Here is a 116,743-nt window from a genome sequence, read left to right as displayed (position 1 = left end):
GAAAATGGGCTGCATTCAGAACTATTTTTCTAGAAGAATTTGCTAACTCCATCTTACTGGTCACTCTTTTCCTTTAATCTCTAACAAAGGGGTTTAAAAATATTTCGGTTCATTGCCAGCTGTTCAAGATGTGTGTTGTTGCATTTCCACAAAGATAACTCTTCCATTAGCTAGCTTTCTTCCTCTGGAGGGAACATCCTTTATACCACTGTAATTGGTTCCATATGAACACTTTCTCCTTTTCTTTCCAGTGCCTTATTAACTCCTTCCTTTCTCCTTAGACGTCTGCTGCAGCTTCAGTTCTATTTATGCTCTGCAGGTGAATTTGCAAGGGAGATAACCTAGCTTTGTTTTATTTTGTTAAATCATCCACAGATTAATTGAAGTCTTTCCCATCTTGGGAATTTGGGGTGCTGTAGTCTCAACAGATATGAAAGGACCAGATCTCAGAAGAATAGATTTGACTTTGACCAGGCAGACAGACTAAATGCTATGTGAAAACTCAAAACTGTTTGCTGTGATCCAGGCCCATGTAGATAGTAGTAAACACACTCATTTCAAAAACAAACAGACTTTATTAGAACAGCTGAGAATTAACTCATTCTCAGCATAGCCCAAACTAAATCAAAACAAATTCTTCATAACACAATTCTTCAGTCTTATCACCAACCTTGGTCTAACTAGGCAAAGTTCCAAAGGCTTTTCTTGGCAAAAGTTCAAAAGCAGAAGACGCTGACAAGAAATAAATGCAGCAAGACAAGGAGCAAGGCTATCAATGTTGTTTTCCGGCAAAGAGCCCAAATGCCGTTGCTGGTCTTTTAAGCCTTATGGGAGGGGCCAATCATCTCTTGGCCCTACTCCTGAGTCATCCTCTTTGCTTTAGCTGCTCTTGCCTTTTGGCAGCTCTTCTCATGCGTAGACTAGGAACAGGCTCCTCCTGTTCCTCTGCCTCACTACTGTCAGCCTCTGGAGGCTCCAGAGTCTGCACATCACTCCCATCTCTGCCTCCCATGCAGAGCCGTCATCCGGGCCTTCCCCAGCCTCCAGGACTAACCCTAACCCTCAGCCTCATTGCTGTCTGACTCCGTTGCCAGCTCCGCAGGTTGCTGATGGATCACAACACTGTTAAAGATTACAGCGTATTGATGGAAACATGTTTCAGAATACCAGAACCAGAATATTTTGACAAAGTTAAGGATTATTTTATTAGATTTATATATTGCTTTTATTTAGTAGTTCAACAATGTATACATAGCTCTTTCTTCATTACTTTCCCCCAGTGGTGAAATTCAATTTTTTTTACTACCGGTTCTATGGGAGTGGCTTGGTGGGCATGGCAGGGGAAGGATACTGCAAAATCTCCATTCCCACTCCGCTCCTGGGGGAAGGATACTGCAAAATCTCCATTCACATCCCACTCTGGGGCCAGACGGAGGTGGCATTTTCCAGTTCTCCGAACTACTCAAAATTTCCGCTATCGGTTCTCTAGAACCTGTCAGAACCTGCTGGATTTCGCCACTGCTCTCCCCCACCCCCCACAACACTCCAGTGACATAGATTGTGCTAAAAGAACAACTGGCCCAGTGAGCTTCCATGGCTGAGTGAGAACGGGAACTTGATTTCCTCCATTCATAGCCCAAACCCTTATCCTTATGACAAACACCATGTTTACAAATGGGGAGGGAAGAGCATGGAGATTAAATATTTTGGGTCTCTTCTCAAGAAGTTACAGGTGCTTGCCCAAGAGATTATTTATTTAGTTTCCTTAAGGCAAAAACAGCTGTTTCACGTTTGTATATACTCAAATGTTTGCCCACGACCACACACACACACACAAATTAATGGGCTATGAATGATGGGGGCTTGATCAAAAGGATGGAGCGGTCAAGTAGTAAAAATATTTCAATCATCTGCTAGAAAGGGAGATTCAAAAAGCAAGAAGGTAGAAACAACGTAAGCTATACAAACTTCACTTTTTTTTGTATATGCACTGATGTCACATACAGACCTCTGTAAAAAGGGCAGGGCTTGCATTGTGACTAGAATTCCATCATCTCTTTTGGTGAACATCTTTGCTCTGCCTGGGTTCACATGATTTACTAGCTCATGATTGACAACCTTAGTTTCCTGAGTTAACATGGAATTACATGATTTAATGGCGCATAAGTTAACTTTATTAAAACTTCCACAGTATTTTGAGCTACAAGTTAATAAACACATCCAAGTTTTAAAACGTTCTGTGATTTCTGTCTTTGCATTTATTTGCCTACACTGAGTAAATTGGCAAAATATATTTAACTGATAATTTTTAGCTGCAATGCATTGTGCAAATGCACAAACTGAACGTATACCCAAATGAGGACCATTCTAGCAGCACCGCATCTTAAGTAAATCATCAATTAAGACATTTCCCAGTGAAGCCTTGTTCTAGAAACATCTTCAATTCCAGTTTATATTTCAAAATCAGGTATGTGGACAGGTGTAGAGCAATACAAGGCACTCATTATAAAGTTGGCTGCTAAGGCCCATGCAACAGTATGCCATACACTTTCCAAAATTGCTTGGCTGCCATACCCATCATTTCCTGTCTGAACCAGTTATACTGTTGTAGTAAAGTTACCAGTGCTCTCCTGGCACAAAGGCTCGTGGGAATACCAGAGAGGACAAAATATTTAGAAACACTATTTTCCCAAACTATGAAACCTTGCTCTGGTTAACAGGGGTGTGTGTTGCCCCCTCCAATAAAGAGCAGCTTTACGGGAATTACGGGTTATGTGGCTCAAGAATTCTATGCAGATGAAGTCCACATTCCACACCAAGAATATTGGTTCCTCAGAGAATACAACAGAGAACCCCGACAAGGAGAAAGAACAATAGCTGGGAATTATTTTCACACGAGTAAACACGCGATGCAAAGTTGCAAATCGATCAGAAACGCCCAGCGCCCTTGACTCCCAATAAAACATTCGAAGCGGCGTCACAATGCCCTCTTTTTCCCCTCGTTTCGAGCCCCCTCCGCAAGCTGGCGTTGCATGCCGGGAGTCGTAGTTTTCCCTAAAATTAGACGTGCGTGAGGAGAGCAGAACCGGGTCTTCTCCGCCGACTGAACTGCAGGGACCGGTGGAGCTTTCCTTTGACTCCTCCGTTTTTCCGTAGGTGCTCGGGAGAAGGCGAAAGCCCGGGCTATGATATCGAAACTGCCGCGACTTTTTTTCCGGACTCTCCGCTCCGTTCGCTTCGCCGCGGGGTCAGCTGGGTCCTCTAGTCCCCAGATCCCCTGGGCGCCCCCAGAGGTGGGACGGAGATCTCTGTTCTCCGGCGCCGTTATGGCTGCGCAGGGATCCTCCCCTCTTCGGGCGGATTCCCAAAGGCTGGAAGCGGAGGAGAAGGAGGAGGAGGAAGAAGCTGGGCGAGGAGGAATGGGAGGAAAAGTTCAGCCTCCAACTGCGAGCAAGCAGTTGTCCCAACAGATCGGTGAGGAGGAGATAATGAATGCTAGCAGCGGCCCCAAAGCCGAGAGAGGAGCGTCCGGCAGACCCACCCTTCTATTCAACTTTTCCTTTCCTAACGTGGGAGGAGTGGTGGTGGGGGCCACTTCCATTTTGCCTCTCACAGTTTGGCAGTCGCAGATAATGAAACCTCTCTTCCTCGTCTAAAACTTGTGCAATGCTTTGTTCCGGCGCTTGGTTAACCCCAAAAGGGAGCTCGGTCATCATAAAGGCATCAGGATCTCTCCAGAGAAACCACCCGATGCGCGAATGAATAATTATGAGCGTTCCCCATGTATTTTGAATAATTATTCCACAAAAGGGGTGGTAATCCTGCTAAAAGAAATAAACGAACTGGGCTGAAAAGACTTTGAGTAGAAAACCTTGCAAGGATGATGTTTGAGTCCAATTCAACCTCTGGATCTTATACTGACGTCCCCTTTTTCTTTCTTGGCAAGAGTACAAAGTGACTTGCCACTGTCATCTCCTTTTTTTAAAAAATAATTAGTCTAGCTTGCTGTTCAGATGTTTTCTGATGGCCTCCTTTCCAATTTAGTGACCAAGTCTAATCCTGCTGCTGGTTTATCACGTAACTGGCAACTGGAGGTTACCATTAGGAATGGGAGTTATGATGGGCTTATTGAAGTGTAGTAAGTGAGCATTTAAGTGCATAAACATGCCACTATTTATTAACTTATGCTTTTTAAGCAAACAGTTGGTCAGGGTAATAAAATGTCAATTTGAACAATTTTTCTGTGCCCCAGATTGGCACAGAAAGTAAGCAGTGCTTTAGAAGTCACTGCGTTTTGTTCGTTAAGTCACCTTTTGGTTTACATGTATTACGTCATATGGGCATTTTGTTCTTTTTTTAGTGAGCATAACACATGAACTGATTTTTCTTTCACTATATGTTTATCCTGTTAGAGAAATTTGACTAAAACTTGGTGGTATGTGATAAACTTTATGGTACAATATGAAGTTGAATTTTGTATCCATGTTATTCCATTATCTCAAACGGTTTTAGTTCCCATTAAAATTACATATGCCTTTGTGCCCCTGCCCTTCCATTTTCTCATAGAAACAAAATTACTGAGGGAAATTAAAAGTGTCTATCTTTTAGAATCACTTAGAAAGCAAAGTGATATTAATATCTGGACTGCTTTTACACCTGCTAGCAACTCAGGCTTTGTAGTAGATTTTTAATACAGTTTGTGGGAAAATGTCAGTGAGGTGCATTCATATTTACTACCTAATATAGCAATTATTCAGGTACAGGTAGTCCTCAATTTACAATTGGTTTAGCACTGGTTTGAAGTTTCAACAGTATTGAAAAAAACTGACTTGCACTTACAACTCTCACAGCATATGATCAAAATTTGGGTGCCTAGCAAGGGAAGTATTTACAATGGTTGTAGCATCCTGGGGTCATCTGATCACCATTTGTAATCTTCCCAGATGGCTTCTGACAACCAGAGTCAATGGATTTATTTATTTAAATTTTTATACCGCCCTTCTCCCGAAGGACTCAGGGCGGTGCACAGCCAAGTCATAAAAAACAGCACAATATACAATTAAAACAAGAACTTAAAACGAACATAATTCATAAATGGCCGGAATTAAAACAATCAAATTTAAAACCCTTAAAATATATAAATAATAACCCCGATTTAAAATTGTTTAGAATTAAAAATTTAAAAATTTAAGCCAGTCCCACTTGAATAAACAAATACGTTTTCAGCTCACGGCGAAAGGTCCAAACAAATACGTTTTCAGCTCACGGCGAAATGGAGAAAGCCAGATTCACTTAACAACCATATAATTAACTTAATAACCACAGTGATTTGCTTAACAACTATAGCAAAAAGGGTAAAACCAGACGTGGTTCAATTAACAACCACTTTGATTAGCAACAGAAATTGTAGTCGTGAGTCAAGGGCCACTTGTATTAAAATGTTGCCTGTTTCTTAGTTACAGACAACCAAAACCAAGTATTTTTCTTTCACTGAGTGATACTGAAAACTGTTCCCAAAAAATATTTTATAACGCAAGATATGCTGAAATAAACCCTAGTTCCTAGTTAACAACTGGTACTCTCAAGGGCAGTTATGGTAGTACAAATAATAAGGAAATACCTATTTTGAGAGATGCAAGTGTTGAATACAGGTATATTTTATTATGCTCCTAATATTTGTGAATAGTATTTGATTCTACTCACAGATCCAGGTAGTATAGCTTCATCAAAGCCTATCTGAGGCATTCCAGAGTTCAAAATTTCTAATAATTAAGGATTACATGCTTCTGTATGACAGCAGTAAAACCACATGTTGTCTATTCCTGAGAATGTGTTCGTATTTTAGAAATTGAACATTTACAATAGAATCTGGTTCAAATATCTATTTCTCAGTAATAAAGAACAGAACAGCCTATGACTCTTTGCAGTAGATTCTCCAGGTCAGGCTTAATTCCTGATGATATAATGAATAGATGATTATGATTTTATTGGTAACAGTCCCAGATGTGGTTTGCTGTAGACATTTTCTAATGCGTTGTTTTGATTTCTCAATCTAGTCTACATCTCTTGTATTCCCTAGATGCCTTCCATTCAAATAGTAGCCACACCCCTGCTTCTCCATAATTAAAAATGCATCTTCAGTTTGAAAACAAGGAAAGAACAGTATATTCTGTGAAAGTTCCTAATCCTAGGTGTACAATACTCAATTAAGATTATCATTGTTTTATAACAATACGGTCGTAGAGTTGAAAGGAATTATTGAGGCTATTTCAGTTCAACCTGCACAATTTACAGCAGGAAACTTAAAGCTTTTCAGTCCCTGACACTATCAGAAAATGAGAGCAAAAGCTTTCAATATTAGAGTATATAGATTGCGTTGCAAAGTATAATTAGTCTTTTTTGTGAATGAAACCTTTACAAAAAAACTATCTTTAATGAAAGTTATAGGCCAATAAATGACAATAACCAACTGTTATGTATTGGAGTAACTTATGATTTATCCATCTATTGTTAACCAGCAGACTATGCACTCATGAGTATGACTCACTTGTTTGTCTCATCCTTTTTTGATTATTTCCCTTGAGAGAAAGAATACCTGCCTCACTTGTTAATACGGCAAATCATTTTGTTCAGCAGTTTCTGCTTCCTTGTGTATTGATTATTCATAGCATTTTTATTTATATATAATGGCCAAACTACACATTTCTATGTGTTGCAAACGGGGCAATTAAGCTCTGACACAAAGCCATCAGGGAAATTCATCTTCCCTTTTTGTTTGTTTGTTTGTTTATTTCATTAAATACTGTCTTCATACAGGGCCAAAAGTATCAGACCAATAAAAGACAGTTGTCATAATAGCCCTTTTTACTTGTAATAATTTTGGAAATTTAAGATGGAAACTAGATTTGAGCAGTGATAGTGCACCTAAAAGGAACTAGGGATCTATGTCCCAATAAATTGCCCACATGATGCATACATTTGTAAGCTTTTAGCTGCCTGTCTAAAACAGAGCAACTGAAATTCACGCCTCTGATTTTGGGGCAGGCAATTTTTCTTCTCCCTTCCCCTCCCCTCCCCACATAAAAAGGCACATAGTGGTTTTAAAACCATTAACCTGTTGAAGACAGGATCGTTCAGCTAGGATGTTCATCTTAGCATTTCATACAAGAGAACTCTTTTCCCCCCCAATCGGTCACCATCTAACAGCTATTACAGTTTCTGTACAGCTTCCAGGAGCAGTTATCCTTTCCTTGTTTTTTGAACACTGAAGCCAATTAACTTGTAATCAGGTGGCTTATCTCCCCTAGCGCTAGGGATGAGGTATCCAGGAAACACTATACAGGACACTAATAATCTGGATGAAATGTTTGAATGAAATGCTTTTTCACACTCCATCTATCAAGCCACTGCTTTCTTTTTATGTCTTAAGAATAGAATGTGCTCCTCTGCTGCCAAATTCCCTCTGGGTTAGGGGTGGAATACCCAACCTTGACAATGAGATGTGTCTCCCAATGAGATGGGAGATTTTTTTACTTTACTCTGAAATTCTTGCATGAGGGCCCAGAGGCCATGTGAGAGCAGGGCCCTCTCAGCTGAGCTCAAATCTAGAGGGTTTAGAGGCCTGGTGTGTCATCAGAAACGGCATGGCATATCACCTGTAGTTTGCCATTACTGGTCTAGTGTAAAAAGCCTCAAGAAAAGAAAAAGCCAAACACACCAAAGAATTTTAAGTCCTTTTTTTAAAGGCACAAACATAATATTTGTACAGCACATGGAATAATTAAAGTGGCATGTAATTCTGGAAAATACTTGAAGGATATATAAAAATATGGCTAATAAACTTAATGTAGTGATACGGAGCAAAACTTACTGTAAACATGTTAGCTGAGTTTATTGTTTTTCAGGATGGGAATCCTGTGCTCATTTTTCCTAAAGCCAGCCTTGGGGAACTCAGCAAGGTTTCTGAGATTCCCTAACACTAAATCCACTTAGATCTGCAACCTAGATCAAAATGAAAAACAATTTTCTCAATCCTCTGTTACGTGATTATTTGATAAGCATCATTACAAGTCACTACGTAATGGATAAGAATATATTTGGGTTATGGATAAGAATCATGGCTTTGGGTTATGTCCCTGAATGCATACATAACTATAACACAATAGTGGAGTTGCAGATACTTGAGTATTTGGAATAGAAAAAAAATTTTTTTAGTTTACTTTATTTAATCTTTTATCGTAAGTTTCTCAAATAAAAAGTAAAATAAAATAAAATAAAATAAAAATAGCTCTAAATAAGAAATGAGCGGTAACCAATAAAATCCGAAGCCAAACAAGTCATAATATTGTTTCCATTTAACAGTTCTAGCTATGAGAAGCCTTTGAATGTATCTTGGCTGAATCATTTTTTCAGTGCAGAACTGAGTCACCAACCTTTCTTCACATTAATAAAACACTGTTAATAGCTTACTTAGCCATACCCAGAGAAATTTATTCTAGTTTCAAAGCTTTAAAAATCAGCAAGAGAATGACTCTAAACTGCGGACTGTTATGAAAGACTTGAGTCAACTTCATCCCTGTTTTTTCAAATGGGGATCAAAATATATATGCATATCTTTTATTGTAATATATTTAATGCTTTAAAAAGTCAGTTAAACGTGAAAACTGGAGAAATAAGCAAATGCTGGTGAACCTCTGATATTGTGCTTTGAAAAACTGCCTTGTAATGAGCTTGTAAGTCTAGGACTGAATTTTATTGGTGATGGTTTAATCAGCCATGAAATCTAAAACCAAATTCATTGTATTAAATGTATTCCAGATGGAAAACAAACTGTGGAGTGCAAGAAAAAAGAACAGAAAAAGCGAAGGAAGAAATCACACAGCTCTAACAATTCGATTGATAACTTGATGGCGGAAATGCCATTTGCTGAAGCAGATATTGAACTTGAATTTAGCAGTAAGTTTAGTAGAATAGAACTCTGAAACTTCGTTAGATTGGATATTCACATTGTAGTTAAGCGAACAAGTACCATTTAGGCCAGATTTTTTCAAAAAACAAAAAATCCCTAACTTTTGCCATTTCAATTTCCAGGTCTTTTTAATTCTCCCTTTCAAAATGACTAGAGGTTTCCTTTTTCTGAAATATATTTGAATTCCAAATTATTTCGTATAAGAATTCTTTCTATGAAGCAAAATCTTGCTGTTTTCTAATGCTTGCTGGTGCTAACCTTGTAGGGAAATGCCACAAAAGGGCGATTTCAATAATGAAAAATGCAGTTAAAACATTTAATAAAAAAAGAGGGGATTGCTTTATTATACCTGAGGCAACTAACAAAAAGATTAAGCGTGACCAGGGTGTATGAACACAGAGCTAATTAAAGCTTTAGGAGCAGAGGAAGTCTTAATAAGTACCCTGCAAAGGCCACCTGGAACCGAATGATGTTGTAATTTGAGTTTTAAGTTTCAAAACATAGACAAAGAGTACATTCACACGAGCACTCTGAAAAAAATGACATGGATTTAAGGTGCCCCAGAAGATACTGGAATACAATAATTTTGAAGCAACGTTGTGTGAGTGTCTCATAAAAGAAAAAATGATATTGAACAAAAATATTTCCTAATCATCTTGACTCCACTATGTTTTATGTTTACAACAGGTAGAAACTTTTCAAACTTTGAATTTTTGGTGCTTTTTGAGCCACGATAAATGTTTCTTTGAGGCAGGCAGGATATTTTCCCATTAATGTATTAGAGATTGAATTTGAAAAAAAAAAATTAGTAGGATTAAGCAAACTGGTACCAGATATTCTACTCTTTAGAGTTCTTAGTGGTCTCTTAGTTTGGTTGCTTGCTTTCAGGCATTTCATTACCTGACTAGATTATATCATCAGTGTTAGGGATATGGAGTTTGCTCCCCACCATAGCCGGCCTACCAGTGTTGATGGGGTGTAGTTTTCTCCTTGACAGTTTCTTCATTTAGGGCAGGGGTGTCCAAACTTGGTCCCTTTAAGACTTGTGGACTTCAACTCCCAGAGTTAGCAAAGCTGGCTGAGGAACTCTGGGAGTTGTCGGACACCAATTTGACACCCTGATTTAGGGTATTGGTTTTTGCTAGATTGCTTGTCTTGAACACTGATGTGTACTTAAACACATCCTCTGCAGCAATCAACACCCTGTTTAAGACCAGATGAGCAATCTAGCAGAAGGCAATAGCCTAATCAAGGAACGAGTAAAGAGGAAATCATATCCCACACATAAGTTGGCAGGCCAAACTGTTATATACATCAGGTAGCAAACTCCATGTTCCCTAGCACTGGTGATGTTATCTTGTCGGGTAATGAAATATCTGCAAGCAAACAGCAAGCTTAGAGAGCACCAAGGATGCCACAGTTCAACTCTGAACTACATATATTCTCTTCTATTGGATTCTTGGGTTTAGTTAATCATTAGCTATTGCCAGTACAGCCGGTGGCAAGGAATTTCAATCCAAAATATGTGGAAGCTCCAGGTTTTTAATCCTGGACTGGGACCAGATTTGTACTTAGCAGTGTGTTGTTGGGTTTTTTTAAACATTGAAAAAATGTTTTTTTTTCAATTTTTGTAGTTCTTCCTTCCTTCTGCACTCCTTAGCATTAGTTCCAAGGATGGGGGTCTTGACCAGAGTTGCTTTTCAAAAGGCAGCTGGGCTTTCGTTGTTTTGATTGAAGAAATTTCTTCTTCAGTTCTGCATTTCCGTTCAGAACTAAGGAATCTTCTTGGATGAGAAGTGAAACACCTTCAAGCAAAACAGAGAAAGTCCAGTTGCATTTTGAAAAAGCACCTTTGGGACTTCCAAGGACAGAGGAACATCTTGAACAGAATGGAAGTGTTGTTGTTTCTGACTAAGAAAGGATGCAACTTTAGCATTCGGATTTGAAAATGAAGATAAAATAATGTCTGAATGGCCTTTTGATCTTGTATTTATCAGATGTTATGCATTGTTCTACTTACATGTGCTTACAGTATAATAACTGTTTTGCTTTCTACCCAGCCTCGAGCAAATCTAAACCATCTGTTAAAAAGAAGAGAAAGAGAATAGCAGGAAAGGGGAATGAAGAAGACAGTACAATAACGAAGAAAAAGAAAAACCAAGACAGACCCAATTATTTCATTTCTGTTCCAATCACAAATCCAAAGGTGATCTTTTTTTCCCCTTAAAATCTACTCTTTAGTAGCCAAAATGGCGTACAGTTAATAAATCACGGTTTAGTTCTAATCACAACAATCTCTTTCATATTGTTGGCACAGGAACTCCACTGATTTAAAATCATGTTATCTAGAAAAGGCTCACCTCTTCTGATTGTAACAGTGACATCGAAGTTAAATTTAATAAGAGGGTGGAAGGAGTGAGGAAAGGAAGAGGGTAGTTTGAAAACAGGCAGATTTTGAGAAATAGTTATTTGCCTAACTAGCATTTTTTTCTTTCCCTCAAACATATTATCCAGGTTTACATAACATGCTAGGTTAAAATGTGGCTGGTGAGTTTGTTCTCAATGTTTTACTTTATAGTTTGTTGTATTTCATAAGCCTAGGCAATTAAGATGATTCTCACAATTGTTACAGAATACAACTAGTAGAGTACACTTACAGCTAAGAAAACAGCTAGTAGAAAGGATCTATTGTGTTATTTCATCTTGTAGAAAATAAGATCCTGGTAAGGAAGGCTCCAGTCAGACAATGTAGTTATCTGTGGAGTCGTGGTGGTGCAGTGGTTAGAATGCAGTATTGCAGGCTAATTCAGTTCACTGCCAGGAGTTCGATCCTTACCTCCTCAACCTTCCATTCTTCCAAGATCAGTAAAATGGGGACCTGGATTGTTGGGGCAATAGTCTGACTCTGTAAACTGCTTAAAGAGGGCTGTAAAGCACTAAGATGTGGCATATAAATCTAAGTGCTATTGCTATCTGGGATACTTCCTCTCTTAGCTGGACCTTTTCTTTCAACTCTCATGGTTGTGTACAGTATTCTAATAACTAAGGTAATTGGTCATGTTACTTTATATATACCGTGTCTATAACCTTATTGTAAAGCATTTCTTATTACTCTTACCAGGAAGAAAGCTGGAAAGTCAGTAATAGATGGATGGATTTTTTTTTTTGGTTCCCCCACTTTAAACCCAACTTGAAATAATTTGATTACTGCTTTTCTTAAATGTTTACCAAAATGACAGGGTGAACAGGCTAATCTTGAAAAGCTAATCGGGGTCAGATCTTGGACAGAAGCTCCCTGGATACATTCAGAGTCACAAGTTAGGTTGTAAATTTAAAAAAGACTCAGAAAAACATGCTGGCAGATCACATCTACATTGTGGTCAGGAAACCCTGGCAATGAAATTTGCAAGAGTCAAACTCAGTTCAAAGGAATTGACTTTACAGTAAAATGAATACTTTTATTTGAGCCAGTTCTTTATCATACTATATATTATTCTTTGAATTTCTATTCCCCTTAAATTTGCACTCATTCGTTGTCATTTGGAGGCAATAGCCCTGAACTAATAGTTCTTAGTAAAGCACAGTTACAGGCAGTCCTCGACTTAACAATCATTTGTTTAGTGACCGTTTGAAATTACAACAGTGCTGAAAAAAGTGGCTTATGACTGTTTTTCACAGTTACGACCGTTGGGAGCATCCCCATGTTCATGTGATCAAAATTTGGCCGTTTGGCAACTAGTATTGCGTTGTCCTGGGGTCATGTGATCACCATTTGTAACCTTCCCTGTTGGCTTCTGACAAGCAAAGTCAGTGAGGGAAGCCACATTCATTTAAGGACCATATGCAGTTTCATTTCACTTAACAATTTCAGCGATTGGCTTAACTGGCAAAAACTTGGTAATACAACGAGGCACAATTCACTTAACAACTGCCTCACTTAGCAGTGGAAATTTTGGGCTCAATTGTGGTCATAAGTGGAGGACAACCTGTAGTTAGGCGTAACTCTACAAGTGATCCATACTGTTGTTCTAGGCTTGGAGGAAATAGAATCTTATGCTGGGAATTAGGAGATACATTAAAATGAAACTGCAGTGTCTTGTTGCAGTTCCAGATATGATATTTGGAATTTTTTTTATTAAAGGCAGTTAAGTTCATACACTAAATTGTGATTAATCTTAACTGATTTCTTTGACCTTGGCTTACTTCAGACCAAACATACTTGACTGAATATTATACTTTGCTGCTGCTTTCAGATCAAAATGTAAACATATCGTAAAGTGTGTCTTAAGTTTTATTCAGAAGCTTACATGAAGCATATGAAAACGAATAGTTCAAATCGATAAAGTTGAACATAATGCTTAGAAATTTCTTGGAATATAATTTTGGGGGAAAACTGAACATTAATTATGAATTATACACGCATCAAGTAATGATATCCTTATCCTAAGTAAGCTTGGTCTTTATATTAAAAAGTTCTTCCAATTTAACAAATATGAGTAATATAATGAATATTTATTTGACTGTCTCTAAATATTATTTAGACTTCATTAGAGATGTAATAATTATGGCCTCACAATCCATTTTGTATGACTCTTAGAAATAGAGGTGGAAGAAACTATTTAGGTCATCAAGTCCAACCACCACCCCCGCCCCCCCCCCGCCCCCCGCCGCCATGCAGCATAAGAATCCAAAGCATATTTACAATCCTTTTTGACAGTGCTATCAACTTGTCAAATATTGTGGGTACAGTTTACTTCAGTCTGAAGAATTCAGGGGTTACATTACAAAAATACTATTATGTAAATCCTAAATAGGTTTTGTAAACCTTCAATGAATATTGCGGCATTCTCTCCCTACATATTCTAGCCGTCATTCTTTCCCATTATGTTAAAATTGTCCCAGGCCAACAACAACAACAAAATGTACGATCCTGCTCACTGAACAGGGAAGCACCTTATTCGGTGCGCCTCATGTGTGGGGTGCCGCAAGGGTCGATCCTCTCGCCTCTCCTGTTTAACATCTATATGAAGCTGCTGCGTGAGATCATCAGTGGTTTTGGGGTGAGATACCAATTGTACGCTGATGACACGCAGCTGTACTTTTCCACCCCAGGCCACCCCTATCAAAGTACTGTCCCGGTGTTTGGAAGCCGTACGGGTCTGGATGGGGAGGAACAGGCTCAAGCTTAATCCCTCCAAGACGGAGTGGCTGTGGATGCCGGCACCCCAGTACAGTCAGCTGCAGTTGCGGCTGTCTGTTGGGGCCGAGTCATTGGCCCCGAAGGAAAGGGTGCGCAACTTGGGCGTGCTCCTGGATGGACGGCTGTCTTTTGAAGACCATTTGACAGCCGTCTCCAGGAGAGCTTTTTATCAGGTTCACCTGATCCGCCAGTTGCGTCCCTTCCTGGACCGGGATGCCCTATGCACGGTCACTCATGCTCTCGTTACCTCTCGTTTGGACCATTGCAATGCTCTCTACATGGGGCTCCCCTTGAAGAGCACCCGGAGACTCCAGTTAGTCCAGAATGTGGCTGCGCGGGTTATTGAGGGAACAGTTCGAAGCTCCCATGTAACACCTATCCTGCGCAGACTGCACTGGCTGCCTGTTGTCTTCCGGGTGCGCTTCAAGGTGTTGGTTACTACCTTTAAAGCGCTCCATGGCTTAGGACCGGGATACCTACGGGACCGCCTACTGCCATCGTCTATCTCCCAACGACCGGTGCGTTCTCACAGAGAGGGACTCCTTAGGGTGCCGTCAGCCAAGCAATGTCGACTGGCGGCCCCCAGGGGGAGGGCCTTCTCTGTGGGAGCTCCTACCCTGTGGAACGAACTTCCCCCTGGACTTCGACAATTACCTGACCTCAGGACCTTTCGCTGCGAACTTAAAACTTATTTATTTTGTCTTGCTGGACTGGCTTGAATTTTTAATATTTTAAATTGATTTTATGGGTTTTAAATTTTTGTAATTTTATAGGGAGATATTTTATTTAAGGCCAATTGAATAAGTTTTTTAAGGGTTGTTTTTATTATTGTATGTGTAGTTTTTGTTTTTATTTTGGCTGTGCACCGCCCTGAGTCCTTCGGGAGAAGGGCGGTATACAAATTAAAATATTATTATTACTATTATTATTATTATTATTATTATTATTATTATTATTATTATTATTATTATTATTCATATGTTTTGTGAATCTCTAACCAATACTAATATCCCTCATCCCATTGCTACAGTTTATTTAACTTAGTGGAGTTATTTTATAATCCTGTAATTGTTTGCCAGACTCTGTACGAATTTAAAGTCCCAGCCAGTGATGACTCAAGAACAATCAAACTCTTTATGTTGATGTGGTATAAAATGGACTCTAATTCCTATATATACGATATTAATATTTGAGGATGGGCTCAAATATGTTCTCACTGCTATAATTTCCAAGCTAGCAATACCTGCTGTTAAAATGAGGTTGATGTATCACAGATTTTGTGATAATAGCTTCTTTTACTGCTTTGTTTTGGCATTTCCAGTCAAATAGACTGGACATGCCATCACATTTCTCTTCAAAGAAAAAGCTAATAGTCTGTCCTTTTTTCAATGATTGTATTCATTAATCAATGTTATGATTGGATTTGCATGTTTTAATGGGAAATAGTTCTTACTTGCCGTCATGTCCTTTGCTTAAGATGAATATGAATGAAATGTTTGTGAAAGCATATAATCGGGCACAAATGGTGTACAGTGACATGCTTTTGCAAGGAAAAATCATAACAAGATATGACAGCAGGGTGCCATTTTATCCACTAATTATTTTTTCCCCACCAGCTTCAAATTTACTGAAGCAGATTTAAAACTCCAAGAGAGAGCTGATTATATACTTGACCACTGGAACAATTTTGAAAAAAATGGACTGGTTTTCAGCATAAATCCCACTAAGACATAATGGACTTGCCTTTGTTGGTGGTGTTCTTCCATGACTGTACTGACTATCATATTTGCTTACCTAAAACTAAAATGTTCAGTCTTTTTTCCCCACCCTTTTTTCTTTTGCTGTTAATTGTAGTAATCTTTACAGTAACTTGGTTTTCTGTATGCTTCTGTTTTATCTTAGATTATAGATGGCATTCAGACTCTTCAGAACACAATCATAGAAAAAGATAATAGGCTCTCCAAAGCAATGATTCATTATGGCTCTTTCCATGTCACCCTCTTAGTGATGCATCTGTCCAATGAAGAAGCAATTAGCAAGTATGTGTTTCATTCTGAAATCAAATGTTGTTTTAAAACCTGTTTTGTTTAGGATAGAATGGAAAAAGAATGACAATTGAATAGGAGTAGAAACAATTAATTATTTTAATATTAATTATGACATCAATTACCTACCCAGTAACCATTATACATTATTAATATGGATTTCTGTAATCCAGGAAGGGAATGAATAGTTACTGTTAGAACTAACACATACTTAGTAACTATGTGAAGTGATAGGCTCCTCATTGATGTGGTAGCACTGTACGTTAATACTGTACACATAAATAGTGACATTTAAACTTACCTGGTGAAAATCTAGAAATGGGCACAATTAAATGCTGAGAAGAGCTTGTCTTTGAGATTCCGTAGTGGCAGTAAGAGCACTAGGTGTCACTTTTTCTCCACATTTATTATATTCATATATTGCTGCCCAACTATTCCATTTAGAGTAACCTGGATTCTTTTGAGAAAATATGAGTGGGACAGGCACCCTGGATGAATTTGTGGGTATCTTAGTAGATACCCACAAATTTGTATCCAACTTTGGGTTGGATACAGGGGTAAAATGTAAAATTTGTTACTACCGGTTCTATGGGCTTGGTAGGGGGGGTAATGTGACTGAATGGGCGTGGACAACTTTTTTTTTTTTTACTTTTAAAAGCATTTTTTCAACAACCTCATCAGCTGAAGAGGTTGTTAAAAATGCTTTTAAAAGCCTGTGATGACCAGGCAACTCAGCTGGGATCGCCAGAGGGAAAAAAGCTTTTAAAGGGTTCTGACGATCCCAGCTGAGTTGCCTGATCACCAGAATCTTTTAAAAACATTTTTTCTACAATCTCTTCGCCTGAAGAACTTGTAGAAAACATGCTAGAAGCATCTCTCTGGGAAAGGATGTAATGCTCCTTGCTTTTAAGAATTCAGTAATGTGCTTTTGCCTGAAGAGAGCCAGCCCTTTTTAATAAAGTTCATTCACCTACTTTCTAACCTTGGATGAGAAGGTGGTGACAAATTAGCTTTGGCCTAAATGAAACAGGTTATCCAGATTCTTCACAGTCAAAATTTAGGCCTGATAATAGGACAGAAATGGCATAGGTTACTCTGGTTGATAATCTTTGTCTATTCAAGCTAGATTTTAACTTTCTAGTGAGCATACACTGTACTTAATGTTGATGGCACCATTAAAGTCCACTTGCATACTTTTCATACACGGTTGCACTTGGCTGTGGGCCTATGAATTTTGACCAGAAAAAAATAGTTAAACTGTTTTTGGGAACTTTGTGTTCAGCTCTGACTTTTCACAAAGCAGCTAATAGCTTTAGTTTAGCAAAAATAAATCATGTGGTAAATTGGAGGATATAATGAGTCTATGGCTGAACCTTTCAACATAACTGTGCTAAAAGCCAAAACATTTCCATTTACTTGCTTCCAGTAATTTTAGCTGTGATCTTAAATCCTACAGTTAGCAGATGTTGAATACACTATTGATCTGCAGCAAAATTTACTTTTAACACAGCTTTAAGTTAACAATGAAAAAAGTGAAAAACTTTCATTTCTGACATAAGCAGTCAGTCTGTTAAACATTAAATTTTATTTAATGATTTAGTTAAAAAAAACAAGCACTGCTTATAAAGACTTGCTTTGCTGCATCCACTTCTTTTCTATTCTTTCTCCCTTTTCCTGCAATTTCTTTGTCTCCTCATAATTCAGTTTATGCTTGTGCACTCATTATTTCTGAATGTTCTTTCAGTGCCAACTTGAAGTTCTGTATTCTCTAGCAGGAGTAGTGAAATATGCAAATGACCACTTAAAAATATTGAATATGGAGTTTCATCCTTCACTAATTAAAAAGGGGGTCATATGGAAACAGGTCTTCTCCTTCACTCTGTGTCTCAGCATACCATCAATTACTGAAAGCCAGTGCAGCATCTGAAATACACCATTGCTTCTGGAGATATATCTCCAATGCAAATGAAACCTATGTTTATGAGTTTATTGTTAAATAAACTCTCTCTCTCTCTTCACTTACTGTAAAATTGGCAGCAGAATTCCTTTGCATGTGCTGTGCTAAATATACCACCTAAAAGTGGTATATTTTCCAACACCTTTATATTGGTCAACTATACTTCTAGCCTTTTTTCCTCTGCCATCAAATAAAAAGTTCTTCCATTTCTGAATCTGATAGCACCTCTTCTCTATGCCCCATATTTTTTATTTTGATAGCCATCCAATTTTATAAAATGATCACCATTTTATAAAAGTTTGGATAATGGCCTTAGTCTTCTTTGACACTTACTATCTCAGATGTTTGTATAGCGTTACTAATATAATTACCATATTTTTCACAGCAGTCACTCAAAGGTTATCTAAACATCTTGCTATCTTTTCATCCAGCGGGAATGTTACAGTATCATCTGGCTAGATATGTTTTCGGTAATTGATTCATTCCAGGAAAAGTTCAGCTGTCCAACCAGCTCATTTTTTATCTTTTGTTACCCTTATCTGAGAGGAACCTGCAAATAGTTATTTCTTGTGGCCTTGACCTTGTATTATCTTAACAGTAGTTTCTCCAATAAGTACATTATATATACTGGTACTTCAATTATAATAGGAGTTCAGGATGACAGCTTGCTTGTTTGTTAAGCCTAACATAGTGTCACTTGAAATATTGACTTGAGTGATTTACCTGGATTTGACTTTTGTCTTTTTATCAAGTGGTTTATAGATATGGTGATTAAATTTTCTTGGAAAACAAAAAACAATCTGAAAAAGGGAATATCTGAAAAAAGTTCATGAGGGTTTTTTCTTTTTAGAAAAAATGGTTTATGTTTATAACTTTACAAAGGAAAGTTTGAATAAAAAAAGAGTAAATAATTAAATAAATCTAAGGGATAGCTTTTTGAAAATGTTCACTGCCGAAAAAATAGAAAGAAAATAAAATACCTCAAAAATCCATGTTACCTTTCAGAATCTTCAAAGTACATTCCAAGATCACATAGCGTGGACAAAAGGTAATAGATGCTAGCTGGGTCACCAGCATGATAAGTTTCTGTTGTAATGTGAAATCTAGTTAACTCCAAGCATCACAATTCTCTAGCAGAACTAGAAGCAGAAGTGAAAATCATTCATGCTTTGCTTTTGTGGTTGCTGTCAGCAAATGAATCAGCTATTGCTTAGTTTAGAGACTGGCAATTGAAGATCTCTGAGACAGTTAAGTCTGTAGGACAGCTAAGAACCATTTGCATATACAGGGTAGAAAGTGATTGGGAGAAAGTTGGCTGGGTGGCTGAAAGCATAGATAATGTTTAAGAAAGTATAAAGAATAGTATATTCCTCTGCTAATATATACCTCTTTTTTGGATATCAAGACCAAGATATCAACTTATTAGTGTTCATGCAACTTGATAATTATTATTTTTTACTTACTTAGAAATTATAAATCTGGTGTGAGTGAGTTTTGGAGCTTACTCCATTCTTGGTTGGGAGAGCTGTATATAAACCATTATTTGTTGGTTTCTTCGCCATGTACTACTTACTTGTTCACACGTGCAATCCAGCCAGTTACTCTTATGCAGACCCTCCTTATCAGAGAATGGGAAGAAAAGCCACTCTGATGTGGCTGGTTCCTATACTTGTGATGGATTGAAATAAAGGGCTGCCTTTACTACAGAAACTAACCAACCCCTGCCTCTTTCCTTAGCATATAGGCAGTGAAAGGCCTTAAGTTTCTTCATAGAATCTAATATTTGAAACAATATTGTGGAGAAAGAGTTGCTGTATGTGAACTAAGCCTCGAAACAGTCATCTTACTGCATTTATATTCCAACTTTTTCTAAAAACTCAGAATATTTTTTAAATTTTATGGGAATTTATAAAATCTCCCCCACTTCCTTTTCTATCTCCCATAATAGCAACCTTTTAAAGTTGGTTATGAGACCCATCCAGACTCCCTGGTCAAGGTGGGATTAAAATAGAATTTTTTTATTGGCCAAGTATGATTGAACACACAAGGAATTTGTCTTGGTGCATATGCTCTCAGTGTACATAAAAGAAAAGATACCTTAATCAAGATTGGGTCTTTGTAGTTCAAATCCAAGAGCTTATCCGTTATCCAGGCTTACTGCTTCCTGTTTTGTTTTCTTGTTCTTTTTCCTATGAAATCCATGATTTTACAACAGTAATTTTAAAGCTGTGTTCTAAGAAACAGTTATTATTTTGCTGCCCTTCTCAATGAATTGTAGTGAGCATGTTTCCTTGAAAACCAGTTCCTAGCTGTTGATTCTTTCCTGTACTGTAGCGTGTTGCTATGGGAGATTATTAAATTTATTTATAGGCACAGTTATACATTGAAATAATATGGCTTGAAAAGTGTGACATATGTGATCTCCAGGACATGTCATGGGAGCCTCTACAATTCACATCAATATTGTAGCAAAGCCCTTCAGAGTTCACAGTAGACAAAAAGGAGTGGAAAGAGAAAGCTAGAAAGTGATTAATTTAAAGGAAATGGTTGTCAGAACATATATATGCCTAATTTGTATTGATTGTGTTCCTTGTTAGTATCCCGGGCCACAGTTATGGCTTTAGTAGGCTATCTTGGTAATTATTAAAGGAACTAATTGCATATCTAACCATTTCTTTGCTTAAGGCATACTTTGAGTCAAAATGCATTTTTACAGTACAAAGTATGAAAGGAAAGATGCTTGCTTAAAAGGTAGTTACTGCCACCTAGTGATAGTTATGTGAATACAATGGCAACAATAACAACAACAAAGGTTTTAAAGACCTTAATAGGCTTAATAAGGTTGAAATCTTAATGATGCCTACTGGCAGGAAATCCCATTAATTATTTTTTAAGCTGTATTGTGCTTTAATCTTATCCTTTTCTCACCAGAATAATACTGAACTATAAGATTTCAAAAACCAGGGTCCTGACCCAAGCTTAACCATATCATTTTGTAATTTGCTTTGTATCCAACTCTCCCAAGTCCTAGTTTGATTTTTTATTTCATCCGTAACACTGAAAGAACAAGAATTGAAAAAGAAAAACAGTGCAAGACAGATGAGTTAAATTTTATTATTTTTTTCTATGGCAAAAAATGTCAGAGACCAGGGATAAAATGCTCCCGGTTCGGACTGGATCGCCTGATCCAGTAGTGATGGCAGTGGGTGGTTCGAGAACCGGTAGTAAAAATCCCTGCCCCCACCCCCTACCCCATGCACAGCTAAGCCTCGCAATCATCAGAGGTGTTTTTTTTTCTTTTAAAAGCATTTTTTCTTCGGCCAAAAAATACTTTTAAAAGAAAAAAAAAGCCTCTGATGATCGCACGGTTCAGCTGGGATTGTCAGAACCCTTTAAAAGCATTTTTTTTACAATCTCTTCGGCTGAAGAGGTTGTAGAAAAAAATGCTTTTAAAAGTTAAAAAAAAAAAGTTGGCCACTCCCACCCAGTCACATTACACCCCCCTACCAAGCCACGCCCACAGAACAGGTAGTAACAAATTTTACATTTCACCCCTGTCATAGACATATTGCATTAGGCAACTTGATCTGATTGCCCTGCACAGCGACACTCCTTAGTAGCAGTACAGGAGCTGAGATAGAGGCCCCGGGGTCTTCAAGAGTCTAGTCTGCTGTCAGTTCCTCTGGGCCTTTACTTCAGTCCCAGCACCGCTGCTGGCAAGGAGTGCCACCTCAAGCCTCACACCACTGCCTGCCACCACAACCCAAAGCTCCTGCTGCCCTGTGCTCTCCAGGCTCTGCTGCTCCCGGCTGATCTTTGCTGTCTTCTCCTGCTGACAAGGCATAGTTGGCCTAGCCCTACACGAGGCAGCTGTTGGTTACCCCAGGCCTTCCTAAGGCCACTCACACAACTCTCCAAATAGCATGCACCATTCTTGTGTTGCTTTGAGAGGCTTCTGAGGCCTTCTGAAACCTTGTGAAAAGGCCGCGCTCATCATTCTCCAAATAACGCATGCTGGTTCTTGCAGTGCTTCAGAAGGCCTTCCAAAAACTTCTGAGATCTTCCAAAGCAGCACGACAACATTGAATGCTATTCGGACAATGACAATCCCATTTTTTAAAGCGATGCAAGTGGCCTCGTGAAGAAGGAAGGCCTGGTGTGGCCAGCAGCTGCCTTGGGTAGGGCCAGGCTTTGCATTCCTTGTCAGCAGAGGGAGGAAGACAGCACAGGTCAACTAGGCACAGCAGGCTTCAGAGGGAGGCAGCCGGTGAGATTGCTAGAAGCCCAAGCCTCTATTTCAGCCTCAGCATTTCTGCCACCACTGACTTTGTATATAATATACATATGGATGAAGACTATTGCTTGACATAGTGTAAGCCGCCCTGAGTCTTCGGAGAAGGGCGGGATATAAATGCAAATTAAAAAAAAACAAAAACACTGAGGAGTGTCAGTGTGCAAAGTGGCCAAAAAGGCAGAAATGGGGGGTGGGGTAAGCAAGGGAGGAATTGAAGCATCCTGCAATCCTAATTTTTTGTGAGCTGCAAAGCACTCAAATTCTGATCATGTGACCTTGGGGACACTGCAATGGCCATAACTCTGGGAACTGGCTGTAACTATTGTTCATTGAGTGCTGCTATGACTTTGGTCACAGAACCAATGACCATTAAGCCAGAACTACCTGTAGCAAATCAATGTAGTGATTGTATGTATTACATCAGATAGCTAGATGATAGATTGATAGATTAATATATATATGTATATATATATTATTTTCTTTCTGATAGTGGTGTTGGTGCTTTCTTGGAGAGTGGAGGTTTAATTGAAGAATTACTGCAAGGAAAGCCTTTGAATTTATCTTTTCAAGGTACTGATCACTTCAGAAATCAAATTGGATTTGTAAAGTTGACTGAGGGTGATAACACAACCACGCTTTTAAAGATAGCAGGTAAATCTTTTTTAATATTTTAATATATTTTAATATATTTTAATATTATTATAAAATAATATTTTTTTTCAAACTATGTTCTTTAGATGTAGCTGCTATATTAGTCCTTGAGCAAGAAATTGGCATCATTAACATGCAAGGATTTCTACGTGTCACTCTCACTCTAAGGACATCAATGGCAAGGCTAGCAAGAGACAGAACAAACTGGGATTCTGTGCATTCTGAGACAAAGAAGTAAATATATGGAATCAGAACCCAGAGTGAGATATTTTTCTGACTTGAAGTAAAAGACAAGATGCACCTCCAAATGAGATATAAGTTTTGCCGGTTGCTTAAGAGTAAAGAAAACAGTTATTACTTCAAGTGTATCAAGGAAGTAGAGTTCATAGCTTAAACATTAGTGGAGGTTTGTAGTTGGTATCTTTTTATTTTTATTTTTTTCTTGTGAAAGTGGGGGATGTGTAAAATTTCTGTAGGATTTATTTCATGTTCTACATACATATTGATATTTGTCAGAGGATGTAAAATTCATGAAGGTAGGGAAAGGAATTCATGGGAAAGGAAGGTTCAATGGTAAAAGTAGTGTCAATGATACCATGTTTCCATGAAAATAAGACCCTGTTTTATATTTTTTTGAACCCTGAAATAAGTGCTTGACCTTATTGCTATGCACTCAAAAGCACAATTGGGCTTAATATCGGGATGTCTTATTTTGGGGAAACGGGTATGATTTTGTTTGACATTCATCCTTTGGTGATGGCAATACTGCTTTTAGGCCAATATCTTATAAAGTTTGATTGCAATTACAATTTTGGTTGGCCACTGAATACAGCACTTTGACTAAATAACACAGATTTATGGAGGAAGAAATTATCTCTGGCAAGTGATCAGGATGGCTACAAACAATTTTCAGAATGAGATGTCATGTACCACTTGCTAAGAAAAGCAGGGAGAAAGTAAAGCCTATATGCATTTCTTGGGAATTGCCCCATGATTTTTGCTAGGTATATGAGAAATTAGAAATTGTAGGCATTAGATCCAATTGAATGGAACTTAAAATGGGAGAAATACAAAATGTGGTATTAAAAAACAGAAACCATCTGATAAAGCAAAGTGTTGGAAAAATAAATTAACAAAAAGATCTTAGTCTTGGAGTAAACGCCTGGAGTTTGACATTGTCCTTTTAGACTGTTCCCCAAATTCCAATCATTTCTTGAAAAGTTTTGCTTTAAGACATTATTAGATGCAATGAATGTTCTTTTGTGCTCGAAGGAATGTGAAGTCGTACCATGCCTGAATATTGTGTGACTCACATTAGGAGAATTTTTCAAAGTTGCAAAGGCCACAGCCATCTTGGTTATGTTTTGCATAGCTCAATTTAAGATTCACAGGCGTTCTATGTATTTCTCTAATTTCCAAATGATTAGTATGAAACTGGAGGATGGAGATGGGGGCAGTTTTAGTAGCATTGAAAACATTCTCAGGGAGAATGAGATAAACATGTTGTTCCACTCATGGAAAATAAAATACACATCCTTCGAAATAAATCAGGACTTATTTAGAAAGGGAGCATTTTTCCAAGTTGGACCTTGGTAGCCAAAAAAAGTATTTCCAGTTTTAACTCAAAAGATTCTAGTATTGCATATTGCAATACTTAAACATTATTAAATTTTGTAGCATTATATCTCTTTGATATGACAGCCAATTTTATACAGTGGATAAGATACGAGGTTATAAAATTGGGGATCATGCGTTCAACATCTTAGGCATAAAAGCTGGTTGGGTAACTTTCGGCCAGACACTCTCCCTCAACCTTAGGAAGAAGACATTGGCAAACCACTTCCGAAATTTTGCCAAGAAAATGTTCCAAGCAGTTGTCAGGTGTCAATGACTTGAAAGCACAAATAGCAAGAGCATCCTTGTATTTTAATTTTAAATCTCTAAACAAAATGTTTCTAGGAGCAATAACTAATAATCAATTATGAGAAAAACACAAAAATAAATACCAAACATTCTAATGGTCCTTTGTTCTACCCAGTTATATATATGACGTCATGAAATATCTCATGTTGTGCAACATTTTTCCTGACAACTGTATTTCTAGAAATTCACACAGTTAAAAAGTAGGTTCAAGATCTCCGTTACCATTAACTTTTTAAATGGCTTAGCCAAATGAAAATCTGATTAATTTATATGACATTGTCAAGTGATTTGAAACGGGGTGCATGCAAGAAACTAATTAAACATCACACAGCTGAATATATTCTGCATGGAGAAGTGGGAAAGCAGTCAATATCAAAAACTGATAGACACTGATAATAAATGCTTACTTGAGTTTGCTTTTGCCAAAGGAGCCAAGGAGCTTTTTCCACAAAAGGAAATTCATATGTTAATTTTTTAAAATAAGTCCATTTTTCATAGTTTTTGGTTTAGTTACATCATTTTATTTTTACATAGTTCTCGAATGAAAATGAGATATTGATATGCCTGCAAATATTAAAAAATGGAAAAAAAACTATACATGGGGTTACTTTTTTATAAATGTTTCTTGTTTCAGAACATTATGTGGATTAATCAAAAATAATAATAAAATTGAGCTTGATGAACCTGGAGCAGATTATGAAATCTACATTTTTATAGAGAAACCTATTGAAAAAATGCCAAACAGTCTAAGAAAACACCTGTTCTGACCCAGCCTTAGCAAGTAATGTTAAGCCACTTACTCACAAGTTAAAAACAAACCCTTTTTCAAACAGGGTGGAAACAGTCTTTTATTCATGTGGATAAACAAAAATCAAATGTAATTAGTCCCAACAGACCTGGCCAAGAAATCTGAATTGCTTGGTATATCCTAAAAGCGAAAGGTTGTCTGTGACAGCCGGTCACTCCCAAACCCCAACTATTTATTTCCCATCCAGGGAGGGGCTGGCTAGCATCCACGTCTGCTTTTCCTTGAGAGATGGCTTTTTGTTTTCCTTTGCTCTGCTCTGCTCTCCTTTCCTTTCCGCGCATATGTGTATCTGGGATGAGTCCCATCTGTGCCTGCCCCTCACTCAACTCAGGCCCCGAAGACAGCTGCTTCTCCACCTGGGGGAGACAGAAGGCCCTGTCTCTGCCTCTGATGCCGTTTCCTTATCAGAGCCTTCCAAAGGCTCCAAAGCTGGCCCAGGCTCTCCCTCCTCCTCCTCCTCCTCCTCCTCCTCCTCCTCCTCCTCCTCCTCCTCATCTGACTCTGCAGCTAGCTCTGCTGGCAGTCGACGGGCCACAACAATACCTTAGATTTTCTTTCAGGATCTTTCCCCATAGATCAGAATGATTAGTGAGCTCTAGAGGAATAATTTCACTATGATTAAAACTTGAACTGTCTGCCACATTATTGCCCCTTTTTTTGTTCTCTTATTTTTATTACTTTCCTCAGGAACAAATGTAACTGTTTTGGGAAATGCATTGCCAATATTTGTATAGACTTTTGAATCTCAAAGTCATTTACTAAGTTTTAGAGCTATTTTAATTTGTGGCACAGCCAACAGCCTCACTCCTCTCATTCTTCCGCACTGCATGAGGATGCTCATGGTTTATCTCAGGGTGTCCAAGGAAAAAAGTTTCAAGTTTCAAAAGGGAGACGAGGAAAGGACCATCTGCAAGGAGATTCCAAGAAAATTAATGGCCCAGCCATTGTACTTCCTCCCATCTTCCTGCCTCTAGCACTGTTTTCTTTTGTAAATGGGGAAAAAGTCATTAATGATTACATATGGGAGAGAAGTAGATGGGAATCCCAAGGAGTAAGCAGGTCCTTTGCCAGTGGGAAGCCAGCTGTTTAAAATGTGGAAGGAGCCAAAGAAATCTTTCTGCATCCATACACTTTGCTTCGGAATCCAGAACTCATCTGAAACTTGCATACGGCTCTGTTTTCTTTCTTTTTCAATTTGAATGTATTTTTTTTCACTTGCTCTTTCTTCTGTTTCATTCCTCTCCCCTCCTTCCCCTCCATTTAATTAATTTAAAAACCAGGCTTATTCTCTTACGTTCTTGATTACTTTCCTAAAAATTGCAAGAGAAGGGGAAAAGTTATTGAAAATGTAACTTCAGTTTTTTATAACTTACTGACCACAAGACACAGAAAATCTGTTAGGGATTCTCTCTGTGGTTTTATCGCTAACTATTTCTGGTCTTTGTTGATGAAATTGTTAATCTCAAATTCCCCCTTCCTGTTTTTTTGCACATGAATACTCTGTTGCTAACTTTGCCTCTGGTAGGATGTAGTTGGCTAGATTTCTGCCTACTTGATATATATATATATTTCTATAACTAAAATTTATTTCTGTTAAAGCAACCAAACCTGCTTCAATAGACTTTGCATAGAGTGGGCCGCACACTTTAGGAACACAAGTCATTTCCTCCAACAGATGCATCTATTCTACATGGCTTTCGGATACATCTCATAAAAACAAATATATATTATTATACGTAATCTGTTTTTGCCTATTTGTTATCTTTTGTGAGCAAAAGAAACATTGCCAACATGGTGACATCATGTCATGTGTTTTCTTTACTAGATATTTTCACAGACAACCCCTCCCCCACATTTTATTGCTTCTCTTAGTATAACATTCTGCATTGTGTTTATCTAATCCCAATATACTGTTATGACAATTATATTATTTTAACTGTTAGGATTATTGTTTCATTTTTGTAAAAAAAGAGTTATTAGGTTGCCTATTGTTTATTACTGCACCAAAGCGGTTTAGAGGAAGAACAATATAAAGAAATGACAGGAAATGAGAGCAGTTAAGGTCAGCCAACAAGCAGATTATTTGAATTTAATTAGATACTAATCTTGTGCTGGCGTTGTTCAGGTTGCTAATAACATCTAGCTTTTCCAGAGAAACTTGTGTAAATTTTGGCAGTGAGTCTAATCAAATAATTTTGAAGTAAAAGTTCACACACAAAGCAGGCCTTCAGCATGCATACATATTGTATACACTGTAACTATTGTGCATCAGTTTGAGTATCATACTATACACAAAATAAGTCTAATAATATTTTTATTTGTTCCTAATGTGTTTCTAAATACGTTTATTTAATAGGCTTTCTTTTTCCTGCCATGCCTATCATATTTTTTGTGAGTTAGATGCTGATTGTCTAAGAACAAATATCTCAGTAGCTGTTAATTGAACCAGGGGTTTTACTGAAAAAAATAATCAGTAAATAAATGAGGAACCTAAGTGCTTAGAAAAAAAATGAAACAAAATGGAATGGAATGAATCTCTTGGGATTCTAAATGCTGCTTCACAAAGAAATGGGTTTCTGGTCACAATGCAGAAATGTACACTTTAAAACTTACACAAACAGTAAAATATGATAATAGAAATCACCTAGCTTTTGTGCTGTTAATATAGAAAAAGTAATTTTATCCTAGATTGCTGTTAATTAGAATAAATAATTGGACAGATACTGTGGTTCCTTAAACAGTGAATTTGTCAAATTTCAACAGTGTCAAATGGGACTAAGCTTAGAGGGCAGCTTGACGAGTCTAGAAAGAAAGCCCTGTGAGAAAAGTAGGCTAAATCCCATCCTTTATCTATTCCTCATTGAGCTTTCTTTCCAGACTTAAAAAGAGTGCACGCGCACATGCGCACACACACTTTTATTCATAGTGCTGCATTTTTTGCTATTAATTAGGCTCTCACACACACAAACACACAACATACATTTTAATAAACTTTCTCAAAATCAGTCAAGGTCAGTGAAGTGCTGCCACCTGCTGTTACACAGCTGTGACATTTGGTGCATTAGCACCTCAACACCTATAAGTGAAGCTTTTAAAAAAAATCTCACGTGCACTTTACAAAAAGGAAGGTAAAGGGAGAGTAATTGGAAATACATTTTCATACTATTAGGCTGTGAGAAAGCATTTATCTCAAACAATGATTTTTCTTTCCTTACCAAATTTCTGCTGAGTAAATCATTATCTCTTAGCCGTTTGCCTATGTTTTTAACTTGAGGCAATCATTCTAAAAATTTTCAGATTTCCAGAGAACTCAAACAAATTAATCATTTCATTTTCATTTCATTTCATTTATTCAAATTTATATACCGCCCTATCTCCCGAAGGACTCAGGGCGGTTCACAGGCACATAAAACATTTATATACAATTAAAATAACTATTAAAAAACTTATTCTATTGCCAAATATTAAAAATATAAATATAAATCTTAAAACCAAATTTAAACCCCTGTAAATTTAAAATCTAAATTTAAAATCTAAATTTAAAATCTAAATTTAAAATCTAAAATCTAAGCCAGTCCTGCACAGATGAATAAATCGTCTTAAGCTCATGACGGAAGGTTCGGAGGTCCGGAAGTTGACGGAGTCCTGGGGAGTTCGTTCCACAGGGTAGGAGCCCCACAGAGAAGGCCCTCCCCTGGGGCCGCCAGCGACACTGTTTGGCTGACGGCACCCTGAGGAGTCCCTCTCTGTGAGAGCGCACAGGTCGGTGAGAGGTATTCGGTAGCAGTAGGCGGTCCCGTAGATAACCCGGCCCTATGCCATGGAGCGCTTTAAAGGTGGTTACCAACACCTTGAAGCGCACCCGGAAGGCCACAGGTAGCCAGTGCAGTCTGCGCAGGATAGGTGTCATACGGGAGCCACGAGGGGCTCCCTCTATAACCCGCGCAGCCGCATTCTGAACTAACTGCAGCCTCCGGATGCCCTTCAAGGGGAGCCCCATGTAGAGAGCATTGCAGTAATCCAGGCGAGACGTCACAAGGCCGTGAGTGACCGTGCATAGGGCATCCCGGTCTAGAAAGGCGCAACTGGCGCACCAGGCGAACCTGGTAAAAGCTCTCCTGGAGACGGCTGTCAAATGATCTTCCAAAGACAGCCGCTCATCCAGGAGGACGCCCAAGTTGCGCACCCTCCATCGGGGCCAATGCCTCCCCCAACAGTCAGCCGAGGATTCAGCTGACTGTACCGGGATGCCGGCATCCACAGCCACTCTGTCTTGGAGGGATTGAGCTTGAGCTTGTTTCTCCCCATCCAGACCCGCACGGCCTCCAAGCACCGGGACAACACTTCGATAGCTTCGTTGGGGTGGCCCGTGTGAAAAGTACAGCTGGGTGTCATCAGCGCACAGCTGGTACCTCACACAAGCCACTGATGATCTCACCCAGCGGCTTCATATAGATGTTGAACAAAGGCGAGAGGATCGACCCCGCGGCACCCCACAAGTGAGGCGCCGCGAGCCGACCTCTGCCCCCGTCAACACCGTCTGCGACCGATCAGAGAGATAGGAGGAGAACCACCGATAAACGGTGCCTCCCACTCCCAATCCCCCCAATCGGCGCAGCAGGATACCATGGTCGATGGTATCAAAAGCCGCTGAGAGGTCTAACAGGACCAGGGCAGAGGAACATCCCCTATCCCTGGCCCTCCAGAGATCATCCACCAACGCGACCAAAGCCGTCTCAGTGCTGTAACCGGGCCGGAAGCCGGACTGGAACGGGTCTAGATAGACAGTTTCATCCAGGTGTAGGGGAAACTGATATGCCACCATACTCTCTACAACCTTCGCCGCGAAGCGAAGGTTGGAGACCGGACGATAATTACCTAAAACAGCCGGGTCCAGGGAAGGCTTCTTGAGGAGGGGTCTCACCACCGCCTCTTTCAAGGCGGCCGGGAAGACTCCCTCCACCAAAGAAGCACTTGTAATTGCCTGGAGCCAGCCTCGTGTCACCTCCTGAGTGGCCAGCACCAACCAGGAGGGGCACGGGTCCAGTAAACACGTGGTGGCATTCAACCTACCCAACAACCTGTCCATGTCCTCGGGAGCCACAGGGTCAAACTCATCCCATAAAATGTCACCAAGACCGCCCTCAGCCGTCTCACCCGCGTCACTACAATTCTGGTCCAAACCATCCCGAAGCTGAACGATTTTATCGTATAGATAACCGTTAAACTCCTCAGCACGTCCCTGCAACGGGTCATCCCGCTCCCCCTGATGTAAAAGGGAGCGAGTCACCCGAAACAGGGCGGCTGGGCGGTTATCTGCCGATGCAATGAGGGAGGAGGCGAGCTACGCCTCGCTTCCCTCAATGCCACTAGGTAAGTCCTAGTATAGGACTTCACTAGTGTCCGATCAGCCTCGAACGGCTAGACCTCCAGGAACTCTCTAGGCGCCTTCTCTGGCGCTCATCTCGCAGCTCCTCGGAGAACCAAGGAGCCGGTTGGGACCCGCGCCGGGTCAGAGGTCGCAAAGGCACGACTCGGTCTAAGGCCCCGCCGCGCCTGTTCCCAGGCCGCAACAAGTTCCTCAGCCGAGCCGTGAGCCAGACCCTCAGGAATGGCCCAAGCTCCGTCCGAACCCTCCGGTCCATCAGGCGCCTGGGACGGAACCAACGCATCGGCTCCGTCTCCCTGCGGTGGGGAGTAGCGGTCAGAAAGTCCAGGCGAAGAAGAGAGTGATCTGACCATGACAAAGGTTCAATGACTATTTCCTTCAAGTCCAGATCTCTCAACCACTGACCAGAGACAAAAATCAAGTCCAGAGTGCCACCCCCAATGTGAGTAGGGCCATCAACTACTTGGGTCAGGTCCAAGGCCGTCATGGAAGCCATGAACTCCCGAGCTGCTGTCGATGACAATCATTATATTAAGTGGGTAAGGAATCTTTTTTGCTTCCAAAAGCCACATTTTCTTAGAATGACTGAGACTGAAACAGGCAAGAGGTAGAATAGGGCTCAAATAATCTTCCTTTGTCTCGGTCATATTTTATTTTTCCTGTTTCATTGCTTCCTTGTTTGAAAATGTTGCATAAAACTATATGACTGGCTATCATTTTCATTATCAATGCATTTTTATGCATCTATAACCCAATCCTCTCTGATGTAGGAAATTTGAGGGCACAACAGATATTACCACAAGGTACAGATCAAATCTGTTGGACCTGAGTGAACTAAAAAGTAACCTAGAAAATGATTAATGAATCCCCATTTCTGTACATTGCAGAAGACTAAAATCAGCATTGAACAAGTTGTTTTAGACGACCTTCTACTTTAGTAAACAAGCAGTTAAAGTATTATTTGAATGTGGCCTTTTTGACATGTGAGCAATTCTTTTTTCAACATGGATATACTTAGGTGATACTGATTGCAGAGGGATCTTTTATTACTATGCTGTCACTTCTAGATAGTTATTTTTCTGGTCACTTCTATAATCTTTCTAGATTTATTAAAATTTTAGAAGTTTATAATTTTTACTGTAAAGTATTTCAGGTTCAGTGGGTAAGCAGCTTTCCTTTTTCAATCTTGAGCAAATTTTGTTTAGTGCTACAGCTTCATTTCTGCCATATTTGTGGGACTGTAATCAGTAACTATAGTTCTAGTGTCATTTGCCTTTCAACATAAATCTTAAGATTTTTGACAGAAAATACAGGTAGTCTTCATTTTGCAACTGACTCATCTATCAACTGGTTGTTAGAAAATGTAACTTTGCAACTAATTGTCACATTTACAACCTTCATAGGTCTGTAAATAGCAATAGCACTTAGACTTATATACCGCTTTACAGTGTTTTATAGCCATCTCTAACTGGTTTATAGAGTCAGCATATTGCTCCCAAAAATTTGGGTCCTCATTTTACCCACCTCAGATGGATGGAAGGATGAATGAATCTTGAGCCTGGTGAGATTTGCACTGCCAAATTGCAGTCAGCCAGCAGTCAGCAGAAGTAGCTTGCAGTACTGCACCCTAACCACAGCACCACCATGGCTCAAACAAAGGAAAGGAAAACAAAGGAAACAAAGGAAAGCCAAAGTAAGATTATAAATAATATTGTGGTTTCACCTAGTGATCATTTACTTAAGAACCAGGTTACTGGTCTCAGCTGTGGAACTAAACCAGGACTACCTATAGATTATTTGAAGATCTGTTGCAGATTTATATTTCTGATTCTAGAAATGTTTAAAAACTGGAACAATAGGGACAAAAATAGTTTTCTCTCATATCCGTGGTAGCGCAGTGGTTAAAATGCATTATTCCAGGCTAATTCTGCCAACTGTCAGCAGTTGATCCTGACCAACTCAAAGTCAACTCAGCCTTCCATCCTTCTGAGATTGGTAAAATGAAGACAGAAATTATTGGGGGCAATATGCTTATTTTGTAAACTGCTTAGAGAGGGCTATAAAGTGCTATGAAGCGGTATATAAGTCTAAGTGCTATTACTATTGCTGTTAAATAGGTCTATAAGTAAATATTTAGCTGAATGAAGAAATGGGCTTGTGAAGACAGAGATAGAATAGAAAGAACTCAGTTCTGGGCATTTGCAACTTATGTAGAATCTCTGAAGAGGCCTATTGAAGTTTCTAGTTCAAAGAGAAAAATCAGAGGACATGTCTGAAAGGTTACTGAGGCATGAAATCTGAATCCAGCTGTGTTAACAACTGTAAATATCACAGGTTTCTTTGCATGAAAATAAAGAAAAGGAAATTAAAATGGGAAATGAATGTCAGAGGGAGATACTGAGAAATTCCAATAAACCATTGATATTAACATTTAAAGTTTAATATAAGACTTTGATCAGATAACTGTAGCCTATTTTAAAAATTCAAAGAGAACAGTTTTCTGATCCGTGACCATATTATATTAACAAAGGAGAATTAAAAACTGGTATTCCAACAGTTCAGTGAAGAAGGTAAACAAAAAAATGCACTTATGTAGTTCCTATTTTGGTCCAATTTTCTCCAAAAAAAATCAATGTGTTCCACAGCAAAATGTGAAGGACAGGATGAATGTATTGAAAGAACCATGTTAAGGAAAACCTATTTCAGCATCCAGAACCAGATTAATTGCATTTTAGAGTATTGAAGGAATTACTAATAGTATTGATGAAACCTTGTGTATTATTTTTGAGGCACTCTGGAGATCATGAATGAAGGAGGGCAAATATTCCTATCTTCCAATATTGGGGGGAGGGGAATCCAAGAAAGTAGCAGTCATCATCATAGCAATACCTATGGAAATTCTGTAGCGGCTTTAAAAAGATTGATCTGTAAGTATCTTGAAAACAGTTTAGGATATCAGCATGCATTTGTCAAGAACAAATTTGGCCAGACTAATTTTATGTCATTATGTCATAAAAATAGTTCTGCTACAGTAACTTACTTCATATATTATGGGATTACTGTAGACAAACTGTACCTTAACTGCAGAAAAGCTTTTTGACAAAAGACTCTCTAACATATTGATTAAAAAGCTATTAGGTATGAGCTGGATGGCATGATCATTAGGTGGATTTATAATTGGCCTGAAAATCCTAGTCATCAGGTTCTTGTCAGTGGTTTCTCATAAAATTGGAGAGAGAATGCTGCTTGGTTCAGTCTTCTATTTTTCAGGGTTTTAATTAATGATTTGGGCACAGTGGTGGAGGAATGCTTATCAGTTTGCAGATGATAGAAAATTAGATGTGATAACTAATATACCAGAAGGCAGAAATGAAATTTAAATCAAACATACAGAGTGAGTGAAAATTGAAAGTGACAAGTGCAGAGTTCTTCGGTAATAAAAATCAAAGGTACAGCTATAGAATACTTGATTTGGTATTAGTACTTTGGAAAAAGATATTATAGCAGTAAGTGATTGCAGACTGAATATAAACCAACTGATGTATTGAAAGATGACAAACACACTTTTTATATCACATCAATAAAAGTATAATTTCTACATGATAAGTAAGTAGTAACCATTCTACTTGGTCAAACCCCATCTTGAGTGTTGTGTTCGGTTCTGGGCACATATTTCAAGACAGATTGAGGAAAATGGAAAAGATTCAGAAAACAATGATCATAGAGCTAGAAACGAACTCCTGTAAAGGGACATTGGAGAAACAGGGCCTTGACAAAAGAGGACTGATAGTGTTCTTCAAATACTTGAAGGGATATATAGAAGAGCAATCCTTGTTTTCTTTAGAGTACAAGATTCAGAATAACAGGTTTAAGTAACAGGAAGTCAGAATCCAGTTCAATAGGAAAGAAACCCTACCAAGAGCACCTTGCAGGTAGTTGGTCCCCTTTAATGTCTTCAAGTGGAAGTTGAATGCTTTGATTTAGATTCCTGCACTGAGCAGGATGTGGATTCGGTGGACTTTCCAGCTCTGTGGTTCTACAGTTCCCTCTTATTTTAAATATGTTATTATGATTTTTTAAAAAAGTTTAAACTCTTGACATCTGTCTAAGATTAAAAAAAATAAATTGCACTAGACTAAAAATAGCTCTGCTGCCTGATCATACTTTTGTAAAACTCACAATAGTGTTTGCTTTACTATTGACTTTACAAATACATTTTAAGTTTCATACACAACGTGATTTAGTATTAACATGCTTGAAGCAAATGTGAGCTGACAGTTTGCTTTCACGCATCCCAGTAATAGCAAAATTAAGTGAGAGCGATCTCAGAATAAGGCAATCCTTGTGTATCACTATACAGCCATGTTGGAGATAGAATTCCTGCTTTCTCCAAGAAATAATCTGCACCATAATTATATGCAATTAATGTTACATGTGTAAAATTGTATGGGTTAGTTGTAGCAAATTTAGAAATAAAGTGTTTCTCTTTTCAGTGGATTCTTCTTTTTTCATGAAATAGATATTTCTCATTCTCTGATTTACCTCTTTAAGTACTTCTATTTTTTTAAACCTAGAAATTGTGAAGAAGATGTTTCAAGAAAAAGGTATCGTCATAGATGACAAAATTTTAAAGCCTCACTTGACCTTCATGAAGTTGTCAAAATCCCCAAAACTACAAAAGCAGGTGAAGTAATCACAATAGAGCTGAGGGGTAGTTTGCATTGTAAAGGTTTAGATTGTCCACAAATTATTTTTATATGATTTTACATCTAAATGTAGCCGAGTGACAGTAAATCAGTATTAAGTCTGTTATCAGGAAATCATATATACATTATTTCACATCTAATCCAACAGACAGCATAATAATATATCTGAGATTATTAAAAAAATGTACAAAAACTATTAACTTCAGCTTGTACAGCTCTCTTAAATAAAGAAAAGAAAGATTAAGGAAGAGGGCATTTTTACAAATTCTGTTTTCCTCTGCAGTTTTCATGCTTTTTTAATAGTAATTCCCAACTCATGGGCTTTTTTTTTTTTATGACTATAAGGACACATTGTGGCCAAGCACTTATCTGGGCTGTAATAAATATAGTACTTCTGTATTGACCTTTGCCTTGATGTCATGATTAATTGCACATATTTTATAATGGAACATCTGGGAAATAATATGTAAATTGCCCTGGTTTATAAGATGTTAGAATAATATATACACATTCTTACATAAATGTAGTTTCTGTTTGCATTCATTTTAATTTGAGTTAAAAATCAAACAATATTGGTAGTATATAACCTTTTGCCTGCCCACTTAGAAGTGAGCCTCACATTTATTTTTAAAGTAAAAGTATGTAGTAGTGAAGCCCTTGAGTAACAGTAAAAAAATGTAACTTTTAAGTGTAGCCATTGTGAAGGCGTTTGCAGATAAGATTCAGAAAAATATATTTTTAAAAAGTATGAAAGTAGAATTAAGAATTAATTATATATTTTAGAAATATATTTATTTTTCTAAGATTATGAATAACAATTGAAAATTTTAGAGTAATTTGAACTCAAAAAATACAGTAAGAACAACATTATTAGCAAATTTGTTTGTTATGATATAAATGATTTTAGAGCTTCCTCTGTCTTCTGAATATTTCTAGTTTTACTGTATTATCAAAAAAAAATTCATTGAGAAATTAAAGAGTAAAGGGTAAATTTAAGAGTAAAGAGATACATCTCCATTTTATGGGATGATAGTAGTCTCATTATTAGCAAGTGTTCAAAATAAATAATAAAACTAATTTAGTAATTATAACAAGTTCATGTATGATTTTGTGTACTCATCTAAACAGGACTAGTATCTCACTCTTGATCTAATGTCAGCCATAATGAATAATTTAAGAATAGTATGAGTTTAAATGTATATGGAAACCATAAGTTCCTACTGTCAATGCAAAAGCAAACTAAAAAGAGAGCGAAAGAGAGAAATATAATCTTGTCTTGATCATATACTGCCATCTATGGTTGTGCCTGAAGTAATTCAATTTCTCATGTATTATAACTGTATTTTAGTAACCAGTAATAAAGGTATTTTTTTGGTATGCAAAATACCTGGATGTTCTGAATTAAAGATTTCTATTATAAAGTTAAAGAAACTGGGACATTTGAAAACAATATCAACATGAAGCATTGTAGATTTTATTTTTTAGAATACCAACATACAAAAACCTTTAACACACACAACAAAGCAATGACAAAATTACTATTTAAAAAGGAATATTAATACCAATTTCTTTACTTTTAAATGTTTTTGCATTGATATTTTCTGGACTATTTTTGTGTTATGGACATATTTAATACACATAACACAAATTTAGAAATTATTTATCAGTGGAAAAAAGTAAGTAAATAATCTGTACATAATCCTCTTATGTGTCCGAATATTGACAAATATGTTTACAAAAATACATAGAAATCTATAAATAATCTTCTAAATTTAAATTCAGTTATAATTTATTCATGAATACACATTAATAGTTCATCAAATGTAACAATAGCTGTATGGTGGTTTGCAGGATCAGGATCATAGTTTTGTCATCTCCCTTATATGACAGAATGGGCTATGCTGGTTGGATGTGACAAGCATTGAGTAAAACATAATAAAGGCCTGATGAGTGAAACTCAGTTTGGTACATTATGAATTTTTCAGGCTTTTTGTCTGAAGCAATAAGTAGCATTTTTTTCTGATGTATTTCCTACTTTGTAACAATTCAGTATACACTAAACTATATAGTTAAGTCTTATATTATTTGTATTACAATTACTTATATGCTCTCTATTCAAATTACTATAGGATAATAGGTTACAATATGGAAGCTGAAGAAGGTAGTACTTCTTGAATCATAAACTCCTTTACATCCACTTGGGAATTATCAAGATCTAGGGAGAGGAATTTTTCCACCAGAGATTTGCAGTTTTGCATCTGTTTCTCTTTTGAGGGGTGATCAGTACGTTGGATAGGTTTTCCATTGCGAAACAGTTCTGATACTTCAACTCCTCTGTCAATAATTTTGGAAGGCATGCCAGCCAGAGCTGCAATATTGGCTGCATGGCTGACAGTGGACATGCCTTCCTTAATCTGATAGAAAAATACAAGCTCATCTCCATCTTGATGGGTATCCATGGTCAGATATTGCATAAGAGGAGTGTGGGGCAAAAGCTGTAGTTGCATCAGGCTATGGAAATTAGTGGCGACAAAAATGTGTGGGCACTGGCTCACTTGTGCAATCCAATGCCTTAGAATAGCAGCCAAAAGAGAAAGGCCATCTATTGTATTTGTACCTTTGCCAAACTCGTCAATTAACACCAAAGAGTTTTCAGTGGCATTATTCACTGCTTTGGCTATCTGGTTAAGATCAATCATGAAAGTGGACAGTCCAAGAGATATTGATTCTCTGCTGTGGATCCTTGTATAAATTCCATCTATAGGTCCTATTTCAGCTTCAGTAGCAGGGACATAACTGCCAATTAGAGCCATAAATGTAATAAGACCTACTTGTTTTAGGTACACACTTTTACCAGATGAATTAGGCCCAGTAAGGAGCTTAATCCGTCCATATGTTTCACTGCTGTCCACTGAATTAGGCACAAAGGTTTTTGCGCATAACTCTATCAGAGGGTGTCTTCCATCTTTTATGTGAATAATATGAGAATGAGAAAAGCTGGGTCTGGTATATCCATTCTCTCGAGCCGTGACTGTCATGGATAATAGCACATCTAAATGTGCTGTATATTCAATCACGTCACTAAGTACTGCAGATTTTTCCAGGATCTTAGTCTGTAGCTGGTACATGATTAATGTTTCCTGATCTCGTATTTCACAGTGAAGGTCACCAAGCAAACTATCCAATTCTTTGGTCCTGGCACTGCGATAATGCAGCTTTTCTTCTGATAAGAACATAAAATCTAGTCCTTCAATCTCAAAGTCAGTCTTGCCCACCATTGTGGGCAGACGTGGAATAGAGAGTAAGAACCCTATCAAAGGAATATAAATGACACTGCAAGATGGAATCCTACTATCCAGGTCCTCTAGTTCTTTGCGAGCTACCTCTGTAAGGAAGTCTGAAAGCCCCACTAGTTTTCGTTTCTTCTCATCAATTATGGGGTCCACATTTGGTCTGACAATGAAATGGTTTTCTGAGATGCTGCTTTCAAAATCTACCACTTTGCTAATTAGGCTGGCTATATAGTGTAGATCATCAGTGAAAACATGAGAAATTGTCTGGAAAAGCTCAATGGTGCTTGGGAGAGAGCGACATTTATCTCTTAGGCACACAGCACTATAAACAGTTTTGTAAAGTGCCTGCCAGTCATTTACCTTTGTGTTAGAAAGAGCCATCCTCTTAAGAATTAGAGGTACATTTTTTATATTTTTGAGACATTCCTGTAAGGTCAGAATTGTTTCATGGTTCTGAGCTAACAAAAAGAATTGGATAACATCCAGTCGCTTATTAAGCTCTGTAAAGTTGCTAGTGGGCCTCATGAGCCACAGTCTCATCAGTTTCTCTCCCCACTTGCACCGACAGTGGTTCAGAATTCCATATAAGCTCAGGCCTTCTTTCTTCCCAGTGGCCTGCTTATACACAGAAGGATGTACTTCACTTTTAAAAATCTGCAGTACACAGTAAGTGTCTTGATCCACATTTACAGTATCTGTCAATATAAACTTTTTAAAGGCCAAGATAGGGACAACAACATGACTATCTTCTAGTTGAATTCCAGGTCTTCTCCTGTCAAGGAATTTTAGCAGACCTCCTAATGCTCTTAACACAAGAGGGCTCTCAAAAGGTAAAATAGAGGACAAATAGAGAATTTTCTCAGTTGCTGTCATGTGAGAAGGGACAAAAGGGAATTGCCTAGATAGAATCCTTTGTTTGCCCACTTCCAAACCAAAATCCATATTTGGATAGAGGACAACCTCTAGTTTTCCTCCTCCTGGCTTTTCTCCTTCAGTGGTACCTATATTGGTCAGAAATTTGGCAATGTTAGAATCTTGTTTGGCACTACTCAATATACATTTGGGAGAGACCTCATCTACCACTCTCTGAAGTAGCTTGAGGTCTTCATTGTCAGGTGTGTCAGACATGAAATATACTGAGCAGTCTCCAGTGTCATAGTAAACAATTCCCAGCTCACCTCCATACCACAAAACACACAGGTAGATTTCAGATGGCCCTTCATCTTCTTCAGTGACATGCTGAGGTTGGAACTGGCACTGGTTGGAAAAAGTAGCAGCAGTACTCATTTTCCTTGACTTCAAAAATGTTCAGGCATCTGTAGTTGGATACACAGTATTGTATTAGTGGCTCATCCTTTATGGAACGTGTGCAAAATGAAGATTATATAATCTTTTTAAGCTAGAAGCCATATATCAAAGAGTAAAAGGGCCCAGGGTAAAATAGTGGATGGACCAGGACAAAATCTAATTAATACAAGATAATTAACTCATACACATGAACATTCTGAGGGCCCCATCCACCCTTAACATTAATTTATTCCTTGCATCCAGTTTTAAATTAAAATAAACATTCACCAGGTCAATAATCTTTCTATATAAATTTTTAAAAGAAAGGCTTCAAAATTATTGTAATATTGTTAGATAAGGAATGAATAAAAATAAATTTTGTTTTGCATTTTGGAATCAAGACTGAAAGTACATATGCTTCCCAGAAGTATTCTTAAAGTGAGACTACTGATATTTGTAGTCTTTGAAGTAGAAAGTCCAAATAGAAATATTGTGCACAATAAATATGCAGGACCAAATGTGTATGTAAATATACAGTTATTTCCCTTTTAAAAAAATATAAATTCTGGACAGCAATATATGAACCAGATTAAATTTTAGCTAACGAACAGTTATTCTTCTGCATGATTGATATTATATTATTGCTTTTGTATACCAAATTAAATATGTGAAAAAAATTCACAGAATAAATGCCAGTCCATTATGCCAGTCGCAGTAAGCATATCCATTTTGTCTGCATTTGGTTTCATACAATTTATTATTGACTGCAGGCAGGCAGACCTATAAGGGAACTTCAGGTTGTCATACAGAAATAGATTTGAGTGTCAACATCAGACTGAGAGCACCAGTTCTGTATAAGCGCCGCCAGACATTTCATGTAAATATTGAAAAACTTTGGAGATAGACTGGAGCAATTACCATATTTTTTGCTCCATAAGACACATTTCTCCCACCCCCCCAAATGGGTAGAAATGTCTGTGTGTCTTATGGAGCGAATGGAGCCTTTGGTGGATAGCAGCCAGGCGGTGGGGTCCTTTTACAGTGCTGAACCCCGCCTCTTCTGTCTTTGTCATTGGCTGCCTCTGTGGTCCTCTCATGCTCCACCACCTGCCCTAACTACACTGCTGCTCCATATTGGGCGCTCCATATTCACAGCAAGATGGCACTCCATGTTCTTTTTTTTTTCTTGTTTTCCTCCTCTAAATCTAGATGCATCTTATGGTCAGATGCGTCTTACAGTGCGAAAAGTATATGTAGTATGTCTATTCATAGTATAATCAGAAATTTACAGAACTGAATAAATCTTCTCTAATAACTTGCAAGGTAGAAGTAATAAACAACGATCAGAAAAACATTTAGTGAAAAAATACCATCTCAAGTCACCTGTCCAATAGCTTTTTGGGGGTAAATTCATCATAATAGATTCAGGGTCCCCACAAAGATGATGTCTAGCCATTAATCCAACATTAACCAGATAGCAGTCTATCCATAACGCCAGGGTAGACCTCAGACTTCTCCACTGTCAGAACAGCCTCCTGATTAGAACAAAAAAATCAAATTAATCAAGGAAGCTGCATTATATTGACCCACTGCTCTGTTGGGTGCTGTATATTCCTAAACTATCCCAGACAAACCAGCTCCACAATGAATAATGAAGTCACCCAGCACAATAAGCCCAGATGCTTCTAAAACTTGAAAATGACATCTAAAAGAAACTCAATAGAAATTTCCTTCAGCATCAGGACGAGTAGTACATTAACAAAATCCCCAATGCGTTCCTGGTCCCAAGCCTAAAATAGCCAGATTCGGCATGAACAGGTTTCCTCATAAGTATCCTACTAATAGAGATACCATGACAGTATTAATCTATTCCTCATCTATCTACAAACCACTTTTTAGTATTGAAAGTAGATATTTTCCATGCAGAACACCTCACTTTATCTTTATCCCTTGTAAGAATTAAGAGGTTTTGTACTGATGTTGCTGACTGTCCCCTTTCTAAAGTGGACTTCCATTTATAGTATTTTCTAATTATTCCAGTGGTGTAAACTAGCTTGATCAATATTTCCTAAATTCAGACAGTTTTTTATTCTTACATTTATATGCATGTACTATATTTTCGAATCCCTAGTGCTGCCGTGTAACGGGGTGAGCTCCCGTTACTTGTCCCAGCTTCTGCCAACCTAGCAGTTTCTAAAGCATGTAAAGTAGAAAAAATAGGGACCACTTTTGGTGGGAAGGTAACAGCGTTCCATGCGCCTTTGGCATTGAGTCATGCCGGCCACATGACCACGGAGACGTCTTCAGGCAGCGCTGGCTCTTCGGCTTTGAAACGGAGATGAGCACTGCCCCCCTAGGGTCGGCAACGACTAGCACGTATGTGCGAGGGGAACCTTTACCTTTTACTATATTTTAGTCTTGTGCATGATTTGAAAATTATTTGGAAAAAATGAAAACCCTTTTGCTGAGATGCCATGCTTGCATTCTTATAGGTTCAGTGTACTGTATCTCTTTTGAATAATTTCTGACTGATGGATAGCCTTATTTTACAGACAGGTATCCACACAGGTACATACACTGGCATGTTTCCTATGCATGCTGTTGCAATACAGTTGCAAAAATACCTTGCCAATACTTTCCGATCAAAGCCCGTTTTATATAGCTTTTATTTTCTGAATTTGCCTCTTGCATTCTTTTCTCATAGAAGTAAAGCAACTTTCCATCATCTCTAGTCATCCATTGAAGTCTTGTGATCCTTTGCTTATAAATATTCCAGGGTGGCTGTATTGGCTTTAAAGAAAGTGAACTTCTTGCCTTTGACAGAGCCTCTAGGGCAGTGAGGGCAATTTTTGAGCTTGGCATGTGAAAAATGTAAAATTGCCTAACTTGACTCAGTTGGCCTATCACACTACTACCATCCTGACCAAAAGAGAAATTCTTTACCTTCCCTCCGTCTCTCCCCCATGTTGGCCGTTCTGAACAGCAGCACTTGATAGCAGCTCTGAGACTAGGCCTGAAATGGAGGCCTAGGCCTTGACTTCAGCCCTAACCCCACTTCTTCCAATCAAAAAAGGCCAGCTTGCCATTCCCCAAGGCACACGAGCAATGGAGAACATGCGCGCGCGCGCACACACACACACACACACTCCTCAAATTCCTCCTAAATAATTTCTCTTCCCTAAATAAATTATCTCACAATTTTCTCTCAGCATTCCAGAGAGGTTCCCCTCCCCCCTCAGTGTTTGTTCTCCAGATTCTTTTCTGTCATTGTCAAAACAAAACTGGGGGAAGGGTTGTCACCTAGCAAAGGGGTCTCCAACCTTGGTCCCTTTAAGACTTGTGGACTTCAACTCCCAGAGTCCCTCAGCCAGCAAAGCTGGCTGAGGAACTCTGGGAGTTGAAGTCCACAAGTCTTAAAGGGACCAAGGTTGGAGACCCCTGACGTAGCAGAAAAAATGCTTTGAGATGGGTGAAGAAACTAACAAGACTCAAGGGAACCATTTAGCATGCCATGACATCAAAATAAAATTCTTTTCAGATAGCTTCATTGCCGGCATCTTGAGGGGAGAGGACTAGCTTACATGTTTCTGCTCCCCCGAATGAATGAAAATTAGTTTTTGAATTAACTTGGGAACTTATTTGGAGTAAGGCATTACTTTTTCACAGAAACATCTCTGAGTTAAACAAAGGGATAACATATAGATGTCCTTCATATAGATGTCTTAGAAATTAGGAAAAGGGACCAGCTTTACGTATTTAGAGGAGTTACCAATAAAGGAGAATATTTGTAATTCAGGGTTGAAATGAGGGGTCTTTGATACTCTCTGAGCTTGGTTGTTTACTTGCAGATGTTTCAGTGCACTGATGATGTTAGTTTAGGTCAGGGGTCTCCAAAGATTGGCTGAGGAATTCTGGGAGTTGAAGTCTACAAGTCTTAAAGTTGCCAAGTTTGGAGACCCCTGGTTTAGGTAGTGAAATGTCTGCAAGATAACATCCTCAGAGAGCACTAAGGACCCCTCATGAAAAAGGTTAGTTTGTCTCCTGTTTCTCATTTGTTTAAATCCCTTGGTAGTTGATAGAATGCAAATATTATATTATGCTATTACAGTGTATTGTAGTGTGGGTGGTTAAGTAGCCTCAGTCCATAGTTACTGATTTAGAAACACTTGCTATGGACTAAAAGGAGCTAGGGATGCGCTATCAAGAAGCAGCTCATATGCAACACACATGATGCACCGCTAGATGTCAGCCACATTTCAGGCACTAACCAAAACAGAGCTATCTATCATATTGTAGTTAGTACTAAATCTCATATGTCCCCTTATTTTTCCGATTGTGTTCCTTGATTCTTGTGCAAGAAATTTTGCTCAAAATAAAACATTGCTAGAAGAAAGAAAAACTATAACAACACTTATTTATAGATAACTTTAAGCAAAAAATATGATAATTGATTATTATGTGCTATTCAGTCAATTTTGATTGTTAAAAGCCATATAGATAAATGCCCCTAACCTGATCTTTTGGTTCTTTGAAAAATTGCACCCATTGCTGTTATAAATTAGTTCATGTACCTTGTCCTCTTCTCTTTCCTACCACATTTAGCAACTTAATAGACTTTTCTAAAGGAGTAGATAATGTTCCCAAATATGATTTTGTGTGATTTTAGTGAATTAAATTTAAAGCTGATTATAAGTCTTTTTCTGCCTATTTTATTTTATTAAAAAATTTACATTTATGATATGCCTGTATTTTGAAGTACATGTTATATCACTTAGTAGGAAATGATTTCAAATTATTGAATCAAATAATCTGGTACTTTCTTTAGGTACCAGATGCCAGGTTGATATTGTAACATTTAGTATTATGCAATTGGTTGTTGTTCTGTTCACTTACATAATAGTTTTCACATAGAGTAGCAGAAGTCCCTTCCTACCACAAATGGCAGTAATTGTCATAATTAACTTTTAAAACCTTTTTTGGACTAAATTGTGAAAGTTTTGTTCAGATTCAGTTATGTAAAGTACAGTTATGTAAAATTCAGTTATGTATATGGGAATATGAGTACAGCACCTGCCTGCAACTTATTCGTCACATCTTCTCTCAAAATTGTGTAGCTGTTACGAAAGGCATCTGCTTGATCCTGGAAAGATATAGCTATTCTAAATAGTTGGGACCAAGAGCTGAGTTTACAATTCTCTGCAATCCTTAATGCATTTTTGGAATCCTAGCCAAAATGCTATACAGGAAAATCTCAAAGGACTACTATTCAGAAATAAACACAGGGAAACAACTGAGAAAAGGGAAAATAGAGACAGAATAAAAGAAAAGAACAAAAAACTTATTTTGTTATCCATATTTTTAGTAACAGATTATAAAAGAAATAACAAAATGTTGAGCTGATTTCCATTATTCAACACAGAAACCCATAAAAAAGACAGAAGGTAAAGAATTAGGAAAAAATAACCCAAATGTGGGCACCAATTCTTGTTTATTTTAGTGGAGAGTGTAGAGACGATTGCAGTCCGGCTGTGCAAATCTATTGGCACTGATTCTTCAACACCTCATGAGCTTCTCATCACAAGAGAGCAGTAGAGTACAGGAAGGCCTGGAGGAACGTTGTCCATGGGGGTGATGGGTCGGACACAACTTTGCAACTAACAACAACAAAAAGAGAGCTAAAGTTATACTGCCTGCATAGCTCGATCTGCACAACTGCCCAGAGGAAGAGTTCAAACAATATGACGGCATACTGCATCTTGTCACTCTTGCCATTGTCTGCATGATATAGCTGAACTGCCAAGAACAGCTGGGAATATAACAGCAAAGCCTGGAGCTTCCAGAGATCAGCTATGAGTCTAGTGTTAACCTCATTTGCTAACTATATTATTTACCAATTAAAAGAATTATACTAATGAACAAAGTACACATGATCCATCAGAGGTTGCATTTACAACTGATAGCAGGTTTCAGTCTAGATCTTTTTCTCTGTCAGACAGAAGGCTATTTTAAGAAGATACTAATCTTATTGGTTAAGCTATAGTAGTGAAATTTAATGCTTAATATATTCTCACAGCTCTAATAGTTTTCTAAATTAGGTCTTTAGCCAGGAAATAATCAACTTTATTTTAAAACTTAATGAGATCTAAACTAGTCCTACCCGAAGATTCACATTTTTAGGTTATTCTTTGAAATGTTACCTATTGTATGATGTTCACTTTCTCTTCTTCTCTCTGTGCTTTTTCTTTGATGTTACAAGGGAGTGAAGAGAATTGATTCAAGCATGTTTGCAAATTTCAAAAATCATCATTTTGGAGATGAACTTATGAGCCGTCTAGATCTTTGCTCAATGTTGAAAAAAAAGCAACCCAATGGCTACTATCATTGTGAATCCTCGATTGTAGTGGGTAAGAAAACATATTTCTTAATCCTTTCTATGCTATTTAATAATGCAGAATATACCATATGTGTAAAACCTTTGCTGATTTCTTTATAGAATTTTGCAAGTGAATATAACATTAAGAATGAAAACTTAAGTACTAGGCCTGTCATAAGGCTTTGAAGCCTTTTTTCATAGTGTTGCCCTGTCTTCAAGCAATGCTCTTACAAAAGTGGCTGTGTGGCACACCCTGATTACTTTCACAGCAAGATGACTCCTAATTGTTTTACAAAATATCTATATATCAATAAATATTTGTACATAGTGGTAGTGGTAGTTTATTGATTAGACTTATGTCCATATCATAAAATAAAATACAAGATTTAATTCTAGAGAAAAATATACCAAAGAAAATATAGTAATAAAATACATATGTGGTAAATACAAAGAATCAGCTTTCAGATAAATATATTAACTTTACAATATATCCTGATCTGTTCAACGTAATTGGTGCCTTAACTAGAAACTTAGCAATTCTGCTCATAATATGTTTAAATCTCACAAAATGCTCACAAAAAGTTTAAATCCCAGGAGGAAATAGAACAATCTGCGATTCAGATCCCAGTGGGCCGTCTTTTCAAGGAGAGATGTTAATTATGTAAATCTAAGAAGTACATACAGTTGACAGTAAAAAAAAAACATGAACAATATCTTCAACAACTGAGGCACTTCACGTGATATGGCAGGTGATAGAAGCACCAATATTTAGCCATAGAATCCAACAATTCAAATCTTGCTCTAGAATATAGCCCTTCTTAAGAATATGTCAGGGATTTAATTTTTATCTGCTCACAGTGATGGTAGGAGACTTTAATTGGGTTGAGGCTATAGACTTCTCATACCTGTCACCAAATCTCTGTGTCTTCAGCTCACTTTCCTCTAAAATTTAAATGGAAATGTGCGGCCATATGTTAATCATTCTTTGACTGACAGTTCCAATACCCAGTTATCAAGGTAGTACTTTCATTTTGAAAAACTGCCTACTTCACAAACTGATAAATTAGATCTATAATTGCACATTAAAATTGCTTTCTCTGTCATGCTTTAGGGAGGAAAGGCTAAAATATATATTTGGAATCTGCTTATCTTTTTTCTGCTGTAACCAAGTTGATGGAAACGGAATAGAAATAGGACTGTTTCTCACAGTTGATTTGAAGTGTTATGCAGCTGTCCTTGAGCCATCAAAAGAATTGCCTCTTCTATTCTGTAGAATCCTATTCTGCTACAGTAACAAGGTCAGCAAATGGTGCTGTTATTTATTTATTGCAGGCCACATAAAGAAAGGAACTTGATAGATTCCCTTTGCTTTATTTCCCCCTTTCAGAAAGTGATTCTTGCTGATAGGAAAAAAATGTCCCTAGTAAAGAGTGGGGAAAGTTTGTGCGAAAGCTTACAATAAAACGTTTAGATACATGTCAAATTGATCAGTTAACAAATGGCAGGCTCCTAAAAGGGATGTCAAGTAAAATAAACGGGAATTATTTATTTTAAGCAAAGACTGTCTCCAAAAAGAACTGCATGGAAGTAGCTATACTGGCAATGAGTGACCAAGGGATCCAGTTGATTTAATGACTGGACGAAACCAGAGAAGAGCTATGGAAAGCGTATGTACTACAGGAGATTTCTGGAATCATGCAATTGGGAGTGGTCTGCCTGTAAGAACTGTCATCAACCCTGATATGAAACACCTCCAAAGCTGGAACAGAATGGGCTAAATGGTGCATTTCTACTCTGCATTGAGGATAAGAAGAAGTAACCATGGTGCATTACACAAACAGCTATGGAAACTACAGTTGAATGGCCAGGAGCATAGTTTGGTCAAGGCAATGGCTGTAGTATTCTTGCAAGAGTCCTGAGAAACACCAAAGAAATAAAATAGTAAAAAGAAAATCCATGCAAAACCTTTTTGGCAGAAGCAGCAGAAAAACTGTAATACAACTATTCCTCCAGTTACGACAATTCAATTAGTGACAGTTCAAAATTACGACTCCCTCCCCCCAAAAAGTTTTCAACCTGGTCCCAATCTTCCGCACGTTGCAGCACCACTGTGGTCATTTGCCCTTGCGACTGACCGCAGAGATGTTGCAACATGCCCACTGCCTATTTTTCCCTCTATCCTACCCTGCCAGGTATCCACAGGGACTGTGCCTGCTTTGCTTTCCGCTTACTCATCCCCACCCAATTTCCCATGGCTTTATTCTACTTACTTTTGAAAGAGCTCCAAAAGAGGATGACCCACGTGGCAGAGAATTCAGAAGCCAGTGAAGCTGTAAGAACGTGAGATGTAAGGAAAACAGCTTCGCCCCATCTGAATAAAAGCCTAGCTTCTTTGCCATGAGGGCCTGCAGGCTTCGTCTGGGCCCACTCTGGCCGCCAGTGAGCAGCCTCCTGCTTGCTGCTGACTGGCTAGTTCGAATGAGCAGCTTCAGGGATTGGGACGTGACAGCCAGTCAACACGGAGCTTGTTTCCTTTGTCTCATTGGGCTCCATGTTGATTAGCGAATGCATTGGGAAAAGCAGGGAAACAAATCCTTGGATTAAAAATGTAATTGACAGGCTGTATTACATTCGTAACTTGAGGATTATCGGTACACCCAGTTGTATTTAGCTAGCAATATACATATGGCAGAACTTGTCTTTCTTTTCCGGTTTCTATGTACATAGACTATTGCTTTAAAAAAAAAACACCTACATCCATATTTTTAAAAAATAGGCCAGCATTTTTTCCAGAGCATTAAATCTTTGTTTCTAAAGATATATTTTTTTTGGCCTTCTCATAGAGTTGCATAGCTGACTCTTTCACTGTCAAAAAGTGGTTTACCCAGCTTGCAAGTGCAGATGTTCTTATATCACAGAGAGAAGCGGCATTGAATTGGCCTTTCATTTGATCTTCTTCCTTTAAACTTCAGAGCTAAGATTTGTACAGAAATAGAGCCGGTTCTTTATAACTTCAGCCTTGTACTCAGCAAATGGGAATGTCAAAAGAGGAGCAGGGAGAATGAAAGAAAAAGAAAAAATAGTTAGGTACAAAGTTTAAAATCTTTTTGCAGAGGAAATCTGTAGCCTCCAGTTTGACAGGCAAACAAGTACTGTGTACTATGTAAACTTGCAGAAAAGCCGAGAGTTTTAGGTGCCAAAATGCACCCCCCAAATTGGGTTCAGTTTATTCACGGATGGCTTATCTATGAAAACATATGGCAGTACACTTCTCTAAAGTAAGTATGTATATACAGTATACTCACATATAAGCCCATCCACGTATAAGTCAACCTCAGATTTTTAACCAAAATATCAGGAGAAATGTGCCACCTACGATAAGCCATCTGTGCAAACTAAAACATATGAAAGAATGCAGAATTGAATTGACTGGACAGATGTTATGGGAGACAGGTGGTCCCTCAAGTAATCAACACTTTAATATGGCTTTAAAAAACGGAGGTTGAGAATAATCAAAAGCGGAATTTGTTCTGCAGTATGACGGTCTTCTTTTTACTAGAATGTTTAAATTGCAATACTGAATCTTGGGATCTCTTTAGGCTTAGGATGTATACTGTGATTGTGTAACTAGCAACTGCTAATAAATTTTAGATCAAAAGTGATTGATTTGTAAACCAGAAGATTGCAGTAAGTGTTTGAAAAAAATGCAGAAAAACGCAAAACTAAATGTTTATGTAATGGTCTCATAATTATCTGAAATTAAAAATAATAATATATTAAGGAATTAGATGTTAAGAACTCCACTTTTATCTATTTGGACAGCAAACATACTTAACAAATAACATGATACCATAATACTTCATGAATTTATTGATAGAAAGGACCGTAGGCAATAACTAATTAATTAGTTTTAGCTGTGCTTTGAGATAATTGGTAATATTAACTATATCTTGCAAATTTATTAGCTCTATAATAATTCAAACCCTAAGATGCCATTAAATAGTAAAATAATTTATTATTCATTATTATGTATCAATTTTACATTGATGTATTAATGCAACATGAAAAAACATGATTTTAGCAGTATACTCCAGAATCAGCAAATAATTTTATTTAATTTTCATTTGATTGAGACTTTTTCCCCTTTGATTTTTAATTATAAAGTAAATACTTAGTTTAAAATTCCATTTACAGTGAACAGATTTCTCATTCAAATACCATACTTTTTATTTAAAAGAATAATGTCTTGTAAATCAAGTGTTTGTATATGCAATACTGTAATTTGAAAATGCAAAGAACTGAATCATGGAGAAATTAAAAGCTTAATTCTCAGAATAAATAAATGGCAACAAGGCTAATCTGTTAGGGTATTGGGTTAAAACTTACAAAAGATTAATGATGATCTGTCACCATGGAATGACCTTATCTCCGAGCATTAAGATAAAGCTTTCTTTGAAGTTTGCCTGCTTTAGCTAATGTGTCTATAAAAGATTTTCTTTTAACTGCATTGGTCTATCATTCAGGCTATGAGCTAATGCTCTAAAAATATCCATTTTGATTTGATCAAGCACTCTGGCCCAATTCTGAAAATATTTTAGAATTGCTGTGCTATTGTTGAGGAACGCATAAAGAATTATAAATAGATATATTGGTCATATTTTGCTGGGTAAATTGCTTTGATTTGGTATAAAGGTTGATCTTAGAAAGTGCCATCCTGCAATGAAAAATGAAAAGATTTGGGGGCCCTTTATGCTTTTGATTTAGAGGATTCATCTCCAAAATGTATTATTAGATATAGTTAGAACTCTTTGAGAAAGGTAATTTACATTGTTGAGAAACCACAATGTGGAGGTTTAACTTACTTCTGTCAGTAAACTCGGGAGAAAGGGCAGAAGGACTTTTCAATTACGACTGGTTTCTTTGGCCTGATTTTTAAATAGACATTAAAGTATTGTTTTAAGATCTGAGAGCCAGTTTTATCTAGTAGTTAGAACAACAAGGCTAGAAAGCAAGAGAAAGCAAGAGTTCTAATCATGCTTTAGCCATGACCTTGGGCAAGTCACTCTTAGCCCACGTCACAGAGTTGTTGGGAACATAGGAGAAGGATGGTGTGTTGGATATGTTCACTGTCTTGAATTAATTCTAAAAATAATAATAAAGGTGGAATACAAATAAATAAATCTGCGTTATAGTTTAAGGAATTGAATTCTTTGCTGTAGAATATAGTACCATTTGGGATATCCATTGGCAATGTCAGCTGGTTCAAAATAGTGGAAGCTATTGGAGTAATCTAATTACTCCCCCCACCCCATGTTAATAGAGGCAAGTTGTCAGTTTTGCCTGCTATTTTGATGCTGTTAAAACCCTGTAGACATTCCTGGGTACAGCCCTATATTGATGATTTGGCATTTGTAACAGTTCAGGCATTGTGACTTTTACTATCATATAACTCTTATGCATTATGCACAGGAGGCAAAGGAGTCTTTCAGGAATACCAAGTGATTTCATGAAAAGTGAACTTTTTACAAGGAAATTTTCCATGATGTACTTCTGTTGTTGGAAGAATTCCCAAGGCTAAATCTATTCTTAAGGAAATCAGACAACTCCAGTACTGAATTTGAAATAAATCTATTGTATTGTCTCTAGCGGAGCTTTTTAAATTTTTGTGTTATAGATGCGCCTACCATGTTTAAGCATATAGCTAATCCTCGATTTATTACCACTTGTTCAGCAAACGTTCAAAGTTACAGTGGTGTGAATGAGTAGTAACTATGACTGGTCTTTGAAGTTCCAGTGCTCCCAGCAACTGGCCAGTCACATGATCATAATCTGGGTGCTTGGCAACTGCTTGCACTTAACAATGTTTGCAGTGTTCCACAGTCACATGACAGCTATTTGCAACCTTCCCTGCCAGCTTCCCACAAGCAAAGTCAATGGGAAAGCCAGTCAGGAAAGTCAAAAATTGTTCTGGTACGTTACCGGACCCACATCTAACAGCAGCCACCCAAGCCCCACTGTGCTTTTGCTGCACTTGTCCCATTTGCACCCTGCAATAGCAACCTAAAGTCCTGTGACACTTACGCCATACCTCATCTTGTGCACCTCTTGCACCCTGCAGCAGCCATCCCAAGCCCCACTGGGCTTGTGCCTCCCAGCCACTCACACATCCCTATGCACCAGGGTGGGTTTCAAAACCCATTGCAACTGGTTTGCTCAAGGGTGCGCTTGTGGGCACGTGTAACGCTTCTGCGCATGCACAGAAGCATCCAGGTGGGTAGACAGAGCCTCCCACCTCTACTGGTTCGGCCAATACGGGGCGAACCAGTAGCAATCCAGCACTGCTATGCACCCTTTCCCACCTACAGGTAGCAGCCAGTTCCCATCTACCGGTGACAGCCAGTTAGCTGTCTGCCAGCCTGTTTGCAAACCACTTGGGACTTGCAACTTCCTGCTTTAACTTTGATTATTGGAACTCAACAGAAAGTTGTGGGGAGGTTCTCAGTTAATAACCCATGTACTTCATTTAATGACAGCAATAAGGACTTCCAAGATTGCTGTTGCTAAATGGTGTTAGATCCACATCACCTATCAGTGGAAATTCTGGTCCCAATTACCATAAGTAACAGAGGACTATAAAAGTGAATCCTCCATTGGGTTGATATATTATACTAATAGAATAGAATAGAATAGAATAGAATAGAATAGAATAGAATAGAATAGAACAGAATAGAATTTTTTATTGGCCAAGTGTGATTGGACACACAAGGAATTTGTCTTGGTGCATATTAGTATCTTTCTTGGGTTTAACTTAATGAAGTATCTGAACAAAATTGCTGTGATGTATAAACTATGGATTATGGCTCAGGTTATTGCATGAATGCAACTATCTTGATAAGATTTTATTGATAAAATCTTTATTTAACAAGTAGTAACTTAATGTGAAAAAAGGAGGTTATTCTTCTTTTCCTCTTTGGGGGGGATATACATACATTTGCATATGTAAAGATTAAAGCATTTTTTGAAATCTCAAATCGATTCTTTTTAAGGAATTGATAATGTACATTTTTGTTCATGTAAAATGATTTCTGTTTTAAAATATCACTGTAGTTTTAATCAACTAAATACATAAGGGAATGAAAATTCCTAACAGGAAATTTGAACTCTTACGTAAATAGATTGTGCACGTTTAAAGAGCTTTATGAGAATCAGTTGTATCTAAGAAGCAATTAAATCTTGTTTAATGAATAAAAATCACAGAACCAGAAAAAATATGTAATGTTTATAGCAGCTAGTTCAAGTCCAGAATAGTGTAACCACAATGGTCTTTGGATTCCATATGAATTTGAACAAAAACAAAAAAGAATCTTGTTTCCCTCGCAACTCTGGCTCTAATGTTTCTTCTTTTTGTTTGTTTGTTTGTCCTTTGAGTTTGAGTTAGCACTCAACAATTTATTTATAGAATGCCTTCCTTTGGCCAGACCTGCAATTCAAAAGGAAGGAAGATTATAACAGAAAAGGGAGCCATGGCCATGATAAATTTTTTATTTTATTTTACTGATAAGATACCTAGAACAAGAACAAATATACTTAACACTCAAGATAAAAAGAAAATACTACCAAAATTAAAATGATTTCAAGGATGCTATTCAGAAGGGTCTTTAGGCAATGTGGGAGCTACAGCTTGTCATCATGATGCAGATTGGGGACTGCATTGGAGAGATAATGTTTTGCTTAAACTTATTCAGTGGCTTCAGGAAACCAATGTGATCTGTTAATTGGGCTGGGAGATAAATTTGTTCAGCTCAACTTTTAAAGCATACATTTCGAACAGTATTTCTTGAATAAATTTGCATGCAGAAATGCAGTTATCTATTTTTGTATCTTTATGAGTTCTGTGATGCTGTTTTTCAATCAAAACAGACTACAGGTAATCCTCGACTTATGACTACAATTGAGCCCAAAAGTTCTGTTAAGTGAGACATTTATTAAGTGAGTTTTGCCCTATTTTACAACCTTTCTTGCCAAAGTTGTTAAGTGAATCACTGCAGTTGATAAGCTAGTAACCTGGTTGTTAAGTGAATCTGGCTTCCCTATTGACTTTGCTTGTCAGAAAGTCGCAAAAGGTGATTACATGACCCTGGGACATAGCAACGGTCATAAGTGTGAACCAGTTGCCAAGTATATGAATTTTGATCACGTGATCATGGGGATGTTTCATAGGTAGTAACTGAAAAATGGTCATAAGTCACTTTTTTCAATGCCATTGTAGCTTTGAACACTCACTAAGTGAACTGTTGTAAGTTGAGGACTGCCTGCATAAATCTGTGTACTAAAGTACACAAAATGGTATATTTTAAAAGATAATGGACAAAGTATCATTTTATTCAGGAAGTATGTATTTGAGGAAAAAGAGTATGCTTATGAATTTTTATGTAGATGATTAAAAATTGTAAATAAACATAGATATAGAATGAAGGATAACTATAGAATAAAATGTATAAAAACTGTGAAATTATAATGAATAGATTTATTTATCAAAACCTGATTGTATATATATTGCATCATTTTGCATCACTGACAGTTTTCATAGTGAAGTTTGATTAAATTCAGTATGAGAATTTTAAACCCACATTTTTCTTCATGCTGAAATTATTTGGACATATTTCATTAAATACTCTTAGAAATCAACTGTCTGTTGTCACTTTACAGTTGTAAAATGAAACAAAAAGTACACTTCTAGCGTTTTTCCCAGTTAGTTTCCTTTTTAAATAAATAGGGCATTAGTCTCCTGAAAAGAATAAAATGAAAGAAGTTCCCACCAGACGTATTTTCTTTTGCTTTAATGACAGGCTTTTACTTATGCCCTGTAGATGTGTGTTAAGTAGTCATGTTTAATTCATTTGTTCTTTAGAATATGGGTCATGTGCTTTTTTTATATGTGATTTGACAGGCTGACAGTTTTTGCTTAAGCAGGCTTTATTACAAAATGTAGATGAAGCTGTTCATATGCATGATAGAGTTTTATAGTCCAGCCTGCCATATCAGAATAATTTATAAGTACCATATAATATATGCCTGAAAAGTATCATGCTAATATTTCCATGAAAGAACCTTCTGACTTCTGTCCTTGATAAGATACCAGATGATCTTGGAACAATTCTCAGTGTTCTCAGGACAGGGTGTTCTGTTCACATTGTTTTAAAGAACAGTTGTGATTCAATATTTAAAAATAATACTCCTCTGTTTTTGTTTGTGGATGATACTTCAAAGAAGAAATTTTTCTAGCAAGTGGATAGTAATTGGTAAAAACACAGAAAGAGTAGGATAGAGGCTTAGTACATAACTTGTTATCCTGTAATCAATGTTTTTTTTCCTTTGAATTTCTTTCACTATTAAAGATTAAGAGAACCGAGTATTAGCTGTATCATCACGTTATCCCTGTTGGACTATGAGTTTAGCAATTACCTTACAATTGTTTAAGGTAATTCATAAGGGGAACGCTAGAAGTTGCAGTGAAATATTAATTACTTTTCTGAGAGTGGTGGGAAATTATTGCTTTTGCTGGAATTTGGGGCTGCAAAGTTAAATTAGACTCAGTGAGCATTGCATGTGGTGCTAAGCTAAGCTATGGTTGTGATGCAGACTGTAGAATCCCATATATTGAGGTCAGGCAGCCCCTCCCTTAAATAAAATTATCAAAAGAATTTTCAGTATGACTGATGTATAAGATGTTGTTCTGCCAGGACAAGGCCAAACAATAGTGGATTTTCAACTTTTGCCCTCATTACTTCAGTGTTGGTGGCTGCTTCTGTCTATAGAGCACTACTTCAGGGCATGCCCCATCTCCTGTTGGGCATTTTCTCACCTTTAATGTTTTCCCCCCTCTATGATTAATCACATAAGCAGAACCAAGCATGAAGTATTAGTTGAAGTCTAGAAAAAGATTTAATACAGTGCTACCTCGGTACTCGACTGCTTCCAAACTTGTTGAATTTGGTACTTGATGCGTTTGGATGTGAAAATGTTGTTCCAGTATTCATTGTTTGTTTAGTACTTGATGCACTGCAAAAGGAGGTGGGGGACAGCTGCAGGGGCAGACAGGAAGATGGCCATGCTGGGAAGATGGCTGCAAAAGGAAGTGAGGGACAGCCGCAGGGGTGGACAGGAAGATGACCATGCTGGGAAGGTCATTGACATAGGAAAAGGAACAGATAGGAGATCCTTCCTGGCCAAACAGAGGAATATGTGGTAAGTCATATGGTTTGTTTGGTACTCATCCTTTTTAATACTCATCCCACCTCCCAGAACCAATTAAGAACAAATGCTGAGGTACCAATGTATTGTCTGCGACCTTAACAATAGAGAAAAGCCATATACTTTAAATAAAGATTTTGCCCATCTCCGCTTGCATTTGTGCATCTTCATAAGCTTTAAGTGGGGTAGGATTATAAAATTACAAGGGTTGTTTTAAAATTGAGATAAAGGGATGGAAAATATTGTTATCTCTTATATTTCTGCAAGTACTACAGCTTTTGAAGAATAGAAGGACGAGAAAAAAAATTTGAGAAGGAAACTCTGCCTCTAACAATGTCCCAAGTGTAAGATTTAAAACTAGCTATTAATATAACCAGTTCTTGATGGTGACAAGGTACCGTATTTTGACATTTTAAATCCCTGTGCAAAGAAATTGTGAAATGTGTGAAGCACCCATGTGTGTATGTGTAAAACAGTGTCACTGTAAACCCCTCCAGATGGTAGGAATACTTTTCCCTCTCTACACCTATCAGTGCCGAGGACAAAGAGGTGGAGCCTTTCTCATTCTTTACAGCAGAGAGCTGGCTGCTTTCTCTTTCCCTCCCCTCAGTGTGTGTGTCTGTGCATGTTTGTGTGTGCGCATGCCTTTCTCTGTTCCTCTGAGTAGAATGAACAGTTTGCCTTCAGAGTCGGGAGCAACATCCAGTTTACAGTTTGGGGTGGTGCATACTGAAAGGACGAGGAAGAAAACCAAACAGTAGATATCATGGGCCAGCTGTGCTGTTATCCTTTTGGGAGAGAGGAGAAAAAAATCAGTAAGTCTGATTGTTTTGTGCGGTGCCAGTACTGGGTGCAGCTATTTCAAAATGTAGTTTACTGCTAAGAAAAAAAAAATCCAGCTATATGCATCTGGAGTATGGGTCATTCTCACCTACACTTTAAATTATATATTATGGTTTAAAGGAATGCAGGTAAGTAGAAATTGAATGTGTATCTATATGTTTATATGCATACTGTATTAAATTTCTTAGGCTAGGAAACAAATTTTATGTCTGTAACTCTGAATTATGGATGGTTATTCTTTTAGTGCATATAATGAGATATGATTTAACATTGGGGTGTGTATTGATTTAACTTACCAGATGTACCCTATCTGATAGGGCAGTGTTGCCACTCTAAATCTAATTTCAATTGAAGGCAATGCTTACTAGCAAAACGTAAAGGACATGGAGATCAAAAAGACAGATGATTTGTTGCTGTTGTACTTAAAAATAGGGAAAGGATTCTCTAGTATTTTTATTGCAATGCATTGCACCCCTTCAAAGAGAGTCTTCTTTTCTGAACAGCTGCCAGGCATGTTTTTAGTTTTATTCAGATTACAGAAAAGACACTGCAATCGATAAATTTTAACTGATTTTACAATAATTATTTCAATGGAATGTTCATTTTTGTGTGTTTTAGAGTAGTTTGTATAGCGTTATTCAAACATTGTGTGATATCAGGCTTCTTATCAGAAAACTAATGAAGATAACCTGCCATATCCTAAATTTAATTTAATTTTAATAGGGAATATTTAGAGAAACTGTTTTTAATGTTGCATTTTTGTTTTATTTTACATTTCATTTCTGTTTTTGCTATAGTTAGCTTTAGTGATAAACTCTGCAGTTTTATGCACATACCCTTGTCCACTCAGTGGAATTTCCAAATAAACAGTTTTAAGAATACTATATTAGCTGACCAGCAATATTACCAAGGTACTTTGGAAGACCCATGATTTAGTCACTTTACTGCTTAATTCCTGATTCTAAGTAACCTTTAATTAATCCAACACCTCCTTCCAATTACTATAAATGAAGTAAAATACAATAGAGTACAAAAATAGATTCAAAGAATCTTGGATGGAGATCCAATGTAGTTCCGAGAAATTTAATGAGAAGTGCAGGATAAGAGCCAGGTTTAAAGTAAGAGGAAGTGAGCAGAAATGTTGCTGAAATAACTGACAGAATCTTGGAATCAAGTAAGAGAGGTAGGATGAAACAATGGGTCCCAAAGAAATATTGTTGTTATGGTATTTTGCTAGAAAGTCATGGAACAACTTAAATAAAAAGCTACTAAATCAGAATTCAGATTAAGTGAAGGCCAGAGAAAAATATATAGAAACATAGATAACTAGATAAATGCGGATATCTGATCCACGTTACTATGGTACATTTTCAAATATTAATCTTTTTTCTTTATTTTATGGAAATTGATCTTTTTTAAATCGATAATTATTGCCAAGCTTCAAAGTACCTGCACTTTGTTAATCCCTTTGACTGCAAAACTTTTTTTAGTATATTCTTTCTCCAAATATCTGAGGGTTTTTTTAAAGCCCACAAACATTTTAAGATAAACATTAGTGGTTTCCATGAATTCTGAGCTTAACTGAATTAGTATGAGTACAAGTTTGTGACATCATAATATAATATGGATGGAGTTTGTTATAAAGTTTGATCTTCCACATACAAAAGAGAAGCTATCATGTAGATTATATGACATGATTATAATACATTGATTCTTCAAAATATGCTTGCAGATCTGTTTCTAATATACATCATTTTTGAATTTTTACCTAATAGAGCAATGAGTTTTATATATATAACTCATGTATATATATGAGTATATATGTTATATATGTATAACTTATATCTATATATATCTCCCAACGTCTCTTTAACGTTCATTGCAATTAATAAAGCAATCAAGGGCATTGAGATCCTTTTCAAGCACTTCTTCCTTCTTCCTTCTTTTTTATGCAGAATAAACAATAATGAATATATTATTTAGAAAATTAAACTTCACATACTTAAACTTTTAATGTTAAATGTAATTAAACCAAGGACTGAAATGTTAGTAAGATTTTTCTTAATTGGGGCCATTAACTTTGTGCATGAAATGCGAAGTTGAATTATGACGTAAAAATGAGACAATAACTTTCATCCTCTATCTTTGGTCTGTATCTAAAACGCTTTGGTTAAGATTGCAGGTCAACATGGTTGCTCCCCCCTCTCTCCAAGCAAAAGAATAAATCTTACATATAAGAAAGCAATCAAAAAGTGCATAAATTTTAATCCAGAGCTTGAAATGACACATTCCAATAACATTGGTTTGTAGACTAGATCATACAGTATTGGGGCATCAGTGTGGACATATCTCAGTCAAAAACACAAGACTGAAAACTGCAATTGATAAGATGGACCTTTTGGAAGAGGTCTACAGAAGAAGCAAAATAAAGAGTGTGCAGGTGAAAGTATTGATAGCATAGATGAACTACTTAAGTCAAAATGTCAAATTGCTCCGGAAGCCAAGAGGTTAGTCAACCAAATATATTTCCATTGCGTTTAGTTTAAGATCACTTTGCAAGAACAAATATCCCCAGTGTTAACAGGCTAATAGGATGATGAAATATGAATAGAAATACAGTATAAAGAGGCAAAGGAATGCCTTTAGATCCATGGTCATCACATATAACCTGGATGATTAAACAGGACTGGCTCTGGCTTGTACTTGTTATGGGAATTGCAGGGCTGAAGGCTAGTTTGAGAAATTAAAGGACATCCTAGAAGAAAATAACAGTAAAGAACTTCTGTAATTTTGCCAAGAAAATTGAAGGATGCTATCAGCAGTTTGAATTTGACATGAGGCTATCTTTATATAGAATCGTCTTTTTACAAAAGCTGATTCTCCATCATGTTTATCTTCAATTCAGGCCTATCACCAGGCACATACATATGCATGTATATGAGAAGAGATGTGCGTGAAAGAAGAGTTCTGCATGTTTACAATCCTGGCTGATTTGAACATGAACTTTGTAATTATAGCAACTTTGCAATTTGTCACTTCTGATGGAAGTTGTTTTTTAGGGGCAGATACAGCAAAGCACAATTTGGAATTGGGTGATCCTGTCCTCTTTAAATCAGCTGGTATCCTGGTGGGAGGGAGGAACTGAATGAGCTTATTATGAATCTAGAATGCTTATGTCACAAAAAAAAAATTAGTATTCTAACCTTGTTACACGTGCTTTAAAAAAAAAGCCTAGAATTTATATAACACAGGTTAAAGGAGGATGAGGGGAAAATAACAACAGAACCATATAATGTTATATGTTACTTAAATATAAAGTACAGTAGCATGAAAAATACATTTATAGCTATTGATAGGCCTTCAGGTGTGAAGAAGACATACTGCTGTACATTTCATTTGTGAACACAGAGGTGGTTTTACAATCCCAATCTGGAAGCACAGAGTAGCACAATGGGAGCACTACAATGCCATTGTTGTTATAATTGTGGGTATTATTTTGTGATGCTGCTCATGGTTCTCTGTCAGTTTTTGGTAATGGCTGTCTTGAAAGATGGCCAACAGGTTCCATCAGCATTTGTAGCTTCTAGTTCCCTTGGTTGGATATCACAATGATGTAAGGGTTTCTTTCACAACATCTTTGTAGCAGTTGCATGGTCAACCTTGAGGTCTCTTCCCAGACTCCAGTTCACCATAGAGCAACTGACAAAGCATACATTGGTCATCCATTTTGATGACATGTCCCACCCGTGTCATCTGTGTTCTGATAATCAGGGACCCAATGCTCATGGACTCCACATGCCACTTAAGGTGTTCGTAGCATGAAAAATACATGCTATTTAAATTAAATACTCAACCACTGTGTAGCATTTGCGCAACACATTTTTATCTTGATTCCTCTTTTAAATGGGATATTTGGGAAGTTATTCTACTTGTTCTTAGTCTTGCACAGGAACAGGAACACTTATAGCCTGTCTAGAATGGGGTATTAATTTTTAAACACAGTATTTGATAGTCTTGCCTTTATGCCAAATGTTAGAAATGAGGAAGGTTTTACAATAACTTTATTAAGTACGTACAACAAGATGCACCACGGAAGAATCACTCTGCAGTACACAAAAGTGATACACATCCTGTCCTTCCCATCTTTCCTGCAGACTGTTTAGCTTTCTTCACTGTGTGCTACAGAATACAGAATTCATATTAGCAAGCACATGCAAACAGTATAAAAATCCTCTCAAAACACTTCTTTTTTTATAATCAAACCAAATGATAATATAATAGGGTCACTTGTTTAACCCAAACACTAACTCTTATAATTTCAAACTCAATGTTGTTTTCTAGTTCAGCTTCCAATATGGGCAATACTGTTGCTTGTGAACGTTTTTTAATGATGCTTCAATTTCGTTCTAGTCTGGGAAAATAGATCACGGTTCAGGCCACATTTTGGTTAGATTTTTGAGTTATCAACCTGGTGCTATGGAATCTGCTAGTTTCTCTTTCTTGTTTCTTGACTTTAATCAAGAGAAGAGCAGGTAAAATAATAAAGTTTACTGCCTTTGCAAGGACATCTACCTTCTTTCCGACAGTTAGAACAGTTAATCAGTGGAACAACTTGCTTCCAGCAGTTGTAAATGCTCCAACACTGGAAGTTTTTAAGAAGAGATTGGATATTCATTTGTCTGAAATGGTGTAAGGCTGTGATGGCGAACCTATGGCATGCGTGCCAGAGGTGGCATGCAGAGCTCTCTCTGCTGGCATGTGCACTGTCGCCCCAGGTCAGACCTCTGTGGCCTTTCTTTCATGAGCTTCTGTTTCCCTGCGAACGACGAAACAGAAGCTCACAAAGGAAAAGGATCTTACCTCTTCCTGCGCTGCTGTTGTTGCCGGCCAGCTGGTCTTCGGGTCTCTACTGCACATGTGTGTGCGTGCCTGTGCATGTGCGCACACATGTCCATGCATGCTTGCATTCTCACACATTTGTGAATGTCTGTGCATGGACGAACATGTGTGCATGTTCGTGCATGCACGCGTGTGTGCGTGCACACGCCTTTCAGTTTGGGCATGCGCGCGCACACAGTTTGGGCACTCGGTGTCTAAAAGGTTAGCCATCACTGGTATACGGTTTCCTATCTAAGCAGGGGGTTGGACTAGAAGACCTCCACGGTCCCTTCCAACTCATTCTGTTCTGTTCTGTTCTATTCTGTTCTATTCTTTTTCAAGTTGCAAAATGAAGTGTTATCATATGGAAGTTACTTTAATGTTCTGCTTATATTGGAAAATAGAGAAGAAAGGCTAGAAGTTCCATAACCTAAGTCAGACCAACAGACTTTGAGAAGATTAGACATATTGGTATAGATTCAGAAAAGAACAGTTAGGATCTAAATCCTATGACAGACTAAAAAAAACCTTAACAATGTTTAGGGGAATGTTAATACATTCTATATATCTGAATGGATGCCTCATAAAGGATCATGATTTTTAGAATAGAATAGAATAGAATTTTTATTGGCCAAGTGTGATTGGACACACAAGGAATTTGTCTTGGTGCATATGCTCTCAGTGTACATAAAAGAAAAGATGCCTTCATTGTGGCGATTCGGACGGGGCGTCTGAGGGCGGTCTTGGTGATATTGTTTGGGATGAGTTTGACCCTGTGGCTCCCGAGGACATGGACAGGTTGCTGGGTAGATTGAATGCCACCACGTGTTTACTGGACCCGTGCCCCTCCTGGCTGGTGCTGGCCACTCAGGAGGTGACACGAGGCTGGCTCCAGGGGATTACGAGCGCTTCTTTGGTGGAGGGAGTCTTTCCGGCCGCCTTGAAAGAGGCGGTGGTGAGGCCCCTCCTCAAGAAGCCTTCCCTGGACCCGGCTGTTTTAGGTAATTATCGTCCGGTCTCCAACCTTCGCTTCGCGGCGAAGGTTGTAGAGAGTATGGTGGCATATCAGTTTCCCCTGCACCTGGAGGAAACTGTCTATCTAGACCCGTTCCAGTCCGGCTTCCGGCCCGGTTACAGCACTGAGACGGCTTTGGTCGCGTTGGTGGATGATCTCTGGAGGGCCAGGGATAGGGGTTGTTCCTCTGCCCTGGTCCTATTAGACCTCTCAGCGGCTTTCGATACCATCGACCATGGTATCCTGCTGCGCCGGCTGGAGGGATTGGGAGTGAGAGGCACCGTTTATCGGTGGTTCTCCTCCTATCTCTCCGACCGGACGCAGACGGTGTTGGCGGGGGGGCAGAGGTCGGCTCGCGGCGCCTCACTTGTGGGTGCCGCAGGGTCGATTCTCTCGCCTTCTGTTCAACATCTACATGAAGCCGCTGGGTGAGATCATCAGTGGCTTCGTGTGAGGTACCAGCTGTCGCTGATGACACCCAGCTGTACTTTTCACACGGGCCACCCCAATGAAGCTATCGAGGTGCTGCCCCGGTGTCTGGAAGCCGTACGGGTCTGGATGGGGAGAAACAGGCCCAAGCTCAATCCCTCCAAGACGGAGTGGTTGTGGATGCCGGCATCCCGGTACAGTCAGCTGAGTCCACGGCTGACTGTTGGGAGCGAGTCATTGGCCCCGATGGAGAGGGTGCGCAACTTGGGCGTTCTCCTGGATGAACGGCTGTCTTTGAAGACCACCTGACGGCCGTCTCCAGGAGAGCTTTCCACCAGGTTCGCCTGGTGCGCCAGCTGCGCCTTTCTAGACCGGGATGCCTTATGCACAGTCACTCACGCCCTTGTGACGTCTCGTCTGGATTACTGCAATGCTCTACATGGGGCTCCCTTGAGGGGCATCCGGAGGCTTCAGTTAGTCAGAATGCAGCTGCGCGGGTGATAGAGGAGCCCTCGTGGCTCCCACGTGACACCTATCCTGCGCAGGCTGCACTGGCTACCTGTGGCCTTCCGGGTGCGCTTCAAGGTGTTGGTGAACGTCTTCAAAGCGCTCCATGGCATAGGGCCGGGCTATCTACGGGACCGCCTGCTGCTACCGAATACCTCTCACCGACCCGTGCGCTCTCACAGAGAGGGACTCCTCAGGGTGCCGTCGGCGCGACAGTGTCGTCTGGCGGCGCCCAGGGGAAGGGCCTTCTCTGTGGGGGCTCCCGCCCTCTGGAACGAACTCCCCCCAGGACTCCGTCAACTTCCGGACCTCCGAACCTTTCGTCGCGAGCTTAAAACTCACCTATTCATTTGCGCTGGACTGGGTTAGTTTTTAAACTTATGGGTTTTTAATGGGTTTTATTCTAAATTTTAATTATGGCCAATTTAATAAGTTTTTTAATTATATTTTAATCGTATTTATATTGTATTATTTTGTATTTTTTATCAGGCTGTGAACCGCCCTGAGTCCTTCGGGAGAAGGGCGGTATAAAAATTTAAATAAATAAATAAATAAAATCATGGTACAATATTTACAACACAATTGATGGTCAATATATCAATATAAATCATAAGGATTGCCAGCAACAAGTTATAGTCATACAGTCATAAGTGGAAAGAGATTGGTGATGGGAACGATGAGATTAATAGTAGTGCAGTTTCAGTAAATAGTTTGACAGTGTTGATGGAATTATTTGTTTAGCAGAGTGATGGCCTTCGGGAAAAAACTGTTCTTGTGTCTAGTTGTTCTGGTGTGCAGTGCTCTATAGCGTCGTTTTGAGGGTAGGAGTTGAAACAGTTTATGTCCAGGATGCGAGAGGTCTGTAAATATTTTCACGTCCCTCTTCTTGATTCGTGCAGTATACAGGTCCTCAATGGAAGGCAGGTTGGTAGAAATTATTTTTTCTGCAGTTCTAATTATCCTCTGAAGTCTGTTTTTTTCTTGTTGGGTTGCAGAACCGAACCAGACAGTTATAGAGGTGCAAATGACAGACTCAGTAATTCCTCTGTAGAACTGAATCAGCAGCTCCTTGGGCAGTTTGAGCTTACTGAGTTGGCGCAGAAAGAACATTCTTTGTTGTCCTTTTTTAATGATGTTTTTGATGTTAGCTGTCCATTTTAGATCTTGCGATATGATAGAACCTAGAAATTTGAAGGTTTCTACTGTTGATACTGTGTTGTCAAGTATTGTGAGAGGTGGAAGTATGGAAGGGTTTCTCCCAAAGGACAAGCGGCAGAACAATAAACAATTATCAAAACTTAATCAGAGTAGAACCATTGACGTTAGAACAATTTAAGTTACCATGAATAATTTAAATCCCACTGGGTTGAAGGAGTGTGGAAATAAAATATATTGTGCGATTATATACGGAATGCAACAGTGGTGAATATACTGTTATGTTTTGACAAAATATGTTGTAATAGTTCCTGATTGCTTTACAGAAAGGATCAAACAAATCACGGATAATATATCTTTAATATATGTAAGAGCTGGCAGAATAACAATAACTTAGGTTTAATTTCAGAATCTAGGGAAAGGAAAAGAAAAATGTGATGTAGCTTTCTTTATTAGGCCGTGATTATGGGATCCCCATAGGCATCTGTTTGGTCACCTTAGAAAACAAACTGTCCAATTAGATGGAACATTTGTTACAGAGGCTCCAGGAGGGGAAGAAATCATTTGGTATGTGTTTTGCACAAGAGTGTCCATTAATGCTGGAAAAGATTTTTTTTTTTACAGTTAAAGGTGACATAGTATCCCAGAGGATGACAATAGATAAAAGATTGTAGCTTCATTGGAAGTGCTAAATAGGACTGGATAAAACAGAAAAGAACACAGTTCCTTCAAAGTGAAAAATAACTTGTTTCAAGTGAAGTCTGAATTATTTGGTCTGTTTATGATTTATACAGCATTCAAGGACATGCATAAAAGCAATGCCATAAAAAGTACTCAGTGAAAGTTTCCTAGCTATTATTACAAGTCCCAAAGCTTTCCACTATTTCTCATCTCATTAGATTAAAAGGTCTTTCTAATGCAGTGCAAGAAGAATAGAATGTGCCCTGTTACTCTATTTTTAAACAATTGAAAGCAGGTGAGTATTTCAGAGTTTACTCATTTTCATGAAGGATTTAAAAGATTCTAAATTTGAATAACCTAAAGTTCGGATATGAAAACTATGGCTCAAGCCAAAAACAATAGCTAAAGTAGGGATATGAAAACCATGTCTCACTGTGCTTGGCCTGCCAGTATTCTTTAGTTATCCCTAAAGTTTGCCATAATAATGCAGCATAACTATGGAGCCTTATTTTCCTCCTTGAATGTGCATATGGGTTTTTAAGGGGGCACAGTGGTTTAAGACATCCATTCACTTCTTAAAATTCCTGAACTAAATTAATGCTAGGTGAGCAGAGAAGAGGGGCATAGTTACACCGTCCAGAGACATTATTGAGATGGGCAACTATAGAAATCAAACAAGTAAAATAAAAGAAGAACCAGTGTTCCTGTCCTTGCTCATTATTTTTCAGAGTTGGTTTTAGATGCAAGTGACATTTTCAGTCTATTACTGATGAGTTGCTTAGGAGCAAAAAAGCAGTTTTACTTTAAAAATGAAAGCTTAACAATAGTGCTAGTTTCATAGCAAAATACAAATTGACTGCATTCAATAGAGCTGTATATTTATAAATTGCACTTTGTTAGGAAAATGTATGATTAAGCAGCTAGGTCATATTATATTTTCATTAAAAAAGAAAGCACTTCCACACTGGCAGCATTTCCATTTCCCAGTTTCAATCTGAAAGCAGTTTCAGATTGACCTATTATATATTTGTACTAACCTTGAAAAACCAAGAATGCTATGAGTTCATCAGGATTTAGCACTTCTGTTTCAGCTAACCAACACGAATATGTCACCCAGTCCATATTCTGCCCTGAGATCTATCACCATTTAACAAATATCCCTCACCTCTACTCCACAAAATAAATTGCCAGCACCAGTTTTTCATACATCCCTTTAAATAGATTCATTTACACTTTGCAAAAAAAATTGAGTGATAGCAGTAATGGGAAGCTATATTCAAACAAGGCACGGCAATCTTTCAGTGGCTTTCTAGCATGTTGTTGATGATATCTAGCATGTTATTTGCATTTAAAAGCTCTCTGTGTTATGAAAGTGACAGAATAGCAAGTCATTACTTTTTCAGATGTTATTCCCAATACTAAGACCATGATTGCATGTTGGCTGGACAAAGGGAGAAAAAGAGGAGTTTGGCCTCAGGATCTTATGAGTAGAGAGTAATGGGTAGCTTGAACCCAAGAGCAGTAGATGGTGAAGCAAGATTTCTCACTGCTAGGAAAACCCAACATCTTATAATATTTGCAGAATTGCAAAGATTCCAAGGAAAATATTTGCCTTGCTCCAATTTCTGCCTTACATGATCAGTGAGGTATGGAACTAGTCCAAGAGTGTTGCAAGTATGACTTATGAAGTATATTGGACGTAAATATGAAATAAAAAGGATTTCAACTAGGAATCTTTGGATAACAGTGGCTTGCCATTTCAATAGTGTATCAATTTGGAAAAACATTTCATAACAAGAAAATAAGTGATTCTTCTGGAGGATAAGCTCTGCTTTATGTGACTTGTGTTTCTATTTAAAGAGATTTATTATATGTTTTGTTATTATTCTTAATTAGTCTTCCAATAGTCCCTTGTCAGGCTTTCTCATCTCAGCCACAATTTCATAACTTCAACAGGACTATAACACAAATTAGTTCCAAATTGCAAATTACTATAAGAAGATGATTTTCAAAGTATAAATTGAGACTTTGGGTAATTGTTGGATTAGGAATTTTCTTAAAGAGGTAAATGGAACAGCCATAATCCATGGAAAGAGACAGGGAAATAAGGCAGTCTCCTTTAAGATTCAGACAAAGAACAGAGAAAGATTTAAGTTCAGCCTCACTATGTAGACCAAACCAAAAAATCAACTCTACAAGGAGGCTCAAACTACAACATTTTTTATTATTGGCTATAGTAGGAGAATCTTGCCAATCTGTCTGTTCTTTATTCCTGCCATATTCATGTAAATTAGGCAGGCAACCTTCTTGTTTTAGGCTTAAGCTGTGTTTTTGCCCTCATTGCTGTAGGAACAGATCTGGCCTACAGTATCTCTGGCAAGGTCGTCTTTCTTACTGCCCATACTACATGTTCTTTTTTTTTTTTTGCCATAAAGGAGAATATTTGTACTTAGGGTTGAATATAAACTGAGAGCAAACCCCACTCCTGACTAGCACTGATGATGTTACCAGTTTGGGTAATGAAATGTCTGCAACAAAACAACCAGGCTCAGGGAGCACCAGGTTTTTCAAGGGTTTTGGAACCAACGAAAGCAAGAACACTCTGATGAATGTGTATTCCGTGTGCTGAGGAGCTTTTCCCCAGAAGTGTGTATTTGCATGCAGTTTTCCCTGCTTAGTTTTACTGATTTTTGTCTGTTGTGATGTACAGGTGACAAAAAGGGGGCAGAGCCAGATGATGCAGAATTGCTGAGCCTCAGCAAAAAACTGGTGGAGACTGCGGTCCTCAAGGCGGTACAGCAGTATCTAGAAGAAACTCAAAACAAAAACATTCAAAATGATTGTGGGACCCCAGTGAAAACTGAGGAGGTGGCCATTGGAAATAGCAAAGAAAGCGAGAATGACATTGGTAGAAAATGACTATTTTGGAGGCCAAAAAGGAAGGGCTATAGCACCAACATCCATGTCTCTGCTCCCTACTCTTCAGAGTTGTCCTCTCTGGCATGATGATTATGGTTTGCTATCAGGTATCCTTTCTGAACTGAGAACACGGAGCTTTACAAGAGACAGATGCCAATGCTACTGAAAATGATTATTTTAAAAAAACAAAAACTACTGAACTCTGGGAAAGAAGATAAGACTGAGAGAGGAAAGGACAAGAAGGACAGAGGGATGTGACCCCCCCCCCAAAGTGCCATCTTTCTTGTGTTCTTGACTACAGAGTTATTTCTCCATTGCTTTCTGACTGTGCCGCCTGGAAGCAAAATGGATGGCCAAAGAAACAGTACCTTGAATTTTGTTCAGGAGAACTAAATAAAGTGTTTTGTTGGAGAAGAAGGCAATCTGTTGTATCGAAGAGCATTCAGTACTGAAATCTTAATGTGAACCACAATTACTGTTACCCAACAGAATGTAACTGGATATTGAATCTCATATCATGCTTCATTTTTAAGTACAATTTTCACACATAAATTGTATTTGTCTCTGATTACCCTTCACAGTAAAAAGAAAATTGCATTCAAGCAAAATTATGTACTTTCCGTACAATGGTGTATTTTTTGGCAATTTGTTCCATCACATTTTAATCACTATTAATTGTATACAAACATGTGTTGTTATTCTTTTTTCTTTAGGGAAGAGCCCTGAAACAGCTCTAGTAAAGGAAGCTTTGCATAGAGAATTGTTGCCCCTGTTGGCCAAAGTGAATCAGATAAGAGAACTCTTATCCAGACCATCAATTCGGATGAAAATATACAAGGAACTGCTTGAACAAGGACAGCTTAGTTGACAGCATCTCGGAAAATGTCACTGATCCAACTTTTTTAGTGTCTTAATTTTTAACTGCAAATTATATGGATTAATTTTTTACAAAGATTACTTACATACCTGGTTTGTATTGCTTCTTTTTTAGAGGAAGATACGTACCTGTATAGTTGAAAGTAATAGGGAAAAATACCGTATTTCCCTGAAAATAAGGCCCAACCATAAAATAAGCCCTAGTATGATTTTGCAGGATGCTCATAATATAAGCCTTACCCCCAAAATAAGCCCCAGTTAAGTTCATCAGGATGCTTTTAATACCGTATTTTCGCCAAAAAAACAAGCCCTAATAGGGCTTTTGAAGCAAAAATTAATATAAGACCAGGTCTTATTTTTGGAGAAACACTGGTAGGTTATATAATTAATAAGGATTATTTTCTAAGATCTATTTGGTGAAGAGTGAGGAAATCTGACTGAGTCAGAAGAAGCCAAGTCTATTGTACTGTAAGAAGGTACATAAAGGACTCTAATGCTACCAATAATTATCAGTACATGGAAATACAGTAAAATGCTGTAGTACTGATTGAGAGACGTCATGATTTGTGATATGACTAATTTCATCCTATGCATTTTATTACTGGCATGGGGAAAGTCGGTGTATAAAACTTAGATGCAGACTTTCATTGCTTAGAGTGTATCATTTAGTACAAACCAAAAACTGAGTTAAGGACAGGTACCGTTGTAGTGGACTTGCATGCACTGTCTCACATATGAATTATATCATCTCATTACCTTTTTTTCCTCTTACTCACCATTTACCATATTGACCAGACCATGTCCTCTCTTAGCCCATGTTTATTCTGTAATAGATAATACAGTGGATTATTTCTATGACTGTAAACTTTATAACAAGGTTCTGTTAGGTGGCTTTAAACTGTACCACTTAAGAGAACATTTTGTATTATCCTCCTGTCTTTTATCTATTTATGGTGATAACTTTGGTTTTGAATTGCTTACTTTTTTAACACACCAGAATTTTAAATCTTATGTACAGATTCTGACATACAATTTTTGCTATTGTTTACATGCAAAACAAGACGGTTTAAAATGTTTTAATATTAATTGTAAAATTGCAGCAGGTCATTTATTTCATCACTTGTTACGAGTATATTAATTTTAAAAACGGGGAAAAAATTCAATAGCTTTTGTGAATATAATTTCTGGAATTTGAAAAGGGCTAAAAGTGTGGGTGGATGGAACGGTAAGACACATCACATTAATGTTTATACAAAGTGTGTTTTCTGAATGCAGGCTTGTATTTCCAGTAGATACATAAACATGTGGTATGTGAGTCTCTGTCTTCTACCTCTGCCGGCAAATGATGAAAGAAGGAAGTGGATCTCTTCAAATGCCTTAATGGTTCTTTTAATCCTCTTGCTGTTATTCTATCTTTAAATTCAGTTTGCTGGATACTCATTGTTGCTTCTTCCAAGTCCATTCAGAGAGGAAGATTTCATACTTAAACTAATTGAACTTAGGGCTGCTGCTGCTGACATTTCTATGGAATCTGTCTTTGCAGTAGTAGATGTGGGGTTCGGTGCCAACATTTACATCTCCAGGATCAGAGTGTCAAGGTTCCAGAAATACCTCTTCTGCGTAAAAGAGACTCAGAGGCATTTTTTCTTTTTCTCAGAGTCCTTTACTAGCATGAGGAGACTGGCACACGATGAGTGCAATTCCCAAAACTGAAGTTCCGGATTCGTTTCCCCAGTTATCCAAACCCCAATAGTCCCACCCCCCTGACCCCTCTGATGATCACACGGTCCCACGTTCGTCCAGTTCATTCGAGTAACTTCTTGCCACTCTTCCTGCAGACGTGAACGCCATCCGACCTTGACCGCTTGAAGAATGTTACCATACCCCTCAACCCCCCCTCCTCCCCTCAAGATAAAAATGTGGCAGCGTCTGGAAACCTAAAGTTTAATATGGTTTCCAGGCCTGACACAGAGGTGGTATTCAGCAGGTTCTGACCAGTTCTGGAGAACCGGTAGCGGAAATTTTGAGTAGTTCGGAGAACCGGTAACTACCACCTCTGACTGGCCCTGCCCCCATCTATTCTCTGCCTCCCGAGTCCCAACTGATTGGGACGAAATGGGGATTTTGCAGTAACCTTCCCCTGCCATGTCCACCAAGCCACGCCCACCAAGCCATGCCATGTCCACCAAGCCACGCCCACAGAACTGGTAGTAAAAAAAATTGAATCCCACCACTGTCCAGGATATCAGTAATCCAGAAACTGAATACCGATATACCATGGCCTGAATATTCTGAAGAGAATGCTACCTTTATGGCTTGACATAAACCTGGGAGAGTAAGACCAGAGAGAGAGATCTAATCCGTCATGCAGATTGACCACAGAAAGAGAAAAAGGAAAAATCAGTGCTGTGCGTACACGTCCTGATGCAGGTAGGATTTCAGCATTACAGGTAGTCCTTGACTTAACAATAGAGCCCGAAATTTCGGTTGCTAAGGGAAACATTTGTGAAGTGAGTTTTGCTCCATTTGACGACCTGCCTTGCCACAATTGTTAAGTGAATCACTGCAGTTGTTAATTTAGTAACACAGTTGTTAAGTGAATCTGGTTTCCCCATCGACTTTCCTTGACAGAACGTTGCAAAAGGTGGTCACATGACCCCAGGAAACGACAACCGTCATAAATAAGAACCGGTTGCCAAGCATCTGAATTTTGATCGCGTGACTGAAGAGATGCTGCAGTGTTGTCAAGGTGAAAAATGGCCACAAGTCCCTTTTTTCAGCCCCGTTGTAACTTTGAACGATCACTAAATGAACTGTTGTAAACCGAGGACTACCTGTATCAGGGAAGTTTAGGAAGGTAAGCTTCAACTGGGTACATAGTTAATGGGGGGAAATTAAAATTAATGATAGGTGATTAGTTAGCATGTTTATGACGATGTGTTTCCTTGCATTTCTTTCAGCTGCAATATTGTCCTGTCTTGCCAGATTCACTGGAACCAATAAGGAGCAATGTTTATAAGAAAGGATAAGCTTATACATTTTGAAAACAGCGACTTTTTCATCTAATTACTTGGTTCAATGTCAAATCTATTTTATAAGTGTGGTATTTTTCCCTGTTTCCAAAGCCAAGGTTTTAAATACATTAAAAAAAAAAAACCTGCTTGACTTGTCATTAGAAAGAACCAGGATCTTTGCTATGCTCGGTTGACATGTTCCCAAGGGTAAAATGCCTGGACAAATAAGCTTGATTGCTAGAATAAAAGTTTGTGTGTTTTACTTTGATGCCATATGTGACAACCAAAGCCAAAATGTAAATACACATATAATAAATCCTTTTATTTCACAGACTTGAGAACACAAGAGCTCACCAGAACAAATGCCAACGATCTCATTTCACTATCAGCCCTGTCCGCTTATTTCCCAGACAATTTGAGTTACTCCACTTAATCACAACATAGCAGAATCCATGGGAATATGTACGAGCAACGCTCCCTCAGTCCGCCATCTGAGTGCCACTGAGAGGCTTTTCATAACGCCTTCTGTGGATGGTGCACATATTTCTCCCCTTCCAAATCCTTTTGCTATCACTCCTTTGCTGAGAGAAAGGAGGCAAAACCATATTCTCCATTTGAACTGTACTGTGGACGGCTTGCTAGGCAGGAAGATCGATGGATACATTCTTGGCATGCTGCTTTTGTTGCATGCCAGTAATTATATTGGAAGGGACACAGTGGCTCGGGCTAGGACGTTGAGCTTGTCGATCGAAAGGTCAGCAGCTCAGCGGTTCGAATCCCTAGTGCTGCCGTGTAACGGGGTGAGCTCCTGTTACTTGTCCCAGCTTCTGCCAACCTAGCAGTTTCGAAAGCACGTAAAAATGCAAGTAGAAAAAATAGGGGACCACCTTTGGTGGGAAGGTAACAGCGTTCCGTGCGCCTTTGGTGTTGAATCATGCCGGCCACATGACCACGGAGACGTCTTCGGACAGCGCTGGCTCTTCGGCTTTGAAACGGAGATGAGCACCGCCCCCTAGAGTCGGCAACGACTAGCACATATGTGTGAGGGAAACCTTTACCTAATTATATTGGTCTTTGACAATAATAAAGATATGACTTGATTTGCATGCCAGTAAAAAAAAAACCTGCTTGACTTGTCATTAGAAAGAACCAGGATCTTTGCTATGCTCGGTTGACATGTTCCCAAGGGTAAAATGCCTGGACAAATAAGCTTGATTGCTAGAATAAAAGTTTGTGTGTTTTACTTTGATGCCATATGTGACAACCAAAGCCAAAATGTAAATACACATATAATAAATCCTTTTATTTCACAGACTTGAGAACACAAGAGCTCACCAGAACAAATGCCAACGATCTCATTTCACTATCAGCCCTGTCCGCTTATTTCCCAGACAATTTGAGTTACTCCACTTAATCACAACATAGCAGAATCCATGGGAATATGTACGAGCAACGCTCCCTCAGTCCGCCATCTGAGTGCCACTGAGAGGCTTTTCATAACGCCTTCTGTGGATGGTGCACATATTTCTCCCCTTCCAAATCCTTTTGCTATCACTCCTTTGCTGAGAGAAAGGAGGCAAAACCATATTCTCCATTTGAACTGTACTGTGGACGGCTTGCTAGGCAGGAAGATCGATGGATACATTCTTGGCATGCTGCTTTTGTTGCATGCCAGTAATTATATTGGAAGGGACACAGTGGCTCGGGCTAGGACGTTGAGCTTGTCGATCGAAAGGTCAGCAGCTCAGCGGTTCGAATCCCTAGTGCTGCCGTGTAACGGGGTGAGCTCCTGTTACTTGTCCCAGCTTCTGCCAACCTAGCAGTTTCGAAAGCACGTAAAAATGCAAGTAGAAAAAATAGGGGACCACCTTTGGTGGGAAGGTAACAGCGTTCCGTGCGCCTTTGGTGTTGAATCATGCCGGCCACATGACCACGGAGACGTCTTCGGACAGCGCTGGCTCTTCGGCTTTGAAACGGAGATGAGCACCGCCCCCTAGAGTCGGCAACGACTAGCACATATGTGTGAGGGAAACCTTTACCTAATTATATTGGTCTTTGACAATAATAAAGATATGACTTGATTTGCATGCCAGTAAAAAAAAAAACGGGCGTACAACAAATGACACTTCCTTGGGATGGTTTTGTTTTGTTTGTTTCTTTGGCAATTTTTTATATGTGACAGTGTGACCCAGTTGAATACAGGCAGCCCTTGACTTGCAACCCCAAAATTTATGCAGTGAGACGTGTTAGGTGAATTTTGCCCTGTTTTACGTCCTTTCTTGCCACAGCTATTAAGTGAATCACTACAGTTGTTATTAAATGTGAATCTGGCTTCCCCATTGACCTTGCTTGCCAGAAGGTTGCCAAAGGTGATCACATGACCCTGGGACATTGCGACCGTTGTAAATATGAGTCAGTGAATTGTGATCACGGGGATGATGATGCTGCAAACAGTTGTAAGTGAAAAACAGTCACAAGTCACTTATTTTCAGTGTCGTAACTTGGAATGGTCACTAAATGAACTGTTGTAAGTCGAGAACTACCTGTAATCCTCAAAAGAAAATGGGCAACCTCTTTAAACTGAAGGGAAAATGTAGCACCATGCATTTAACTAGACAAGCAACTAACTTCTTGGAAGCCTCAGTTGCTGGTGGGGGTGCTATCAGATGGGAGGGGGCGGGTCCTGTGCTGTCAATCAGAATATATTGTTCAGTGATCCTGGCTTTGCTTCTTTTCTTAATCAAGAATATTGTCTTGCTTTCCTATTGGCAGCACTGGATTCCACTGGCCATAACATTTTGTGAAGGAGACAAATAGGCTTTATTAAAAGAAAGAAAAGGCTTAGTCTGAAAGCATTCTTAATTGCTAGAGCTAAGTCATTTCCTCAAATTGTTCAATCCGGCATAGAGCATGCCTGCAATATTAAAAGCAAACACACTTTATTCTGTATTCTGCTTTTGTTGGCACATTGGGTTTCCCTATGCTTGATAGTGTTATTCTTATATAAATCCTGTTTGGTAAATCTAATTCTGGGCCAATTTAATTATAATAGCCTACGTTGATTACATCGCTAGCCTAACAAGTATAAATAGGCCGAACTGATCAGAAAATGTAAAATTAAACCCTAAAATCAATGGTGGATTTTAAATATTTTTACTACCCGTTCTGTGGCTTGGTGGGCGTGGTTTGGAGGGTGTGGCTTGGTAGGCATGGCTTGGTGGGCGTGGCAGGGGAAGCATACTGTAAAATCTCCATTGCCTCCCCACTCCAGGGGAAGGTTACTGCAAAATCCCCATTTCCTCCTGATCAGCTGGGACTCGGGAGGCAGAGAATAGATGGGGGCGGGGCCAGTCAGAATTTTTACTACCGGTTCTCCAAACTACTCAAAATTTCTGCTACCGGTTCTCCAGAACTAGTCAGAACCTGCTGAAACCCACCTCTGCCTAAAATATTTGGTTTTTACCATGTTCATGTTGAGTTACAGTTGGGTTTGTAATATTACAAAACATGGGGAAAATGTTACAACTTTGTGTCATATAGAGATGAATCTTTCCATCAAATTGTCCTTTGATTTCTAAAAGGCACTGTGTCATTCAAACATGAATGTTTCATGAAATGTCAGTGTTTATAACAGGGCTCATTAAAAAAGCCATTTGGTCATCTCATTTCTGTAAAAGACCTAATAGCGTAGTGGTTTAGCTCCATTATCCTTTTGATCAAAATAAAAAAACCCCAAATCTCATTTATATTCTTCCCATGTTAAATGTCTTCCTAATGAGAACATTTGTACTACAGGGAAGCTGATTCTGCAGAGGCTAAAATGTACTTTCACATCCAAACAATAATTAGAAGCCTGTTGAGGATTTAGAAAAAAAATAAAACAGTACTAAAAAGTATCTGCAATGAAGAAAGCAGACAATTACAGAAATAATAAATGTTCATCTTATACATTTTTTCCTATCTTCCATTAGTACTTTGATTCAATAAAGCAACTATTACATGTCTTTGCCAACATGCTAAATGTTTGGAGAACATATTGATACGTAATATTATGTATGTAATATTAATACTTGAAAATCAGAATTACATATTGTTCCTCTCTAAAAATTAAACTAAAATTTTAAAAATTAAAATCCTTGGAAAAAGGAATCTAATATTACACTTAAACCTTTTAATTTCAGGGCACTCAGTTATAATTTTATTCCATGTGGTATATATGTGATTATACTAATTGGCTCAAGTGGTTGATCCATTGCTTTTTTCCATGTCAAACTGCTTATAGAAGACTTTAAAAAAACCTCTGAATATATCTACCTACCCACCCACATAAATCATTAGTGAAAAGGGTGTTCTTAATGTAATTTGGTGGTTTGCAGTCTAAAGTTATATAACAAAGGTTGCTATTTTTATTTTCCAATTCAATTCACAAATGAATGCTTGAACGGCATAATTAAATGTATTTCTGCCTGCAGTTTCTGGTCTCTTGAGATATTGTTAAAATTGCTCAAGTTAATATTCGACCTGTATATACCCAACATGCTATTCCTTTGCAAGTATTGTAACCAACATTATGGAAAGTAGGGGGAAACAAAGAATGAGAAGCAATCAGCAATAATATTAAATGCAAGAGATGAGAAAAAGAAATGTAACCAAATCTAGTTTACAGCAAGAACATTCACTAACTTCTCCATATGTTCTAGCAAACCAAACTTTTTTTCCACAAGTACAGTATATGCTACTAATTCGTATACTTTTATATTTCTCACTTTTTGAGGCTGTCATCAACTCCATTTAGCCATGATTTTTTCATTTTATGCTTTCCTCTTGACCAGGGGTAAAATCCAGCAGGTTCTGACAGGTTCTGGAAAACCGGTAGCGGACATTTTGAGCAGTTCGGAGAACCGGTAATGGAAATTTTGAGCAGTTCAGAAAACCGGTAAATACCAACACTGGCTGACCCCAGAGTGGATTGGAATGGAGATTTTGCAGTATCCTTCCCCTGCCATGCCCACTAAGCCACGCCCACCAAGCCACACCCACAGAGCTGGTAGTAAAAAAATTATTTCACCACTGCTCTTGACCCATTGACTACAATCATATGCAAAAGAGATTACAACCTAGCCCAAAAAGGAACAAAATGACCCAAACACCCAGATCGGCATAGATTAACTCCAAGGTTATCATCAATCAAGAAACTGCCAAAGAAGTCAACAGCAATCAGCTCAATCAAAGAATCTCTAAGACCACCCCCACTGACAGGCAAACCACTAGAACGGGTGTCAAACTCAATTTCATTGAGAGTCGCATTGTGTTTGACCTCGGGGGGCAGGTGTGGTCAGCTCAAAATCACTTGTGCCAGGCACCTGTGGTGGCCCAAGCGTTCTGCCAGCAAAAATGGACTCCCGAGCTCCATTTTTTTTGCTGCAACGTCTTCCTTCAATCCCCTGCCAGCGAAAATGGAGCTTGGGAGGGCTGCGCAGAGGCACTGCCAGCTGGTCCTTCACTGTTTCCAGGGTAGCCCCGTGGGCCAGATCACCCCTGCACTAGAATAATAAACTGCACTAGAATATAATTTGAACATTAGCTAGTTTGGGTAATGAAATGTCTTCAAGAAAACAAACAAGCTCAGAGAGCACCAAGCACCCCTCATATACTGTATGTATTTAAGATTCAGTCTTTATTTATACTCTGTATATGATCCAACCTTAGTAAGTTTCTTTCAAACTAGCCACTCACTTTTGGATTCAGTCCACACCGGATCAGTCCACTCATTCTTGACTCTGTCTCTTCTTGTTTTGTCATCACATTTTTTTATGTTACATGTTCCCACTGCATGTCAACTTTTATATTTTTTCTTGCCATCCCCAAGTTTTATTTCCGTGTAAATAAGCTATAGCAATTTAAACTTCTTTTGACAAATATTAGTATTACATTCTATCATTAATTTTCCAGCAGCATTTACAGTTAAATCCTTTCCATCTATTCCATCTTTAAGAAACATTTTACAAAGAAGCACACATTTATCTAATTTTTCACCACTGATGTGTAGTTTATAAGCATTCTCTCAATTTTCTTTATCAAACCTTGACTTTTCAGGCATTAATTTTTTAGATCTGTGCTCTTTATTGTACCATACAATTGAGTGACTTTGAGATGTCACCTCCATTCACCTGCATGTCTACACATTTATGCCTTTAACACACTTTGAACATCACAAGTGTTTTATGTATTTATTCTTAAATATATTTCATAGCAAAAATAAATGATGCACCCTTACTTCCTGCTAGTATGGAATTATTCACTAACCAATTTATTCTCATACATGTTTTTGCTTCCATTTTATACCATTCTTAATGAATTCTACAACCAATTTTGAGTTATTCAAAATATTTTGCGACTTTCTCTAAATGACAACTTTCTCACATTAATGCATTTGTCTACCAGCAACAATTTGAATTGCACATCTCTTTCCAGTATAAAAATGTTTCATTTCCCAAACTGTACTGTTATTCCAAATCCTGTCTATTGGATAGATGTACTTTACAAATGAATCCACCTGAATGATTTGCATTTATTATTATTAGCTTTCCCTTTATATTTATTGGATTACAACATGTGCCATTAAATTGGGGTCAACTCTTAGTGAACACACAGATTTTCTCTGTGACAATCTGTCCCAAGCCTGGTCTTTCAGTTCTTCAAACAGTACATCCATCATCACCGTAACTGAGTTACTCCACCTTGATGCTGGTCACCCTCTTTCCTTTCACCTTTCTCAGTATCAGATTTCTCCAGAGAGCTAAGTCTTTTCATAATGTGATCAAAGTAGGACAACTGAAGTCTGGTCATCTTTCCTTTGTATAAGAGAATTATAACAGCATATTCATCTTCATGCAATTTTTTAAAAAGGTGCCACCTCATATATCAATAATTACTGTATTGTAGCTGTTGATAGTATCAACATCAACTGTCTTTTTTCCCAATATTCCATACCATTGAGTCAGGGGTGCTATTGAGCAGGTTCTGACAGGTTCTGGAGAATTTTGAGTAGTTTGGAGAACTGACAAATGCCACTTCTGGCTGGCCCCAGAGTGGGGTGGAAATAGAGATTTTCCAATATCCTTCCCCCAAGAGTGGGGAGGGAATGGGGATTTTGCAGTACCCTTCCCCTGGAGTGGGGTGGGAATGGGGATTTTGCAGTATCCTTCCCCTGCCACGCCCACCAAGTCACACCATGCTCACCAAGCCACGCCCACAGAACTGGTAGTAAAATAATTTGGATTTCACCACTGCATTGAGGCCTTTCCATCAACCCTATTATACTTCTCAAATAAATCAGATGGGAGCATTCATGGATGAACTTTCTGTATCAAATCATCTGCTATACCAGCAAGCTGTGGACTTCTTTGTTTAGGAAGCTACTAGAGACTTATAATTAAAGAGATTCTTGGTTTAAGTTGAACTTTGTGTTGGTGAATATATCTTTGTTGACCTTATAAACAATCCATTTTTGCAAAACTACTCCAAGAACAGAAGAGTATTGTCTAACTTTAGGAACAGTAGAAATCTTAAGAGTCTTCACTGCTGGCTTCCAACTGGAATTCAACAACCACAGGTTATTTTCACAAAAGCCTTAATATTTCTAGGTAAACATTTGTGTAGGATGGTGCCTCTATCTGGTTACTCGGTAGTTACCATGGAGAAATGAAAGTGTGTTTTGTGAACAACAACAGGAATAAAACCTTTATGACCCTTCACTCTTGCTTGCAAAGTTAGAAAAAAAGCAAAGCTGTTGCTTGTGTATCTGAAAGAATTGTGATTGTGATCCAGAAAAAGGATTATTAGATGAAGCAAACATTAATTATGTTGTCCAACTTATAGAAGATGGGCTTTTTGCCATCAGGTAATCTTTGTACAGTATTTTATATATATAAATAAAAGTATTAGCAGAAAAGAAATTGGCATCCCCTTGCTAATAGTTTGTTTTCTGTGTGGGTAAGGACTTCGAGTTGCAGCAATGTGGTTGTGAGAGGCTGTGGGCTTTATTTTATTAGAAACAGGTTTTATGTTGCTGTTTTCTATTTTAGGAGGGAAACACTTCAACAAAAATATTGAAAGTGGCAAACCAGCACATTCTTTGCAGTTAATTCTGCTATTAGAATGCCACCCTACCCCCCAGTTCTTAGCTCACACCTCACCTTATGTAGGTTTAAATTAATTTAATTAAGAGCTGTGGTGGCGCAGTGGTTAGAATGCGGTATTGCAGGCTGATTCTGCCCACTGCCAGGAGTTTGATCCTGACCAGCTCAAGGTTGACTCAACCTTCCATCATTCTGAGGTCAGTAAAATGAGGACCCAGATTGTTGGGGGAAATCTACTGACTCTGTAAAATGCTTAGAGAGTGCTGTAAAGCACTATATATATAGCAGTATATAAGTGCTATTGTTATTGCTATTAATTACAGACACTTGAGTTCCCTTCCATGGGATAGAAAATTGAACTATTCCCCTTTTATTAACAGCCAGTTGCATGGGAGCTTTTCTACTCTGATTTTTTAAAAAAAGTTTACTACCCAACCCTTTTTTGTGTCCTATATTTGCTAATGATACCTCCTACATGTGCTTTATCATCTTTACTCCTGAAAAAAATCCAGTCACCTCAGGCATATGTCACTTAGGTAAGTCTTCATCAACATTCCTTTATTTTTTGAGCTGCTTTTTCAGTACAGTTTTAACCACACCCATACCAAAGGTGTTCAGTGGTCACTCATTAATAAATAGATCCCTGGCTGTATTGCTATTCTCAGAGCATGATCAAATATCATTTATTGTTATCCTTGCAAGAGCGGAAAGGTCACACAGAGCATTTGTATTTATCTGGAAAGCCCATTCCACGAGTGTAGAAAGTCTGAGGTACAGTTTTAAAAATAAAATAGGTGCACTTTTATTTACAGTTCTCCAGTTCTATGAAAATCAAAGATAATCAAATTTCCTCCTTATAATTAGTTTTTTTTTAAAAAATAGTTTAGATACATGTACATCTAAAGGAACTGGTTTTGTAACTGACAAAGTTCCACAATACTGTTAAATTTAGGATTAGAGAAAACCTTTCAAGCGGCTGCTTTCACGCATGTGCACATATTCTTATGTAATTTCCCACACGGAATTGTCTTCTAAGGAGAATATTATGGGCTTTGTAATAAGTTGTCGATGACTCTTAGTGGCCGTATAAATAGTTTTTCTCCATGCTGATCTGTCCCTATTTTGTTCATCTGGGGCATGCATCAAGGCAGTCATCACTACTCATTCTCTTTCTTTCCATCTTTCCAGAGCCGTCTCTAGAGAAAGAAAGTCAAAATACCTAGAAAATAAAAATGACAGCTTGAATGTCCCTCGCCACAGACACCCACGTGTTCAGAACAGCAAGTAGCGGTTGTTTTTTTCCCCAGTAGTAGGAGATAGTGGGGAGGAGGGGAAGCAGAGACAGGAATGTACCAATCGTTGCCCTAAATGATTGAATCAGCTAAATATTTGTCCTAATGTGTATTCTGGGTAGCAATACTACCCAGTTTGTCCCTGAAGAATAGTAAGGGATAAAGCTTTCTACATAAATCTGCTTTCCTCCTGATTGAAGAATGAGAGTACCACATGTTTCCATGGCCATGAAGTGGCCAAAGCGAGGCATGAATTTAGTGCAGACTATTTATTTATCTATTTGTTGATTCGTGTGCTGCCCATCTTATCTAGAGGCAATTGTTCACCTAAGCAAGGAAAGCAAACAGATTTGTGTGTGTGTATGTGTGTGTGTGTGTGTGAGAGAGACTGACTCAGAGGATTAAAATCAAGTTTATTGATAAGATTGCTTCCGGGGATCTAGGTAGCAGAGCTTAAACTGTAGGAGAGGGGTAGCTGATGCAAGAATTTCCTACAGGAAAGTAAGAAAATAGCCGTCTCCCAGCATTATGCAGCTCTAATGTTACAAATGACAAAAATGTTATGATTTTGGCTGCATCACAGCTGAAGCATATGAGGAATAAGAGGAGAGGCATAAATGCCATACCTCAAGAGACCTGAAGCTGCCTAGCAGAGATTGTTGAATTAAAAGTTAGTTATTTCATGCATCAGCAGATTCAACCAAGGGAAGGAATGTAAAAACCAGGACCAAGAATTTTATGACTTGTAAGGACAAGACATTTTATTGTGTCTGTCTTTGGAGAATCTCCTCTAGTTACATGACAGCATTTCATCAGAACAGAAAACTAATATTAATGGTATTCTTTTTTCAGCATTGCAACTGGAAGCACATGATAAGAATAGAAGATATTTACTTTTAGGGCAAACCTAATTTGACATGGACATTGATGTATTCCTTCCTCCACTTCCTCTTAGTAAAAAGCCTGCATTTGCATCCCATTCCTGATGCTGAGTCCCACCTCCAGATGAAAGAATCAGGATGTGTAGCTTTTTTCCCACGGTGAAAAGGAATGTGAGCAGGGCAATTTTAAGAGTTTCTTTCTTTCTTTAGGGAACATTTGTGTATACTTTTTTGCCACATTTGTGTTTGGTTTTAATATGCAAGATCAAACTCTGTGGCACTTTGCTACTTCACACAATATGGCTATTGCGGTTTGTTTTTGTTTTCATTTGCTATGTGAATGAAATCTTTGTGGTTCTTAACCACATTTATTGGCTTGTTATATTGGGTGAACTCAGACAAATGTAGTAAACTGTTTGTCTCTAAGGCTGCTTCCAGTTGTTTCTTAAGCCAATTTCAGATATGGGATGCATCTGCAATGGGCCAGAAAGGACAGGAAGGAAAAAGGAAAAATAATCCATGCTAGACAACGAGCCTATCAAAAAGTGAGGATCTGCTCATAATTTGTTCAATAAGACTTATATTAAAGTAAAACTTAATATATTGTGCAAGTTAACACTTATTATGTAATGGAGCATAGTTAAACACTCATGTAAACCAAGCCTCAGTTTGTATGAAGAAATGAAGGTAGTGCCATCTACTGAATCAGGGTTAAGTAGCTCAATATTCTCTACAGTAACTGCAGATCTTTCAATGTCCCATTTCAAATTTCTCTGAACTTGGGTGAATCATGAACCTTCTGCAAGAAGCAGTGACCTATCACTCAGCTGCAGCATGTTTATCCTCCCTCAAAATAGATGATCACTTATCAGAAACAATCTTCAAGCTGAAAGGAGGCACTCCACCCCAAAGCAGAAGTTGGCCTCATCTGAAAAGTGGACCCTGTTCTGATATCTCTGCACAGATAATGACAGACCCAGACCCAAATAGCACTAGCAATAGTGCTTATATACCGCTTTACAATGCTTTACAGCCTCCTCTAAGCGGGTTTAGTAATCCGTAATCCATAATACATATGGATTCAAACAGCAGAGTGACTCAGCCCAGTACAAGGAAGCCAAAGCAAAACTGGAATCCTACAACATTAGGCTGCAGTTAAGCCTCCTTCCTCTAGATGAATATTTTGGAATCACAGATATTTTCAGTCATTTATTTCTGCTTCCAACTACCTCGTTTAATATTGTGTGAATGGCTTTTTGAAAAACAGTTTTGGAATTACTATTCTGAAATGCTTTTGTTAACAACATACAGCAATGCAGGGTGGCATGAAAGGAAACACGCTGTGGTTGTCATGGTTCCAGTTGTTTCTTAAGCCAATTTCAGATATGGGATGCATCTGCAATGGGCCAGAAAGGACAGGAAGGAAAAAGGAAAAATAATCCATGCTAGACAACGAGCCTATCAAAAAGTGAGGATCTGCTCATAATTTGTTCAATAAGACTTATATTAAAGTAAAACTTAATATATTGTGCAAGTTAACACTTATTATGTAATGGAGCATAGTTAAACACTCATGTAAACCAAGCCTCAGTTTGTATGAAGAAATGAAGGTAGTGCCATCTACTGAATCAGGGTTAAGTAGCTCAATATTCTCTACAGTAACTGCAGATCTTTCAATGTCCCATTTCAAATTTCTCTGAACTTGGGTGAATCATGAACCTTCTGCAAGAAGCAGTGACCTATCACTCAGCTGCAGCATGTTTATCCTCCCTCAAAATAGATGATCACTTATCAGAAACAATCTTCAAGCTGAAAGGAGGCACTCCACCCCAAAGCAGAAGTTGGCCTCATCTGAAAAGTGGACCCTGTTCTGATATCTCTGCACAGATAATGACAGACCCAGACCCAAATAGCACTAGCAATAGTGCTTATATACCGCTTTACAATGCTTTACAGCCTCCTCTAAGCGGGTTTAGTAATCCGTAATCCATAATACATATGGATTCAAACAGCAGAGTGACTCAGCCCAGTACAAGGAAGCCAAAGCAAAACTGGAATCCTACAACATTAGGCTGCAGTTAAGCCTCCTTCCTCTAGATGAATATTTTGGAATCACAGATATTTTCAGTCATTTATTTCTGCTTCCAACTACCTCGTTTAATATTGTGTGAATGGCTTTTTGAAAAACAGTTTTGGAATTACTATTCTGAAATGCTTTTGTTAACAACATACAGCAATGCAGGGTGGCATGAAAGGAAACACGCTGTGGTTGTCATGGTACCACTTATTTCAAAATTCAGATTATTGCTGTACAGAAAGATTTCAGGCATATATTTGGCCTTCAGTTAATTGAATACACAAGCAAAGTATATTGTATAGAGCCAGTTGTCCAGTTACAATGTTTTGCTGCTGATAACTTGCTTAGTTGGGGCTTAACAAAACTCCTTATGTCATTTCAAACCAAGTTCTTCTGAATAGTGAAACTTGGAAATATGGGAAGTTGTCTTGGAGTTCATCTGTACATCCAAACTTCCTCCAACCAACTGCCCTCGGAATGCATGCGACTACCACTTGTCCAATTGCGAGCCAGCCTGGAGTTCTGATCCAACCTATCTGAAAGTTCCCAAGTTCAGAAAGACTGTCCATGAACAAGTGTTTTCCCCCATCCCACCAGATGTGTGCACCTCCCTTGATGACACTTGGAATTGGTAAGATCACACTTGGAATACTTCATCCAGTTTTGGTCACCCCAGAGTAAAAAATATGTGGAGATTTTGGAAAGAATGCAGAGAAAAGCAATGAAGATAATAGGGGGCTAAAGGCTATCGAAACATGTGAAGAACAAATGCAGGAATTGCGCATGCCTAGTCTAGTGAAAAGAAGGAGTCGGGGAGATATGATAGCAGTGTTCTAATATTTAAGGGATTACCACAAAAAAGAGGCAGTCAAGCTATTCTCCAAAGCACCTAAAGGGCAGGACAAGGAATATTGGAGGGAAACTAGTCAAGGAGAGAACCATTATTATTATTATATTATTATATAATATATTATATATATTATTATATATATAATATATTATATAATATAATATATTATAATTATATATATATTATACTTTATTGTCAATGCACAATATATGTACAATGAGATTGGTTGAGCTTCCTCAGTGCACACACACCCCAACACAATACAGAAAATCCCTAACCCAATAAATCATATTAACAAAACACCCAGTCCTATTGCACCAGTTGCAATATTGCACCTATTGCAACCTAGACATATTGCACCTATTGCACCTAATGCAACCTAGAACTAAGGAGAAATTTCCTGATGGTGAGAGCAATTAACCAGTAGAACTGGACCAGTGGCTTGCCTTCAGAAGTGGTGGGTCTTCCATCACTGGAGGTTTTTAAAAAGCCATTCGTCCCAATGATATAGGGTCTCCTGCTTGAAGAGGGAGTCGGACTAGAAGACCTCCAAGGTTTCCTCCAATTCTGTTATTCAGTTCTTTGCTTTCTCAGCAATAGCTATATTGGCTACAAATTCTGGATATTGAAGCCCACACATCTGGAAAGGACCCAAGTTTAAAAAGATTGATTTAGTTCATCATTTGTGGAGCAACTGCTTTGAATGATGGTTTTAGTAGCTGAGTGGGCTTCTTGCCTAAGTTGTGCAGAGACAGCAGAAATCTTTTCTGGTATTTCAAACAAGTTTTAAACATGGGTTAAACAAGTTTTCCTACTCTGCATCACAGTTGTCATCTTGGCTAGAAAGTCTGGGATTAGCACAAAATGCAATATGTGTTTGCTGAATGGTGGTATACTCAACTAAACCTAAACACAAACATTTCAAAGTGTTCATGTCCCTAACATGTCCCTTTTGTCACTTATGTTCAAGTTGTGGCAATGTTTTTGATCAATTTAAAACTAACAATTGTCATTATTAGCACAAAACACACCCAAAGAAAAATGATTCCTCTTTCTAATGAACAGCTATAAAGGAGCACAGATAATGCTTCATTCAAGTTAGTACAAGGAGAAGAGGACTGAATAAAAGAGGTATTTAATGATACTTTATGGGTAATACTTTCACCATTCAAGTTAGTACAAAAGGACTGAATAAAAAGGACTAAAAGTAGATAAGTAGATAAAACAAAATGTAGCTTGCAAACTTTTGTTAAGACTCCTGTAAGACAGACAGTGGAAAAAGACAGGGAAGTGAAGGAATGATAGCTTGGGATGTAAAACATCACTACAAAAATATGAAGGCATTGATCATGAGGCCGAGGGATTGCTAAACACGGTGGGTAAAGGAAGATAAAATATTTATAGATTCCTTAATTTCAATATAAATATCACAAGAAGAACAGAGAAAAGAGACATTTATATAAAAAAGAAAATCTCACAACCTTTAACAGGAGAGCAAAAGAAGTAATGCAAAAGTGAAATCTACTTACCTTCCTTAACGGTTCAGAAGTGCATGCGCCCCACACCCACAGACCCTCTGCGCATGTGCAAAACCTTTCTGCGCATGCACAGAGGGTAAAAGACACATTACTTCCTGGTTAAAACCAGGAAGTAAAAACAGCCGGGCGGGTGGGAGGAGCCTCACACCACAATTGCTACCGGTTCTCTGAACCACCCGCCACGATCGCTACCAGATCAAGTGATCCGGTCCGAACCGGGAGCATTTCACCCCTGAAGTGATGGACCAGAGGCATAGTGGGCTGCTATTAATCTATTAATACTTCAATGATCATTTCCATATACACACTGAATGAATTAACTGGGTACTCTTTGTGACATTTCTCAAACAATTTCATTAAATATGAATACACAGGGTTCTTGGGATATTAATAGAGGTCTTTATGCTGTGCTCTTTGCAGTAGAGCGAATACATTGCAAGATGTATTAAATCAATCATTTGTCAAAATCATGCTTCATGAACTAAAACATATGCCTGCTTTTGCTGGCTTGCATTCTGTTCAATGTCATTATAGGCCAGGGGCTTTCAGCCTGGAAACACACAGCCCTGTTGTTGTTGTTTTGTTTTTTTCCCCCTGACACTCAAGTATTTTACAGCATTGCATGGCTCACTGGTTCACAGCACCTTCTGTTGCCATTTACTCTATATAAATAGCATCAAGTCTATCAGGGAGCAATATCCGCTAACTGTAGGCCTTGAATAATTTCCTGATATATTACACCTTTCATTAAATACTGAACCTGGCTACTGTTTTCTGTTCAACATATTGCAATCAGGAATGAATCATACGTGAAATGCAAAATCAGTTTGGAATCACCTGGTGCAGCTGGGCAACAAAAGAAAGAAAAGCGTAGACTGATTTTATTCCATTAACAGAGGGGTGCTCTGCAGAAATCAGCAGGTAAGTCATTTTGTCACTGACTAAAGAGGACTCCTGGGAATTTTTATTAAAGGGTTAGCAATAGGAGGGCAGGCTTAATGTTTTTACCATACTATGTAGCATTAATGAAAGTGTTTAGAACTGTCTAAATAAGGCATCACTGGAATACAAAGTAGGCTGTGATATGGTTGGTAAAGAAAAAATGCTATATGGGGGCTGTGTATGTTTTGAAAATGAAGGAAAAGAAGCACTTCAGAGCTCATGGATCTCTTCCAAAGCTTGCTTAGCTTTGATACACACACACACACGCACAGACACACAGATACACACACACAAACACACACTCATATATACAGATACACACACTTACAATAGACACAGTTTTGAAAATGTTGCCACCAACATTCTTAACAACTGTTACTAACCTAACAACTGTGGTGATTCACTTAACAACTGTGGCAAGAAAGGTTGTAAAATGGGGCAAACTCACTTCATAACTCTCTCACTTAGCAACAGAAATTTGGGGCTCAGTTGTGGTCATAAGTCAAAGACTACCTGTATTATAGTATAACAGGGCTCTCCAACTCCCGGGCCTTGAGCCATTCAGAACCGGGCCATGAAACTGGGGATTGCGCACATGCTCTTATCTCCACTTGTGCGAGCAGTAGGCAAGCAGGTACATTTCCCCAATGCTTGTGTGGAACCATCCCTCTCTCCCTTCCCTACTGGGCCCCACTGGGAGGGAGAGGTGGTTAGGGACTCACTGAAATAACCTCCTACGTTCTTCTCATTTCAGGACACCATCTTTGGTTGAAGGGGGGGACAGCCTGTCAGCCCTGGAGGCCATCTTTTTCTTTGGATTTTTAGGGCTGCCACTGTTGTCATCCACCAGCAGCCGGCGGAGCTAGTAGCAGAGTCAGACAGTGAGGAGGCTGGGGAAGATCATGGGCCAGTCCTGGGAAAGGCCCGGACAAGGGCCCTGCGTCGGAAACAGAGATGGGGCCAGGGCCATCTGGGAGTGATGCGCAGACTCCGGAGGCTCCAGAGGCGGACAGCAGAGAGGCAGAGGAACAGGAGGAGCCTTTCCTACTGCACGCATATGGAGAGCTGCCAGAAGGCAAGAGCAGCTAAGGCAAAAAGGACGACTCAGGAGCAAGGCCAGGAGATGATTAGCCCTTCCCATAAGGCTTAAAAGAGCAGCAATGGCTGTTGGGCTGTTTGTAGGAAAACAACGTTGCTGCATTGATTTCTAATCACCATCTCTTGTTTCTGAACTTTGTGGGGCTTTGCCAGGAAAAGCCTTTGGCAGGATGCCAAAGAAGATAAAGGTTTGTGATAAGGCCGAAGGATTTTTTCTGAAGGATTTGTTTTGGAATTAATTTGGACTAAGCTGAGAATGAAGTAATTCTCAGCTGTTCTAATAAACTATGTATGTTTAGGACTGATTGTGTCTGGTAATAACTACTTGGGCCTAGGTCACAACATCCACACTTAATGCTGTGGGAATGTGGGAGGGGGAAAGTATGGAGTAGGTAGAGCTATATAGCCATAACAACATTCTTTTCTCTTGGAATCAAGGATGTTCAGCCTGCACCTGGAGAGGCGTGACTGGGGGACAACTCCATTTGGGATGGTGGATTGATTGGACCATGTGATGGACATGTGGGTGTAGGGGAAGGAAGTTTCACTTTCCTTTGGGTGGGGAAAACCCGGGAGCTTTCAGATTTGGGTTTTCCCAGATGTGCCAATATGACATCTCTAATAAAATGGAACTTCGAGGAACTGCTGGCCTTGGAGTCTTATTTGGTTGGGGGTGTTACTTGGAACCCTGACAACATAAAGTTAGGGGAACTCTGTATTATAACCAACAATCTTAATTTTGAAGACAGTATTCCCTGGGGTCTTTTTGTCCCTCTATTATTGTATGCAAACTCTCCAGTTTAAAAGCTCACTGGAGATTAACTCCTCTCTGTTTACCCAGACTCTGAATTACTTTTGTTGTGTTTGTCATAAAATGATTGGGTGCTGTGTTCTTTAATTAGCTTATATACTAGCTTAATCATATGCCAACTTTATTGTGAAGACATCTGCCTTGAAAAAAAAGAATCTAAATATTTGGATAAAATATAGAAGTAAAATGTTGCAGACATTAACAGGTATTTTTAAGGAAAGTGTAAAACAAAAAATAAACATATAGAGTGACTTTAGAGATTTGGCTCCGATCTTTGTTACCCTTTAGGTATTTAGGTAAGTCTTTGTTATCTTCTGGTCTTATCAGCTTGTCTTTGTTGAAATGGACACCTGTTGAGACCATAAACAACAATCTGAATCTGTGTTTTGGATTGATGGCTCTGAAATGGCTTATATTTAGAATCTTGCATACGTTTTTTGTTTTGAGTCTTAATATTCTTACCAGGATATCCAGGTATATTCTATCCAGGTTTTATGTATATATTTAATTAAAATTTATATAAAGCAGATTGTTCTGAAAATTTCCTAATTTAGCCTTTTTTTTTCTTTTATCAATTTGATACACAGAGAAAATAGGACAAGTCCTATACTGATGAGAATCTCTTGAAGAGGTCTCTCCAGATCTTTTTCCATCTTTTTCCTTCAAGCTGTATGGGGCAAACCCTCTTCTTCCCTAGCAAAATAGACCCATAGTCATGTCAGAATTTATAGAATTGCACTATTAGAAAGTAAAAGTATCCATGACACCTTCTAGCCAGACCACACGCTATAATCTTGGCCATACTTGACTTCAGGAAACCCTAGGTCACAAAACAAACAACCTCCTGAGCTTTCAGCCAAGTTTGACCCTTTGGATGAAATTGATAGGAAGTTGGCAGACATTAATAAGTTAATCATTATAAATGAATGATCATTATAACCCCCCCACTTTTACATACATAAAGTGGTTGAAATTGGCCAAAGGTTGCAGCCCATTCAGGTACGTACCGGATATCATGACTATTAATAAAAAGCAGTGGTGAAATCCAAATTTTTTTATTACCGGTTCTGTCGGTGTGGCTTGGTGGCCGTGGCTTAGGCATGGCAGTGGAAGGGTACTGCAAAATCCCTATTCCCTCCCCACTCCTGGGGGAAGGATATTGCAAAATCTCCATTCCCACCCCACTCCTGGGGAAGGAGACTGCAAAATCTCTATTCCCACCCCACTCTGGGCCCAGCCAGAGGTGGTATTTGCTGGTTTGCCGAACTACTCAAAATTTCCACTACCGGTTCTCCAGAACCTGTCAGAACCTGCTGGATTTCACTCCTGATAAAAAGATCCCTTGAGTGACCGCCACCCCCCAGCCCAACATCAATGTTAATTAAGCAGGAAGCCAGTTGATATGGTAAATGAGTGGGAAAATGTCACAAGCTAACCACCAAATGCCCCCTTTTGGCCACCCAGTTAATTGCAGTTTCCAATAATTCCTACAGGGTGGGCTCTGTTTACAAACAGAAAGCCTGAACAGAACAGAGGAAATGTATAAAGGTAATTGCTGTACTTCACATTATGCTCTCAAATAAACTTTGCCTCTGCTCCATGTGGCTTGTCCTGTGTGTTCTTTGGATGACCCAGTGAAATTCAATGACAATTGCAGGAAGTTATTATTTCCGAAGCTAATTTTCTAATGTTTTTGCTGTATGCATTGCAAATGGAGACAGATGAAAATGAAAGGACGCAAATAGGGTTGGGACTACAGAAAATGCATATTTTGTAACCAGTGACATCCACCTCATCCTACCCCATCCTGTAGTCCTGAAAGGGAGTATTTTTCTATTTGGAATTTGGAATGGAGATAGATCTAGTAATCCAGAAGATAACATGGTGCCAGATGTTCGTAGCACTCAAAACAGGAATTGAGATGATCATTCATGCTTTGGATAAGTTACCCTTATAGCACACTGCACATAAATGATGGAGCTTTGTGACATTGCCAAATCAAAGACCAACCAGTGACAATCCCAACTATCAGTGTGTTAACTGAAGTGTTCAAGCACTTATGGCAAGTAGCAAATAATCTGCCACGTTAATGTGTCCTCTTTCTAGACAATTTATTATATATATTCTATATATAATTTGCTTTATATATAGAATATTATTATATTCTAACTTGCTTTAGGCCAATAGAAATGATGCTTTTCTCCCCGCTTGTTACATAAAAGGTGAATATTAAATCCTAATGAATCATGTTTGTCTCGCAGAGTTACAACTATATGAGGAAAAATCCAAGCCAACCTCTTTTGCCTTCACTGCCTACTGATAGTTAAAATGAAATAATTTAAGAGGGAAGCCATTTCTGTAATGAGCCAAGTCTGCCAGGGTACCCATATTGTCAATAGGCGAATTCTCACTGCAGCAATTTTGTGATTGCACCGTAACAGGCTTTCAAATGTTCCCATTACCTTTGGGGAGTAGAACATCAAAGACCTCATTTGTAATCTGTATCAATCACCAGAGAAGAAGATGGCCAGCAGCAAGATAAAAGGTAAAGGTAAAGATTCCCCTCGCACACATGTGCTAGTCGTTCCTGACTCTAGGGGGCGGTGCTGATTTCCGTTTGATCTGAAGATCAAGACTGGAACAGGTAATTCTAGAAAAAAAATCTATATGGTCATCCATAGCCAGGACAAATGTAGTGGAACATAATCAATCAATTACTTGCTATATCAAACTTAAGCTAAAGGTAAAGGATCCCCCGCACATGCATGCTAGATGTTTCCGGCTCTAGGGGACGGTGCTCATCTCCGTTTTTAAGCCGAAGAATATTCAAAAAAGGGAAAAAGAGAGGGGAGACTGAGCTCTTTTTCTAATTAAGGTGAAATTTTTGCTTTTCTACAGGTTTTATGAAAAAATGTTAGCTCATATATAGTACTAAAACATGATTTCTTGGTTTAGAGCAGCCGTTATGGTTTTAATGGGTTTATTTCCAAGTTAAAAATGCAGGGGACTGAGCTGTATGAGTAATACCTGCTATTATATTTTTCACTTTATTGTGACACATTTTCTACACACACACACACACACACACACACACACACAAAGCGATCTGGGACTCTTTCATATAGCCATTCTAACTTTTGGTCCTCTAGACCAGGGGTGTCAATCCTTTTGGCTTGCCTGGGCCACACTGAGTGAAGAGAAATTGTCTTGAGTTGCATATGTAACTGAGCTCACTGGAACAGCATTGCCAAAAAGGCATTAAGAGTTGTTAACCTAATTTTGCGAAGCTTCTTCTCCGGTAACATTGTATTGGTAACTAGGGCATACAAAACCTTTGCCAGACCAATTCTTGAATACAACTCGTCCGCCTGGAACACACACTGTATATCAGACATTAACATGATTGAGCGGGTTCAGAGGTATTTCTCGAGAAGAGCACTCCACTCCTCTACTCACAATAGAATTCCCTATGCCTCCAGGCTTGAAATTTTGTGCTTGGACAATCTGGAACTATGCTGCCTGCAGATCGATCTAAGCATAGTACACAAAATTGTCTGCTACAACATCTTGCCTGTCAACGACTTCTTCAGCTTCAACCACAATAATACATGGGCAAACAATCAATACAAACTCAAGGTAAACCACTTCAAACTCAATTGCAGAAAATATGACTTCAGCAACAGAGTGGTCAGTGCCTGAAATGCTCTACCTGACTCTGTTGTTACAGCGTCAAACCCTCACAGCTTCAATTTTCTACCGTGAACCTCACCTCATTCTTAAGAGGTCCATAAAGGGGGCATGCATAAGCGCACCAACATGCCTACCGTCCCTGTCCTACCGTCCCCACTTATCTGTATTTACTTTCTTTGTTCATGTTTATGTTCATACCTTTACTTGTTATCTTATACATGTTTGACAAACAAATAAAATAATAATCATAATAAATAATATAAAATGTATAATATAGTTAATATCACTAAAAATCACATAATAATTTTACAAGTGTACGATCTTGTGGGGCTACTCAGGTCCACATGAGGCCCATGTATAGTGGGTTGTATATTCCTTCTCTAGACCCTGAATTGGCAAAAAAATGCTGGCATAAATTTTGATGCCCTAATCTAATTCTGTCCCAGTAATGAGATAGTGATTGGGCGCTGTCCTTATTGCTTTGAAACAGGATAAATTAGGGGGAAAATTGATGGAACCTCCTAGCTTTGTTTTTCCTGTCAGAGTGGCATGTGCTAGTGGGATAAACGAAGACCTTTCACTCTCCTTAATGTGTGGTGAGATCACTGCTGGATGAATCTAGGCAAATGGTTTGAACAATTTGTTTAATCCACTGCTAATTGGACAGTTAGCCATTAATTATTGATCTGCTTGCTATGTTTCCAGGAGGGTGATGGAGAAGAGTGGCCAGAGGAAGCAGGCCTGTAACTAGCTGATCCCAGGTCCTGACATGCCCCATCAATCACATGGGGGACAAAGAGTCCAACTTTATGTCTGTGAAAAAAATTAGTGGCAAGAGAAGAAGGAAAAGTCATTTTTAAAACAGGATTTTAAAATGTTCCATTCAAAATTGTTCGCTGGGCACATTTATCTACGGTCAGAGGAACACAGGAATACATTTTAAGAGATCTTGGTCTGCCACAAGACTTTACTTATTTATTTAGTTTGTAAAAGTGAAATGAAAAAATTGCTTTAATCGTACAGCAACATTTCCATTATGTTTTTAAAAATGTGCTGAAACCATACAATGCAGAGGTTTGGAGTTAATGGTTAGATTTCTTTGTTTAACATCAGAGGTGGGTTTCAGCAGGTTTTGACCAGTTCTGGAGAACTATTAGTGGAAATTTTGAGTAGTTTGGAGAACCGGTAGTAAACATTCTGACTGGCCCCACCCCAATCTATTCTCTGCCTCCCAAGTTCCAACTGATCAGGAGGAAATGGGGATTTTGCAGTAACCTTCCCCTGGAGTGGGGTGGGAATGGAGACTTTACAATATCCTTCCCCTGCCGTGCCCACCAAGCCATGCCCATCAAGCCATGCCATGCCCACCAAGCCACACCCACAGAACCGGTAGTAAAAAAATTTGAAACCCACCACTGTTTAACATGTAAAGGCAGTTGCACTAGACTTGAATAGGATAAAACTTTCTAGCAGGCCAAATAAAATAAAATAGATAAACAACTGTTGCTCTACCTCTGTGAAGTGTCATGATAACATCACAACAAGAGACTCTTCATGTGGCCCAGTTTTCTTTGTAATATATCCTGAATGTTGAAATTCAGCCTACTGAACTTGTTGTGTCTGCTGCACCCCCCGAGCCGGGCCCCCTGGCTGAGAGTGATTCAGAGAGTGAGGGGGAAGAGCCGACAGGGCTTCCCTCTGCAGAATCTTCCTCTCTGGCTCTGCTCCAGATTCCAAAAGCAGGCCAGGAGGAGGAGCTGACACAGCCTCTTTCCCCCGACCCTTCCTCCTCCTCCCTGGCAGAGCTCCAAGAGCCAGCTGAGGAGAATCAATTGTGGTTAGATGCAAGGCAGCGACGCCGAGTGAAGTGTGCGCAGCACAAGGAAAGGAGGGGACAGCCCAGGGAGTGCTGAGTCACGGAGCCACACCCCACAGGATATAAAAGTGGGCGGAGCTGCCTTTGGGCTCTGTGACGGACAAATGAAGCTGTCTATCTAGACCCGTTCCAGTCCGGCTTCCGGCCCGGTCATAGTACAGAGACAGCTTTGGTCGCGTTGGTGGATGACCTCTGGAGGGCCAGGGATAGGGGTTGTTCCTCTGCCCTGGTCCTATTAGATCTCTCAGCGGCTTTCGATACCATTGACCATGGTATCTTGCTGCACCGGTTGGGGGTTTTGGGAGTGGGAGGCACTGTTTATCGGTGGTTCTCCTCCTATCTCTCCGACCGGTCGCAGACGGTGTTGACAGGGGGGCAGAAATCGACCGCGAGGCGCCTCACTTGTGGGGTGCCGCAGGGGTCGATTCTCTCGCCTCTCCTGTTCAACATCTATATGAAGCCGTTGGGTGAGGTCATCAGTGGTTTTGGGGTGAGTTACCATCTGTACGCTGATGACACGCAGCTGTACTTTTCCACCCCGAACTACCCCAACGAAGCTGTCGAAGTGCTGTCCCGGTGTCTGGAAGCCGTACGGGTCTGGATGGGGAGAAACAGACTCAAGCTCAATCCCTCCAAGACAGAGTGGCTGTGGATGCCGGCACCCCGGTACAGCCAGCTGCGGTGAGTTATTGGCCCCAATGGAAAGGGTGCGCAACTTGGGCGTCCTCCTGGATGGGCGGCTGTCATTTGACGATCATTTGGCGGCCGTCTCCAGGAGGGCTTTTCACCAAGTACGCTTGGTTCGCCAGTTGCGCCCCCTCTTTGACCGGGATGCCTTATGCACGGTCACTCACACTCTTGTCACTTCCCGTTTGGATTATTGCAATGCTCTCTACATGGGGCTGCCCTTGAAGTGCACCCGGAGGCTGCAGCTAGTCCAGAATGCAGCTGCGCGGGTAATAGTGGGAGCAACTCGCTGCTCCCATGTAACACCGATCCTGCGCGGCTTGCACTGGCTTCCTGTGGTCTTTCGGGTGCGCTTTAAGATTTTGGTTACCACCTTCAAAGCGCTCCATGGCTTAGGGCCCGGGTACTTACGGGACCGCCTGCTGTTACCTCATGCCTCCCACCGACCCGTATGCTCATACAGAGAGGGTCTTCTCAGGGTGCCGTCCGCCAAACAATGTCGGCTGGCGGCCCCCAGGGGCAGGGCCTTCTCTGTGGGAGCTCCTACGCTCTGGAACGAACTTCCCCCTGGATTACGTCAATTGCCTGATCTTCGGACCTTTCGCCGTGAGCTGAAAACGCATTTATTTATTCAAGCGGGACTGGCTTAATATTTTTAAATTTTTTAACCGGGGTTTTATTATTTTAGGGTTTGTAATTTTAAATTTTAAATCTTTTAATTGGCCATTTTTCTAATATGCTCGGTTTTAAATTGTTGTTTTAATTGTATATTTTTTATGTTTTTTATCTTTTGGCTGTACACCGCCCTGAGTCCCTTGGGAGAAGGGCGGTATAAAAATTTAATAAATAAATAAATAAAAACAGACTTTTGGGAGCTTTGGCTGTGCTATTTCGTGATTCAGACTTTGGCTTCTGTTTATTCCTGCACTGCAATTACACTGGTCTGAGGAGAACTTGGCAGGCAATTGCAGGTTCGTTGCCAGAACTGTTATCTGTCGTCGGAGTAAATTGCTGGCAAAGAGAGTCAGCTCGTGTGTCGTTTTGGATGTGGTTGGGAGGAGACAAAACAGAACTGGAAGGTCAGGAGTGGAAAAACTAAAACAAGATTTTACTCTTAAGTACAGGTAGTCCTCAAATTACAACCACAATTGGGCCCAAAATTGCTAAGTGAGAAATTTGTTAAGTGAGTTTTGCCCCATTTTATGACTTTTCTCACCGCATTTGTTAAGTGAATCGCTGCAGTTCTTAAATTACTAACATGGTTGTTAAGTGAATCTGGTTTCCCCATTGACTTTGCTTGTCAGAAGGTTGCAAAAGGGGATATGACCCCGGGACACCGCAACCATCATAAATGTGAATCAGTTGCCAAACATCCGAATGTAAATCACATGATCATGGGGATGCTGCAATAGTCATAAGTGTGAAAAATGGTCCTAAGTCACTTTTTTCAGTGCCGTTGTAACTTTGAACGGTTACCAAGTGGAATGTTGTAAACCTGTATTCTGAAGTCACAGAGAATATCGGAATACACTGACTCAACCTTTGTGAGGTGATTTTGAGATGGATTCCAGTGAGACAATAAGCTGCCTTTAGGGCAGCATTTCTTAAACCTGACAACTGTAAAATGCTGAATTCTGGGAGTTGGTTCAAGCATTTTAAGGTTGCCAAGTTTCTGAAACGCTATGTTTTCCATTTAGTCCAGATAAAGCTAGAATATTAACTAATATTATCATGGAGATCAGTCTTATTAATATTTATATGGTAATTGTTGATTTCCTTCAGATTCTACATTTATAAAAGCTTGGAAGACATTCAGAGGAAAATGTGATCACGCAAAGCTTCTATCTACATGTTAAGCTATCATACATTGCATTCTGTAGAAGCCATCTCCATCCAATGTTCTTCATATCTGTTGGGACTCCAGCTCCCTTAATTCTTAAAGCTGGCCATACTAACTGGGAGTTCTGCAAAGTATAATTACTATGAAGCTTGGGTCATGTGCAAAGGAAATTGAACGTGCTTTTAGAGCTATAAATCCAGTAATATCTCACAGCTACTCCATCTTTTCCTCTTGAAGCAATAAGAAGAGAATTGCAATAGGTTAGCAATTAGTTATTATTAGCTTGCCTTGTAATATTTTAAGGAGGCAGGTTAATGGCACAATAAAACCTAGGTTGAAAAATGTCCTTCTTTTGAGGTTTTATTTGCAAATCTAAAGCGAGTTGTTCCCTTGACTAATGTGTCTTTTGTTGTTATTGTTGTTAGATTTATACTCTCTCTTTCTTCCAGGAATTCAAGATTGCTGCATTTTTGCAGTATATGCCAAATGCTCAGATTGTGTCCTACCCCATTTCTTCTTAAAAACCACTCCATTTGCTTTCTTCGTATTGTTTTCTTAATGTAATTTGATTTCTTAATATAACTGCATTTGTTTTCATAACACCACTTACTTTCTTTATACAACTACACAGGGTATATTCCTCTAATTCAGTGTTTCTATTTCTTGATTGAAAAGGAAGATCTTGTTTAATAACGAAACTTAATTTTGGATATTTCCCCTCCTCTTCCTTTTTTTAAGAAGGAGAAATGATTATTTTGTATTTGTATAATCGTTTAACGAGAAGACCCATTAAATTCAAGGAGGTTTAATTTTGAGTGTGTACATGTGTGTGAATAAGCTTTCTCTGCTACTAGCAAACCCAGACAGGATTGCACAATTGGTTGCTGTCTGTAGATCCTTCAGTATAGGAAAGGTTGCTTGCTTTGGCACAGGACAAACAAAGAAGTAAATCCTTAAAACTGGCAACGCTTATTTTTAATTAGGTACTCAGAGGAGGAAAACACATAATCAGGTTTCCCTTTTAGATGGCTACACTGAGATGATGTTGGCAGACCTTGAAAATATCCTGGCTTCTTTGCTATATAATTGAAAAAAATCTACACGGACTCCAGTTCCTTTGTTCTTCCAAACAAGTTTGCCAAGCCAAAAGAGTTTGCTAAAACTACATCCTAGGACTTTTTATTGGGGGGAAAAAAAACAGGCTAGTTCAGAAGAGCTTAGTTCTCAGTGCACATAGGATGTTGGCTTGTATGGTTTACAGCTGGTGTATCTATGTTTGAAAAATGTTTCATGGACTAGATACAAGGTAGTGGTGGAATTCAGATTTTTTTACTACCGGTTCTGTGGATGTGGCTTGGTGGGCATGGCATGGCTTGGTGGGTGTGGCTTGATGGGCATGGCAGGGGAAGGATACTGTAAAATCTCCATTGCCTCCCCACTCCAGGGGAAGGTTACTGCAAAATCCCCATTTCCTCCTGATCAGCTGGGACTTGGGAGGCAGAGAATAGATGGGGGTGAGGCCAGTCAGATGTAGTATTTACTGGTTCTCCGAACTACACAAAATTTCTGCTACCAGTTCTCCAGAACTGGTCAGAACCTGCTGAATACCATCTCTGATACAAGGAGTGTGCCTTATTTTGTTCTGTTCCTATTGTTAACAATTGATTTGAAGGACCTTTCATTTCTTAAGCTATGGTAGAAGTATGAAACGTTTTCGGGCTGAGGCTGTAGGTGGCCTGCTAGGTTGCAAATAGCTAAATGTCTATGGAGACTCTCAGTCAACCAGGTCATGGTTGTCCTAAAGGTGCTTTTTCAAGAGGCACTGGATTTTTTCTTTGAAGATGTTTCGCTTCTCATCCAAGACTGGATGGTGGGGAATTGAAGGATTTAATGACCTTAATAACTCTCTAAAAGGATGCAAATGACCAGCTGTCTGCAAGGTGTATAAATCCTTCCATTCCCCACCGTCCAGTCAGAGCTGAAGAAGCTTCTTGGATGTGAAGCCAAATGTCTTCAAAGACGTTTCAAAGAAAAGCCAAAAACCAGAAAACCAGAAAGTCCAGTTGCCTCTTGAAAAAGCACCTTTGGGACTCTGATAATAGATAAGGCTAGATCTGAAAGAAGGAATGGAGCCATGGAAATATTACATTTTATTTCATTTCATGTAATCAAATTAAAAAGTATAATGTGATTATTTCCTACCAATTTCACAATGTTCTTTTTCTGTTGCATTAAGAATTACCATTGGAAGTTTTGCCAGGAGTCTGATAAGTTATACCTAAATCTTTGGGGATAAAGATGCTTTGACTGCAAGTTGCCAGTTGTTGCCATACAGCAAAAGTGGATGGGCTGCTGGGGGACAAGGAGCTCTCCTGCTGTTATGGGAATCAAGGTTCCTTCAGCTCAGTCATTCCATATAATGGCTAAAGAGGTGTTGTGGCCCACAGGTGGGCAGCGTGGTAGCAGAGTCAGACAGTGAGGAGGTTGGGGAGGAACTTAGGCCAGTCCTGGAGGCTGGGGAAAGCTTGGACGAGGGCTCTGCATTGGAGGCAGAGAAGTAGGTTAGACAGCAGTTAGAGCTGTTCCCAGTGTGTGCATGCGCAGAGCTGCCAGAAGACAAGAACAACTCAGAAAGCAGGGTTGACTCAGGAGTAAAAGCCACACCTTGGAGGTGATTGGCCCCTCCCATAGGAAATAAAAGAGGAGCGAACAGGGAGTGGGCTTTTGCAGGAAACAATTTGTTCATTCCGTGACCCTGAGAGACTCTGTGCCAGGTTTTGCTTTCTACTGCGGTTGGAAACAAGTTATGTGGCAGCTTGCCAAATGAGATAAAGTGTGTTGAGACATATTCCTTTGAAAAACTGTTTGGACAATTTTGTTGACTGCGATTTTGATAATTCACAGTCATGTAAATAAAAGAGGTTTTGCCAGTAATTTCTGCCTCCTGCTAGTTAAGGGAGCCTAGGTCAGAACAAGAGGATGGAACTGAATCTTGCCCAAAACTTATCTTTGTCCCATCTTTTTTTTTTATTTGCATTTATATCCCGCCCTTCTCCGAAGACTCAGGGCAGCTTACACTATGTTAGCAATAGTCTTCATCCATTTGTATATTATATACAAAGTCAACTTATTGCCCCCAACAATCTGGGTCCTCATTTTACCTACCTTATAAAGGATGGAAGGCTGAGTCAACCTTGGGCCTGGTGGGACTTGAACCTGCAGTAATTGCAAGCAGCTGTGTTAATAACAGACTGTTTTAGCAGTCTGAGCCACCAGTGGCTCAGTTGTTGGCTGATCTAAGAAGAAAATAGTTTAAACTAGAAGTTCTCAAACTGTGACCTGTGAGATACTTAAAAGTTGTGGGGAGGAGAGGAGTGTCTCAATAAAATGTCTTAGCTTCGTCAAGCTTAGAGTTGGGGCATTACGATCTTCTCCTAGGTTTTTCCTGTTCTTCTGTTCCTATTCCTATCCTCCAATAGGTTTTTCATCTGTTTTATTTCCGTAGCAAAGAGGTTCAGGGATTCTTTGAATCACCATCATGATTGTGTTCTTGAATTTTGTCATTGATGTTACAGAATGTTTCTTTGTGGTTCTTTGCAGTTCTCTGGATTTTTGCTGTCCAGATGTGCTGGCTGTATATCATTATTTTATTTGAGATAGAAAACAAAAGTGCAATTAAGTGGTATATTTAGTTCTTGTTCAACCGCAATTCAATGAATTAATTAAATTTATTGGATGTTATATAAATTAATTACTTATTTCAAGGAATTGTAGGGTTTGAGAATCCGTAGATTAAACAAAACAATACTTCATGTGTTCTGGAATGAATCTCTCCATCCAGTGAGAATGGGGAGTAAAAGGATTGTTGAGTGACCAGGGGACTTTCATCTGTATGTGGCCCCCCAAATGGAGATGTTTGAAGATTGATTCCCCTTTCACCCTTCTGGAATAGCTCAGGGGCAGGTTTCAAAACCTACGCGGTTCACTTGTAGGCACATGCATGCTCACACTCATGACGCAGTTCGCTCGTAAGCGCACACATGCTCACGCTCATGACGCTTTTGCGCATGAGCAGAAGCATCCGGGTGGGTGGGCGGAGCCACTCGCTGCCGCCATTATCGGTTCACCCGATCCGGGGTAAACCAGTAGCAACCCACCACTGGAATAACTTCTCCCACACCCAGACTGCTTCCCCTCCACTGCTTTTTTTTGGCGGGAGAGATATAAAAACAGCCCATTTGATCAGGCCTTGGGGGAAAGATGTAAGTTTGTGCCTCCCTAATGGATAGTGCCTTTTTTTTTTTATATAGTATTGATTTTGTCTCTTGTTTTTAATGCATCTCCAGTTCTTCTAAGGCATTCAGAGCCCAGCAGTAATGGAGCAGCACAGAAATCTTAGTCATACATAAATAATTCTTTTCCGATATCCGTCATCAAAATTCCAATATATTTGACAGTTTCATCAGAAGCTGAACATATTCTGAACAAAGAGAGGCTTTTAATCAGTCATTGCACTGAGGAAAACAAAGATAATACTTCTCTAAATCCTAAAACCCTGAAAAAGTTCCTTTTTCAAAGCCAGCTGTAGGTTGTGTGTTTTTTTTTAAAGTAAAAAGGTCTGTCTGCAACAATTACCTTTTTCTATGCAAAGTGGCTTTAAAGAATGACTGTATTCTGCCTCCTTGAGTTTTAGCCTATCCTGACCAGCACTTTACTTCATGGTTTCCTCTTATAAATGCTAATTGCTCATTAAAAAGCAGTGAGCATCTTCCAGAACAACTATTTTTAACGTTTGCATGTGAAGTTTGCCTAGGCTAATCACATGCAAAAACAAGAAAACAAAGATTCTGGATTTCAATGGCTGCCAAGAACAGGAAAAATGTACATGCTGCTTTATCAGGGTATCATTTAACTGTTTCCATCCTGCAATGAGGATTTTATGTTTTTTCACCCAAATCTATTTGTCACCTTTTTTTTACATGCAGTGCTTTAATGCGTTCTTTTTACCTGATGGCCGCTACAATTGGTTTATCTATGACTCATAAGCACAGAGAATATTCTAGAACCATGATGGCGACCTATGGCATGCATGCCACAGGTGGCACGAGGAGCCATATCTGTGGGCATGCGAGCATTGCCCTAGCTCAGCTCCAGGACACATGCGTGCCTGGGCCAGGTGATTTTCGGGCCTTTCGGGCCCACCGGAAGTCAGGAAACGGGCCATTTCTGGCCTTCAGATGACCTGGTGGGGAAGGGGAAGGCCATTTCTGGCCTTCAGATGACCTGGTGGGGTGGGGAAGGCCATTTGCACCCTCCCCAGGCTCCTAGAAAGCCTCTGGAGCCTGAGGAGGGCAAAAAATAGGCCTACTGGGCCCACCGTGCCATCAATGCCAAAAGCGGGAGGAGCACAGGGCAGGAGGTCACGTGTACATGCATGGGGGCGGAGCGCATTGAATTGTGGGTGTGGGCATGCACATGTGTGATCCCCCCGCACTCTCCCCTGCTTTTGGCATGTGATGGCAAAAAGGTTAGCCATCACTGTTCTAGAATATATTTATTCTAGAGAATAAAAGAATAAATGAAAATAACATTCGGAGGAGTGCTTTGGGCCTCCCTGCTATTCATTACAGCAGCCATTATTTTTCCAACTTCTTCATGACTCTAGATTTTTTTTTAATGAATGCTTTAAGAGCTGCATCAAGTTTAATGAACTGACTTGTTTTCAGACTTGTACCAAGAGCCTGGATTAAAAAAAACAACAACCCGATTTAATGAATAGCAGAGAAGGGCTGAGCTTCACTAAAATCTGGTGTACATTGATAGTTTTTAAAATGTGTGCTGCCTAATAAAAGGAATTCAGTTTTTCCTCTCCAAATGTTTGCAGTGGAATGTGGAAAAGCATCACATTAGGGCAACGTGGAGAACAGTGGTGGGTTTCAAATTTTTTTACTATGGGTTCTGTGGGTGTGGCTTGGTGGGCGTGGCAGGGGAAGAATACTATAAAATCTCCATTCCCTCCCCACTCCAGGAGAAGGATACTGCAAAATCCCCATTTCGTCCCGATCAGCTGGGACTCGGGAGGCAGAGAATAGATGGGAACGGGGGCGGTCAAAAGTGGTATTTACCGGTTCTCTGAACTACTCAAAATTTCCGCTACCGGTTCTCCAGAACTGGTCAGAACCTGCTGAAATCCCCATTCTCTCAGTCCAGCCCATGTGCTTCTCAGAAGCAAGGAAATGTGAAGAACATACAGTGGGGAGCTAAAACACCAGGGTCCTTTTCTTTTTGGGGTTCCATATAACAATGTGGGAAAGGAATATGCTGTATGACTTAAATATATTGTTTCTATTTATACCTGTATTACAGACAACATTTCCCCGCCTGTTAGCTGTTTTAAAAAGGGGAAGTTTTTCCTGACCTTGTACAGTCCTGATGTTTTCAATTCTGTTTACAGCTCTCTCATTCCATCTTTTCTTTCTGATGGGTATATCCATTGCATCAGAATTATTTAGTATTTTGGTACACCGAAGAATATGTTCAGAATTCTTATTTCCCTTGTTGTTTAAGTAGCTTTAAGCACCTGACTTGGAGCCCCACTGTATTTAGAATCATCTCCTGATGGTGATAAAAAAGAAAGGTTTTTTAAAAAATTTATTTATTCAATTTCTATTGTTGCCCAACGGAACCAAGTGAAAGGTGCTTTTTTAAAACAAACAAACAAATGAACGAAAAAGGTTTTAGAAAAAAAAACACCTTGCATTGTGAGATTCCTGTAGGTATCATGATGAATTTGGGACATTTTAAATGGAGGGTGAACACATGTGAGTTTTGTAGAGCTCTGTCCTAGCCCAGTGATTGCTAACCTTTTGCGAACCGAGTGTCCAAAGCATGCACACGCCCCCACCCTCAAAATGTAATGTGTGTGCGCCCCCACGCATGCCCCCCACCCCCATGCATGCGTGTGTGGCCCTGCATGCACCCTACCACCCTTGCATATGTGTGCCCCCTGCACAAACCCCTCTCCCCGCATGTGAGCGCAGCCCCCTTCACACGCCCCAGCCCCACACATGCACATGCAGCCCCCCACATGTGCCCTATGTGCATGCTTGCGTGGCTCCCCGCATGCATGACAGAGACCCAACAACCAGCTGGCCGGTGGGAGGCGCACACGCATGTACGGTGGAGCTGAACTGGGGCAATGGCTCGCGTGTCCACAGAGAGGACACTGCGTGCCACCTGTGTCACGTATGCCATAAGTTCGTCATCATAGCCCTAGCCTATAAATAGACAATTTATCCATTGCAGCAATCTAACTCACAGATTTAATTTTTTGGACAATTGACATTTATTTATTTAGAATGTGGCTAGAACTGTTGATAATACGCTGGGATGAGGCAATCTTCTGTTGATGAGCAGATATGGACCTTCCTCAAGGAAATACTTTTCAGCATCCTTGTATGACTTTGGAAGTAAAAGCCTGATCACATGCAGTAAGAACTCACTCAATAGAGCCTCTGGTGGTTCAACAGACTAAGTCTGTCTGCTATTAATACAGCTGCTTGCTATTACTGCAAGTTCAAGTCCCACCAGGCCCAAGGTTGACTCAGCCTTCCATCCTTTATAAGGTAGGTAAAATGAGGACCCAGATTGTTGGGGGGGCAATAAGTTGACTTTGTATATAATATACAAATGGATGAAGACTATTGCTTAACACATTGTAAGCCACCCTGAGTCTTTGGAGAAGGGCGGGATATAAATGCAAATAACATATATATACATACATATGTATGTATGTATGTATGTATGTATGTATGTATGTAGGTAGGTCTTTGGAATGAGACTTTGTCGAAACGTCACCAAGACACTTCCAATTTTACGCGGGAGAAAACCCGAATAACCAAAGACCTACATACAAACACCCGTGAAAACCTCAGAAAACATATATATATATAGTGATAGGGAGCAAGGATAGTGCAAATTGTCCCACATTTCTCTATCCAAACATTTAATTGGACATAATTATTATTACTATCTGACTGTATCTATTTGAATGGGTAAAACAGACAACCAAGAAGTGTTCCATCCTTAATAATGTAAAGAACTTTTGGGAATGGGTATGTCTAGCTTAATGAAAAGAAGGACTAGGGGTGACATGATAGCAGTATTCCAATATCTTAGGGGCTGCCATAAAGAAGAGGAAGTCAAGCTATTCTCCAAAGCACCCAAGGGAAGAACGAGAAGCAATGGGTGGAAACTTATCAAGGAGAGAAGCAACCTAGACCTAAGAAGAGATTTCCTGATAGTTAGAACAATTAATCAGTGGAACAATTTGCCTCCAGAAGTTGTGAATTTTCCAACACTAGAAGTTTTTAAGAAGAGATTGGACAATCATTTTTCTGAAGTGGTGTAGAGTTTCCTGCCTAAGCAGGGGGTTGGACTAGAACTCTTCCAACTCTGTTATTCTATTCTATTCTATGTATGCATATGTGTGTTCAAAGTATGCATGCACAGTGGTTAAAAATGGACAGTCACTCCTATGTCTTTTGCCAATGAGCTACTTTCCTTGATCTAAGCCATTGTTCCTTAGCCTGGTATAATAGCCTGTTACTTCTAGGCAGTAATTAGCCTGCCATGGTAAATCTATTGAACAAATATTCAAGAAGTAGAAAGAAGAAAAATAAGGTCACTAAGCTAGGGGAACTCTTCAAAGCCTGGAAATGCTTGTGATGAGTTTGGTGGTCATCCAAGTGTGCTGTAAATTTCCAAGAATTTGACAGCCTTTAGAAGGCTGTTACAGTATTGAGTTTTAAAACGACCAAGGCATTCATAATTCTTGCTGACAGCACATGATTTAGAGAGTGCAAAGAGAGTAGCTAGTGATTTCTCTGTCTGACAGGAGGTCTCTGAAGATATGAGAGCATCTTGCTTTTTTCTCCATACTGAATCATGTGAGATAGACATAACCAAAAGAAGTGAATGCTTTTAGCTTTGTCCATCTCTTGGGTATTAATATAACTTCAAAGGTTATCAGGGTTGCACAAACAAGTTGTTAGAAAGCTCATCATGCAGCTGTGATCTTGACAAATGGATGAGTGGGTTTTTGGCCAACATATAAAAGAAAGATTTCTACTTATGAACATCAGTGTTACGTCACTGAATCTTCAAGGAGTTTTCTATAATACCACACTGTCTGCTTCTACAGTATAGGTGGCCCACAACTTTGCTTTTATAATTGCTGAAACCCCTAACAATGACTATTGTTGAGAGTGGGAGAGTTGCAGGAAATACATGACAGTTACATGATCCATTATAATGTAAGGGAAAATATATTCTGTTCTCACTTCTATAAATATCAGTGCCTGTCCTTACCATTATAATATTTCCATCCGTTGTGCTTCAGCTCTCCAAATATGTTATGTGAAGCTACCAGATACCAAAGACTTCTCTCTCTATGGTGGCAAATGAACCATGAAGTCTTAGAGGCGGGGAAGGCAGATTTCTGACATTTTCTTCACCACAACAGCAATGTTTCAATTATCTGAAGTGGTATGAGCTAGTATGGTATAAACTTGAGTCTTTTTGAAGATGTGTGATATTTTTGTTTGATAGACAAGGCCTAGACAATGACTAGCTGAAAGTTATCTAATAAAAGTTACAGTTACGAGAAAATGCATACTCTGCAGAATTCACAAAAATCCTTTAAATCAGGGGTCTCCAACCTTGGCAACTTTAAGACTTGTGGACTTCAAGTCAAGCTGGGAGTTGAAGTCCACAAGTCTTAAAGTTGTCATGGTTGGAGACCCTACTTTAAATCAAGCTTGATTGCTAATGACTACATGGACATTGGCATCAATATAAAAGTAGCTTGTCTTTATTTTCTTCTGGGATATATTTTTCAACTTCCCAGTCCAACCTACCTACATGGGTTTTTCTAATAGTCTCCTATCCAAGTACTAAACATGTCTGAAACTGCTTAACTTTGTCAGCATCTAACAAACTTGGCCCACTGTGACATGACTCCCTTCATCTACCTAAACTTATGAGTTCCTCTTGACATGGGGCTAAAAGCCCAGTCCTGATGAGCAATATTCTTCAAAATGTATCATGTCTCCTCTGTTTGTAGTGAGCATCCATAATTTGTAACTCTAGCATCAGATGTAGTTAGTCTCTCTCCATAGTCACTTTGCTAGGCTGATGATCTCATAGTATGTAAGATATTTATTTATAAGATGACATTTATTTATGGATCCACACTCGGAATGGGCAAGAATTTTATTTAAGTCATGTTTTGATTAGAATAATGTATGTGAAAAACTAATTTCGTGAATGGTAGAATTCGCAAATTTAAGATTTTTTTTTATTTGCATTTATATCCCGCCCTTCTCCGAAGACTCAGGGCGGCTTACACTATGTCAAGCAATAGTCTTCATCCATTTGTATATTATATACAAAGTCAAATTATTGCCCCCAACAATCTGGGTCCTCATAGATATAAATTTATAAAATATAATGTAGGAGTATATAAAATTGAACTTTAAAATATTTGAATCAGTGTTTGGGCTTAAATTCTTATATTTAATGATGCTTATTTTCTGCATTGGAAGGATTCTTCCTTCTTTTAATAGATCTGTTCATCTTTAATATGGACAAGAATGGACAGTATATTTCTCTCCATGCTAGGAATAGCTGCACTTATTAAATGCTGTGCAGATAACCAAGAATGTTGATGTCTGTTTCTTATTTCCTTAAAAATAACATGACAGAGACTTGATATTAAATGAATTTAGAAGTGCATATCTCCATCCAAATTTACCACTTCAGTGAGTGTGTTTGTGAAACCCAAATAAGGTTTCACAACAACTAAGGCTGCACAGATTGCAGTTGTTTGATGAACAAATCTGTGCTATTGTAGATTTCCTAGGAGTTTGTTTGCTTGTTTAAATCATTTGATCCATGGCCTTGCCCATATTGTATGCCATTGTGTTCTCTTAACGGATTTTGTGTTGCACCAAAAAGATTTATATTGAACGCGGTCTAAATCACTCTCCTACTATATGTTGTTCTTACAGAAGAAAAATTCTATCCACCGTTCCTGTGTTTTATTTCCTATATTCACTACTTGTAATTATTCACTATATGATTATGAGAATATTGTTGCATTTATCCATCTTCAGCAAGGTACATTTTGAGTATCTAGACAGTAAATATTAAACCCAGATAATCTCTTTCTCATCAATTACTGAAGTCTGCCAGGAATTACACAAAACAAATGGTACAATAAGATATTCAGGTTTTTTAAAAAATTCAATAATCTCAGATGAAATTGCTAATTGCTCACTTTGAGACAGTTTGAAATGCTGGGGCATTCTGACAATCCTACCGATTGTGATTAAGGCAGCTGTATTAAAATAGCAATAATGTGTTTTTCTCATAGCAGGTAATTAGGTTTGCTCTGCTAAATCCCTCCAGTAAGACTGCAGGAAATGCTATCTTGCACATTTATTGGCTTCTATATTCATACCCTTTGCTAAGCAATAGTTTGAACTACAAGTTAAACAAATCTGGTCTATTTAACAAGCTCAAGAGATTTGTCTCATGCATAATGCTAAGTTGTAAACCAGTTTTACAAACCACAGTACGAGTTCATAAAAGTTATTAAGGCTACATTAAATGTGCCACTTTATGTTAAGCACAATGTATTAAGTATTGACAAGACTGAAGCCATTGGAAAAGAAACTGAAGTCACCCATCCTGAAGTGCCACTTCATTCCAACAGGAATTATAGCTTAGTGAGTTTAATTATTATTATAACGATTATAATTTGCAACTACATATGGGTCTCACACTTTTCATCTCAAGTTAATGGTGACAAGAGTGATGAATCATCTCTAACATCTCATTTGACTTGCTGTTCCATACTGGCTCTCAATGAAACATTTTATTGCAATTGAAACACCTACCAACTCCTCTTTGTTAAGTCTCAAGAGACATTACTTCCAGCTCTACTTAAGGGAGAAAATCCTAACGTTAAGAATGGCAAGGCTTTAGTAGTCCCATGGGTTAATTATTACTTAAGTAGCTATCCATAACAATATGATCTCACTTCTACCAAATGTTTACAGTGTCTTTGTACTGGGCATTGCATGTACTTAACTTGTTCTGTATTTATTAATAGCACTATTGACAGAATAATATTTGACTGCATTTATGCATGACTGGTGCCTTGCATTAGGTGTTGGCTCTTTGTAAACCATATGTTCATAGAGATTAACATTGTTGAGGGGGTCCTTGGTGCTCTTATTGGTTGGTTGTTTTCTGATAGATGTTTCTAAGTAACATCATCAGTGCACTGCAACCTCCATTGTTTACTAACACTGATGGTGCTGCCAGTTTGGGTAATAGAATAGAATAGAATAGAATTTTTTATTGGCCAAGTGTGATTGGACACACAAGGAATTTGTCTTGGTGCATATGCTCTCAGTGTACATAAAAGAAAAGATACGTTCATCAAGGTACAACATTTACAACACAATTGATGGTCAATATATCAATATAAATCATAAGGATTACCAGCAACAAGTTATAGTCATACAGTCATAAATGGAAAGAGATTGGTGATGGGAACGATGAGAAGATTAATAGTAGTGCAGATTCAGTAAATAGTTTGACAGTGTTGATGGAATTATTTGTTTAGCAGAGTGATGGCCTTCAGGAAAAAACTGTTCTTGTGTCTAGTTGTTCTAGTGTGCAGTGCTCTATAGCGTCGTTTTGAGGGTAGGAGTTGAAACAGTTTATGTCCAGGATGCGAGGAGTCTGTAACTATTTTCACTGCCCTCTTCTTGATTCTTGCAGTATACAGGTCCTCAATGGAAGGCAGGTTGGTAGCAATTATTTTTTCTGCAGTTCTAATTATCCTCTGAAGTCTGTGTTTTTCTTGTTGAGTTGCAGAACCAAACCAGACAGTTATAGAGGTGCAAATGACAGACTCAATAATTCCTCTAATGAAATGTCTGGAAGAAAACAACCAAGCAAAGAGATTATCAAGGACCCCTCCTTTCAACCCTGAGCTACAAATGTTCTCCTTTAACTGTGTTCTTTTCCAAATTAACTAGGAGAAGAAAAACTTTCACTGAATTAAACAACGAAGCCTCTCTTGAAACAGCAATCTTATTCCTGATCACAGACATAATTAGATATCCCACCTAGAAGAGCTCAAATGATTTTTTTTTTAAGAGAGGAATTTACTTTCCCTGCTCTGGCAACATTTCATTAGATGATTCTTCTATTTTCTGGGAAATTGAAGTACAACTACCTTGAACAGTACCATCTGTTCCCTGTGGCATTTGAGATCTTGTCTGTAGAAATAATAATTTTAGGGTCTCAAACGGTGGTGAAATCCCCCACAGATTGCCACTGATTCGCTGCCCACGCATGCACAGTGTGCGCCAAACTCATGCTTCACACGGAAGAAGGAGGCTTAACAGGGTAAGTAGAACAGCGAGAGGGGAACCGCTGTGCTGCACAGTTTAGATTCGCTAGAAAGCAGGATTTCCTGCTTTCTAGCAAATATAAATCGCGCGGCAAAGATGATCATCAGAAATACCGGTTCGGATGAACTGGTAGCTTTTTTTTACTACCGGTTCACCCAAACCGGTAGCTTTTATCACCCGAACTGGTGCAAATCGGTAGCATTTCACCACTGATCTCAAACCTATCCAATCTTGTCTATTCTGAGATCTCTTCAAGATTCCCCATTCCCATTTGTTTAGACTGCAGTTATTTCCTTGAGAGAAGAAGAGTTGATTATCTCTAAATTATGCTGTTTGAAAAAATAATTCCCTACACATTTTTTCTTCTACTCTGAACACCTAAATAACTAGAAATCATGTTTAAAAACTGTTAGATAATATTTCCTTTTTGGTCTTTAAACATGTCCCTCAGCCTTTCATACATTTCTTTTCTATGCTTTTTCCTGTTTGCTGAAGCATCTCATGGTTCTGCCAGGAGAAATTGAATTAATTTCTTAGAGTTAAAGCAGTTAATGCTGGTTCTGGTATGAAAATAGACAGCTAAGAAATGAAAAAAAAAAAAATAAGACCACCACATACAAGGTAGGCTGTTGTTGTTTTTTAAGCATATAATCTAAAGGATTATTTTAAACAAATCAAAGATAACGCATGGATTATTTTGTTTGTGTGAATATTTTCATCACTTACAAGGGAGAATAAATTCTATCTAGAACTAAGGAGAAATTTCCTGAAATTAAAACAATTAACCAGTGGAACAGCTTGTCTCCAGAAATTGTGGCTGCTCCATCACTGGAGGTTTTTAAGAAGAGATTGGACAGCCATTTATTTGTCTGAAATGCTGTAGGATTTCCTGCTTGAGCAGAGGGTTGGACTAGAAGATTTCCAAGGTCCCTTCCAAGTCTGTTATTCTGTTATTTAGCAGCCTTGTGTGAGTTCCTGATAATTTCCTCTCCAAGTTCTAATCAAGTCTAACCTTGCTTCTCTGATATGAGCCAATGTTGGCTAGTCATGGGTTGGAGTGGGGTGGCTACAACAAAGTCTAAAAGATTAGATCAACGAGTGATTGAAGAACTTCAGTGTCCTGTTTCTCACAGAAGCAAATTTATCAACGAAAGCCCCTCTAGCATGATATTGCCTGTGTGTGCTATTTTCAACAGTTTTAAAACATACACAACATCAGATCCTGAGGTATATTGTAACTATGGTGATACTTAGCCATTAATATATTCATTTCATGCTATTTTCTAATGTCTTTGTAAACTCTCATCTACTACCCAAAGCATTCTTCCATTAGGACAGGAGTGTCTATCTATCTATCTATCTCTATCCATCCATCCATCCAACCATCCATCCAGTGGTGAAATCCAAATTTTTTTTATCACCGGTTCTGTGGGCATGGCTTGGTGGGTGTGGCGTGGCGTGGCTTGGTGGACATGGCAGGGAGGATACTGCAAAATCTCCATTCCCACCCCACTCTGGGACCAGCCAGAGGTGGTATTTGCTAGTTCTCCAAACTTCTAAAAATTTCCACTACCGGTTCTCCAGAACATATCAGAACCTGCTGGATTTCACCCATCCATCCATCCATCCATCCATCCATCCACCCACCCACCCACCCACCCATCATCTCTCTCTCTCTCTCTCTCTCTCTCTCTCTCTCTCTCTCTCTATCTATCTCTCTCTCTATCTATCTATCTATCTATCTATCTATCTATCTCTTCAACCCAGTGGAATGTTGGGAACAAATTATGTAATTGGTTTAAGAATCTAGAATGTTACCATCTCATTCATTCTATTCTAAGCCTCCTCCCTCTTGGTCATGTGACCAAGAGCAGAACCCACTGCTTCTCATTGCACACAAATACTTTGTTCCACAGAAGGAAATGCAGGAGCCTCTTGCTGATAAAGGGTACGAAAAAAATTCAGCAGCCAAATTTATTTTGTTTTAACATTTTAAGATTTGAAAGTCAAACCATGCCTCATGGGAAAGTTACTTCATATTTCTGAACAATTAGCTTCCTTCTACTTATTTTCCATTATTTAAGGTGCAATAGCTAGGCCTATTCTCATATTCAAAGTATGTGGCTGCACTCTGGATTTGCACAATAGCATTACAATTTTCCAGCTCATTATAAGGTACCTAAACACGGAAGTTGTCGCTTCAAATACAGATTAACCATATTAAGATTTTCTTCCACAACCACATATTTGTTCTACTTCCTTGTTATTACCAGCTCAGACCCCATCATTTATCTTTTGGATTAAAATTTTGCCCTACTTTGTCCCATTTGTTTATATTGACATGGTTAAAAGATTTCTTGAACAAGCTACGAAGCTGGACTTACATGGAATGCTGACGATCATCAATTGTTTATAAATTATAATGAAAATAAGTATACAACATGCAAAGTAACATGGCTTTATGTAATATATGTATATGTGAATTCAGCCATGGAATTGCCTTAGCTATTTTATATCCCTATGTGCCTATTCCAGGGGTGAAATGTAATTTTTTTTTACTACCGGTTCTGTGGGCGTGGCTTGGTGGGGGAGGTAATGTGACTGGATGGGTGTGCCCAACTTTTTTTTTTTACTTTTAAAAGCATTTTTTCTACAATCTTTCAGCCGAAGAGCTTGTAGAAAAAATACTTTGAAAGGGTTCTGACGATCCCAGGTGACTTGCACAATCATCAGAGGCTTTCTTTTTTTACTTTTAAAAGCATTTTTTCGGCTGAATTAAAAATGCTTTTAAAAGTAAAAAAAACCTCTGATGATCACATGGCTCAGCTGGGCATGTGGTGGGGGGGAGAAGGTGGGGCAGGGATTTTTGCTACCGGTTCTCCGAAGCACCCGTTGCCATCGCTACTGGATCGGGTGATCCGGTCCGAACCGGGAGCATTTCACCCCTGGCCTATTCACATCCCTTAGAATATCCTTTATGATATCACTTCAGTCCCCCCTTAGCAATTTCATTACTTAGTCATTTCTCCAAATTATTTTTGAAAAAAATATTAATATAGTTCTTGGTGTGAACCCACTCAATTCCATCATGAGAATTGCCTGTTTAGAACAGGTGCAAAATCTGAACATTAACTTTTATAGTAGCAGCTGATGAAACAGCTTGTTAGTAGGAACTCTGAGATGCATCCAGAGCATATCTGAAAAAGATGAAAAGCTGTATCCTTATTGACATTAATGAACAAGTGCCAACTGTCTAATAATTAGGAAGAAGCTATTAACACATTGAATGAAAACATACTTTAAAAAAGTTCATTTTCCTCACCTCAGGTACCTCACAGTACTAGCCAATAGCTCCTGGTTAGTACAATGTTTTCCCCAAGATACCTAATTCTTGTGTCTCCATAAACACATAATGGGCCCTGGAAAATGACCTATATGTCCAATTCCTTGTATGTCCAATCATACTCTTTAAAACTCTCCATCCATATAGATAAAAAGATAACGGCACCCTCAGAACTGAGTATAATTCTTGGTGACTATACAGACAGATAGTGCAGTTTTCTTGTCAACCATATAAAAGTGATTTGACAATTATTTCTTCCAGAAAGTTCCCCCAACTTTCCACTTTGTAGACTTGTTCCTTAGTGGTCTTCTATCCAGATACTGACTCTTCTTAACTTTCAAGCCCAGGAAAGTTAAAACAAGTGCTGCCACCTGATAAGGAAACAAAACCAAATGCTTTAGGAAATACCCCATTTTCTCTTCTTCAGCAAGGCAGATAATGTCAGAGAAATGTTTCCAAGGAGTTGATTGCAAAATGTAAAAGTCTACATGCTATTTTCATCATCTACCTAGAGTGGAAGTGAAGGGGCCATTTTATGCCAAGGATCATTGATAGAGGAATGATAAAATAGAAACAAACCAAAAAAATAAATAGAGCAATCTCTATATTTATTTAGAACACTTGAATGCTCTGCAAAAAGATGAACTAACAATAAATAATGTGAAGCTCTTTAAATACATTGACCAACATTTGATTTGTTGTTGCTTCTTCAAGTCACAGTC

General features: G+C 38.8%; 2 protein-coding genes across 5 annotated transcripts; one reads left to right on the top strand and one right to left on the bottom strand.

Moving 5' to 3' along the window:
- Positions 1-594: 594 nt before the first annotated feature.
- Positions 595-71,766, top strand: AKAP7 (A-kinase anchoring protein 7). 4 transcript variants are annotated; one of them, XM_058171790.1, is made up of 8 exons: positions 595-3,474; positions 8,818-8,955; positions 11,029-11,174; positions 16,071-16,207; positions 22,955-23,115; positions 35,810-35,919; positions 46,778-46,925; positions 70,289-71,766. In XM_058171790.1, exons 1-8 carry the CDS (start codon positions 3,186-3,188, stop codon positions 70,441-70,443), a joined length of 1,284 nt encoding a protein of 427 aa, XP_058027773.1. In that variant the 5' UTR covers positions 595-3,185; the 3' UTR covers positions 70,444-71,766. The 4 variants fall into 4 exon arrangements, with proteins under 4 accessions (XP_058027773.1, XP_058027783.1, XP_058027765.1 ...); XM_058171782.1 differs by lacking the exon at positions 70,289-71,766 and adding an exon at positions 69,367-70,173 and having other exon boundaries at positions 597-3,474; XM_058171810.1 differs by lacking the exon at positions 70,289-71,766 and adding an exon at positions 69,367-70,173 and having other exon boundaries at positions 599-3,152.
- Positions 38,080-40,521, bottom strand: MSH5 (mutS homolog 5). Its single transcript, XM_058163800.1, has one exon. It carries the CDS (start codon positions 40,519-40,521, stop codon positions 38,080-38,082), a length of 2,442 nt encoding a protein of 813 aa, XP_058019783.1.
- Positions 71,767-116,743: the final 44,977 nt, after the last annotated feature.

This window comes from Ahaetulla prasina, chromosome 1 (assembly GCF_028640845.1).
Source record: "Ahaetulla prasina isolate Xishuangbanna chromosome 1, ASM2864084v1, whole genome shotgun sequence".
Taxonomy (NCBI): domain Eukaryota; kingdom Metazoa; phylum Chordata; class Lepidosauria; order Squamata; family Colubridae; genus Ahaetulla; species Ahaetulla prasina.
The sequence above is the reverse complement of the archived record's forward strand: the minus strand, read 5'-3'. Positions and strand labels throughout refer to the sequence as shown.

Excerpts from the sequence above, each read along its gene's own strand:
- AKAP7 (XM_058171782.1), top strand. The coding sequence starts at position 3,186 with ATGATATCGAAACTGCCGCGACTTTTTTTCCGGACTCTCCGCTCCGTT. Across the intron at positions 11,175-16,070 it reads TTCCAATCACAAATCCAAAG|ATTATAGATGGCATTCAGAC; the intron begins GTGATCTTTTTT and ends GTTTTATCTTAG. Across the intron at positions 23,116-35,809 it reads CACGCTTTTAAAGATAGCAG|AAATTGTGAAGAAGATGTTT; the intron begins GTAAATCTTTTT and ends TTTTAAACCTAG.
- MSH5 (XM_058163800.1), bottom strand. The coding sequence starts at position 40,521 with ATGAGTACTGCTGCTACTTTTTCCAACCAGTGCCAGTTCCAACCTCAG.